Source organism: Amblyomma maculatum, chromosome 2 (assembly GCF_055883805.1).
Source record: "Amblyomma maculatum isolate TAMU_Amacu chromosome 2, ASM5588380v1, whole genome shotgun sequence".
NCBI classification, from domain to species: Eukaryota; Metazoa; Arthropoda; class Arachnida; order Ixodida; family Ixodidae; genus Amblyomma; species Amblyomma maculatum.
Genome location: NC_139345.1, coordinates 97,865,151 through 98,009,329, shown reverse-complemented (window position 1 = coordinate 98,009,329; position 144,179 = coordinate 97,865,151). Strand labels below are relative to the sequence as shown.

The following is a 144,179-nucleotide window of genomic DNA, read 5'->3' as shown; positions in this document are numbered from 1 at the left end:
ATTTCAGCTCGAATATCAAACTTCTGTCCCTTCTGTTAAGAACCATGCTACCCTTCTTTCTCAGCACTGATCCTGTCACTCTTCTTTCCAAAGCTGGCTGCGGTGCCCTCCATTTATTAGAACTCGTTTGATCACCTTCTTAATATCTGCTTAAATTATCACTAGAACAATGCACCCTGTATGCACCTTCCTCATAAATGACATTCATTAGCTGTAATGCATGACCCGACGGTCCAAATTCACTTCATTATGTTTTTATCATGCGATATATATTGCTTTCAAGGTCTGGTTGGATGGTTGCTACATGGACTGGGCGAACTCTCTTACCAATATGCGCTTTGTACGCTTTGTATGAAAAACTTTCTCCTTATAACGTTTATTGTCACTGGAATTTCCTTCATATTTACTTTCAGCTCAGTGCTTTGAGTTTCGGTCCCAAATCATGTCCCGCTGGTTCGCCTGCATGTTCCGCCTGCATGTTCCGCCTGCGTGTTCCGCCTGCGTGTTCCGCCTGCGCGTTCCTTAGTATGACAGTGCAATCAGCGAATCGGTTGTTTCAAATATGTTCTTCATTTACTGCTATACCTACTCTTCCCAATCCTGCGAATAAGTGCACATAAGCGTTCGTAAAAGTCATATAATGAAGTCTCATGCATGTTTATATCATGTATAAATATTGCAATGGCTTAGTAAGTAATGTCTTCACCTTTCATTTTCGACGATTGAACAGATACAAACTCCAGAAGCCTGGATTATTACTTGTGGTCTACATTTCATTGATACCTTGTTTGCTGTTATTGCATCATGCCTATCAACAATTTCTTCAATCATGACAGCCCAATCTTTATAAAGTATACTTATAAACAAATCTGATGTTTAGTAATTACTTGGTTCAAACATTCTGCAATATATCTGAAACGTCTTACGTATGGTGCCAATACCATATATTTATCGAACGTACTGAGCAGCAATGAAACGAATTGAAGACTTTCGCTGCTCTGTGACAATCGGTACCTGATGCAGTTCGCAAAGCTTACCGTCGTCACTCACAGCGACCAGAAAGCTGTCCGGCTGCAACTTCCATGACGTGTGGATGGAGTTCTTGGAGAAGATGTATTTAGTCTGGAGGCGAATCTTGTAGGCCTCTTCCAGCTCCTCCGGCCGCATTGCCCGGATCACGTAAGGCCGCTGGAACTTGCTGATTGTGTTTTCAAACAATTGTGTGTCAGGTAATTGCGTACTGCTGCTGGACGCTTGTAGTCTGCAATTAACGGCAAGTGATGGCTAACCCATGCTTAATATTTATTTGCGGTTCGAAATGACGAATGATTTGCTAATGTCAGAGGACCACACATCCACATACCGGTACAGCGCATTGGTCAGTCGATACAATGGTCAAAATCAAGTTATTATAAATGTTCTCGTCTAAAAGAGAACCGAACAAGGGCTGATGGGGAGCCCGAGTTCGCAAGCCAAGCTAACGTTTCCACCAGGGAACTTGTCTACGCCTGGCCCCTTTCAAAACGGCCTCATGAAAAAACGTTAGCTTGGACTGCAAACTGAGAGAGAGAGAGAGAGAGAGAGAGCGAAACAACTTTTAATGCCAAAAGAGTAATAATTAGGGCATGTCGGCCTGGCGTGGCCCCCAGGCGGGGGCGACGCCCTGGGCCCACGAGACAAGCGCCAGCTGCGTCTTCTAGGCTCCCGCTCAACGCTTATTTGGTTCTTTTTCCCACTGTGTATCCATCCTCTCTCCCTCGCTCTACTCTGCTCTCGTTTAATTCAGAATGTAGTCATTGATCCGGAAAAATTTCAAATACCCGCTTATTTTTTGTCCTTCTTTATAAGCGCAAGCACCACTAGACCTTTCTTATCGCCAGATCAATGAGCTACTGTGGTTTCGATATTATATTTAAGAAATTTTTCTTTATAGCAACCTCGAAAAAATTCAAATATAGCAATTAGTGTCGTGTTTCCACAAGATACAAACAACGTGGAAGTTTATGTTATGGAGCCCACACACATTATGCATTATGCGATGACAATGTGTTAGCATTACCGTCCTTTTATTTCTTAATACGTTCTTTCCAGGCCGCTTTACATCATGCTCCTCAGTGCTATTTTGACCATCCCCCTTTACCCACCCTTGTTTGAAAAAGAAATTTTCTATACTAATGCAACAGCTAATTAGCACTGTTCATAGCTAGTATTAACCACTCATTAGGACATTAAGTTCACCTCTGTGAAGTTCGCGCTTAACACGTGTTGGGAGAAAAATGGCGCCCATTTTGAATCCGATGATGCAACTCCATTGAAACCGTCGCCTTAGCATGTGACGATAGTAGTGTCAGACATGAGTACGGTCATTCAAATTCAAATTCATTTTATTTCCTTGTGTGAAAGGAAGGAGCAGCCACAAAAAGCTACCGTTCGCGGCAGCTTGACGAGGTGGTTACCCCTACAAGTGATTCTACTTCAAAAACTGCGAGATAGACTCAAAGCCCACAGAGTGGAATTACGGTATCACGTGACACCCGATCCCGGTCGGCCACGGACTAGTCTACCGTGCGAATAGAACGGTTTTACAGCCCGAACCCGATGCTGTGAGAGTTGGGATATTTTCTCAACATGCAGAAACGTTCTAAGTATGCACGCATTGCACCCGACGAAAAGGTTTGCTGCTGACTTCGTCAATAGCCACTATCACCAATCCACGGCGGCATTCTTGGAATACGTGGAATACTTGAAGTAAAAATATTCAAAGGCGCAAGAAAAGAATATTATTTGCAGCAAACATTTCGTGCTATTTCGCGAAAACGGTAAAACGAGCCTATAGGGTGATTATAAAGAAACACAAACAATGTAGCATGAGCTTCCTAGATATTTTCGCCTCTTCGCTCTTGGGGCACATGTTCTTGAAAAAGAATGTCCGGGATAATCATCAGTGTCATTGGCATTGGTTAGGTCAACGAAGTCCGCTACTGAGACAGTTTCACTAGGCGCGCATATGGTAGTGAAGTATGAATTTGCTTTTCTTGGTAATACAAATTTCATTTCAACATATTTCCTTTCATTTCGTTCACGTAACCTTGAAAGCGAAGAGGGAAATAACTAGGCTCTTATTTTTGTTTAGTCTTCCAACAAACCGAAGTCACGAATGCTAGGAATGTCCTACTTAGCGCACATATGAGTCACAGTAAATTAACATAAATTTGAGCTCCACTGCCTACTTTTAATGTACTGATACATTTAGCGAACCAGCTCTTTATTCCTGGTCAACAGTCGGCAGATGAGCAGAGATGGCCGCCAGGCCAAAAGGCCCCTAGGTAGCAGCAAGCAGCAAGACAGTGTGCCAAAGGTTTTCAATGTCACTGAGGCGTTTTATAGAGAGTTCTAACTATTTTACTTCCAAACTCGCCGACAAGCAGCAGGAGAAACCGTAGCGGCAGCAGTACATCATACGCGAATAATGAAGCCAATCAAACTCGGCAGGCCACTCACCTCTCCTCGGAATCTTCCTGGCCCGGCGGATGCTCGACCCTGGCTGCGGTGAGTTGACCGATGGACGGCTGAGAGCCGGTGCCGCTCATTAGGAAGGTCCGCTTGGCGGTCACATTGTCCGAGGACTCCTTATTCTTCACTCCGCGATAGCAGCAATCGAACATGGCAGCGGCCTCCTGTAACTTGCTCATTCGGAATGGGTAGATGGAAGAAGCGTGGCGATTTCTTGGTGCCGTTTAGCAGGAATCTGTCGTCGCCGCGGTTCTGGCAAGCTTAGAGAGCTGCCCGAGAGTGAGAAGACAGCGTACCGAAGCGGGTAGCTCAGGATACCATGAGTACAAGGATGTGGTAGCTATGGACAGTGGGCGTAGGTGGAAAGAACCAGCGCTGTTCTGAAGATTTTGAGGAGGCCGCGAGGAATAGCCGGCTATGGCGCCATTCTGCACACGGGCAGGCACGTGCGGCGTCCGCAATAGAACAAAGCTTCTTTCTTTTTTTGTTTTTGTCCTCGTCTCTTTCTTGCGTTCTTCTACCATTCTTTAAAATATGCCACTGGCGAGGCACTGGTCAAGAAACAGAATTGAAATCATTGAGTTTTATGCATCACATCAAAGAATAAAGTTAAATAAGAGCTATGAATGCAAACCTCTAATCTTATCTAACCCCTCCCCAGTGTGGAGTAGCAGGCCAGGGTCTTTTATTACAGGCCAACCTCTCCGCCTTCCTTTTCATTAAATACGTTTCTCTTTCTCTCTCTCTCTCTAATCAGTGAATCTCAGGAAACAAATTTAAGAGTAAATTATTTCACACTTCAAAGTGTAACAAAGCAGCACCCCTCAATGATTTTTATGTACCGCCCTATGAAGAGTGAGTACACGTGTTTAATATAATTTAGTGCTATCCCGAGCTTTGTAGCGCTACTTAATAACAGGAGGCACTGTAGAAGGTTTTCCGTTGCACCGTGGCATTCAATATCATTCCCATTCAGCTTGAAACAAATATTCTAGCCACTGCACTTGAAGCCAGCTGGAGAGAGCTGCGATCGTTGTTTTGTAGCGTGAGCTACACTGGCCGCACTCTCGCTGGCTTCGCGTGGCTCTCCGGCGACCGTACTGCGCATGCGCGAGGTGCGAGTGACGTCCCTGTGCGCAGCTCGCGAGCCTCGCTGTCGCCATTGGTTGACAGGAAAGGAAAGGTGTCCACAGGTGTCCACTTGTTCTGTGGACACCTGTACCGCGCTGTAATGGAAGGGAGGAAAATGGGAGAGAAAGTGGAAAGAAAGAGGAGCAGTAGTGGAGGGCTGCGGAGTAATGTCGACCACCTGTGGATCTTGCGGAGTCCTGATATTGCGGAGGTGGAGGAAGGTGGCTGCTCCTTGCCCTACGGGGCTGGGACTGGTAGCCCACCGCCGTTTGCGGTGGGGGCTAGCCTGCCACCGGTGGTTGTACCTATTGTAGGATAAATAATAATAAATAGGCAAACCCTCCGACCACCGCGAGCTAAGGTAGAGAAATCACTCTTCAAGTATTCCCAGTACTGCTCGAACTATCGCGAGCCTTCCCTTCAAACTAATCACAGCCAAATGCCAAATTTGTTGGCGTATATGTAGGCCTACTCGCCTACAAGGAACCTCCATATACAGTGTTCTGCAACTTTATAAGAACCGTCCTGGAAAATTTCCCAAGACGGTTCCGATAAAGTTGCAGAACGCTGTATATACATAAATTCTCACTTGTATGCGTTTAAAATCCCAAAGGCTCGCAAGTCTTCTCTCCAACCCACTTCATTCTCTCCCTTTCTCACATGCACACACACGCATGCGCACGCAGACACCCATACTCACAAAAATACTAGCAACATCACGGCTACTAGGCGGATTGTGTACAGTGAAAACACACGATTATAATCAATGGCAGGCTCTCTCTGCGTAAAGGACATGAGCATGGTGGAGACGTATCGCAGTCCGAGAGGCTCGTAGAAGAACACGGGATGATCCTCCTTCTCCGCATGTGAAGCGATGGCGGGAAAACGCTTGCCAGTGGCCGCCATGCAAATGCCCTCCGAAGATGCCAAGGGAAAGTCTTCGATCAGACTTCGAAGCAGTACTTGAGCACGGGGTAGATCGTTCGCCAAAAGGTGGCGGATGAGTGCACAGCCACCGACGTCTCGCTCGATGGTGCCAAGACCGCAAGGGTTGTTGCCTTCAAAGGCCACCTTGAACACGACGCCCAACTGCTTGGACGTGGCCCTGTGCGCGAGATTGTTGCCGCTGCGTTACAGTGTCACTGTTACAAAGTCGCAGTGAGGTTTGCTACATGACGCCTTACTTCTACGGCAATCACAGCGCCAGAAATATCTGTAAGTTATGGAGCAGAATGAACGGAACAGTGCACTCGTCCATACTCGTGAACAATTCTAGATGGCTCTGCATGCTAAAGTGGAGACGGATATTTATGTCTTTGTCATATAGAGTAAAATGCGGAGGGATGAACAGAGAGAAAGTGCGGTGTCGCTAGCGCTGAGGTAAGCGTTGCAACCTCGATTTCATCGTGGTAACGTGAGCGGTGAGCTTGTGAAAAGGAAGAATTGGAGAGGTCTTCAGTAATCTAGGTGGTGTTGGGTAAGCTTCTCCCAATGAGACGTGCACAAATGCCTGTCTTCCCCTTTCTGCCCAGCTCCTCGCGCAGGGCCACAGAAGGCTAACCACGAGTATAGACGTGTGTATTCCAGGTACCATTGTGTACCGACAGTTGCGAAGACCGCGAGCGCCACAAAACTACTTGTGGTGTAAGTTGCTTCTGTTCAATTCAATATGCGTTCTGCTAACGCTCCGTCGCAAAAAGCCTGACTGATAGCGATATACAGTATTTGTGAAGAGTAAAAAGTCTGCAAGAGTTTTTCCCCTAAACCACATAGTGCTGGCTGCTTGCTGCCTCTGTGAATGCCCGAACTTTCGGAAGAGAGGGCGAGTTATTCCCATCTTCAAGCAATATTGAATGCTGATTGAATATTTAGCAGAATCCCCCAACGTAGAGTAGATTTGTAATAAGGGAGTAATTACTTATTGACATTCACCCGAGCGCAGTCATACGGCTACAAAGGAAAGCTATACAGGTTTCTCAGAAACCAGGATGGTCTGTTCTGCTGACCGTCCTGGTTAGCTCAGTTGGTAGAGCGACTGCCACGAAAAGGCGGTGGTCCCGGGTTCGATCCCCGAACAAGGATGAATTTTTCTTAACTAAAGTTTTCGAGAAAGCTATATAGCTTTCCTTTGTAGCCGTATGGCTTGCGCTTCGGTGGATGTCAATGAGTAATTATTCCCTTAATATTGAATGCTGGTGACACTAAGCCACAAGGTGTGACCCAGAATCAAGTCCATCGATCCCTATACATTTGACACAGACGGCTCTTTGACAGCAGCGTACATTATGCATAAGTTCCAACCGCGCACTAAACCGCGTAATGTCGATAGCAGCATGAGAACAATGATGCCCCACTGTGTCATGTAAGCAGATTATTCACAGCTAGCTTCTTCTTCAACGGCGAAATTGGCATACCAAGGGCCGAGTTGCAACAGCTTCACGTAGATGGCCTACCTTAGGTACTCGTGCATAGGCATCTTGAGGATTCCAGTAGCGTACGAGCCAACGCGGTCGGCGTGCGTATGGACGTTGTAGTCTCTCACACGGACGCCCTCGACGTCCTCTGGCAGGGTGTCTATACAAGGTTGCGCCGGTCCTACCTTGTGGAACAGCCAGCGGCCAACGCGAGGGAAGAACTCGGTGCGCTGCAGTTCCCGCACAGTGGCGCCGTCACTGCGAAGCACCACGTTGCGGTCGCCTGCCCTCTGCAGGCCAGCCCGCAAGAGCTGCTCAGCCACGGGACCATCGCGCAGTTCGGGCAGGACGCACCAGAAGCCGACAGTAGCCACGCTGTCGGAGAGAATGGGGATGGAGCACGCGCCACACAGCCGACCTGCACCAGCATAATTCGGCCCAAAGTAGTTAACAGAGTGTTCCTTCTTTGGGAAAATGCCCAACGGAAACGTGCCAAAACTAGATTATGCAGGCCAGTTTAGTTCAATTCAAAAACAGCCGCATGAATCCAAAGAGAACAAGCAGGCTAGCGAATGAGTCTACCTGTCACCCATTAGTATACGATGGAAGTAGATACGACGTCAGTGTCACGTGGCCTAAGTCAAGATATATTACTCTCATCGAGATGACGTGAGCGTCCTCAGCTCTGCCTGGCAATCACCTCTTTGTTCGTAAATGCCGAACAGTTTAAAACGAGGTACAAGAGATATATTTCGCCCCAGAAAGACCCCGAATTTCAGAATGCCACCAGCTGCCTCAACATTTCGTCACCTCCGTTGGCGACAGCAGCCAAGAAGCCGTCCGGGTCGAGAGAATGCAGCATCTGCGGAGAGCCCTCGCCGCACAGCTGACGCAGTGACCTTTTCATGCGCAGCAATTCCGGGATCTCGTCGCGCCGCAAGGGCCTGATGCGGGCGCGAGGGCTGTTATCCATCACCGATGGCTGACTGCAGAACCTCCTACTGTGCTGTATTTGAAAAACAACCAAAGAAGGTCAGGAACTTTAAGAACTCCTCAGGTGTTGCTCAGGCTAGCTGATCGCTACATCTTGCGGAATTGCAACAAGCACATAAACAAAATAATAGAACGGCACGTAGAGGGGCATGACTACACAGAAAAACTGCTTCGCCTTGCTGCGTTTCGATAGAGGAGAAAAGAAGTGGCGTCTCTGTGCTGTGCGATGTCAGCGCACGTTAAAGATCCCCAGGGGGTCGAAATTACTCCGTAGCCCTCCACTACGGCTCCCCTTTATCTCTTTCCACTTTCGCTCCCACCTTCCTCTCTTCCCTTACGGCGCGGTTCAGATGTCCACAGAGCAAGTGGGACCAATACTGCATCTTTCCCTTCCTGTGAACCAATTATCATTGTAAGTATATGGTGCCGGCAATTCTTGTTCCCTCCTACTTCATGCGCTCACATCATAGCCTCATTGCACAGACACAGCAAGCAAGTCTGCTTAGCTGTGTTACTAACGTGTCATTATGAAAAATAAGCAAATACAAAACCTATTGGAAGCCTTAAAGCCAGCGCGAAAGACGCACAACAACAAAGCACAGTATGTACTCACGTGTCCTGGCGGTAAGAGATAAGGCAAGTGCGTGCTTCATGCAGTGCGCTGCTCCGCTTAGCACAATGGCCGAGGCAAGTGGGCTGAAATCATTGCTCGTTGGAAGTTAATTTTGCTCGTGGGCTTATATATGGCCGAACCGGGACACGCAGCAACCCATTGACTATTTCCATTCTGTCGTAGGAGCATCGATTTCTACCCTCAGCTTTTCCTTCATAATGACGGCAAAACGTGATTCCCGCTGGCCGTGTAACGCACAAAAGCCCGACGCCAGACACAGGTGTTCGGCGATGGCGCGATGTCGATTGAGACGGGCGAAGACAAAGCAAACGTCCTCTTTGTCTGTTTTATGCAGTTCGTTTTTTAAAGCCCGCAGCACGTAAAACAGGATTATTCAGCTGCTTGAATAACTGATTAAATCAACCAACCAATAAATCGATGAACTGATCCTTCTATTCATTTCTTTTTTGTTCATCGGAATTAGAGCTGCTCAAAGAATTCGTAGAATGAGTATTTTTAGGTTAATCCATGTTTCCTGCTTGACAGCGTAGCAGGTGAAGCTTCACTAACATTAAATAAATAAAATATAGTCCAATTAATTACCCAGTTCTACATATGAGTCTTTGTCTGACAGCGAAACCTAGAAGCAATTTCGATTCAGTGAGTGAAACTTTGTTGCATTTCTTTAAACGCACATTTCAAGCACAGTCAATGGCCTACATAGGGTAATGAAAGCGGTGAGGTTAAAAGTCTCTATACAGGAAACTAAAGTAGCATTGAATGGTCTCGGAAAGGAATAGCAGTTTTCGTTAGGTAGCGAAGTAGTGGTGGTGAACTCTTTTATTGAGCCCAAAAACAGGGGACCAGTCCCTTTTAAGTGGTTAAGGAACGAATATATCTACTTTCATGAACGAGGGAACGAGTACTCGCAAAACCCAAACCGATGATGCTAATGAGGTGATGACACAACGAGAAAAGAGTGATAATTGATGCCCAAGATAAACAGGCAATAAGTGGCTGATATGTTTTCCATAACGTGATCTGAAGTTTTATGACATGTTATGTTTGCTATCCGGTTCATTTCGATGGAGGTGCAAGCGAATCCTCCGCTCACTCGTGCTGAGATTGCATGCACAAAGCAGGAACTTAAGTGGCCGAAAAAATGCCGACTACCAGTATTATAGCATGCCTCAATGACTGATTTACTTTGCCACACAAATTACATGAAACCTTTAAACTAAAGCGGTTCAGGGGCATTCGCATTTATAAAAATTCAAAAAAACGCGAGAAAAAAAAATATTTCATATGATTTCATGGTGAATTTTAGCCAAGATTCCTATTTGGAGAAAATTGAACAGTTGACGTTTTGCGTGTTCGGCGGTAAAAGCTCTTTCGAATTGGCTTAGTCTCGCCTTCTGTCGCATAACCTACAGCATTGGTTGTAGGACATTAATTACTTAGTGAAATCCTTCACTTACGATGGAATGCATGATGACAAGTGAATTCAGTTGAATTCAAATAATTCATTTTCCGCCACCTGTGGTTGACTAGGGGCGACTAATATGACTGACTTTAATTCAATTCAGTTGCTACCAGCCCACTATTTCAGGTGGCGGCCACTGCCTCAGAAGAGCCGCGTTGGGCTTTTCTTCGCCAGTAAGCGCTCATAAGGGTAATTATAACAGACAGTTGTCCACGCAGCGCGCCTGAATTCCTCTGCATTAAGTCCTTTGTTGAACGGCGTGTTTAAGGAAGGATTACACAGCTCTCTAGGTTAGAACGCTCTATAAGGCACGTCACACCTTTGCTACAAATACTGCTTCCGCGCTTTCGGAGGCAGCCGAGCGTGAAGTTTTTTCCCTCCCCTATTACGTCCCGACAAGAAAGGGGCCAGCTAAGCTTTAAAACGCTTTAAAACTCTGAGTTTGCTTTAAAAGGGGACAAGGATGGAGCTTCCCCAGCTTAGTAAAGAGCCGCCGGCTTCTGCTGTAGCAAATTGTTTTTTGTTGCATTGGGTTCACAAGTCCCAAGCCGTCGTAAATCCGACCCGTAAGTCTGATGATGAAGGACAGTCTATTGTGGCCGCCAAAACCACCGACTAACTATTCTTTTATCGCTTAGAAGCATGGGTGAAGTCCAGTTCAAAAATATTCCGAAAGAGGGCTAGAATTACGCACACTCGGGTTCAGGTAGAACGAGAGGAAGATGGTTTACACGGTATGAAGGAGCACTGAACAAGGGTAAATGGGGTACCAGACGAAGACAAGTCCCCTTGTCGAAACGTTTGCTCGACCTGCGAACTGAGGCGTACCCCATTTACCCTTGTTCATTGCTCCTTCACACCACACTCGGGTTAGTCATACCTGTCGGACGAGTGTCGCCCCAAGCTCGTAGCACGCGCTTCACTGCGAACAAGCTGCTTAGCAGAATGGGAGCTCTTATACAGGGTCTGTCACATAACTTCATTAAAAAGCGCGGCAACTGCAGCTGGGTAAAATGAACAAGATGTTGTTTCCCGCCGTGTAGATCTCCCAAAATTTAACGTTCAATGTAACCGGTTAAAATAAAGTATTTCTGGGCTAGTTGGTGACAATTAATATTATTAAAAATGCTCGGAAAGCACTCACGAACACAATACGTAAGGGGGCTGACTCCCGTTATCTTTCTTTTGTTCGTGTGTGTTTTTCGCGCCTTCTTCATAAATAACTTGTGATTGCAGCTAATATTTAAATAGGTAATGTTAATTCTGCAGGCTTTTAAATATTTACTTTAGGCCATATTTTGTTAAGATCTAACCGGGTTAAGAAACAATCAATCTGGTATTTCAAGAAAGCCCACGAGACATGAAAACCAAATCCAAGCCATCCATGTGCGCTCATGCACTGCCATACAAGGCCTGGTGTGCTGGCCGTGTTGAAGTGGTCGGCCACCGCTCAATTTGACAGGCCGCATTGTAATATGTTTAAAATATTGAATCCGATTTCAACAACGAGGCTTCACTGTTTTATCGTTCTTTCTTGTTTTTGTTTGTAGACAGGTGGATAAAAACACTGTCTGAATAGCTATGGGGAACCTGCCCATCCCAATTATCACAGATCATGACTAGCGCTTGGCGTGTTCCGGTGGAATGTGCTGGCGCAATTTTGCAAACTCCGTCATTCTGACTAGCGCAGCAGAAATAAATAAATAACGGACAGTAGAAGAAGGGAACTGAAGGGACAGAACGCTCGTGAGCTGCTTGTCATGCCAGTTAGTCTTCAGCAGCCTTGAGCTCATTTAACCCCGCAAAATTCGCTGAAGCCCCTCGTCGAAGACCAGGCGAAACGAAGAGGCGTCCGTGTGCTGTGCGATGTCAGTGCACGTTAAAGAACCTCAGGTGGTCGAAATTTCCGGAGTCCTCCAATACGGCGTCTCTCATAGCCTGAGTCGCTTTAGGACGTTAAACCCCACAAACCAAACCAAACCCTCGTCGAAGAAAGGCTGCTAGCATCTTCATAGCTTGCTGTAGGAGCAGGTTCATGTGCAGCTCTTGAAGGGGTGGGGAGGATGGGTTCTATTGCGCAACAAATTTCTCAAATTTATTTCGTTACGAAGCTGATCCAATGCGTTTTACCTGTGGAAAAGCCCTCTCTAGCGGAAAGGCTGAAGCCCGTCGCTTTCCCGCCCTCCCACCACACTCTTCCCGCAATCCCCTTTAAAATGCTACCTTGACAATCTGATGGAAGTGCAAACATAGGCCCGGAACTGCGAACGCTTTTGAGAGACGCCTCGGGCAATCTGACCAGCATCCGAGCGAGGGTTGTTTGTCAGGCGTTCGTTCCTTCTGTGCCAGCGGACGTGCGTGCGTGTCTTCCTGTTCCGTCTACTGCTCTCCGGTAGCTGCGCTCGGGATGGAATGCTTCCTTTCGTGGTGTCCCACTTCCTTTTGCTTCAGCTCAGTGCAAGGTGATAGCGTCCCTTGGCCCTAAATCATGATTCACGTGCATGATGCATGATTCACATGCAGTGTGCAGCATGATGTCACGTTTTCGAATTTCCTGTCTAGCTTTCTTCGTCTTGATTTTAATGAAACTGGCTAATTGGCATACCATTATTCGTTGGTGTATTTTCTGCGTGTTTTCGTCTCTTGATGTTATTGCTTTTTATTGTAAAAGAAATTCAGCTTATAACTCATGCAAGCTACCGAGTTGTCTTCACATTCGTAAGTGTCTCCGATACCTACATTTGGAACCACTGGGAATAAATTAAAGGAAAGTTATCTTTGAAACAAGCTCTGTATTAACTTAGCGGTCCCGAAAACATGTTACGCTAGCTATTTCTACTTCTCTTTTACCACTGCTTAATTGATATGCTTTTCATTTTGTGAAAGCACAGCACAAGATACGAGGATAAAGAGTGGCACCGAAGTTGTGAGGCACCCACAAATGCAATACCAATTAGCTCGTAAGCTCGCTTTTTATGATTGTCGTATTTGTTTTTTCATTGAGGTCGTGACTGACAGCCTGTTTCGCGTTGTAATGCTTCCGCGCTGCTAGCAGTGGTGCTCAACTCGGAAACTCCCCACAAGCGCTCGCCCCTCTTCAATTCAAATCAGTCTGAAGTCCCGTCATTCTAGGCACGTGCATTTGGAATTGTCTACTAAGGCATCCTCAAGCGTATGCAAATGTTGTCCAATCCCGACACGTAGTACAAGTTGGACAAGAGTCCGCTTTCTTCGTTTTTCCTGGGTTTGGGCTCCTCGGATCTTTTCATGCTCGCACCGCCCGGAAGACTTTGGTGCAGCGCAGAGAAGCGCTCTTTATGATGCTTTGTGTGACCGGCAGGATTGCTCTATTTTCTGATGTGTATTACTCGTTATTTTTGTTTTACTGCATAAGAATTTAAGAGACGCAGACGGATAGCAAAAAAACAAATGTACGCTATCGCCTGTTATAATTTCTCAGCAAGTATTATAGCAGCGCGAGTCTGATTACTTGCTCAGTACTTTGTTTAGACTACTTTGGTAGTAAGGAGAATATATGCAACGGCGTGTCTCTACTCTGGTGTTATGTGTAGGTGATAAAGTCGCATATTCATGTGAAACCATTCGCACACATTGAAAAGCTCCACGTCCGGCCGTGTTGTGACTGAAAACTTGAAAAAGAGATGTCCATATTTGACTGCGTGAGGATCTCATTCAAAATAAATAGAAAAAGCACCATAAGCCGCAACGATACTGTTCTTGCGGTCAACAGACGTGAATTACTTGCAGTTTCGTTGTATCTTCACACTCTAGCGTGCACATCGCCGTGGTGGCTCAGCGGTTGAGGCGCACAACTGCTGAACCCAAGGTCATGGGATCAAATCCCAGCCCTGGCGGCCACTTTTCAATGCAGGCGAAAAGCAAGGCGCCCTTGGGCTGCGTGATGTTAGCGCTCGTTAAGGAACCCCAGGTGGTCGAAATTTCCGGAGCTTTGCACTACTACGCAGCTTTGCCGACAACTGACCATTAATTGAGTAGTACGCTTATTAGCGAAACAGCATGATGAATATATGTTGCCTTTGTAAAGAAAGCGCCTCAGTAGAAACGACATTTGCAGATTCGCCTCTTTCCTGAGTGAGTAAGCACAGCCTTTCAGCGAAAGAAGCTTGACACTACCGATTTCGCGTGGAATGAACGAGATGGCACACGAAAGAACGGAGTACGAGTGAAAGAAATCGGCTTTTTGTCTGTCAATCAACCAGGCGCTCGCGAGAAACGCGATAGTCAAGCACGGTGAGAGAGAGAGCACACGCGTGCCCGCGCGGCCGGCAGGCAGGCAGAGCGAAGATAACGCGCGCAGACAGCAAGCAGCACACAGTGAACGCAGCGGCGGCGGCAGATGCCGCAGCTTCTTCTTCTTTGTCGTGCCGGAGTCAGATCGATCGCCCTTACTCGCGGTGCGGAGGTAGGAAGAGCGGGAGCGATGCATCGCGACAAGGAGCCATTCTTTCTCTCTCTTCTTCCAACTCTTTCCCCCAGCTCATCGACGACCAAGCAGCGGTGGAGGCGGCAGAAGAGGAGAGGAGCGGAGGCGAGGAAAAAAAAAACAGAAAAAGAGAGGAGGTAGTCGGAAGATAGAAGACGAGCGCGCGGCTCGGAGGCGCGTCAAACAGCGCCGAGAACCCCGACGCGCGCGGTGCTCGCCGAGATGGCCGACGCAGCAGCGGCAGCAACAGCATCGGCAGTGGCGGGAACGGAAGCCGCGGCCGGCCTGCAGGCCGCCCCGATCGAGGACGAGCACCTGCTCATTAGGCACCTGCGTCCCGACGAGCTCAAGCAGGCCATGGAGATCTGGAAGGAGCAGGGGCTCGAGGAGAGCGAGAACAACGTGGGCACCTTCTACCAGGTGGACCCTGAGGGGTTCTTCGCCACAGTCGACACGCGGACAGGTGAGGAGCATGGGCCGCTACAAAGCACGCGGAACGATCCACGCTTGGCAGCCCATTGTCCAAGCGACAAAAGTTTTCGCAACGCTCCGACACGCACTGACGCGGCTGCTGCGGCGCCGGCGTACCAAACGCCACGCGGATGGATGTGTGATCGATGTTAGTAGAGCCCTCTGCACACCTGTTTAGAGTGCGGAGCACAACTCAGCACGTCCGCGTCATTTAAGGGTGTTTCTAGAGCATGAATAAGCGTCAATGTGGGGATAATTCCACAAACTATATCGAAAACCGAAGGGGCCGCGGGAAATGTCAGAGACGAACATCGCAGCACGCAACTCGGGCGCTCTAGAAAAGTGCGAAAAATGTGTTAGCACTGCGCGATGAAAAACGCAAATGCGGCGGCATCGTATCGGCAAAACCTGCGTAGCAGGTTTTTATTGAAGGTAGGACACTGGCGGCGCAAACGTGGTGAGCAATATCGCAATTTCTCGGCGAGGTGTCATCGGTACACGGATATTGGAAGTCCATCACCTTTCTTTGCAGCAGCGATGTTCGCTAAATCGGAGCACGTGTTTGGGAAACGTGCTGATCTTGAGCGAGTTGCACGGGCTGTTTGCGTCGCTGCATGGTTTTGGAGGTATCAGGCAGCAATTCGACCATGCTACTGCTCGAGTTCAAAATATTGCGGTGCACGAACACATTAACTAAATTTTCAGGATGCTTAACCAAATTTCCAGAAACTATACGTGTACATCAAGCACACCTACCTGGTGTCTTAAAATTGGATGCATTTTTAAAGCACCAATAGAACTGAAAATTTTGATTGCCTCCGTGCTATTTATGATTGAAAACCAACAAGTTGACTCCGGTGTAGCACGATTTGCTCACTGTCTCTTTCGTGCTTCTGTTCTTGTAAGCTATCTACGATATATACGTAGTTTGTTAAAGGTATTACTTTCAGATGTGGCCGGAAAACATCAGTGCAGGTCCATTGACTTATTAACACATATTCGGACAGAGGCTGTTGCTCACATTTGTTACTTACTCATGCCTTGTGTAATCGACCGGTGGGCGAGTTTATGCATGATTTATTCAAATGAAGCGCAGGAGGTGTTACAAGGATGATGGGCCCATTATAGGGTATTTTGCACCTATTTTCTCTCATTAAGGTGGGAAAATTATGTAAACTCGATTGAGAGCACCGGTCAGCGTCGAGCCGAGATATTGACTGGACTGCGTTCGTATTGGTTACCACCATGTTATTTTCTCGAATCGCAGAATCTGACAGACAGCAGGCATCATATATGGTAGCGATACCAACTCGACAATTTCCGTTAGCACAGTGCCCACAACTGTAGCCAGCGGAACACCCTGACATGATAGTAACAAACTCGGCGCGACAAGTGGACAACTGAGTGAACCTACTGTTCCGCTTTGTTGGCAAGTGTTCTTTCCCCAATTCTTCCCTGATGTTACTATTGTAAGACGGCGGCATGTTTTCCTTTACCGACAATCTCCAGCAGCCGCGAGAAAAACAACTCCCACGAAAAAGCAATCGTTACCTTCCCAAACAGCTTCCTGGCCTGTTTGTTTTCCAGGGATATAACCTAGGTCCATCCGGCCGGCTTCTCACACACTCGCTGGCTTCGCCGCAAAACCGGGAACACGGAGGAGGACACGCATGGGTGAATCCCCGAATCGCGATTACCTGCTCAGACAGACATTTTTACTTCTTATTGCCCCGACAGGCCTAGGCTGCTGTGTCCTCAATATACCTATGTGCTCAGCGGTAGGGGAGTTTGGGGAGAGGTGGGCCCTAACAGTGGCACTTCGTTTAGACCCTCGTGGTTTTGTCAATGGTTGGTGCGGGCAGGCCTGCCGATCCAGTCGTTTCTGCCTCTGGATGTCGGAAGTGCAATTTTCCACATCGGTTTCTGCTCTTTGACGCGGACCGGATGAGCTTGCGGACACTTTCACCGGCGAGCGTTGCTGACGAGGTTAAGACGAGGTCTTTAGAACCTGTTGATGTAGCCGATTGACAGTGTACCCTCGAAAGATGAGTCCTTACGGTTTCCTTTCTTAATACACTTTCTTCTTTCTTTGCGCGCGATGGCTTTAGGCAGCGAAAAAGAGGTGAAATTTCTTGGCGTAAAATTCTTCAAAAACGAGTTTATTTTGGTTCCTCTATACTATACTGTTTTTTCTATACTAGGCATTCGGTGCATTCTATCTTATGAAAAACCTTATTGCTAACGAAACAATACCAGATGATTTAAGGATGACGTAGCAGAATATTTTAGCTGAAAAAACGCTTGGTTTTCATAGCCAGTTTTATTTTGCGGCACTGTTGCTTAATTCCGCGCCACAAAAGCTTACCAAGGAGAATATCCAAAGCATCCTATTCCAAAAGTAACCAGTCGCGATACTCTGTGAACAACAGAGAGTGCCGGCTTTGTATGCTACCGTTTTGAAAGGTCAAACATACTTGAGCTATCTGTAAATGCAAGTAAAAGACAATACCGGCAGCGTCTGAAATTTTCTACGCCTCTAACCTGGAATGAACCGGGTTGTGGCGAAAAGAATGGTCATGTCGGCAAACGTCTGCCTCCATGAGAGACAAAAATAAACATATCAAGCGAGTAGAGAGGCTGGTTTACATATTAATAGAATCCAGACAATCTGGAAGCTTGTCGCGATATAGTGTTTGAAAGATTTGCATAGACAGCACGTTTTATAGCCAGAGAAGGGTACAACGCAAGCATTACGCTCATGAGCGACACCATGTGTAACACTCACCCGCGAACAACATTTTTGTTTGTGTTTTTTTCTGCAAGGCAAACGTAGCAGCGCATTAACTTGTACATCAGGGGTGATAATCCCACTTCCCTTCAGAACAGAATGCTAACAAATCTCTGAATGTGCGGCGAATAAAAACTATAATTTTTTCTTTGCTAATAATGAAACTCTGGCTGAAACCGAAACTCGTTATTCAGATATGTGAGCATGCAAACAAGGAAGAGAAAAGTTTTGCGAGCGATCGGTAGCGGATCATTAATATTTAATCACCGGCGATGCTTGGCGGCGCACACTGCTTCGCGTCATTTGCTTGCATCGATTACCGCCGGAAGGCGCGCTGTTTTCCATTATTACGGAGGAAGCAAAGCGCCCCCCCCCCCCCCCCTCTTCCCTGTGCTTCTGAGAATGGGTATAAGAGACTGCTAATGCGCGTCGAGCAAGTGTGGTCCACGCGGCGTTATAACGCTTGATCAAGGATTCGTTTTTAAACTAAAGGCACTTTGTTAGCTGGAATAGTGCCCCAATCCAGGAAGTAGTCAAAGTTGGGCGCTTGTAGGTGAATGTTTGTCATCTTGCTGGCGTTCAAAATATCATCCACAAAAGGCTTTCCAGGCAGCCCTTGACAGCATTGCGGAGTTGAATGTAACGGGCTTGACAAAGGCATACTGGGGACATAATTCACCGGGATGCGCGATAAGTTCCGCGCACTGCCTATAGGGGCGCCATTGAATTGCGTGTAGCGGTCGGAAGTGCGTCCGCGACTCAAGGACAGCCGACGTTCGTAGATGCAATTTTTTTTCTCCTGACTCGTGCTGGTTGCTTCCACTACATCCTGCAGCAGAAAAGGTACCTCCTGGTGTAGGTGTGACGCAATCCATATGCACGTCGGATGCCTCCTGCAAACGAGCGCTGAAGAGCATGCGTCAATGTGAAGCCCAGGTTTACGGGGTGTCTTTTTTACCTTAACAGATGAATTAAGGAAATTTTCGTGTCGTTGTCAGCAAAGCGCAAAACCACAAAAAAACACACAAAATTGTGATCTATAATCGCTGGTCACCCGAGGTTCGGGCCGGTGTTAAACGATTCGTTGGGTTAATGCATACAAGGAAAGACACGTGTATCTCTCAATTCTCATTGGACACCTGAGCCGCATTGTAAGGATAGGGAGGGAGGCGGGAGACAAAGTGAACAATGGGAGCGCTGTCCGACGCGTTCCGGTAAAGATTAGGTTTGCAGCCCTCGTGGGAAGTGGAAACCACATAATGTATGTTAAAGGCGCCTGCAAACAATGCAAAGCACGTCTCCCCGTGTGTGTTTCCCGGTACAGACCACGGTTGAGTAGCTACTTCGAGTGCAAAAGTATACCAACAGCATAGAAATGGGTTTAACCAGTGTAACTCAACCAACCACCATTTATGGTTCATGCATTGATTTCACCTTAACAAAGAATATATCTACACCGCCAGAACTGGAAATATCAGTGTATATCATACTGATCATGAAGCAGTCGTGAATATAGTTGTGAAGTAATAAAGAGTAATATAAGCACATTACACTTGTCCCTGGTTTCACTCTTGTAGAGACACGTATGTGAATTTTCAAGTGACATGGCAATGGGTAATTGGGTATCATTTTACAGCTTCGCTGTACAGCCAGCTTCACAGCGTGGATTAGAGCATAGAGTTTCTTAAAGAAACTCTATGGATTGGAGCCACAATTTTTCTTCGTCAGGTTTCTTTTATTTTTTTATAATTCATGCACCTGCATTGTAAGCACCTTTACGTGCGCATGATGTGGCGCCTCGGTCGGATGCGACCTCCCCGCGAGCGGAGGTCCATCGTGCGAGGATCACTCGCTTTCACAGCGCTTCATCGGTCAGAATCATGTCATTATATTTTCTTGAAATACTCGCCTCGACAGGAGTACCAGCGTGGCAAAGGCGCTTCGGATTACATGGTACACTCGCGGTGATGACTTTATTTATTCTTTATTCAAGAGTTACCCCGCATTTCCCGAAGGCTTTATAGCAGGGGGGTTACAGATTGGCAAAATATACATCTTCCCTTGCAGAACGCACTTGCATTTCAGAAAGCCGGCCCCACTGTTGCACTGTTTTAACAAAAAATGAATTTGCAAAGAGGTTCGTCCTGGTTTCGGTACTCTCTAACTTTGAGAGAGTGGTCATGTCGTTTAGAAATGTAAAACGGCTGTTTTAAATAACTTTCAAAATCAATCCCCGTTTTTCCGTGAATTATTAAGTGCAGCAATTTTATCCTCAACTTTCTTCTACGGGAAGCGAGTGGTTCCCACTGCAATTCTTTCATTGCTCTACAACTATCCCTTCACCCGTACCTCCCCAAGACGAACTTTGCTGCTCTATTATGAATTTTCTCGAGTTTGTCAATTGATACCTGATGTGCAGGGTCCCATGCAATACACGCATATTCCATGACGGGTCGGACACAAGAGAGAAAAGCAGTTTTCTTGAAGTTTGGCTGCGAACACCTTAAACTTCGCTGTATAAAATTTAGTGCCCTACCGGCTTTGGTAACCACATGGTCGACATGAGCATTCCAGGAACAGTCATTTGTCAGTATAACACCTAAGTATCTGTATGTACATTTCTGGCTGATCAATTCATTGCTTATGCGATACTGAGCTTGGACTTCGATCTTTTTCCTTGAAAAACAAAGATGAGCGCATTTCTCCGTATTCAAAGACATTTTCCATTTAAGACACCAATCGTGGATAAGTGTTAAGTCAGTTTGGAGTTGAGCAACATCATTGGCATTGTTAATTTTCCTGTACAAAACACAGTCATCTGCAAACAGACGTATACTTGAGGAGATACCGAGTGAAATATCATTTATATAAATTAAGAACAGGAGTGGCCCCAGAACCGACCCCTGTGGGACCCCCGATGTCACATCAACATAATCAGCACTTACCGTTCAGGACTACACGTTGGCGGCGGTCGAGCAAATAATTCTGAATCCATTTTATTACAGCTGTATTCAGATTTATGCCCCGCCGGGGTGGTGCAGTGGTAAGAGGCCCGACTACTGTGCCGGAGTTACCGGGTTCGAACCCGACCACGGCGGCTGCGTTTCGACGGAGGCGGAACGAAGTGGCGTCCGTGTGCTGTGCGATGTCAGTTAAAGATCCCCAGGTGGTCGAAATTACTCCGTAGCTCTCCACTACGGCTCCTCTTTTTCTCTTTCCACTTTAACTTCATCCCTTCCCTTACGGCGCGGTTCAGGTGTCCACAGATCAAGTGTGACAGATACTGCGCCTTTCCCTTCCTATGAACCAACCAACCATTCAGATTTACCATTTTTAGTTTATAGAGAAGGAGTGAGTGTGACACAGTGTCAAACGCTTTCCGAAAATCCAGAAATATGCAGTCTGTTTGGCCCCCGCGGTCAACTTCAGATACAAGTTCATGGTAAAACTCGACAAGTTGAGTAATACATGATAAGCCTTTGCGGGACCCATGTTGTTGCTTTATTAGGAAATTATTCTTTACTACGTGGTTCATTATTTTTTGTGTATAAGATGGGCTCCAAGATTTTGCATGAAACTGATGTTAGAGAAATAGGCATGTAATTTAACACATCCTTTCTTGCTCCGCCTTTGTGAATTGGGACCACGTAGGCTATTTCCAGTCGTCTGGTAAAAGACCCGTATCCAAAGATTTTTTATAAATAAGATATAAATACTGTGAGATAGGATGAACACAGTTCTTTAGCAAACGGGGTGATATGCCGTCTGGACCACGGGCCTTAAATTCATCTATATCCTCTAAGAGCGCTTGAATTCATCTTACACTTATTTCAACTGGCTGCATTGTTGGCTCATAACTTGTGTATTGTTGGGGACTGAGGATATCCTTAGGTAAGAAAACAGATCTGAAGTGAGTATTAAAACACGTTGCCTTTTCTACATCACCTGAAATGACCTGTTGATTATAAACGATATCATCTACACCGAATGAATCTGATCCACACTTCCTTAAGTAATGCCAAAAACGTTTAGGGTTTTTCTTCATTTTAACATCCAGCATTTTAAAGCACTCCTCTTTCGCAGTTTTAAGTTTTTGCTTGTGCTCACGCGTTAGCTCACGTAATCTGCCAAGGTGATCTTCACGTTTTGTTCTTTTAAACTTGAGGTACGCACGCCTTCTTTTCCTTATTATTTTTATCAAACTAAGTCACCCACGGCTTTCTACGTCTCTTCAATCTAGCTGAATCCATATTTGGCACGTGAGCATCCCTCAGTTCAAAAAGCGTTTCCTCAAATAAGCGCCATAAATCATGAATATCGCACTCATCATAAGCACTCAAAAACGGGCAAGTGCATTTTAGGAAACGTAGCGCAAAGAAGACAAGGACAAAAAAGAAGGAAACACACACGAGCGCAAGTGATCGAGTAATATTTCGCACATTCTAGCATAGCCACCTTTCTCGTAAAAAAGACTCGCCTTGACTCACATTTCTTTTGTCTATTATGCGATGCTTTTGTATACGCAATGACCGCATGATGATCACTAATGCCTGGAATAACATGAACAGCATTAACGTGATCCGGAGAGTTGGAGAAGAAAAGATCTAAAACATTTTTATCCCTAGTTGGTTCTTGAGCGTACTGTAATAGGCCAAAAGTATCTATGATACTCTTCATTTATTTATTGATTCCGCAACCTGTTGTGGTTACACACACGCCATCACCCCAATGCAGATCCAGTAGATTGAAATTACCTCCGAGCAATATTGGTTTTTTGGGAAACCTCGAAAATAATTTCATAAAGTGATTGCAACCTGCTCGGATTAGAACCGAGTGGGGGATAAAATGATCCTACAGCGTATGACGAGTTGTCGTGTAGCGTAAGTGTACACCATATTGATTCAGCATCATTGTAATTGACATCTAGTAATGACGATCTTAAAGAAGAATGCTCCAACAGGAAGACGCCCCCGCCAGAGCGGGATCTGTCTTTGCGGTCAGCAATAAATTCTTTCGGAAACACCTCGCTATCACGAATTGATGCATCTAACCATGACTCAGTACCAAATACTATGTCTGCCTTTACAGACTCCAGAAGACTAGCAAACTCATCAACTTTATTTACAATGCTTCTGCAGTTCACGATTATGGCAATTAGATCTCGTTGGAGGCCTTTCCTTGGATGAATGGGGCGTCATCGTTTCATGGCAGGAACAACCACCTGTTCTTCGTTGTCCCACGTAAAAGCCTTCCCGTTCAGAATAACATTGTCATACTTTAGTTTTATCTTGCTTTTGTCAGCCTCTTTAGTTTTTGCATATTCCCACAGTCGCTTTCGCACATTACGTGTCTCTGTTGAATAATCTTGATCCACGCTACAGTCAGAACCCTTACACTGTCAACACATAAGCACATCCGCAATTATACCGACAAATATATTAGCGCAAGTTAACAACAATCAGCATATATTTGCACAAAACGTAATCAGCAGCACTAATTTAAATAGTAATTAACACTAAAAATATTAAAACATAGTATTGTTGATAGCCGGGCAATAAATCAATCATCAGTACTAATCAACAACTATATAACTATATTTAGCAATGTCAAACTAAAACAAGTGACATTAATCAGCAACGCTAACCAACACCGTTACCATTATTTGCATTTTCATCAAATGGCAATAATAATAATAATTGGTTCACAGGAAGGGAAAGGCGCTGTATATGTCACACTTGCTCTGTGGGCACCTGAACCGCGCCGTAAGGGAAGGGAGTAAGATGGGAGTGAAGGTGGAAAGAGAGAAATAGGAGTCGTAGTGGAGGGCTGCGGAGTAATTTCGACCACCTGGGGATCTTTAACGTGCGCTGACATCGCACAGCACACGGACGCTACTTCGTTTTCGCCTTCATCGAAACGCAGCCGCCGTGGTCGGGATCGAACCCGGGTACTCCGGCACAGTAGTCGGGCGTCTTACCACTGCACCACCACGGTGGGGCAAATGGCAACACCAAAAACAGGAAAATTGGTGCATTTAAGCTCTGCCTTTCAGAGTAAGACGCCATGATCTAGCGGCTCCCGTCCGCGGCTTCCCTCGCGGTTCCACGTTCGTTCGCGTTTGCGAAATTTTCCACTTGATCAATCGCCAATCCCTTAAATTGTGCATCTGTTATCTCTCACATACATATTCATTTGGTTATAGTCCTATCCTACCATATTATGTGGAAGGCCACACTGCATAGATATAATGCCCCGCTTTTACCAAGTTGTATGAACGTGCCTGCGTAGCCTAGGAACAGCATGTATGATTCGTATAATTAGACACATTTAGCAGTTCGTGTTGCTGTCTGCGTTGCTGGAGTTGCGAAATCCCTCCCACCGGAAGAGCTCCCGCACTGATTGGTCCCGACGCGGTGCGCAGGCAACTAACGCCTCCTGGTGCCCTCAAGACGAGCTGCCACGCGTCGGGAACAGCGCGTACGCACTTCTAGCACTACCGGTGGAAGGGTTCCCTCAAATCCATGCAGTAACGCAGACGGCAACATGCAACACGGTCTGCTAAAGGTGTATATTAATGCAAGGGTCTTAGCTGACTCAATTTTCCTCACCTTCCCCCGTGAGTTTTGAAGCCTGAGATGGCAGCTTTCGCCGAATCGGCCATGTTACGGGGACCCGCAGCATCGCCAAAGCATGTGACCAATGAGTGTCCGCCCACGTCAGCAGAGCTACCACCTGCCAAAATAGTTTCTTCGCTCAAAACGCCAACGCCGGATTTTCTGGGAGACGGAGTTTCGCGATAACCGCACGTGTCTCCTAACTGCCCCCTATAATTTGTTTTTTATTGCAAAAGCAATACTACTCGCACTTTCAAGCCTTCGCGTGACCCGGCCGCAGTTACGTCATACCCCACGTGACACACGGGCTGGCAGGAACTGCCAACTTGGGTCTCTCGTTTCACATGGGTTATATCAGAATCAGCCTGCTAATACCCTGGCATTCATGTTACCCCTATAGGCCACTAAGGTACGTTCATAAGGCTAGGTTAAAGCGGTGCTTTATATGTGGTAAGAAAGAAGAAAAAAAAAGAAGAACGCTCGATCACCCGCAGCTAATGCTTTCGCTTAATATTTGGTTCAGCAGCGTTGAACTCTTATATTTTTTTTCTGCATTTCCTCGATAGCTAGCGAGCTGCGTATTTCTCCTACGTATCTCTGCTCCTTATTGACCTACTTTGTATGACCATGCAGAAATGATATTTTCGACGGGACTCCGCGCCTCGCGGAATTTCGTTCATTACTGCACAGTTTTAAACGAAAAAAAAAACGCAATAAACCGGGCACTTCGTCTTCTGCAAATCACGTGCTTCATAAAGCATAAGTTACTTGATACACGCCCAAAAAATTTAGTGACATTATTTTCAACACGCCACGTGTACAACGATAAATGCATGTAACGTGCTCTCGAAGGACCGGGTTCATTGACGGAGACCCGTCCGTTCACCCCACATTCACTTCGCGCTCAAGTCCTATGAAAGTGCGGAAAAACTATACGCCACAAAACTTCCCAGCATTGTACTATACAAGCCAACTAATAACAACATCAATCAGTAACAAACTATTCCATTGCCTCTATACCTAAACGCGAATGGTAGCGAATGTCTAACAATTCTTGCAGTTCCAGGGAGACGACGAATGCGACCTTTTCGGTTTCGCGGGTGCAAAACACATGTCCAGCTGTATATTGAAACGTACATGAAAACATTATGGATGTTAAATCATTCTGGGAACAAATTTCACTAGCGAAGCCATCCGCCGCAGCTGAAGCTTCAATCTTGGCTCGCTTCTACGCTTGGTAAGCTTCTCGGCAATGAGCTATGTCTGTCTCAGCAGCCCGTCTTTCACGGCTGCGGTCTCTGATTTATGTGAGAATGTCTTTCTCTAAGCCACGGCGCCTCTTTTTGTCATGTCACCTGGTGGATCCGAACGACACTAAGCTCGCGGACCATGTCCGCACTAGCTCAGATGACGTATGTGTATGACGTGTCTGGGACACTGCCGACAATTTTTATTGCGAAAGCAATGCTACTCGCACATTCAAGCCTTCGCGTGAGCCGGCCGCAGTTACGTCTTACCCACGTGACGCTGTGACGTCACACCCCACGTGACACCATGGGCTGGCAGGAGCTGCCAACTTGGGTCTCTCGTTTCACATGAGACGGTTATGTCATAATCAGCCTGCTAGGACCCTGGTTCTTTTTTTTTTTTCTTTTTTTTTCCCTGGTTCTTTTTTTCCCCCGCCAGTTGAATTCAAACGGTTCAACTCATATATAGTTGGATAAAATGATGCCGTCCATGACGTAATACAGACTCCGTGATTGTTGGCCCGCTGAGAGCGGTGTGGCCTAGCAGCAGCCGAAATGAAAGCATGAAAGCTACCGCCGGCCTTTGCGTCGAGCCGTCAACATTATGAGCGGCGCGCACGGAGGCACAAAGCAGCGCGCAGTGGTCTAGCGTGAGGTGGACCGCGGTAAAATCAACGAAGATGCGTCGCAGGTGCGCGGCGAAAGATGATCTTCCGAAGTGCACTGTGCCATTTCAGCTGCACGTCGAAAACGAAACCATGCGAGCACGCCTGCATCGGAACATCACCGAAACTAAATACAACGCCGCCTGTGGCGCCAAAAAGTATGTTTCTCCTTGTCTTGTCCCATTTAGGTTGCCTTTTCGCCGTCGTGTTCACGTGATAAAAGCATTTTATTTTGTTGGAGACAAAACATATTACTCGATTCGAACATAGAGCATATTTAAAACTTGTCAGCCTATGAGATCCATTGCACGTCACGTGACTCGCAGTTGCGAGCTTTGGCCGTTTCGGTTGTGGCGACGATACCTGTATCTCTGTTCTTGCTCTTTTCTGCCTTACTAGAACTTTGGTTACCGTATAAGAGTGGTCTCTTTGTGATCAGGAGCTGGTATTCTATCGATGCAAACCCTGCGGTTCTTAAACGTGCGCTGGAATTGCCCGGCGCACGGGCGTTATTCTATTTCGCCTCCGCTGAATGCCAGAGCCACCTATCTAGCCGGCGGGTTCGAACAAAGGTTAAATCAAGTTGGGCTCACTGCTCAGTGTTCGAAGAAACAGTCGCAATAGCTCCACCAGGGCTCAGCGCATCACTTTTAAAATGCGTTGACTGATTTGGGCTTCCTTTCCTTTATAAATCTCAATTACCATCAGCAGGACATAATGGCAAAACGGTTGTAGCCATGTGTACCTTGTTTAGGATGCACCAGTTAGTGGATAACCGAATAAAAATGAATTAATCGCAGCGAAAAATAAGTCATAACCATTTGCGCATATGTTACGTGACCACCGAAGGTGCGCTTCACAATAGGAAAAAGAAAATGCTTAGCGCGAAATGATGTTGCTGGTGCTGGAAACATTTGCGTTTCATTTATCACGCGTTCGTCCGAAACATATCGACTTGGATTGGAAGAACCCTGCTTGTCGCTGATCATAATGATACCAGAACATATCTGAAGAAGCTCTTTTCTCACATTTGAAAAAATATATATATATTTTCTGATAACTTGTTTTTGTGCCACTTTAATTGCCCCTGGACGTCTCGCCACGTATATTGATCATTCTGAGGGTAAAGAAAAAACAAACTTTCTTGACTCCTTCCTTCCTTTTCTCAGAGACAAAGATGCGACTGTGATCTTGTACACGACGGTCCGGCCTTTCCCCCAACTAAGTGCTTCTTTCAAAGATTATAGACGTGCTACGACAATACGCAGCATGTTCCATAAAATGCATAACTCATTGCTCGCCTAGAAAATGCCTTCATTAACGTCGGAATGTTCCGCTGTGACGCATGACTGCATCGGCACCGACGTTATACATGGAAAAAAAAAATTATGTCCATACAACACAGTACCGGATAAAAGTAAGCCTCTCCGGCGAGTAAGAAACACCACCCATGAGTATGCAACCCCGTGACTGACTAGAACTGGCCACTTCTTTTTGTCAGCACTTTATTTTCAGCAGATTTCAAGAGTGACACGCAAGGTATGCGCAATAGCTTCAGCATCGCTGCGAGTTAGGAAGCAGCTTAATTGATGTTTAGCGGGACATCTTCGTGCTTACAGAAAGGCAGAGGACGTGAAATAACTGGTTCAGAAATTGCAATCGCGAACAGCAGAAGCTCCCGCAGCAAAGCAAGAAAAAAAGCGCCATTCACACGATCATCTACAACAGACGCCACCTTCAACAGCTGGGCCAAGGCCTGTCCCAATCGCCACCATCTGTTACTGTTCTGCATTCACAACTGCCCATTTCTCGGCCCTGTTGCGAACTGTAACATAACAAGCTATTCTATGTTTCATCGAAAATGCTAAAAAAAAAATGGCGGAGACGTGAGCTGCGTCGTTGAGAGTATGACGCGTTAATGGCTTCCGTCTGCGGCTCTCTTTGCAAACTTGCGTTCGCGTACATCCCATACATGCACTTGCATACTCGCTTAACCCCTGATCGCTTAATTTTCGTCTCTATTAATTCCCACAAACATTTCGTTACCATATAGCCGTACACTACTTTATGTAAAAGAGCATCCGAGTTCGATATAATCCCCGCTTTTAACAGGCTTGCTTGGCCAGAGGCAGCGTATCTGACTGGATTCAGGGGTCACGGTATGTTCAATTCCCATCTCAGAGAAGCTACCTGAATTTGCAGCTTCTGCTATATCACGTGACCTTTTGACGTCATACAACGCGCTAACCAGACAGGTTAGCGGTTAGACAGGTTAAGCGGACCATGAAAAGGAAATAAGAATAAGACTGGGATGGAGCGCATTTGGCAAGCACTCGCAGATTATGACTAGCAGCTTACCGGTATCGCTAAAAAGGAAAGTATATAACAGTTGCATCTTACCTGTACCCACCTATGGGGCTGAAACGTGGAGGCTAACCAAAAGAGTTCTACTTAAGTTGAGGACAACCCAGAGGGCTATGAAACGAAAAATGGTAAGGGTAACATTAAGAAATAGGAAGCGTGCAGAGTGTGTCAGAGAAATAACTCAAGTTACCGACATTCTAGTGGAAATTAAGAAGAAGAAATGGGCATGGGCAGGACATGTAGTGCGAAGAGAGGATAACCGATGGTCGCTTGGGGTACCAAACGGGATTCCAAGGGAAGGAAAGCGCAGCAGGGGGCGGCAGAAGGTTAGGTGGGCGGATGAGGTTAAGAAGTTCGCAGGGGTCAAGTGGATGCAGCTAGCACAGAACCGGGTTAAGTGGAGAAATATGGGAGAGGCCTTCGTCCTGCAGTGGGTATAGTCAGGCTGATGATGATGATGATGATGATGATGATGATGATGATGATGATGATGATGATGATGATGATGATGATGATGATGATGATGATGACGATGACCACGAACCAGAAAGGTCGCGACCATGTCCCCTGCTGACTACCATGCACCTGCCAGAGCCTAGCTCGCGGTTTTTCGCTCACAATACCAGGTCATCTGGAGAACGAGGCCTTCCACGCTGTCGCTCCTACAAACGACGAAATATGCACATATTGCGCTTGACAGTCTGCCTGGTCTTTCCAGTGCACGTGGGGGATTTGAGTCTACTCGGCGTGCCCACGTGACCGCACACGTTTTCCACGAGCCTACCTGCATGATAGCCGCCGTATGCCTCGTAGTACGATATTCGACCAGGGTTATAAAAATCAAAAAAGTCTTGCGTAATCTTGCGGTTGCTTACAGAAACCGCCTCCGAAAGATGCCAAACTAAAAGCGCACCGCAACCTCGGTTCTAGTTTTTCTCGCGAACCAATCAAGTTCTTCAAAAGAAGACTCCTGCCCTCTTCGCGGTGACACTATAGCTTCGAAAGCGCTCGAGATGGCGGGCAGGTAGTCACAAGGCCGCGAGGTCTGTCTGGATCACGGAGAGCTGAAGTGGAGGAAGCCATCGGCGCTGGGGAAAAGAACGCCTTTCTCCCCTTATCCCACCTGATGACAAGCGAGCGCAGAACCGTAGTACCAGCCAGGCGTGCAGGCGCGAACCTTGGCTGTCAACCGCAATTCGGGCCCCTAGCGGGCTAAGGCCAAGACGAGAGAAGGAGAGGAATTGGAGCGCTCCAATGCGAGGCGATGACAATGGGGGTAAGGCGCCGCGCCGGGAAGCGGGAACAGTGGAAGCAGAGAGAACTGGGTAGGAATTCGAGAAGACGACGGGGACCCGGGAACGACGAAGAGTGGTTTCCCGAAGGAGTTCCAGACCTTTCTTTTTTTTCCCTCTTTGTTTTCCTTGCGCCACGTCAAAGATGGGGACCGCACGACCAACAGGCCACCAACAGCGCAATGGGGTTGAGAGCCTGAGAAAGAGGGTTAAATTAAACGGCCTGACGAAAGAGGGAGACGGAACCAAGAAAGGGAGAAAAGGGACCGGGTGAAGTGATGCCGTTCTTCTGCACTGTGTTCTCAAAATAAGCGAACGCGTAAGCGAAGCCAGGCAAGATGGGAAAAAAGATAAAAAAAAAGGGAGGGGGGAGAGCAATGATGCAAGCACACAACTTCTGTGAACAACTAATGCTGGAAGGAAGGCTCGGCAAGAATCGATGGTCTGTACTATACACCTCATATATTATACAGGTTCTCCTAGGCGCGACCTGCTGGCCTGCTGGCTTGCCGTGGAAAATGATCGAGATGGGGGAGAGGGAGAAGGAAAAAAAAATAATAAAGGCACGAGGCAAATTCCTCAGAGGGTCGCCGCGCTTGAGAAGCGAGGAGAGTCGAGCACCGACGAGACAGGTTGGGTCTTGAAGGGGGCCGTGAGTGCTTAGGGTTCGAACCCCTACAGGCGTTCTCATATTCCCGCCCGTACCTTACCCTTCTCGGAAGTGCGGTGGGAATGTTAGAAGAAGCACAGAAAAAGCCGGACAATCGCGCAGCCTTCCACAGTGCACGCTCTCGCCTTCTCTCCACAGGCTCGGAATTTTTCTCCCATTTTTCCCTTCTCCATTCGTGTGCATGGCTGTTCATAACATCATTCTTCCTTCGCACCCGCCGGGTTCAATATAACCCTGAACAAAGTTAACCGGCTAAGTTAGCCTTTTTTTTTTTTTCAATTTATTCAGTCATCTCGCCTTTTTCGTTCCTTTTTTTATTTCAGCTACCAACACGCGTGCTTTCTCACTCTCACTTTCATTGCCTGTCATGAGCCGAGCTGAAGGCTCTCCTATAGGGCGGAGGAATGCAGAACCTCTCATTCCTTCCCTCCTGCTCACAGTCCTCTTTTTCCAGTCGAAGATTAATTCGCAGAATATGGAACGTGGCATGTCTGAAGGGGAACGCCAGCCAGACCCCGCGTTCGTCTGCGCTCGCCATCTCCCTCGCTGTCGTCGCCCTGCGACGGTCAGAGCTGCGAAAATGAGCGCCCACTCAAGCTCACGACGAAAGGGTTCTCGCTCCGCGGGCGCTCCGCTTTATGCGGAGCTCGGCCAGGAAATGAGATTACCTCCCAAGTTATTAATTCACCTTTTGTGGATTGCAGGCTTATTCTCCTATTGTTTATCGTTTTTTTTATTTTTGTACTGATAATAAAGAGGACGTCTTTTACGGCACCAAGATGTGGAAGCCCGCAATCGGCATGCCAGATCAATATCCACTTCAAAAGTTTGTGGCACGAGACTGGATATAGGGCCATCAAAAAAAAAAAAAAGAAACAAAAAAAAAGAAAATGAAACTGCATGACGTAATGCAAACGAGGAAGGCACTCGGTGTTGATTGGGGCGTAAGAACGTCGAGAATTAAAAGGCAGGCTCCCAGATTTACCAGAGAAGTTTTCTGTTCGCATGTACTGCAGCGCTCCTTATGACACGTTTGGCTCATCTCAGGACAACGGGCAGCAGAAGCAGAGGTTCAAGCTTCAGTGTATTTTCTTACACTGAACGTGCAGAAATTAGGCCAGTAGGATGTTCGGTACAAGCATACTTCACCTCGAATGCGTAAACCGAATTTTTCCTGATCCTGCTACCTTTTCGGCGTCGGACGTGTGTATTTATTTATTTATTTATTTATTTATTTATTTATTTATTTATTTATTTATTTATTTATTTATTTATTTATTTATTTATTTATTTATTTATTTATTTATTTATTTATTTATTTATTTATTTATTTATTTATTTATTTATTTAAAGTACTCTTAAAGGCCCTCTTACTATAATACTATATGAGGCGGTCGGTAAAAATAAATCTCTAAATACGGTGTAACCCATTTTTAGTTGTATGAAAAGGAATAATGCGTACGAAATGCATAGCATTTCCCTCTACTCCCCAATCTATTCCAAGTTATTCCACTGCTTTCCACTAACCAATCTATTGCACTTCTAAGTCTACTCCAGCTGCGATTATCTTCCAAACTAATTATATTTCAATTCTCATTCTAACGTTAGTCCACGGTGGAAGAAACAGGTACTTCGACGGCGTGACCGCGCTGCAGCGAGAGAGCGGCCGCTTAGTGTGACCGGAAGAGACGGCCGCCGCCAGGGGCAGCACATGTTCTGGGGGCCATTCTTTCCTCCGATTCTGCTGGAGGGCTTATAGAACAGCGGCACACGCACTGTTCATTTTCGACTTCAGTTATCAGTAAAAGATCATAACCTCGAGGCATTTCTGTTTTCGTTATTTACAAATCAATAATCAAATAACACAATTTTCGAGGTAGGAAAGAGACGCGTTGTCTCTCTGCTCTAGTAGACGACGCCCTGCGCTCGCTGCCTCGGAGCGCGCTTTGAACGTGCTTCGAAAGGTTTGCTGCTTCGTGTGGCCAAAAAATAGCGGCGTCATGTCATCACGCCGCCGATAGCAGTGCCTCATGGATGATGGGCAGCTCAGCTGATGTGTGTACAGCGATGTTGTTGTTATTGTTGCAACTGTAGGAAGAAGGAAAAGAAAATACACGGATCTGCTACTGGCTCTGTAGCTGAGTCATCTCCGCTGCCTCGTGCGGACAGACGAGAAAATAGAGTAAGAAAGAAAAAGAGCGCGTCGCAGCAGCCGTCGTCCGCCAACGAAGAAGTGGCGGGTGGTGGGCGGGTGCAATGACGGCCTACAACAGATACAGCCTCCGGTGGCAGGCTAGCTCCCATCTCAAACAGCGGGGACCTACCAGTCCCAGCCCTGTAGGGCCAGGAGCAGCCACCTTTCTCCACCCCACGATATGCGAGACAGTTAGTGCTCCCTGAAACGGGAATGTATAAATGCAGTACGCTCTCCAATGGACATAACAGGATGCTCCTTTTTGCGCAATACGCATCAAGCCTGCTCCAGTCTGGAAAATTAATGACCGGGACTCGGTCGTCGAGCGGGCTGAGTTGCTGGGCGGACTGGTTGGACGCTGTTGAATTCGCAACGCTGGGAGACGGCAACCAAGACGAGGAATTGCGTTGAGTGGTAACTGTGTGTCCTCGTTTTCCCTCTCTCTCCTCCCTCCATTTCCATAACTGATGTTATGATGTACGTTGCTGCGTTCTTTTAAATTCTGGAACGAGTTGACATTAAATTTTGATAATTATTATGTTGAAAGTTGCACACAATTCTTTCGTAGTGTAAGGGAGACGGGGATGAATTTTTCATTGCTATAAGAAAGGACGGAGCTCTGATTTTCTCAGTGGCTGCCCTCTGGTAGAACGGACGCTTTTCAATATAATGTCATGGCGTTATTATACGCGAATGCTGAAAGATCGTCCGGCGTCTTTTTCCCGCCTGCGCAGGTCGAGTGGTGGCGACGTGCGCCTGCGTGCGTCAGCACGAGTCGCTTTTCTTCGTGGGCATGTACGCAGTGCGTAAGCACCTGCAGGGTCACGGCATCGGCATTCGCCTATGGCGGACCATGGCCCGGAGGCTGGGCGATTGCAACGCTGGCCTCAACGCCGTGCCTCAGCATCTCAGCAAATACCGGGACCACGCTGGCTTCGGACACGTCGACACGTGGAACACGCTCGTCTTCAGCGGCACAGCGGTCAGCACCAACAAGCTGGCCAAGCCCACGGATCAGCTGCGCGCCGTACCAGTTAGCAAGGACCTCCTTCCCCAGGTACGCATTATACGTCGTTACGTGTACCTGTGGTCGTGACGCCTATCATGGTTCTTAGTGAGTCGACCGAACCTAGGCTCTACTGTCGGCGTCGAGGTTTTACAGTGACCCGTAGAGCTTGGGAAGCTGGTACTATTAGCTTTATTGTGTTGTTAGCATAGTAGTAGTATCAGCGTCAACGGCAGTAGAACTAGTAACAGCATTAGTATTAGAATATCTGCAGTAACGGTAAGCCTGATTACGCAAACATTCCGGCACCCCGTGATCCCCTCTTAACCAACAAGTATGGTGAATAGCTCTTTTAATCCGACAGATTTTGAAGGGCCACGATGATAAAAACTGTCAGCGTCTTTGCAAAACTTCCACCTACCAACAGTGACAGATGCTGTTTGGGAGGACTTCCCTCTGCTACCCTGCCATGGTTCTCGCACGCCATGGTTGGCTATGTGGCAGGGTTAAGTAGAGGGAGGGACATATCCCTCTACACTTGTAGGGAAGAGGAGGGAGAGGCCGCAATGGCTAAGCAAAAATGAAAATCGCTAAGAAAGAATTAGCGAAAATGACTGAAAGAAGCGATTGCGAATAAAAACTAAGAAAGAATAATCAGAATTTCAATATTTTGTCAGCGAAAAAACGACGGAAACCGGAACAGTTTGGTGAGCGAAAGAAAAAATTCTGTGACGATTCCATCGTATTTGGGCATATATTAGCCTCTGCTGCAATGAATACCGTACATAATAAAACATCGATTATACCAAACCGCCTGTAAGAACACAACACCAGCTGTAACGAAACATCGGTTACAATGAAGAGCCGGCTATGACAACTTAGTATGGACACCTCAATGACAGGAGACAGCGGTTGAGTCATGGTGACGATGGTAGCATAGTAGTTTTGGGGCTATAGTATATAGCTGCTTAGTGAAGCTGAAAGTATCGTTAGCGGTTGCAGTGGCACATTACATGCTGTAAACTTTGGAATGACATAACGACGGAAGAAAGGTAGATGAGATGCTATCGCATTTCCTCTTCATCAGTCCAATTGATCGCCTCTAAATATTTATCTGCGGACCACTGGGAACGCGTCTCCACTTATGGGATCCTGGAATTTGATGTGAGAAAGGAAATTTAAGAGAGTACAGAGAATGTTAGTCCTTCGCCATCAAGGTGGGTGTATAGCTACGCAGTAATTTGTTTCCCTTATGTCGTGTAATTTGCGACATGTCCGAAAGTTGCTGCTATCTTCGAGGCAAGGACCTGTTTTCCACGATACCCTGCTTTCTTCAGACCCCGTCTCATAAAAGCAATTAGAACGACCTAAGGTAAGTTTTGGTGTCATTACGGTTCTCCTAACCTTGTACCAGAAGCCCAGGTGGTAGAAATCATTCCAGACGCCACTCTTTCTAATTCCCTTCTTGCACTCCCTCCTTATCCCTTCCCTCAATATGTGGTTTGGGGTGTCCGCAAAGACTGAGACTGTTATTTCCGTTGTTTCCTTTCCTCACAACAAATTTTCTTTCGCCGTTCGCCGACGCAGGTCATCGCGTACGACGCCTTGGTGCACTGCTACAACCGCGAGAAAGCGGTCACCTATACGGTGTACGACCCGGATGGCTTCGCGCGTGCCGTGGTTCGGCGGCGGCCCGACGGCAGCGAGGTGGTCTGTGGCTTCGGCAAGATCGGCACCAACATCTTGGGCGGAGCCATGATGGGTCCCATGTACTGCGAGAACCGCCAGGCGGCCGACGTGCTGCTGCGTGCCCTGGTGGACGGAAACCCATTGACGCGCACCAGCCTCACCATGATGGTGGTTGACTGCAACCCAGACGCCGTGGCACTGGCCCACGACATCGGCCTCGAGTCGCACATGCGCGTGCCCCGGTGTTACCGCAAGGCAATTGTACCGGCCCGGTTCGAGCAGATCTTCGCCCAGCACGACCTAAACTTTTCTGCCTTCTAGGGAGCTTATCTGCCTATGACAACGGCCAGAGAAACTAAATGGAGAGCTAAACGCACAGTTTGCCCTGTCGGTTTCGGTCTCGCTCGATACAAAAAAAGGGCTACGCATGACCCTGACTCCAAACATTGTTTCGCGCCTTTTTGTGCGCTGGTTCATGGACTAGGACTTTAATGGAATCGCAAGAAAGGAGATACTGGGCGTCCAAAACTGGTATTTTAACAGTGACGAAAAGGGAAGACAAGATGTGAGAAAGAGATATATCTAGCCGTGGCGTTCAACCTCGCATTTCTCAAGTTTCGTAAACATGAGCGTATAGCAGTTGCTAATTTTGCGAGTATGCATTATATGTCGTTCAAGATGACCATTGTGAGGGGCCGAATTATGGAGAGCCCCACTACATGCTACCGCCTACACGGACAGTTTCAAATATACGCTTGATGCCCGTACCATTTGGACAGGAAAGCCACCCTTGCGTGTTAAGTGGCGTTGAAAACACGCATGCGACGTCCTTACATGACACTGACAAGTCTTTTGTTATGATCGACGCACAACTACACTGCCTTTCATTGTTAGTTTGGATACCGGTGTGCTTGCATTGTTCTAATTTTATGGTAGCAGTGACAGTTTCTAGCGAAATGCGCAGCAGTACAGAGCTTAGAAAATCATTCCTGAATTTTGTTTTGTAGGTTTACTGGTTCCAGATACATTTTCCATGCAGCAATTCAAGCCTCTACAAGCTGAGCCTCCTGCCCACTAATTGCAAAACTATAAAGCCACTTCTCTCGGTTCGATGCAACATAAGTCAGTCTGCGTCGGACACGACGCTTGGTCTGTAAAACAAATGAGACATTTTGAAGCACTCGGTTCACCTATATAAAATTTATAACCTGATACACATGCTTGAGTGACCTTGGTAGAGTGAACAAGAAAAGGCCATTCCTGATACTTCCACGTGGCGGCGCGTACAGGCGTGGCATGCCATGGCTGGTGTCTATGTCGCCAACAGCAAAGCACAAATGTGTCGCCCCACGTGTTAAATAAGCTTGACTGTAAACCGGATCAGTGTTGAAGTTGCCTGTTACTCATTCGCGCCAAGGAAACGCTGCACAAGCCTGCTGTGCTCTTCAAAATTTTGCGTTCTCTGCAGAGTTATCGAGTTTGAGAAGCATAGCTTAACAGTAAACTCTCAATTGCAGAGCAGTTACCCGCTTACGGTGCTGAGCGTTTCACCGAGTTTTTCCTAATGCAAGCCGTTTCATGTGCCTACCTGCCGAATTTGGTAAGTCTACTTGCCGATGGCGATAAACGAAATAAGAAAAAAAAAAAAAAGATGTAACTAAACTTCGCTATAATATAATGCATAAAATGCTAAATACGTACTTTCATTTATTCGGCCATACATGCACAAAAAAGTGCAACTCTTGCGTGGCACAGTCTTGGAAGCGACTAACCAGCGCCAAATGAGAAGAACAAATATGGATTCGTGTTCTGCGTGTTTTCCACAGCTCTAACTTACACTAACGGAATGTGATTTATTTGCCAGTGTTTAGTGTTATGAAATTATTTAAATTTCGTACAGCAATACCAGAATGTTTGCTCAACGACTTTAGAAACTTCGTTCCGTTGTGGAGGCCAATTTTCTAGTTACTGTCAACGTTACCCTTGTCGTCCATTCACCGAATGCCGCGCATTCCATTCTCGCAGCTGTTTTCTTCCGAGTTTTTATTTGTGAACAACATAAACAAATGTGCACACGCTGCAAATGCGCCTCGCGGTTTTTAGTTGAATGTGCTAGTATTTGTTGAGGGCCATAGGCAAAAAAACCACTGTAGCTACCGCCACCCTTGATTTTTCTGTTAACTTGTACGCGTGCAAATTTGCATACGACAAACCTGCGCAACTGACTCCCTCTTCTGAGTTCTCTCGTTTTACTCTTTCTCTTGCGGGAGCACGGTAGTTAACGAACGCTGAAAACAATTGTTTCAAGGCGACAAGTGTATGCAGACCGTCTATTCCTATCTTCAGACAAAAATTCGCACTTTTCTCGGTACGTACGCCTCTCTATGCACAGCTGCGACCATGGGTCGATTCTCTTTGTCGCTTCATCACTGAAGAGAAAGAAACCTTGGCCAGCTGGAGTGTTTCCTCCGCCTAGCGTGTTGTGATCGCATTTCTACTGACATTTGGCGCACAGAAGGGCACAAATGAAGCGCAAAATAAAAAAATAATGATACAATAAAAAAAAGAAAAACAGCTTATATTGTGTTCGCCTTCCAGGCTCAGAAACCTAGGCGAGACGGAAGTTGTCCCTGGAGGAGAAGGGGGAGATGGAAAAGCCCTGATTCAAGCGAACAGCGAACTTCGCCATTCAGATGTGTCGCAACAGTCTTGGACTAGTGGTACGAGTCGCGAAGGTGCCTATTTGGTTTTCCACTCCAGTGGCTAGTGCGACGGCTCGATCTGCAAGGTGTGGCAAGCGCTTAATTTTTACCCTTTGTGAGTGGTCACGGTGGTATGATGGGAGCTCATGAAGCACTAAGGAGATGGGGCTCTTGTCACAGATGCTCACATATCTAAAGTTCACCGCATTGCCAGCAACTCCGAGATTAACTGTGATCCCTGCGAATGTTACCGCTTTCTACGTATGAGTGAAATGTAGCATTTAGACATGCGCTATATTACACATATCTCTATACAGTTGAACAAAATCTGGCGCCATTATGTGTATGTTGAAGTCAGTGGGACCGGCTGAGGACGCCTGAGAGTAGGCATAGGCGAGCTGCCCCTGCTGAAAAATGGCGAGAGAGAAATATGACTGCTTTAAAGCTGCGTGTCTGTGTGCGTACAAAATGTGCATGTTTTATGCTTAACGGAAATGAAAGAGCGTTTGTGACCCTTGTATTCGCCATATCTAAGACGCAGTGCCGTCCGGCACGGCTATCGTTAAAAACTGACCAAGTGTGTTGTTTCGTGCTCAGTGTATGTAAGGTATATGCATGTTACTGCTGTTATGAGAGATGTTACCGGCGAAGTCGTAAAATTATATATTTTCAGGTTCACGCGTACAGTCATACATAAGCAGTGTGTCTAGACACTGTCAAAACGAGTGCATTATCCTAGTTGCCGCTTATTACGAATGCACACTTCTCTCTCTGCTTTATAGGAGCACCAACAAAAAAATTTTGAAAGTTTCGCGTTTGTATCTGCATTCAAAGAATCGCTATTGGCACAGCATCACAAAGTAAGACGCCTAGTAGCATGTAATATAATAATCTGCATCACCGTCTAACATCACCTATATCGATTTGAATCGAAAAGAGCTGTGTTGATTTCACGACGCCATAAGGCCCAAGTACTGTTCGCGTGGGCTCATAAATTCGTCGTGCACAGCACGCACACGAAACATTGCGTGTCAGAGCCGTATACGACCCACCGCAAACAGCTCGAGCTCCTCCTACGTTAGCAGTAGCCCCGCTTACACGTCACTGCGGCTGGTATACGCCACTGAGTTCCGTGCGCCTCTGGGTGAACCTACAGCAGAGCCTGTAATCGATTAAACACAAGTATGTTCGAACTTTCGCTCATTTTTACTCTACTAGACTCAGTTGTTAATCGTTATGTATGTGCAGGAAGACAGCGTGACAAATACCTTGAATTCAAAATCTTTTGTCAGTGCTCCTTTATTGCTGTCTAGGTCGTGGTTTTAATGCTGTTGTGGGATAAAAAAATTGTGGAAAAGAGATGAAATAGTTGCAAGATGCAACTATTTAGGTTTTTATAAAAGTTATCTAGTCCTGCCTGCGGTGCATGGAAGGCTGCTATTTCTGGTCCAAGTTACGCCCGGCAGCCAGTGCACCAGGAATGTTCCCGTGTGTGTGTTAGATATGACGATGACGTCGTGTGTACGTCGAGTGGGACTATAACCTATCGAAATAAATTATTACGACAACATTTGCCCCGTCCTGGCTCTGATACTTTTAAACTGACCGTGTAGTAACCTTCGGTAAGTCAAAAAATGAGTCACCTTTGTGAATAGTATCATGCGATCGCATGCATCGTGATTTGCGCGGTATAAACGCCGCGATCATGCGCCTGGGGATGTTTAACGTGTGCCGACACCGCACATCACCAATTAACCTTATTTATTTATTTAAACAGCCCTCTGAGGCTTTCGCAATAGTAATTGGTTTACAGGAAAGGAAAGGCGCAGCCAGTATCTGTCACGCATTCTCTGTGGATACTTAAAACGCACCGTAAAGGAAATGAAAGAGCGCTTAACAAGAGTAGAGGGGGAGCTGAGTTCGCAAGTCGAGCCAACGTTTTGACAAGTGGACTTATCTTCGTCTGGTCCCCTTGTCTTCGTCTAAGTTCACTTGTCGAAACGCTGGCTCGACTTAATTGCGAACTGAGCCCCCCCACCCCTCTAGAGACTCTTGTTCAGTGCTCTTTCATACCGTGTGTTGTTGCTACTGAAGGAAGAAGGAAAAGAAAATGCACGGGCCTGCTACCGGCTCTGTAGCTGAGCCACCTCCGCTGCCTCGTGAGGACAGAAGAGAAAATAGAGAAGAAAGAAAAAGAACAGGGAGAGGAAAACGCACGTCGGCAACAGCAGTCGTCCACCACCGAAACGGTAGCGGGTGCAATGACGGCCTATAACAGATAAAAATGCGGTGGCAGGCTTGCCCCAGCCGCAAGCGCAGTGACCTACAAGTCATATTACTACACAGCGCTAAGCTTTGTGGGCTCACATTTTGGATCTACTTTTTGCGCCCCCTTTTTGACCTCACTAACATAGCCTATTGAGCTTTCGCCTTGAAAACCTGAGTAGCTAATTTTTGTTATTGAACCATTTCAGTATTGAGCTCTATCACGTCAATGCGGTATGGCATGCCTTACTATTCATCTGCACACGCACTAGGCTATCTCGTACAGTTCATGCCAAGAAATTTTGGACATACTTTGGGAAATACCTTGCGATATCGTATACTTTTTTTAAATGTTTACTCGAGACTGCGCCTTAACAATCGATGTATCCACAGATCCTTCCTCGGCAGGCTTCTAGATTTCCTATTTGTTTTCAAAAACGCAACCCATTGATATTACGAGGCAGTTTTATACACTCAGTAAGAGAGTAGGAAAAAATTTAAAAACAGATATTTGGGCACCATCTAAATCTTGGCTATCAACATGTGCGTATGAGTACCCCACAAGATCCGATTGTTGCCTGAGAAATCAAAGGTGCCCCAGAAAATGGCCTTGTAAAACAAAGATCTGCAAACGTTAAAACAAAAATCACCCAGTACATCGAGTCTATAGTATGTTTAACTATTTCACGATCCCCTTCCAGTTGAATATATCCAATTCGAAGGTAGCATACCAAGCATACAGGCAAATCCGGTACAAGCAATTGCACTCACACCCATCAAGGCTGCGTGACACGCAAAAGTTACACAACTGGAGTCGATGCGGTGTCGGGGACTACATTGCCGGTTCGGATCACACCCACCATAGAAAGACCGCCGGGCAGGCGCAACCACCAGCGGCGTTCCATCACTCCGAAACAAAGGAATGAGTTTCACCTGTGATGCGCCTATGCGCCACATACGCTTTCGTCGTCGGCGTGGTGATTGCTTGCGAGGCCGTAGGAAGCATATAACCTCTGGTCAGAGGCTTCCATGTTACAGCTGTTTATATCAATAATAATCTGCTCTTTCGTGCACGTTGTTTTCACCAATTGCAGTGCAGTGCCAAAGACACGCGCGAAAACCCGCGATTTTACCGGTTGCTTCAGAAATATAGAAAAGAACTGCTCGTAAAGCGGCCAGCTCCGAAGTGGTTGTTGATCTTAGCTTTGCTCGAGACGTCACGAAATGATACTGGCGATCGATAGAGAGGATCATCCATAGTGGTGAAGACACGACGGCGCGCTGGTAGTGGCGACGGAAGGAAGTCACACATTTTGGACATGGAGCATGCTGAAAGCGGATGACGAGGTTACGTGCTCACAAACCACACTCGAACCAATGTGAGCAGCACGTAATGAGAGTCGTCTCCTCTTTTTTGGACAGTTCACTGTAGGGGTGTTCTTGGGAAGCCCGAGAGACAGATTATGAAGGACTTAGGTTGAAGCGCTTCCAACTGCATTGAGTTGGCTTGTAAAATACAATTTAGAGCAGGGAGTCTACAATGCAGATTTTCATCAGAAAGTGGAGCACATCTTAGTATTGTTTGAGGGGAATATTTCGGTCTGTTGGCGAGCATGCGGTAGATGGAGGCGAAAGAACAGAATTCGTTCTTTATTTGTCGGACAAGTCCTCGAGATGGACTTGCTAAAAACCGCACAGAGAAGTTGGTGGTGCCTGTCAAATGATGTTGCAGTGCCAGCAACTTCCAACTCATAGCACTCTATATCGCGCCTTCAAAAGGCATTGATCGCACATTTTTCTGGGATCAAGATAAGACCCCGCTTGTCCAAGTCTATTTCGTTTGAGCATATTGTCCTCTCCAGTAGGGTATACACAATCCGCTTATTGCATCCGGCGCACCATAGGCAAATGTCGTCATCATATGGGGAGATTTCAAATAGAGCGGCATGCAATTGTCCAAACCAGCCGGTCGGGACTGAAAATAATATTACCTCCTCCCAGAGGAATTCCATTGGATGCATGAAATGGTGACCGTCATTTATCGACCAGAAGGCCGGTAAGGCATAAAAACAATCACGTAGAAGAATACATGCGGGCACTGATACCCTTTGACTCCACGAGAACAAATTACTTCGTGTCGATGTTATTTAAAGCTCTGTTGATGTCAAGTAGTAAATCAATCATTATAAACCGCTGTTTTCTGCTAAGTTCCGCTCGGTTTATGAGGGCACCCATTTTGAAGAAGTTGCTCCGCATGTTTTACAAACCAGACTTAGATATTTTATTTCATTTATTTGGGCTCATTTACAGGTAAATGAAGGGGGCCAAGGTAAAAGCTGCTTTTTCGCAGCTTGAACCTTGCCCTCATTTACAAATTTGCAGACACATGGCAGAGAAACGCATTAGACAAGAAAAATAATAAAAGAGACATATTTGCACTGTAACATTATTGGAACAGCCGTGCCCAAGGAACTGCAGTGCGCAATTGTTGTCGTCGTAGAAATATGTAGCTCATTAACTGATTTCGTTGAAAGCTCGTATGAAAGCACCAAAGCAGAAGGTATTCAAGCGATACTTTCTGAAAAAGAGGTTATTTATACGAAGGCAGTCTTAAAGAGAGATGAACTCGGACCACTTTAAGATGCCCAAAAAACGCCGGAAAGCGAGGAACATCTGATGCCGAGCTTCGATCACCTCGTAAACGTCAAGCTACAGCAGACAGTCAACTAGCATTCCACGATGATCGGTAAAAGCGATCGGGCAAAAGGGGCTCTGTCTATGTTACCTATGAGCAGTTCCACACTATAGTAAAAACTTGTTGTAAAGAGTTTTTCGCGAAAATATATACAAAATGGCACTGCACTCTGAAACGGAACATTTTCAGACGAAGAAAACCAGTTGAAAATGTGGAATCTGGGTGCCATACTCGATTCATTTCAGAAGTGGCTGCTGATAGCTCATGGCAGCTGTGACGTTATACGAACGTTCTCTCAGCAAAGACATATACCTACAGAGCCCAGACAGGTCTCGGACGGAAACAGAATGGTTGCACATGCAGATAGTTACATACGTTAATAAGGACGTGCAAAACGTCGATGACCAGCTCACGTGAATAAAACGTTTCTTGTACAAAACCTGACCGTTGCACATCACTACGAGTATTCGTTACGACAGAAACGCCGAATTATGAAAGACTTTCTTGAAAGCAACCCAAAACTTAACTCTAATTGTTACCCACCAATTTGGGCAAATCGAATGAACTATTAGTGTGTAAATTTACCCTAAAAAAAAAAAACCCGAATTTTCGGAGTGTTTTCACGAATGATCCGATTTCTCCCCTATTATCAAGTCGAAAAATAACGCCCGTTTTTCGCCACCCAAATTTGAAAAAATATAAAACCCGAAAACGAATAACCCTACGTATAAATTATTCTAGTTTCAAAAATTATCACAAGACATTGCATGATCTGTTCACACGTTGTCCATATGCAGCCATATCGGTCAGGCAGTACGTGGTGGCAGCCCACGATACGGATGTTCCTACGTTGGAGACAACGTCTTTGTCATGAGGCGGGTTCGAAGAAGAGTCTAGTCCGAGCTCTCGTGATGCGTCAGGGGAAGCTCCACACTGACTGTAAACACTCTTACTGGGATTCCACGATTGAAGCGCCGCTGGAACCCTCGACAGCTTGGACGCATTCCATATCTTGCCATCGTCGAGATGAAAAGTCAATCGCCTATGTTTCTTTGTTACCTTGCGGGGACACGTGAAAACGAAGTCTCCCTTGAAGGAAGTGGCTGGCTTCTTCACCTTCACAAAGTCCCCAAAATTCACAGTAGTCTTTTTCGCAGACCTGCGACTGTTCGTATACTTCTGGCTGTACTACTATTGCTTCTTCAGCCGTTAACGCAGACGCTTCAGCTCCGAGTCCGGATAGCTGAAAAAGACAGTTTACGAGAATCTGACAACATCAAGTCTTGTTCTTGGTACGCGTCCGCGAAGCAGTAATGCAGGGCTAAGCCCCGTAGTAGCATGTGGAGTACAGCGGTAAATTCCCAAGTACCCTATTCTGCTTGACGAAACGGACGCTGCCTTAACGCTGCCACTTGAACATATACGACTTGAAAACTGATGAACCGTTCAACTTCTCTGTTCGCTTGTGGATAACACAAGGATGAATGCAGAAGGTTGATCGCACGGCCTTTTAGAAACTGCTCAAACTCTCTAACCGTGAACTGTGGCCCATCGTCACACACGATTTTATCCGGGTAACCTGCACGGGAAAATACAGAAAGCAAAAACTTTGTGGCTGTAGTTGTGGAGAAGTCGCAGCTGAAGGGTACCTCAGGCCACTTTGAAAAATAGTCCACCAGCGTAATCTCAAGCCGACAGTCATGCAGAGCCCGCTCCAAGGAAACCATGATGTCAAGTGCTATCTCTTGCCATGGGCCGACTGAGAACGGCATCGCCTGCAGCAAAGCAGCAGGTACCTTGACGGTCTTGTTTGCTGCCTGGCAGATGCTGCAGGTCTGAAGCGCGAGTTCATCTTGCCGATCCATGCCCGGCCACCAAAACCGCTTTTGTAGGCGTGCCTTTGCCCTGACAATTCCGAAATGGGCCTCATGTGCTGCGGCGACCACTTGCGACATCAATGCTTCTGGAACAATAAGACTCTTTCAGCAGAGCAACAGGTTATCAACAAGAACAATTCTTGGCGCACCTTAAACATGGGCTATTAAGTTCAATCGGAAGTGATTTGTGCCAAGGCCATGAAGACTGGACGTAATAAATGACTCTGCAACGTGTTGCCTTCAGCCACACTCTTCTGGAATTGCTTTTTGGTTATACACAATGGCGATTGAATAAAGGCTACCACAACGTCTGTCGACGTTTCATCCTGCTGTAACACAACTGGAAGACGGGACAATGCATATGCAATTTAGTTTTCTAATCCCTTCCAGTATTGCATCATTTAGTTATACCGGAGAGGACTCCCTGCCCAAAGCGCTATGCAAAGCGGCCGTCTACCAGTACTTTGACTTGACAGCAGATATACCAAAGCTTGGTGATCGATGTATAGTGTGAAGTGGCGCCCGCAAAGATAGATGTGCCAATGCTCGATCGCCCAGGCACACGCGAGTGTTTCGTGTTCTCTCACAGATTACCTTCTTTCTGCAGGGCGACAGAGTCCTTGACGCAAACGCCACAGTGAATGACGGCTTCGAAACCGCAGTCTGATGTATCCGTGGCGACAACTACTGGAAGTGATGCATCGAATATCCGGAGCACTGTCCCGGAATCCAGCGCGGCCTTAACCTTTCGAAAGCTGGCATTCACGGTCTCAGACAGAAGGTACATTCATGAGAAAAAGGGCCCGCATAGGCTCGACTAAATTAGGAACGAACTTGGCGTAGTATTTCACTAACCCAAGGAAGGATTGAAGACCAGCAGCATCCGTGGGAAGAGGAATGTTTTTGATGGATTCTACTTTCTCCTCTTGTGAAATGATGCTATCGGGCGTGACTTTGTGACCCAATAATGAAAGGTTATTTTTGCAAAACACACGCTTGTCATTTTGCTTGAGCCCTCCTTCTTCTTTACGCCTAAGAAAACTCGCGAGGTTTGCCCAGTGGTCTTTTTCATTCTTTCCAAAGACAACGTCGTCGATGGTAAACAAGACACCCGAGCAACCTTGGAGAATTTGCGACATCACGCGTTACAAGGCCGAGGGGGTGAAAGCTAATCGTTTAAAGTAATAAAGTCCGTCGTGTGTTACAAAAGCTGATAAATCACGACTCTCTTGATGTAGCAAAACCTGATGATAAGCAAATGCCAGATACAACTAGAAAAAGTGTGTTGCTCTCACAAGGCTGTGCGAAGCTCTTCAGTGTGAGGAAGCGGAAAATTTTCAGGCGAAAGTCGTGTCTGGCTTCTCGAAGGTCGACACACAGGCGAATTCCTCCATCTTTTTACTTTACCGAGACGACGGGCGAGGCCGATTCTGAAGTGCTGATGAGCTCAATTACACCCGTCTCTTCCAGCCGACGAATTAATTCCGAGACCAAACGCCGTAATGACAAGGGTAGGCGGCGAAGCTTAGAAGCAACGAATTGGACGCATCTTGACCTGGTGCACAAAATTCTTAGCCAGACTAACACGCTTTCAAAGAGACAATGGAACTCTTTTCTGAAGCAGCTGGTAAGTCCCGCATGACACGGAGGCGGGTCTTTCTCAGAACCTTGTTCTTGGCTACCAGCTGCAGTGACAACTGTCTGTGGGCAACGAAGGGATGAGCCATCAATTCGTACATTACAGCCTCAATCGCATCGATATCGAGTAGCGAAGTGCCCGGATCCACGATACAAAATCAAAATGGATGCTGTACGAGCCATGTGACTCCCGAGACAGAACAGCCATGCACCGGTATTGGCTGTTTTGAATAGTTCAATAACTTAACTAGCGGTTCAGTACAGTATGCTTTTCTCACGAAATGCTGGTTGAAGAAGCTATACGACATTATGAAAACTGCGGATCCCGAGTCAACCAAGAATGTCGAGCTGGTGTTTCCTACTAAGACATCATTATGAATACCAGGCTGAGTGGATGCGGCTACTATCAGAATGCTTGCAACGTCACTGCGTTCTTCATTGCACAGTTCTCGAACAGAAGCAACGCGTCGATTTTTACACATTGTTACATTTACACAACGTTACACATTGACTTGAAGTGACCAACCCGACCACAGAAATGGCAGCGTTTCCCTTTAGCCGGGCAGTGGAAAGACGCAGCAGAGGGTTGATTAGAACCACAACGAAGGCAGTGGAAGGAGGCTTTGCTCTATAGTAGCAACATGCTGTAAACTTGTAGACGCAAATGCTGGATGTCTTGAGTGGTCCGTTCTAGCTGAGTAGCCAAAAGCACAGCACGTGAAAAAGAGATTCGAGCCATCGAGCAACAGACGCTCACGGACATGTTGCGAAGAAATGCCTCTCACGAACTGATCACGGAGCGCATCCTCAAGCATGGAGAACGAACAACATGCTGCACACTCACGCAATGCAGCAACATACTCGTTGATGTATACCCCTGGCTGCTGGATAAGTTTCCGAAAACGGTCACGTTCTGCGACGATATTGGTTTGTGCGGTGAAATGGTTCCCCAAAGCTGCAACCGCATCGCCATACGCCGAAGGTAGGGTCTTTGTCTGCTCTGACAAAACTCCCGTGCTTGCGCCCTGACTATCTACAGGTAGATCCTTAGTGATAAAGCTCTCACCTTCTTTGGCGTTTTCGGTCGACACAGGAAGCGTGAAGAATATTCGCTGGCTTTCGACGCCCAGACTGTGGATAAGAAGGGCTATGTGACGCTCTGCCGAAAACTCATGCTCCCGACGTTAGCAAGTAGTTACAGAATAGTCGCATTCATTGTGACCAAGGAGCAGCCGGGCAATCAGGAACAGGTAGAAACGGGGGCGGTGGTGCGAGTCCCGAAAACTTCTTGATGGGAAGCGAAAAGGCTGTTACGCCCCCTCTTCCGTGAAACCTTGTTGCCAATGTAAAGTATGCGTGAGCCACCCTTGAAGAACGTAAACCATGACAGCCAATGAATGGAACGAACCTCGTTTATTCAATGACGCACACACAAATATATATATATATATATATATATATATATATATATATATATATATATATATATATATATATATATATATATATATATATATATACACAACTGTAGCCCCCTGGCGGTGTTCACATTGAAACAGAAGCAATGATTACCTATACAACACGGTTATTCTGTGGCCAACTACTCGGTGAGCTCGTCTAGCTCACCGTGTGCCTTTCACGTCTGCGCGTCATGGCGCCGCCACTGCATTATACCTGCGCTGAGAAACAGAAAGAAACCCAAGCACATCGGATGCTTTGAGCTATGTCTCGCTTTTACCGAAACCATGTCGTGGCGAGGAGCCGTTTGAGAGGTGAAAGCGTGGCGCGAGGCTCGAAACGAGTGCCTAATCTCCGCGCCGGTGTTACCAAAGCAGAGGCGCGAAACTCCAAACTCAATAACTCACAGGCAGCCCTTGTGTGCTCAGTAATTACCGGCTAGCGAAGATCTGTTCACGGCGAGGAGGCGTGGCGGAAAAGTGGGTCGACGCCAAGAGTGAGTGAGTGAGTGAGTGAGTGAACTTTATTAACTGCATGGGGATCTTTTTCTTCGCCTCTTCAGCCGAGGGTGACGAGCGGTTGGCGCCCCCAGTCCAGGGCACCACTGGCTTTCGACAGTTTGCGAGCTCTTGTGACCAGGCAGAGCTGAGCCTCCGGGTCAGAGCTGGCCAGCAAAGCCTCCCACTGTCTTTTATTTGGGTTTTCAATTTTTTTGTAGTTGATGTGAGCTGCATTCCCATGTTATGTGGTGCAGGGTAGGGGTCTTCCCGCACCACGGGCACTCATCTCTGAATGTCGTGGAATGCATCATGTGTAATATGGGTAAAGTAATGAAGGTGCCCGTCTGTAGCCGCCTCAGATCTATGGCCTCCTCGTTGCTGAGCTTTTTATGCGGCTCCGGATATACTTTCCGCAAGCCTCTGTAGTGTTGTAGTATTGTGGTGTAGCCAGGGTCAAGCGGAATCATGTCCTCTGCATCGAGACTGTTGGGCGCACGGTAGGTTGCATGTCCTCGGGCTACCCTGTCTGCGTACAAATTCCCCGTGATCCCTGCATGCCCCGGAATCCACAGTGTTTGAGTGTATTGTTTCGTTGGCTCGCTTGTGGAAGTAAGGATTTGGTGCGCTACCTTAGATAATTTACCCCGTTGAAAATTTATGCACGCGGATTGAGAGTCCGACAGTATCGTCAGACTCTCTCCCGTTTCTCTTCCTTGCCTAATGACCAGTGTGATAGCCACTTCCTCTGCCTCCGTGACCGTACAGTTTTGGATCGAGGCGCTAACTACCTCCCGGCCTTCGCAGTCTGCGACCGTGGCTATCGCCCTCTTTGCGTTGGTTTCGTATAAGGCTGCGTCGGTGAACCTTGACGTGTCTTGTTGGCCGATTGTTTTTTCATAATACTCTGCCCTTGCCTGTCTCCTTCCCGAGTGTAGGCGGGGGTCCATGTTTCTTGGTATGGGCCGAACTCGGTACCAATTTCTGACTTCCCGCGATACCTCTGTTGTCTTTTTATAAACCTGTAGGTGTGTGCTATATCCCAGTCTTTCCAACACCCGTCTTCCCGTCCTCGTTTGTAGAAGTCTGTTTAGCTGTGACTTGATTTGGGCTTTTGCTAATTCTTGTATTGTATTGTGTAGACCCAGAGCTGCTAGCTTGTGGTTTGGAGTGTTATTGGGCAGCTTGAGTGCGGTCTGATCGCCATTTTGATGATGGCGTCCGCTCTGTCTTCCTCTTCTTTGGTCATATTGAAGTAGGGCAGACCATACGCTACTCTGCTAATAACGAGGCTCCGGACAAGTTTGAGTGTGTCGGGCTCCTTCATCATCATTTTTTTGCTGGTCACCCGTGCTATCATTCGGGCGACCTGGTGGGTCGATTCAGGCGACCTGCTGGGTCGAGGTCTTGAGCAAATTAAGTGTGTGTTGACACCTTTGATTCGATTGGAGCCCCATCCCCAGGATCCTCATGGCTTTCTTTTCGGGTACTCTCTCCCCTTGCAGCCGGATCTCGAGCTTGTGGCCCTGATCTGTGGGAGCAGAGCGGTTGCCCTTCCCTCCCCAGAATCTGATCAGTTCTGATTTTCTTGATGAGCCCTCCAAGCCCCTCTGCTTTAGATAATCTTCGATGACAGATGCTGCTTCTTGCAATTTCGCTTCCTTCTCCCCGAGTGATCCTGTGGTCGTCCAGATGGTGACGTCATCAGCATACATAGCGTGCTGTATGCCCTCCACCTTCTCGAGGCGCCTGGCCAGGCCAATCATTGCCACGTTGAACAGCGTGGGCGAAATGACTGCTCCTTGAGGTGTCCCTTTGTTGGGCGGGGAGAAGGTCTCTGTTTCTATATTACCAATCTTGATTTCGGCTGTCCGGTTACTCAGAAAGCTCCTAACATACTCGTAGACTCTGGTTCCACAATTCGTGTCTGCCAGACCATCTAAGATTGCCTTGTGACTAACATTATCAAATGCACCTTTAATGTCCACTGCCAAAACCACGTGTTCTGTCGAGCGTGGGATACCCGTCAAGACCTCTTCTTGATCTGCATGAGAACGTCCTGGGCTGACAGCTTTTCTCTGAAGCCAAACATTGTGTCCGGCATCTGAGTGCTATCCTCCAAGTAAATTTGCAGTCTATTATTGACAACCCTCTCGAAAATCTTTCCCAGGCACGAAGTTAAAGAAATGGGCCGCAAATTCTCTATTGCCAATTTTTTCCCGGGTATCTGGATCATGATGACCACCGAGTGTTTCCACTGCGCTGGCACCGTTCCTGCTTCCCAATGCTTGTTCATGAAATGCGCCAGTGCCTTGATATTGCTGTTGCTCATGTTCCGAATTATGCCATTAGGGATCTTGTCGTCACCAGCAGCTGTGTTTCGAGTGCCACTTGCTATTGCCGTCCGGACTTCTTCCTCCGTGATCGGCTCGTCCATTTTCAGATTTGGGTCTCCTTTGTAATCTTTTGCGTATGGATATGGACCCTCTAGCTCTACTCCGTAGCATTTGTCGTGGACGGCCTTGATTACATCTTACTTCGTGCCTGGGAATGTGTGTAGCAACCGCTCCAGCGACTTCTGCCCCTCTCACTTGGTCTTGGTGGGGTCCATGATGGCTTTTAGGATTCGCCATGTCTTGGAAGTGCTGAGCGTCCCCTGCAGAGAGTCGCAGAATTTGCCCCAGTTGGCTCTTGTCAGTTGTTCAGCGCACTCCGCCGCCTTCTTTGTGATCTCCACGATCTTCATCCTAAGCTTTCGATTGTGCCTCTGTTTCTTCAATCTTCTTAAGAGAACTCGGAAACTCTCGCTTTGGGGGGACGCAGAAAAACCCTTAATTTTGTGCATTCGAGACGCCTATCACGCCATGACCATATTCGCGCCTTTTCCCCTTTATTTGTTCCTTAGACTGTCTAAGAGGAGGCCCAGGCAAAAGGTGAAAAGCCTGACGAGACATTGGTCCATTTTACAAGTTTTAGCGTCAATACATAGAACTAAAGGCAACACTTCGGTCACTAGCAGGGATACAACCTAACAAGCTCTTTAAAAGGAAAAATTGTACCGCCCTGTACATAAACTCAAATTATCCAAAATTGTAAACGTACGAAAGAAAATGCGGCTTCTTGTAACACGTGTACGCTTGAATACAAAGGTCACAAAACACAGGAAACTTTAAATGCGAAGCCCGGACAACAAACATCAAAATCAATACATGAGAATAAAAACTAGAACAAAGAAACAATTTGTATCCAATTACAAGCATTGCATACAATTTCCATATGTAATCTAAGGAACTCCTATTGGCAATCCAACTGATTCATTAACCACATAATTATAACGTACACATCATTGAGTCGTGCATAAAATTGCAGAAGTAATTAAGAAAAAGCGTCTACATTCAAGTTTAGAAACAGTAAAAAGAAATTGTTTAAACCGACGCGCGTTCCAGAGTTGTTCAATAGCTTGGTAGACTGAAAAGTTAATTTTTGGCGACCATGATTAATTCGTGTCACAGGCACTCTCCTTCTAGGATCTCGGATTGGATATATAGTGATATGCTCTATGTACGTATGTTGCAAAGCAAGTGCTCGAAATCGGGAGGGGGGGGGGGGTGGGCGGCCCACCGTTGACAAATAAACACTGCCCCGGGCCCGGCTCGAGCCCGAGGCGGAGGGCTTTCTAACGGCCCGAGCCCGAGAACAGCTGTAAATGGACGTTAATAACGATCCACGCGAAACTCTTGTACAGTTACCAGTGGTTATCAAGAAACAAAGCTGGACGCGCGTCATAAAATTGGGAACAGACAATCCAGGCAGATCTGACTCCCAAAAACATGCGCACGTAAGAAGCTCGACTCGAGATTTCAAGTCTTCTACACAGGCTTCTAGACATACGATTACTTTCGTAAGTGATTTTGGCAAACTGAGACAAAGCCGTACAATGCGCTTCTCCAAAAGCAACTGAGGTCGCACCTTGTATCTATAGGACTACCGGAGAAAGCAATGCAACCGAACTCCCGAATTGTTCTTACATAAATTTATATAGAGACAAAATAGTGTCTCTGAGTATATCGAATTACATATTGCTTATTAGCTTCAGGTGACCAATGCCCGCTCAAATTCCAGGGAATTGCTTTTGATGTTTATATTCCTTATTTGGACAATAACAAAGTCTGGGATACAATGGCAAAATGCAGATGAACTCTGCCTGACGGAGATAAAACACCCGAACACAATGCTCAGAACAAGCAGTAGAAGCAAGAACACTATACGTTTTCATTACACAGGGAGCTCATATTTGTATAAAATTAAAAGAAATGGGAGTAACGTGCATACTTTTGCATTGACATTTTATACACTGAATATATGCAAGGAATATTTAGATACCCTGTATCAGCAATCGGCGAAAAACAAAATCACACAGTTAACGGAACATCATGGGACATACAGAATTTTTGTATGAGCAACCCTTTTATCGAATGAACAGGGAAGGGCGTTCTTTTTGGAGGAGTTCTGGGAAAATCATTTCTGAATAATTCCCATGACCTGTGTATTTTTATTCAGAACACTGGGAATTAAAAATGAAGGAATTTCTGCCCCATAGTTAGTACCCACAAGGGGTACTCGATAACTGACGAGCCTAACGTTACAAGGCGCATTACTGCTAGAGTACAACTGAACATATTTAGTGGAATAATGTTTGAAATCGTTAAAGACATAGCAAAGAATTTCAACTCAAATAATTTATTCACTTTAGGACGGAATGCTCTGAAAAGTACAAACCTGTATGATCGTTGTGTGCAAGGTTTTCAACATATCGTATTGCTTTCTTCTGCAGTATTATCAGCCTCGCAAGGTTAGCTTTTGTTGCAGACCAGCCATGAGGTCGCCAGCCTACTTTGGGGTCGTATATTACAGCCAACGAACATCTTTTGTAGATCATCAGCATGCACTTCGATATCACGCTCAAAAGCAATATAACATATTGGCATGTTGGAAAGCAACGGAATTCTTGAGGCACACCTTTAGGTTAGTAACAAGTTTCGGAAGTAAAGAATCCTCTAGTACAGAAAAATTGCTTGTTTTTTAAAGATTCTTGTAGCCAAGCAGAGCTGTTAAAAATGTGTTATAAATTTGTTTACCTTGTTCAGCTTCGCCATACTCATGTGAAATTTAATTGCTTCGCTTTCTTCTTCCGAACTGGAAAGTGAAAATTGGCTTCGAAATAATCTGCTACCTGCTTTGAAGCACGTGTGGTGATTACGTATCCTAATTCCGATCTTTCAAAGGTAGGATACCGCAACTTCTGTCTTTTCCTCACTGGTTGTATGTCAGCGAATTAAGCAGTTATTCTGACGCAGAAATGGCTCTGAACGCCACCTAAAGGTAACATACACCCACTGAAGACGACAAATTTATACCGAAATAATTACGAAATAAAATAGTGTAAGCATTGCCATACCACAGCATTTGATATCGCTTCTCGGATCGTACGGCTGGTTTTACGGCTACTTGTAATCAAAAGCATCGCATAATGTAACCTAAAAGGAAGCACACCCCCACGAAATTTTATTTTACTGCTGTTAATTAAAAAGAGTGCATCAGAAAAAACAAAAACAAAAAGAAAAACGTCTCACGAAGTGGATTCGAAGCACTGTTGGTTTCGAAACCGCAGCGTTAATGAAGAGTCAATAAATATTTTTTTCAGCATGGTATTTATTACTGAAACAATGTCCTCTGTACATAAATAATGTACAAATGATTAATAAAAGAACATCCAATCAACACGATGCGCAATAGGATACACAAAGTCAACAAAACTCTAAACAAGAGGCAATGTAGAGCACATCGCTAAGAGTGAGGGCCACTCCGGTTCAAAGTCAGCCTGTGCATATTATGTGCCTGTGCATACCAGCCTGTGCAATCCCTAAAATGCAAAATCATCCCACAGCAGTGATCTTTTGTAGAAACAACCGATTCACAATTTCTATCCATCACGCGCGCTTTTCAGAGGCTGTGTAACCCAGTTAGAAAGGCTGAGTTAATAAATATCATTAAAAAAAAAGAATGCGTTCTTCTTGGTTTTAAAAATACATATTCAGCTATACGTTATCAGGCGACGCGGATCAGGGGACCTACCGTTGAGAAAACGGAAGAAAACGGAAAGAAGTCGGCATTCTTATCCAAGAGGCCGAGAAGAAGAAGAATTCGGCTCCTGAAGGATGCAATTTTGGTAAACTCTGCGTTCTGTCGTGGATTTCTCAACTTCCCAACAGCTTCAGCGTCCTGGCATGGATAAAACAGACACAGTAAGCGTGTTTTTTTGCATTTCGGTCGCATTGCTTTCAAATCTGGAAATCGTCGAAAGCGGTTGTATTCTCTTCGTGCCTCTGTACCTTCTTAGTGACGACATCAATTGTCAAATTGACAGGCTGCGACCAGTTAAAAAGTAGGTACACTTCAGCGCCACTAGAATAAGTCGTTTTCGGCGCGCGTTCCAAGAAGTGGTATGCCTGCCTTGCAGTTGTATTTAAGCAAGCAGTGCCGTGTAGAACATTGTATCAAGCTCCCTTACCGCTTTCGAACGAGGAATAATCGTTTCACGCTTTTAAGCGATTCTCTGCTTGGCCTCTTACTACTACACATTCAAGGAGCCGTAAATAGATTTTGAATGGTTATACCACATCCGTAGAAGCGGTTTTGGTGAGCATTCGAGTCAAACCATAAAACTCAGCATGAAATCTGTAATTTACGCATAGTTTTTCGAAATTAGTCCTTGCAAGCATTCAAGGCGACGCCTCACTTCGCATTCTTAGCTCTCCCTGCCCCATTGATATAAAATGGGCAACCTGGGAGATCCTTCACGTTCTTCGTGAGCCTGTACAGGCTCACGAGCATGGAGGGCCGCAGTCGCTGTTTTTTTTTTATTCCCTCTTGTTCATCGATATCTCTCGAGTTGAAAAAAATATATTGAGCATCATTTTTATCCTCGATATCTTCGGTGTCAGTGCGCCAGCTTAAAATGATACTGCGCGGTAATGAAGGATGGAATACCGATCATTTGTGCGTTCTTTCTAGCCTTAGCAGGTATCCTTTCATAGTTACATCCATGTCTCACAATTTATGATTTCGCTGTTATGTAGAGCAGTCCCGTATTAAACTATAAAATATCCAATTTGTGTGGCCGCGTAAAGCAAGATTTGCATCCTTAATACGAAATGATGTGTGAGCGTCTTAACAGCAGTACGCAAGTTCAAAGTAGTCGCCGAAATACACGAAGAAGAGAGGGGATAGCATTTGAAGCGGTTCGTATATAAGATAACTAGATACTGATAGTGATACCAACATACCTCCAAGAAGCAACGCAATGTACATTTACTTTGCGAGTTACCTTGATGTTCGTCTTCAATTCCTCTAGCTTTATGTTTTTCTCGTGTTTTTCAGGAGGAAATTTCTCAGACCGACCTAGAAATCGCGCGGTGGCTTGAAGCCGCCGCTATCGCGGTCTGCGTTCTCGTGGTTGTCCTGTCGGTCGCATTGCTCCTTCATCACTACTATCCGGGCATAGTGCCTCGCTTCGGACGCAAGAGTCCACTGGACTTGGATAAAGGCAACAGTAGTGACTCAGTCAGCGCAGCGATGCCGAGGGCTCTACTGCGATCATGCGGCACTGCGGAGTGTCACCGCTATGCACGCTTTTTTCTCAACCAGCTCAACAGCAGCGTGGACCCATGCGACGACCTGCGCGCCTTCTCGTGTGCTTCGCGGCCGCAATGGCGACACTCGCTGAAGGACGAGCTGGTCGAGAACACGTCGCGTACAGCCCTGGCCAACTACGCCGCAAGCGGACACGGCAAGCACACGGCGTTTGCCAAGACGTCAACGTTCTACCGGACGTGCGTGACGAGTAAGACTCCGCTGGACTTGCAGGCCTTGCGTACGTTTCTCGCTGATGTCGCTGCAGGTGCAGAATCGGCGATGCCAGATAACTCCAGACCTTTCCAGGTTCGTGCACGTGCTCAGAACGTTGTTATGTCAATGCATTTACCATTTTCCGAAGAAAGTTCTAAAAAAAGAAAAACCCTGATGATGGTTAGTGATTGTGGGAGAGGCAGCATAAAATAACGTAAAGTTAGCTTCTACCAACTAAAATTGGCTTACGGCCCATTTTCGGTGAATAACAGGGCAGAGCTCTACACCCAGCATTCAAGACAGCCGGTATTCTCGACCAGCCAACGCAGGCCCAAACGTGGGTCCTGGTGGCTGCCTATTACGCTGTTTAATATTTGGAAAAAGGCTTACTGCCAATAGCTGACAAATTGTAATAACTTAATCGACATCTAATGCTAGGCAGCGAAACATGGCCCAAGGTAGAGCGGTGATGGGGCTCACGAGGTTGACCAGGTATTTGAGCCAGCTACAATTCACGCGCAATAGGCTGACTGGTTTCTGTAACAAGTTGACAAGAATATGGCACGTTTAATGTGCATAGTGTATAGAATACTGCTGGTTTCCGTGAACCTGATGCATTGAGTATCAAAGCAATATATACTTAAGCCCCGGAAAGGCGCCTTAGTAAGAATAAGCGTACATATTTTAGTGAATTAATTTACATAATGTTCGCATAAAAGCGTCAGAGCCGACGTTTTAAATAAAAACTATCAGCAATGTGATCACGCCACCTGTTATCTTCTATTTTTGTCTTAGCAAGCTTAAAATTTACTGAAATAATTTCTCTCGACTTGCGAAGGTTGCTGGCTCTAAAATAAAGACATCTAAGCTCGCTCAAAGTTGCTGTTGTATGTATGCATGCAGCTTGGTAACGCCTTCCGTTTGGTAGTGTTTCATTGACGCAGTGTTTCTTGTACGAGTGACATGTTGAACCTGGCCGCCTTGAAAATGATCTTGCTAATTAACCAACTGAAAAAAAAAATAGTTCTGGTTTAGCTCTGGTTATATCTAGTTAAATTGCGAAAGCAACGGCGGAAGCTTCTTTAGCCTGCTACATTATTCCCCTATCCCGCCCTATCAGTGTAAGGTGCTCCATTATAGGGGACACTTAAGCTCATCCTTTAAGGGTACGACGCAAGAGCGTAAGCTACCAGCCCACATATAAAGTCACGCTTCAACCAAGCCATGTGGACGTGCCTGCGTGTCGTAGAGGTAACGAGAAAGCAAACGGTTCTGGCAGGCTGATTCTAATATCACCTTCCCATAAGGAAGGAACGACCCGAGTTGGCAGCTCCTGCCCGTGACATAGTGATAACGTGAATTGAAATGTCATGGCAGGCTGGATTTTTTTTTTTTATGAGGAAACCGAAGCTATGGCTCTTCACGGCGTAGATGAGGCCACCCGAGGCCTCGCTTCGGCTGTCGTAGTAGTATTTCTTTCACAATAATAAACGATATTTGCCCCATGTTGGTCCAACATCAATAGACAGTCTGGCTCACCTAGGTCCAAGCTAGGCCAGCAAGGCTGAATCAAAGTTGGGATTTGTTGTTAGCCTCGCACCGGCCGACCTTCGGCGGCCGACATAGAGAGAGAGAGAGAGAGAGAGAGAGAGAGAGATTTTAATGGCAACAGGAGATGTCTGCCTGGTGGTAAGCCTAGCATGCTACTCCTGATGACGGTTGAGGGATGAGGGTGACAGAGTGTGGGAGGGCCAGAGTGTGGGAGGGACAGAGTGTGGGTGGGACAGAGTGGCCGACATAGGGCCACTGACTGAAAAAGGGCCACTGACATAGGGCCACTGACACTGAAAAAACGTTGCCTTATTAGCTTGAAATGTTGACTATGGGAAGTATGTCCTCTCGTTAATGCAAGCGAGCCCAGCGTAGGGGGCGAAGGGAACCATCTATGTTACTAATTTATTTAACCTCCAAGCATCTGAGACAAGGCAAAGGTCAATGTGACGTCTTAAATAATGTTTTAAGGAGACTCCAGAAATTGACAAATGACCACAAGCGGTTAGTATATAAAAACGGAGGATATATTTGCTGTCTGAGTCGCCCAAACTTTACAATATGTGCAACGGAGCTTTTCTTCAGAAAAAAAAAAAATAATCATGGTTTCCTATATTCACGTCAGGCACTAATCAGTTTCGTATCTTACGTGCTATTTCCTCAGGTGATGTCGAAGATGGCGGCTCGTTACGGGAATGGCATCCTTTTCCGGCTGGGTACAGGATTCGTGCCACTGAACGGCTCCAGAGTAGAAAGGTCAGCCCTTGTAATTGGCCTGAATCACGACTTCAAGGGCTGGATGGAGAAGGCGAGCCACGACACCAGAAACGATTTTGATATAAGTAACGTAAAACGGGTTCTAAGCTTGAGCATGTCTCGGGACGATTTCATTTGGCGCAACATGTCGAACGAGGTGATGGCAGCACTACAGACACTCAAGGACATTTGGACGAGCCTCAAAATTGGCAGCAGTCAAGCGCGGGCTCTTACTACTGTCTCAAAAATGGGCGCAGGACTTCTCAACATCAAGCCAGCCATTCTGTTCTCCCACCTGCAACAGAGAGGGGCAAGCTATTCCGAGGAACAGCCGGTAATAATGGAGCAAGCTGACCTTCTGTTCTTTCTGGACAGCTTGCTTGAACGCGTGGATTCACGTCAGTTGGTGAGATATTTGATCTGGGAGACAGCCCGGCAGATCTCCACCTTCTTTCTTCAGACGCACCCTGCTCGACTGGAACACGCGTGCTACACTAGAGCTGCCAGACTTTTCGGTCCTGCAGCCGTGCTGATGCCCGTCATCTGGCACCAGGTGAGCGCCGAAGCCGTGGTCAGCGCCGAGGCTACATTTGCCAGCGTGCTCAAGGCTTCCGAAAACGCCGTCTACGCTGTAGCGACCCGCACTGACGACGAAGCGAAGCGCCTAACTGCACTTGGAAATCGTCTCAGACAAACTCGCCTGGTAATCTCATACCCGGAGGACGTGCGCGATCTGCGGACATTGAACGAGAAGCTCGCCCACATTCCGGCATTGAGCGACGTCTTCTTCGACAATTTCCTGACCGTACTGGAATCTTCATGGAATCACAAGAAAGAACATCCGTCCTTGCCCGCGCCCCTGCGACCGAGACCTCGATACGACGCGCTGCGTAACGAGCTGGTGCTTCCCATCGACCTCCTGGTGCCACCGTGGTTCTCACCGGAGTCACCTCCGTACATACGATTAGCTACGGCCGGCTTAGCTCTGTCCCTGACACTATGGCATGCGGTAGCTTCGCGGAGCGTGTACGACGTGGGAGAGTCTTCCTGGCGCTTCCTCTCACAATGGCATGGGGCCAAGCGGACGTGCCTGCCTGGCAAAGGGATACGGGATGACGCCTTTCGCAGGATTGCCGTCGTAGTAGTGGCAGAGGCCTTGAAGCAGATTTTGAGGGCAAACAGCAGCAATGATGACAGTGCTGGGTTTGCTGACCACCTAACGGAAGTCGGCAGGGAAGACCTGGAACTGCTCCTCGTGTCTTGCTGCCTGTCGACGTGCGGCCCTCATAACCACGGCATCTGCACAGCCGTCATGGAGGCACCGCAGTTTGAGTCCGTTTTTCGTTGTGGACAGAAGGAAGGTTTTAATCGCGAGAAGTGTCCGCCTACCTGACTCAAGTTATTTTGCTAATCTGAAATACCATCTTAGACTAAGACAAATGTTTTTAGCCGTTTGGCATATCAGTAGCGCATATCGTAGTTTTATACCTTTATCCCCCCCCCCCTCCCCCTTCCCCTGAAAAAAAAACTATATTGCTTAGGCTGTCATATATTATTTCAGCGAAGCAGGGGTCCACAGTACCATGCGGAATTGATGCAATATTCTAATTTATACCTCATTTGTTACACCATAGTATTGTGGATTTCATCATCTTAAGGACTGTGCTCTTGTCACTTATAGCACTGTTGATTCCCTGTATGTCACAGTTATACACATACCGTTCAACGAGAAATAAACGTGGCGCGCACTATGCCACGCGCCACTAACTTTTCATAGTGTAGTGAGTTTTGCGCAGGCAATAAACATTATTGAAATTCGTGTTTTAGAAGTGAAGTGTCAAACATAGTTCAGGTATTCAGATTATGCAAAACTTAAAGTCGTATGCCTTTAAAATCTCCCTACTACTCAGCTTTAAAACAAGTGTTACAACACCCCTTCAGTAAAGATATACATTTGATAACAAAGACCACTTTATGTTCTTAAATATAGCTGTGTTGTCTCCGGAACTTTTTGCAGCGGAAGATAGTGAAATTTTCTTTAAGCCTGCCTTTCCTAGGTATGCTTATCGCAAATGTACGTACCGCGTTACAAACTTCGACACGCCTCCAATTATAGAGTGGCATATTTCTCGAAAATTAGTGCTTCTTAGAGATGTTCTTAAAGAGGTGGTGGTGAAAACGTTTATTAAAAAGAGCTACACGGAAGTTTCTCTGGGGTCCGGCTTAGTGCCCTTCCCCTCAGAAACACTAGGTGGAGTCCTTAGTACGGGATCGCAGTGGCTTCCGTTTCCGCCATTGCACGTTTGACCAACGCCTATTGGGCTTTCAGTTCGGAGCAGGCGAGTAGGGTCGCATCCCAGTCCTCCCGGGTGGGGTTTGGGTTGGGTGTAAGGGCAGGGTTGGAGGGGCACGCCCACATCATGCGGAAGCGGTCCGAGGACATTTCCCCACTAGCACTCCCAGTCCCCGGAGAAGGCGGTGTCAGAGTGTTTAAGTGACGCTGGGCACATCCTGGTGTTTGTAAGAAGGCGAAGAAACACGCGTTCCTCCGCACTCGTTAATTCTTTACACGGGTGGGGGTAAAAATTGTGTCTGTTTTGGTACAGTTGAGTTATTTGTCTGAAGGTGTAGGCCGGTGTGAATTCCTCTTCTTCTAAGGAGGCGGACGAGGTTGCCCGGTTAGAGAGCGCGCGGGCGGTGGCATCTGCTGCCTCGTATCCTCCTAGCCCCGAGTGGGCCGGAGCCCAAACTATGAAGAGACGGGATGGACTTCCCACGTACGAGCTGTTTTGCAGTAGTCGGTAGGCCAGGTCCGAGCTGTTTTGTAGTAGCCGGTAGGCCAGGTACGGGGCCCAGCCCTGTTGAACGTTCGCACGCCCCTCGTGAGTCCGTCCTGACTGTTTTGGAATCAGAGTGTGTTGCTGCTAACGCGATGGCGACATCCTCTGCCTATGTTACGCTTCGTGCTTTAAATGTGAGCCCATGCACCGTTTTGGACTCATGGATTACTTCCACCGTGTACCACCCGCCTTGATGCGGGCCAGATGCGTCCACGTAGTACACTCCGGGTTTCCCCCGTAGTGGTGAGCTAAGGCCTCTGCCCTGGCCATGCGCCTACCCTCGTGGTCGTCGCTGGACATGTTATTGGGGAGTGATTTTACGTGCAGGGCGTATCGCCACTCCTGGGGAAGTCTTACTCTCCCTTCGGTTAGAATCGTGTGTTGTATTTGTAGACGGGTTAATAGGCGACGCCCCGACGGTGTCTGCTATGATCGTGCGCATTGGCTTGTGAGGTGGGCTTCTCAGCTCCTCGAATGAGTTCGTCATACCCACACCTTGGAGTCTCAGGTTCGACATGGTTATAGGGAGGTCGAGAGCCTTCTTCGCTATTTTGCGCATGATCACCTCGAGGATGTTTTCGTCGTGTTTCTTGAGGTGGAGATAGGGGGTCGAGTACAGTATTTTGCTTGTTACAAAGGCATTGGCTAGTCGTAGAGCGTCTTTGCTTCTCAGCCCCCCTTTCTTGTTCGAGACTCTGCGAATCATTCGGCCCACCTGTTCTCCCACATTTTTTAAGCTTGTTGAGCGTGGTCGTCGCCAGTTTACGCTGGTGAATGAAAAGGCCCAAGACTCTAATTTCTAATTTCCTCTCTCGCGGGTATCGGTTCTGACCAAAGTCACAATTTTATCTTGTCTGTGCATTTTTAGCAGGGACGAATATGGACGAATTCGGATTTTTTCGGTGAGCAATTAGGCCGCATTTTTTCGCGTATTCGTTCACAGCGGTAGCTTCCTCCTGCAAGCTGGCCTCCATTTCTGCCAGAGAGCTCAGCGTGGCTCATATGGAGATGTCGTCCGCGTACAGCGCTTATTTGCTGCACATCCGAGACTTTCTCCAGGTGGACCGGGAGATTCTTCAATGTCATGTTCAAATTCCTAAAAAGAGGCTCACAAGGCGCTCTTGCTTTATTTTAACCCACCCATTAATCTCTGCACCCGAATCAGTATCTTAATACAGAGCGCACTTAACGTCTAATTAGCAAGGCTATGGACACGCCTGGAATAGAGAGGCATTGATCTTATTAGGATGCCGAGCATTCGGCAGCATTGGACCCTTCGTCACAAACATAAGTCTGCGGGATTTCATTTTCTCCTGCAAGCCTCCCTGCAGCGTCATTACAGAGAGAAGAAGATATTTGACTTGAAACCCACCGAAAAGAAAAAAAAAAAAAAAAAAGCTCGACCGCCTCTGGCGTGCGATTAAGAGCGTTAGCTTGAGTTTTACAGAAATTAATACGAAGTCCTCAATAGCAACGTGCACATCACAAAACAAAGTTCTTTTTATGCTTCGTTTTGCTTTGATATAAAACGTTCCCTGCATATCATTCCACTACCTGAACATAGCTTATTTTCATTCTTGATGTTTTAGTGCAGATCAGCGAACAGTTTTGTGATATGTGGCAGCGCCCAGAACTATCACGTGTCTCCCGCTTCCGTGCATCTATGGCCACTCCGCCTCCTCCTCATCTAAAATGAGTAAAACGCGCAAAATTGTAAATTGTAAATTTGTTTACAGAAAAGGAAATGCGCAATATCTTCCGCACACTTCCGTGGATACCTGAAGCGCGCCGTAAGGGAAGGCCGGAAGGTGGAAATGAAAGCTACAAGAGATTAAAAAATGTCATAGTGGAGGACTACGGACATAGAGTTTCTTACTCTTACCTAGAGGGAAAGCTGTGCTGCCGTCTATGGGAGTTTACATGGAGTTTCCAGACGGCCAGTTCAGCCACCATGGGTGCTCAAAGCATCATGGGCCCGAGAGCTACCGAGTGCAGAACTACAACTTTTGGCCAAAACTAATGCAAAGATAAACGCTGTTCTACCATTAATAATGTCCAAAGATTGAATATTGTGACTATAAATTGCAAAAAGAGAGAGAAACAGCATGTCAGTGTGATATTTATCCAATATAAGCGATGGATCTTTCTCCTATTGGTTTAGTTTTGAGCAGCACAAATACCAATATTTCGCACTTAATAGGCAAAATTTGAAATAAAAAAAGCGTTACAAAAATATTTATGGTTGTGCAGTCACTGAAGGAAGTTTTGAGAGGCATTTCGGGAAACAAAAACCATTTATTGGCGACGTGTGCTTTTGCGCCTTCGCTACTATGGCTTTCGCAGTCTATGTACGCCCCTTCAGATGATGATGATGACGAAAAGAAACATCACAGTAACGCCACTCCACGTACCCGAAAAAAACCGACTGTCCCGCAACAAGTAGCACACCGGCCAATGATTCTTAGCGCGCCCATGGTGGCTGAAGTGCAGCGCCCTCAGCTTTCCCTCTAGTTAGTGTAAGGAACTCTATGACTACGGAGTAATTTCGACCACCATGGAATCTCACTGACATTTCACAGCACACGGGCGCCTCTTCGTGCCGCCTCCATGGAAACGCAGCATGCCGGCGGCCGGGTTCGAGTCGAGATTACTCCGGATCCCTTCATTACGGCACCGTCATTTTCATCGCTACTATCATCATCACGCTAGAGAAGGAGAATTACGAAGCGCTTCAGGCGATCCCGGGCGTGGCGCTGGCCGCGAAAAAGTGAGTCGTTTCATTTGTGCTAGCTTCCTAAACACCAGCTCTGTTTCAGCACCACAGTCTGCATCTTTCAAAACAATGTTTATGTTCTGTATATTTTGTAATTATGTACAAAACGCTCTTAAAATATTACGTACCTACAGTTTAATGCTTAAGCCGTCAGGCCGTGCTGTATTATCTAGTTGTTGGGAGCGAACAGCGAATCATTTGCGTTGAAGAAAGGACCAATGCCTTTGCAGCCCTCAAAGTGAAAAAAAACAGCAGTGCTTCCTGTTCTTTCCCTTTTCATACTAACTGGGCGTGGGTGTCTACTTAAAAAATAATAATAATAATATATTCTAATATAAATCATGTGATGTCTATTTAAAATATATGTATATATATATATATATATATATATATATATATATATATATATATATATATATATATATATATATATATATATATATATATATATATATATATATATATATATATATATATATATATATTATGATATGATTCATGTGAAGGAAGCCGCTTTCCATGGCATTCACCAGGTGCTTCCACATATATCCGCCGCTAGTTCCCGACCAAGGTAAATCGAGATATTTTCGGTAAGCAGCTAACTGAAAACTAAATATTAGCATCACGATAAATGACGCTACGACAGCTTATAATTTGGACAATGCTCGATCACCCTGCTCAAGAAGCAGGGTGTCTCCCTTCAATCTTGACTCTCTTCCACGGTTGGAAACCTCGACAACGGGATAGTTCGATGATGTCAGCAAGGTGCGGTCTCTGTCTTTAACGGGAGTTGCCTCCTCTACGACACGCCGCCCCTTTTGATAACGCCACCTGGTTATTCGCCCGACAATAAGATCACGGACATCACCCACACTCGCCTAGACAGAGCATGTGTATGGCGTATTTAACTATAAAATGAAGTGAAATGAATAGTGAAATGAATAATGAAATGAATAATGAAATGAATAGTAAAATGAATAGTGATATGAAGGAGCGGCGCAAATTAAACTTCACTGCAGAGCGCTATAGTGTGTGCTGCAGTTTTACACGAGGCGTGATCGGCTACGGCGATAGCGTTCATTCTATTTTTGATACGTCATTCTTGCAGGCGTGCTACTTTTCCAATCCAAGATCACATTTTGTTGGCCTTTCGCCCGCTATAAGGTGCTGGGCCCTCGCCATCGTACAAGCTTGATGCCGCTCCGTATCTATTGCCTCCAATTTCTGCTTGACGTAGAGGATTTCTTCGATGCACGCGCCCGGCTGCTTGCACCCTTGCGACAGTAGAAACGTTAGGTCGTTTCTAAGCGCATTTTCTTTTATCTTTTCTTGTTGTTTTATAGCACACTATCGCTCAGTAGCAGTCATTTTTATTGCCTGTTTAAATATTTCCCACTTCTCCCCTTGAGAGTCATTACTGGCAATTTGCATCTCGTTTGAAGCTGACGCCATTTGTTCCACAAAGCTATCATCTTTCAGAAGCCCTCATTAGGTTTCCAGTTTTCCCATACAAATTTGCGTAGATAAATCGAATATATAGAAGGCTGTTTATGAGTACTACAGCGGACTTTTTAGTCACACAAAAAGGAAAATTGAACACTGAAGTCCAGTTTCATCTCCCTTATGCCACGGCTAAATGATGAAAAGAAAAAAAAAAAGTTTATAACTGCCAATCTCCGTATCATATGTAAAGAAAGCCCTAGAAGACCTCAACCCTGAAAAGTTTTCAGGACCAGACGGGTTTGCAGCCGCTCTTTATAAGACTACACTCTTTAATAGGTCTGTGACAAGGATATGCTTCCCCCGTCTTTTCTACCAGCCCATACAATTTTAATACCAAAAAACATTGACGAAGCCAAACTTCTACACGTTACCGCTTACAGACCAATATCCCTGACGAACAGAGATTATAAGACCTTCATGAAAATTCTGGCTAAAAGGCTACAAACCGTAATGGAAGAATTAGTAGGACCACGTCAGACCTGCGGCATTAAAGGCCGAACCATGTGTACTAATATCCACAAGGCACGGTCGGTGCTGGAGTGTTGCGACGCCTTGCATGATGTTACCATGCTCCAGCCTGACCCAGAGAAAGCCTTCGACAAGGTGCCCCATGATGTCTTATTTTCAGTTTTAGAGCATGTGAATGTGGGCTCAGTTATTTGCAAAGCAGTCGCAATGGCGTTTAGACGGTGCCCGACGCGGTTGATAGTAATTAAGAGGGCGGGTGAGCGCATCGAGGTGCAACGCTCTGTGCGTCAAGGCTGCCCCCTATCCCCATTGCTTTTCTGCTCGTATATTGAACCATTCTGTCTGAGCATTATCGAGAGCAGCAGTGTCCGAAGTTTTCGCTTGCATGTAAGGTCCGCATACTCGCGTATGCCGATAATATTGCCGTCTTCTGTGCAGTCTACGAAAGCATCCACAATGTTGTACAATTGGTGAAGGACTTTTGTTCTGTGAATGGTAGTGCTGTGAACTGGGATAAGTGCCTAAGGTTCTGGCGTAAAGAGTGGCCCACAGCCCCGACGAATTTCGTGAACATGCCTTTGGTAACAACTCCAGTGAAGAATTTAGGAGTGCCACTGGAAATCTACCGAGACAGTGAGTCATATTGGAACCAGCAGGTTTCGGAAGTACGTGAGAAGGCCGAGAGACTAAAAGGATTCGATTGGACTATGTTTACACGTTCTACAGTTTGTAATTCTTGTTACCATAATATGGTACGTGTTACAAGTACTGCATTGTTCTCGTGTGAATGTGCAGAGATTGCAGCGTGTGTTTGCCATCTTTGTGTGGGGAAGTACTTGATAGCGCACGTGCCGAACCAACTTGTTTCATCGCGCCCACTCTGGAGGAGCTGGTTTGGCGCATTTGTATTTGCGCCAAGTGGTTAACCGTTTTACGTTCTTTCGTGGTGCGAAGGACCCATTTTTACGAACTATGCGTCAGGTTAGGTTGAGCAGAGTTTTCCCAGATTTATATGCAAGTTCGGCGAGCATGCAAGGGGGAATGTTTGGTATCCTTAAAGAAGTGTACATGTCATGTCGTGTCTTGCAAGCCCGATTGTCGTTTCAATATTTATCAGCTGTGACGCGAAATAAACTTTATAAGGACTTGTGCGATGTCTTTCTGCCGATCTCATTGTACAGACTGTTGTACTGTGCAGGTCTATGGAATTTAGTCCCTAAACGAATTAAAAATATGGTTGTACCAGGGGGAGCAAAAACTTTCTTCTTCAAGCTTCATAGCAATACACTAGAAGTTAAGACCTATTTAGCAATGAAGAGTTTTTTTGTACCGGAGAAATCACTGCTTCATATGCCGCAAGCCGCGGAAACTATCGAACACGTTTTCATAGACTGTTGGGAAGCCTTTTTCTTCTGGGACATTCTACAACGAACGATTGAAAAAGACCTACCCGTGTATGCATTTGGAATTAGATTTTTCCCAATTGAAGAAGATGGGCATGATCATGTTATTGGGCCTACACAGTATATATTCAGGTATGCAGACATTTATGCGAGGAAAATACTGCAGTATTTTGGTGAATCCGTTGTTAGCGTTATTGATGTTTTCAAGACACAAGACCAAGAGCCTGAGTGGCTTCGCAGAATGGAAACGTTGCTACGCATGCCTGAATTTTAATGGATCACGAAGCCCGAGCTGGCGTGGTTTTTAAACCACGTTGTGTGTTTGTCGCGTAATATTCTGTATGCGTAAAATCTGGTTTTGAGGTTGGAAATAAAGGAACAGAGAGGAAAAGAGGCTTCTACTGCAGCTGTGCGGCTGCTCCGCCTCCTCAATGCTGAGCCGTGCGACGCACGCGTCGCTACTTTCTCTTTCTCCACTTCAAGTTCACGAAGAGAGAGAGAGAGTGAGCGGTTTCAGACAGACGTCGTCGAAATCCGTAATTGCGGCTAGTAGTGCTAAGCACTAAAAAAAGCGGTGATAGCGTTTACATTTGCAGTGGCACAATAAAATGAGCGGTGAAAGCGTAGTGCCCTCTTTCCGGGGCCCGGGAAGTTTATTTTTCGTTGTGTCGTGGGTTCGATACCCAGTAGCAGCAATGCTTTGTTTTTCGGCGCAGCTGTGATAAGGCGCACATGAATGACCTTGGAGGATAGTGCCAATAGAGTTTACGCTGTCTGAGCTCAGTGTTAAACTTTCGAAGCCAGATGACCTTGATGTTTGGCATGAGAGAAGTAGAGCTTCCCCTGTATTTGAATCTGTTAGCCTCCGGAACCGTCGCCTACAAAAAAATTTCTTTAGCTTACAAAATATAAAGTGAAAACAGCGAGCCAGATCAATGTCTACAGCAGTGCGTGTGTTAAACTCCTTCACACTGCATTTCCTAACAGGACGGAGCTTGCTATTTGCGAGACTTCGTGAGCTGGCGCGTTGTCTGGAGGCAGCACACCTGCCGACAATTTCACGCGACGTTTCTTGGTTGCTCATGCAATGCTATTATTACTGAAGAATAGATGTATTCGGTATTTGTGTTGTGTGGCTCGAATTCTAGGAATATAAAACGGATTTTGCATTGTCGCGAGCAACTGAAAGATTTATTTGTCCTTTTCCACAGCCACCAGCACGCGCCTCATCATTGTGACTGCAGCGTACGGATCCATCCTATACACGCTCGTTGCTGCGAGATGCGGCTCTGTCACTTTCTTTGTAGCACGAAATGGGACGAGTTTTTAACGCGATAGTTCCATCTCTAAAAAAAATTAAATAAAAAAACATCAGCACAAAATTTATTTATTAACGCGATATATTTAACCGGCCCGTGACGCAGAAAAGCAGGTGTCGGCGTTGTGGTTGTAAAGAAAAAATCAAAAGAAAGTAAAGAAACAATGAAAGTTTTGCGGAAACCCGCGGAGTCGAATACGGTTCCTTCGCCGTGTGAAGCGAGCACACAACCACTCCGCTACAGAGACGCTTTTTTTTTTTTTTTTCAGTATGGTATTTTTATTACACTCAAACAATGACCTACTTGTATACACGCACTATGTACAAATTATTAAGAAAAGAGCATCAAATCAACATGATGCGTAATAGGACAGGACCAATAAACAAAACTATTAACAAGAAGTCATGTAGAGCACATCACTAAGAGTGAGGGCCACTCCGTTTCAAATTCAGCCTGTGCATACAATTCCCTTAAATGGACAATCATCCTACAGACGTGGTCTCTTGCAGAAACAACAGATTCGCAATTTCTGTCCATTATGCACGTTTTCCAAAGGCTGTGTAACCCAATTAGAAAGAACATGTCTAAAGGCTTATCAGCAAATGGCAATGCAGTGAGATATCGTAGAGGATGCCGTGTCAGATCAAGTCTTTTTTTCTATGTTCGTTGCAAAATATCCCAGAACAATATTGCATCTTTACAGGCGACGAAACAGTGCTCAATAGTTTCCGAAGAATCACAAAGGCGGCAATGTACTGGATATAAAAATGCCCCTTTTCCCAGGCAGGATCTCAGTGTGTAACTTATAAAATAAAGTCTTCGTACATGAAGAGAGCGGCATTCTCCGTACTCTTTTGAGTACATCATGTCCCGGTTAACCAAAATACACAGAGGTACATGGGTAGAGGAAAGAGCATAGAAATTAAATTTTTGTACAAACGCTTCCGCGATACAGAAAACAGGAACTCTGGGGAGAAACGAACAAGTAGGAATAAAAGAGATAAATTCACCTCATGAAATACACCCCATAAGCACTGACGTTCAGGAACGTTAGAAAACACAATAAGGTTCGGTTCGGTAAGCAACAAGGCCCATACAAAACAGCGGCCTTCTTACGAGAAGCATCGATCGTGGGTTTTCCTTCTTGTGCTACGATCTCGCACTTAGTCCATTCTTTGGAGCAATGGACAGTAGTCAGTGCTGTCTTGCTGGATGCACAAAGCACTGGGCGAAAAGCAAATTTGTCTAGCAGTCGCGAGTGAAAGATCGTGAGCACGCATGTGTTCCAAGTTCGGAGACCGGTTGAAACGCCGGATTTCAAGAATTAATTTGCCGTGAACCTCCTTGTCCTTGGGAACTACGTGGTAAATCACACTGTTGGTAAATCACCCTTTTAAATAACGCTTTCCCTTAAATAATATTAATCCAAGTTCAGTTATTCTTAAAGAAAAAAGGGGACTGACGACTTTCTTTTGCATGCGTCAGATAAAATCGATTTAAGTGTTGTGTTCCTTCTTCTGGCGCCGTATTTATAAAGCTGCGTTCTCACAGAACAATGAAGGCATTAACCAACTAGCCCACCAGTTCAAGTTGTAACGAAGGGATGTGCACGGTAGTCTGGTGCTGTGGTTGAGTAGGCGGCTTAAGGATGGCCATATCCCGGCTACGCTAGCTAGTAAAATCAAAACCCATTATTTTTCAAAACAGCTCTCCTGAACAGCTCTCGTTTAATGCAGCCTTGTCGATCGCGTCGAATTATCCAACTTGAAGGAGTCCTATTTATCTGACCTTATATCCCAATTTAATGTAGAAGTAAATTTACTTGCTTGTCACTTCATCCCAGAAGATCTGTCCCAATTAAGACACCTATATTTCTTCCATGGATATCGATGGATAAGGCTCATACCACTCATATTACTTCGTCTATTTGTGCGTCCGTTATCAGCTCAGATGATTAGAAGAAATATTAACTTTATGATGTTACGTATATGACCATTCTCTCCTTTATTTGCGTGCATACCTCTTGCCGCTGGTTCGCATGCTATGTTATCGTCTGCTTCCGCCTAGGTTGCGCTATCAGCCCGCTCTTTGGTCACGATGCAAGTGGCAGTTTCTGGAGCTGCCGCAGTAGCAACAGCTAATCTGACAAATGGCGCCCAATAAACACGGACAATACGCAAGCCGCGGCGAGCCTTCGACGACTATCATAGCATAACAAGTTAACTTGCGGTATGTTTTTGCGTAGAAGGAGCGAGCATAACTTGCTTGGGCGTCGTGCGGGTACGTTTAAGACGTAAAACCATGCAGATATGCAGATTAAGACACCAGATTACATGCACATCACTGAAATTAAGCACAATAAAGCGTTGGAAAATTCAAACTCCATTCTTTACAGAGAGCACGAGAGACAATTCCTCAAAAATTAAGTTCCTGGATAACACTCAATTTGGTTCCTTCCGTGGATGGCATTTTACCTATTAGCTGCAAACTGAAAAATCACGCTTTCCGAGGACTTTCTTTCCTCATTCTTTTTGCATCCGTCGCCCCTAAGAAGCCTCCTTAAGGTGAGTGTATGCCTGCCAGAAACAAAACAAAAATTTGCTTCTAATTAAAAAAAAAAAGGTGTGTGTGTGTGTGTGTGTGTGCGGGGGGGGGGGGGGGGGGGGGGGGGGGGGCTCACAAACAATGCCCTATGTACGATTCCTGCACCCTATTTAGCTTGCTACCTTTATGCGCCTAGTAGGTAGGCGCACAGAGAGTCCGGTGGTGAACGGGCTCAGTGTTTTATAACGTTTCAGTTTGTTTTCGTTTAATTTTATTCTGGCGTGCGACGAGAACAACTTGCAGAGAGAGAGAGAGGCCCTTTAATTTCGGCAACAGGCTACTAAAGCAACTCCATTTTCTTTAATTGTAGCAAATTTCCGTAGCATAATCAATAAGCAAGACCAGCTTGCGTCCTTCGTCCACACTTGCTCTGCTGATGCCATCGTGGGAACAGAAACGTGGTTAACTCCAGAAATTGACTGTTCAGAACTTCAGATTTCAAAGTTCTTTTCTATCTTTCGTAAAGACAGAACAGATAAAAGAGGTGGTGGCGTCATGATTGCTGTTCGCAAAGGTATTCATACAAGGCCTATCACAATAGATAGTCCACTAGAAATTTTGTGGGTCTCTTGCTCATGGCTAAACTTTAACACAGTTATCGGAGCATGCTACCGGACGCCAGATTATTCCACTGACTTCGCTGTAGAATTAAACGACGTATTAGCACATGTTCAGAACAAGTATTTTAACTCTCCTGTCATCCTCGCCGGTGACTTTAACTTCCCACATATCAACTGGTCATCTGTTTCACTTGCTGATTCTTGTCAGCCCCGTGGTTGTACTGATTTTCTTGGCTTGTTGCATTTATTCCAACTGACGCAGCTTGTTCGTTCTCCGACAAGGGATGATGCCATTCTTGACTTAGTTTTTACAACACACCCTGAACGTGCCTCTGTAAATGTGCTTGAGAGCATCAGTGACCACCGTGTTGTTCACTGCATGTTCCAGTTAGTTACCCCGAAAGTATCTGTGTCCAAAAAATTGATTTATGATTTTTTTAAAGCAGACATAGACAGTATTCATACCCACCTTGAGAGCTTTTATTATTCCTTTGAATCTGCGTATTGTAATCGAAGTGTTTCTGAAAACTGGTTGCTTCTCCGTGATTTGTTAAAAAGTTTGCAGGAGAAATACGTTCCTAAAAGGTGGCTTTCAACCACAGGAAATAATGAATGGTTCACAAGGGATATCAAACGATGCCTGAACAAAAAGAAACGCCTGTATGCGAAAGCTGCACGCACACAGGCAACGTTGGACTGGACCGCATATATGAACTTTGCAAAATCCTGCAAGCAGAAAATTGAAGAAGCGAAAGATAGGTTTTTTAATTTTGACATGCCAAACTTTTTGAAAACCAACCCTAAAAAATTTTGGAAAGTCATTTCTCCTGCACAAAAAAAGGAACTCCCGTGTTTAGTCTCTGCAGATGGTACCTCAATTGACCCAGTTGACATGTGTGATCAGTTTAATTCTTTTTTCTGTAGCATTTTTGGAGAAGAAAAGCCGTTGCCTACATTTGAACCCGCACCTAGCACTGAATTCATAATATTGAAATACATCCTGAGGGTATAGAGAGGGCTATTGAACGCCTGCCTGCATTTTCGAGCCCGGGCCCTTATGAAATTAGCACAAAACTTCTAAAAATAACAAAACAATATACATCGCACATCCTGGCACTCATCTTTCAACAATCAATTGATACGGCTGAGATTCCTGATGATTGGAAGCTTGCACATGTTTTACCTATATTTAAAGGAGAGGAAAGAGATAATATGACAAACTACAGACCCATATCACTGACATCAGTTGTTTGCGAATTACTAGAACATGTCATATCATCTCATATAATGAAATATATCACTCAGAATCATATCTTGCTTCCCAACCAGCATGGATTTCGGCGCGGTCGTTCTTGTGAAACCTAGCTGTTTGAACTAACTACCGACCTTCACCGAAACTTAGAACAGTTAATCCAAACTGCCTCATATATAAAATGAGTAGCATTAACATAAATATTAAAGTTATCAGATGGGTAAAAGAATTTTTAAACAACAGAGTTCAATCGGTTATTACTGACGACTTTAAATCTTCTCCTCAGCCCGTGAAATCTGGACTCCCTCAAGGATCTGTCTTTGGGCCCACATTATTTCTAATATATATTCGCAGATGATTTTGTCCTCTACCGTCCAACTTTTAATCTTACTGACTGTGCTATGTTGCAGGATGATTTATCTAGGTTAGACATGTGGTGCTCTGAATGGCAAATGACTATAAACACTAAAAAGACTAAATTAATGCGATTCAGTACCTGCAGCCTGATTTTGTCGAACAACTACTATATTAGCAACGCGGAAATAGAGCCTGTCGAATTATTTAAATATTTAGGAGTTTATTTAACCCCTAATTTATCATGGACTGTGCATATAAATAATCTTCTGACTAACACATATAAAACTCTAGGTTTTATCCGCCGGTCACTTTGCAGAGCTAATACAGATATCCGACTAATCGCTTATACCACACTGGTTAGACCGAAGCTCGAATACGCGTCATTCATTTGGTGTCCTCATCAACTGTATCTTATTAACAAATTAGAGGCACTTCAAAACAGAGCGAGTCGATTCATCTCACGTCAGTATTCACGTTATTCAAGCATAACAGCAATAAAAGAGAATCTTAAACTTCCAACATTAGAAAGAAGACGTAAGCAATCACGCCTTGCGTTTTTTCATAAACTATACCATAACCCTACCTCTTTCTCAGCACCGATAATTACGCCCGCCACACGCACGTTTCATCGTTTTGACCACGATAAAAAAATCGAGCCCCCATTTGCACGAACAGACGCAGTTAAATTTTCGTTTTTACACCTAGCGATAAGAGAATGGAATGCTATCCCCTCTCCTGTAGTTAATACTATCGATTATGACCAGTTTACTTCATTACTTAACGATTTTCTAACAGCGTAGTGGGAAATTTTCACCTTTTGTGGTTTACTTTTTCGATTTTTCCTTTTGCTTTAACCTTTGTGTGTCATGTATTTTCTTGCATATTTCCGTGGCATCATATTGTGATCATGTTTTTCCTAATTGCTTCTTCTTGTATATTTAGCACTTTTACATGCCGCCACGTTACTGTTCCGATTTGTTCATTGTGTTTATTTCATGACGTTACCACCCCCCCTATGTAATGCCCACTTGGGCCTTTAGGGTAAGTAAATGAAAAATAAAAACAGAGAATTTAGACGGCGTTTAGATTTCGCTGGCACGCTACTCACCACGTTGCAATTTTCTTAATAGAAGGAGTGCCTCAAACGGCATTAACAGATTGCTATTTTGTAGTGATTATCTTTATCGCTTCCCGTTTGCTGTTATTTTGATCCTGTGGTCAATGTGGGAGGGGGGGGGGGGGGGTGATAGAGCTGGCTGCTATATATATAATATATATATATATATATATATATATATATATATATATATATATATATATATATATATATATATATAGGGAAAATGAGGGTGCTCGTTATAATACATGAAGGAAAGAAGCCAACAGTCGGCGAGGCCAAGGAAAGCATGGAAGGTCATGTATTATAACGAGCACCCTCATTTTCCCTTGATTGATCTGCTTGTAGCTTACGGGAGTCTCGGTTCTGGCAGTCTTGAAGCCATAGGTAGCGTAAGAGGGTTCTAGCACAGCTGTCGCCCTCGCTCTTGATCACGTTCTACGTGACGCTGGCGGTAACAAAGGACGTCCCACGTCCGCCGCTATGGCTGAGGGTGGCGCTGGTGAACACTCTCAAGGTTCGTATACAGACAACATAAATACCCAAGAAAGTAGCAGGGGGGACAGCGGCCGATGTAGCTCAGTTGGAAGAGCACCGGACGCGTTATTCGGAGGTCGTGGGTTCGGATCCCACCATCGGCACGTTGTTTTTTCTTCTGCTTCATGTCTTTATCTTTCCCCTAAACAGATTACATTACTAATTTCGATGATTATCCAAGTAAACATTAAAAAAAAAAAAATATATATATATATATATATATATATATATATAATTATTTTTAGTATATGTTCTTTATTGCGAAAGCAAGTGTAACCTCTCGTCGCTGCGTGCCGTGTCCGTGTCCATGTCCGAATTAAGAAAGAAGAACGCTCGGTCATCCGCAGCTAATGCTTTCGCTCCATATTCGGTTCAGCAGCGTTGAACCCTTTTTAATTTTTTTGTCTTGCTTTTATTGTGCCTAACCTGATTTGCCCTTTTGTATTCACCTTTGTTTGACCTATTATACGCAATCCGTGGGCGCACTGTTTAAAAATACCATGTTTCAATTTTGTTTGTCCACCTTGAGATGAGACTGGCAGTATTGAAAATAAATAACAAAGAAATTATGGTAGCGTTATGGAGGACTGCTTCCGTCGCCAGCACAGGTTCAGTCGTGCTTTTAACAAGGAAGTAACTGACCAATAACGTCCACCAAAGCGTATTGGCACGAAAGAAAGCTATACAGCCTTCACGGACACATTCTGCAAACACAATCGTGCTGTTCTCAAATTTCTCCACAATCGTGCGCTCGTTTACCGAAGGTGCCAATTTCGCGAAGTAAGTCGAACAGCCTTTCTTTTATCGACGGTGTGGAGAAATAATTGGGACACAAGAAATCACGCTCGGTGGTGTTCGAAAACGGCCAGCGTGATTATGATGTTTTAGGTAGGATTCCATGCGTCACACACACACACACACACACACACACACACACACACACACACACACACACACACACACACACACACACACACACACACACACACACACACACACACACACACACACACACACACACACACACACACACACACACACGCACACACACACACACACACACACACACACACACGCACGCACGCACACACACACACACACACACACGCACGCACGCACACACATTTCAGTGACCATCACAAGCTCTCTCATTGCACTTGAGAGTGACCTAACCATCAACGGCACACACTTGTCTAGCTCTTTTAAGGCGAAAGCCATTAACGACTACTGTCAGCCACGATTCTGTCACACTCTTCCATCACACTATAGATAATGTGGTCACATACGGTTAACAACAGCAATAATAGTAACAATAATAATTGGTTCACAGGAAAGGAAAGGCGCAGTGTCAGCCACACTTGTTCTGTGTATAATTGAACTGCACCGTAAGGGAAGGAAGGAAGGTGGGAGTGAAAGAGGAAAGGGAGAAAGGGGGCCGTAGTGGAGGGCTACGGAGTAATTTCGACCACCTGGGGGTATTTAAAGGTAGGTCACCGCCACTTGCGGCGAGGGCTATCCTGCCACCGAATTTTTATCTGTTGTAGGCCGTCATTGCACCCGCCACCGCCAAGTTATCGCATGTAGCGGAGTAACTTGGCACCGGCGATAGTGATCACAAAGTGGCGTGTGCGGCCCATGCGGCCCGCGGCTATCAGAGTGAGGTCCGGGTTCCTGGCTTTCAGTTCAGCCTGGCTTTTAGTTCAGCGTCGGTCTCGTGGCTGTGGGCTCTATAGATTATCCCGTTTACCGAATTGTGGGGGCTGCGGCGTGATGGCGACCTTGTCTAGGGTGATTGTTTGGACCTAGGCGTAGAGGAGAGCGCGATCCTTGTTCGGAGTACTGACCGTGACGATGTTGTTACTCAGGTGGATTCTAACTTGGTCGGCGGTGATGGCAACGCGGCCGTCAATCTGAGCAGCGTGATAAATAGATATGGCCAGTTTGGCGGAGACAACGGCGTTCAGGTCGACTGACTTTGGACTCCTTAAGCCCGTTATACCTAGTGGCACGGGCAGAGGCATATGATTTTATATTTTTTTTGGTAGCCTCACCATAATATATGCCTTTGGACTCAATCTTACTTTATGTAGTACCTTGAGGGCGAAGGACGATTTTGTAGTCATCCGTCGGCCGGCGAAGGAGTGGTCGTTTCTTGGCAGGCGGCGGTGGGCGGCTGCGGGGCCACTGGCTTGAGTGAGTTGTAGTGGCATCAGACGCCGGAGCAAATTGGCCGGCGACGTGTCTGATGGTGTCGGTGAGCGGTATCGGCGCTGCATTTTAAGCGCAGTCCATGTGCCGTCGGCTGGGTCGGCAGGCGGAATGTCCGTGCCGGTGACAGAATACGGCATCTCTGAACGTGAGGGTGTGGAGGCGAGTCGAAGTGAGGCGGCCGCAGCCGCCACAGCTGGGAGTGGGCAAGCCCTAGGCGTGCGCAGCCATTAGGCCCATCTCCGTCGATCAGGTTTGGCCGCAGGAAACTGATCGTAGAGGCAACAAATCTCGCCTGAAATCAATGAAATTTGCCCAGTCCACGCCGGATAGGATCTGGCGCAAATTCGGGGGTAGTCGGTGGCAAAAAAAAAATAATAATAAAACCACAGACGCGGCAGACCATCCGACTCGGACTGCTGCAACAGCGGTTACCACAGATGAGAATATCTCTAAACGCAGCCGCCGGCGGTCGGGATCTAACCCGGGAACTCCGGCACAGTTTTCGGGTGTCTTACCACTGCACCATCGCGTTTTTTTTTTCTTTATTAACTGCATCACCGCGCCGGGGTATGCGGTTAGGCGGTGGTATGCGGTTAGGCGGCAATTTCGAAAATTTAATCAGCAGGAGTCTGGTCCAGGCCAATCGTTTCTTTCCTTATGTTACTCTGCATAATGAGTTGACAGGGAAACCAGAGGCTTGCAATCTCTGCAATTTACCTCTGAGTCAAAATAATCTAATCTGGCAATGCCCCGATTCTCTGGGAGCTAAAGAAACTGATCCCCTTGATCAAATTACCTGGGAGTCCTACATCCGCAGCCCAAATGCGGATGAGCAATACTAGATAGTCCTACGCTTGGCGGAGGAGGCTTACTCCAAGACCTTCTCTGCGGCCACGGCGCAGGAGAGCCGGCAAGGAGACCCTCCCCCTAGCTGAGCCCCTGCCCCGAGGTCCATGTCGGTGTAAATAAAGTCTTCTCACTCACTCACTCAACCAAACAGATGACGCGTCATTGGCATAACTCAGTAATTGAATTGTGATAGTATCATAACTATAATTGGTCATTACCTAGTAATGTACTAATTAAAAATCCCATTTTCACAGGAAATCGAGCCTCCTCGGATCTCAAGCCGAGCGCTTTAACTGCGCCATGCCCAGGATCGTGAAACGCCCATGATAACTCTCCTTGTCCAGCATGATGATGATAGTAGCGATGATAATAACGCTATAATTAGTGATAATGACAATGATGACATTAGCAATGATAATGACGGCGCATTCAGTTGATAATGATGATGAGAGCAAACGTGGTGTACCATGCACCAGCAACTTTCAGGCTTTCTCATCTCCGCAGTGTAGATTCAACAGTGCTCTCGGAATTTTTAACTTCCTCCTGGGAGTCTGCACCCTTGACCACAGGTGCGCTGTAATTTTCTTAAGAAAATCGCTGCCCTTTGCTATGAACGATACCTCCAAAGTACCTCTGTGAGAGTGAGGGAACCAGGAAAACTAGCTGGCCTCAGTAAAGAAGACCGTGTTGAGAGAACGTTGGTGGAGAAACGTTGATATATTCCGGTTGGCGTTTCCAGCTTCCCTACCAACTTCCTTGCACGCACTCAACATAATCAGCTTGTTCCAGTAACTTCGTTCAGTACTCAGCTGAATGAAACGTTGGGTGATTCAAGATTGTTTTATGAGGTGTAAACGGGTGTCCCAAAGCGATTCAGGCTGTAAAGGACGCCACAGTGGCAGTGTAGTAGCATCGCGCACGGGTGCTCTGCGAATTAGCTTCCAAACGCGGCTGCCGCAGGCGGAATCGAACCAAGATTCCCTTTCTTTCACAAACTAGTGACTTCCTCAGAGCTACACAGCAAGAAACTCCACGCCACTTTCAGTAGTCGAGATCCTAACCGCAGCGAGACCAACCGAATGTGCCGCGCCACGATGCCGCGGCTAGTGCGGTGGAATGTGACTTTCATGCAGGCAACCATGAGGCATGTCACGTGCACAATGTCATAGTTTTCTTTCTCTTGTTAATTTTTTAATTCAGGTTTTATGTTGCGCCGCCGCTGCCGCCGCAGCGTGTCACGGAAGCGCGGGGCACAGGTTTGACGCTGACAAGGACGCTGATATGTTTGGCTTTGCAGCTGCAGGTTGGAGATGATTAGTGGTTGCCTGCACAACGCTTCCGTTTTGCCAGTGAACTGTCACAGCCCTCTATTGCACAATGGATTCAGAGGAAACTATCAAGGCTTTAGTAGGAGATTTGGCGCTCGTCTTCACCATTGTGAACTACGCTAGTGGAGTGTAAGTGCCGGCTAAATTCATGCATATTTGTCATCGAAAATATGTGCAGCGACACAGGCATTTCGCCGCGTAGACGTGGCGCGCGAAACGCCTGCACAGCACAACAGATTCTCACTGCGGCACGCGGAGCTTGTTTATATGTGCGTGGCACTGATGCACTCGTGCTCTTCATTCCAGGCAAATATGTAGAAAAGTGCGTGAGAAGGGCGGAACTCATGACTTTTCCCCGCTGCCGTTTCTGGCCGGAATACTTGCGTAAGTGCATAAGCATGCAGTTAAAATGATGATCCACTGTTTACATTTTCATTTCCGTTTCGGAATTCCTCCAGCACTTTCCTGTGGCTCGAGTACGGTCTAATGAAAGAGGACCGCATATTAATATGGGTGAATTCCATCGGCCTCCTGCTGCAGGCGAGCTTCCTAGGATATTTCTATTCATACACGAAAGTCAAAGTAAGTGTATAATATCGCTATCCTGCGAATGCGTTTCCCCTGTATGTTGCCAGTAGGAACAATGTGGCGTCGCGTTTCCTTCACCCTGTGACGGTTCTTACGTCGACACGATTGTTTATGTGCTGGCTGACAATGACAGCACGGTAATTTTCTGGCCGCATGCAACCTGCAAGCAGTTTACTAGACACTTGTTGCCTCGGGCACAGCAGAGGATGTAGTACTGTTTTAGTTGTTTTAAAAAACAAACAATGGTGGGGGAAGAAAGCTAGATGATTTAGTAATTATGAAAATATTCTATTAAACTGACATTGATCTTTGACTTTGCAGACATGCAATGGAGTGGAAGAATATTCTCTCTGCAGTTCATTTCAGGAAATGTTTTGTGCTGAAATGAAGAAGTTGCAACCTTTATCCTAAGCAGTCAATTTTATAAGTAGGCAAGCAATCAAGTTCAAGGGTCTTAGAAAACATCATGTTGTTAGAAAAAAAAAAAATATTGGGCAGCTGTTAAGTTTAGCTAAGCACGGATATGCGTCTATAAGCATTATTAAGTTTAGAACTGTTTTAGCTAAGTTTTAGTTTGTTTAGTGTTACTTCACCATGAGCCTTAGCACGGAAAGTAACAGGTTAACAAGATGGTGCAATGGCCTAATAGTGACCAGCTAAGCTGATCTCTTTGCCTTAGCCTTGGTTCGCAATTCATTAGTGACAAGTTTCTTTCTTTCTTTCTTTTTTTTTTTTTTTTTGAGTGCTCGAAAGAGGCCTCTCAGCCACCTAGTGAAATCCGAGAATACAGGTAGTAATGCATTAAAAACAAACACTACAGACAAACACTCCAAGAGTGGGTTTAAGTATGTTGGATGAGCTTTCTGAAGTGACTCTGTCTTTGAGATAAAATAGATACGAGATTACAAAAAGCCCATGTGGCCACGGGGGTGGACTTCTGTACCATATTTGCTTGGTTTATGAGATTTAACATCCTAAAGTGACTCAGGCTATGAGGGATGCTTTGCACTGTTTACTAGCTCACCTGATCACTCCAAATGTCAGTGCACGTTAAAGAACCCCAGGTGGTCGAAATTTCCGGAGTCCTCCACTACAGCGTCTCTCATAGCCCGAGTCACTTTGGGACGTTAAACCCCACAAACCAACCAACCAACCACTCCAAACAAATGTCACTAGGAAAAGAAGGCCACTTTAATTTGCATATTTTAAGCACCATTTTTACATTTCGATGAAAGCCTTGCTTTTTTCATTGCACCATCTGTGGAGGCTATAATGCACTTCTAAGCATTAGAAACCGTTGTAACTGAAAGTCAGAGGTAGCAAAGTGGAACTTGCACAAAGTGTGTTGAAAGCATTGTGGTAGAGTTCATTACACAGGTAGAAGCTGAAAAGCTTGACTGTAGCCTGCTGGGTGGTCTCTTTGCTGCTGCACTACTTTCTGATAGTATTGCAGTTGCAACTATTTAACCTGCATTTGTGCACCAGAGGCATCCCATAACTATAATTGTGCAGCAGCCTTGAAAAGTGCTAGAACCTAGTGGACACTAACTTGCGAACCTCTAGTTTACAGTTTTACATGTCCTAATTATTGCTTAATGTTAGCAGTGTCAATTTTTAGGGGCACAGTTTGACAAGTAAAGTTTTCAGTAATTCTTGGAAAGGGCTGTTGCTCGTCGTTCATGACATGTACATACAATTGCAAGATATGTTTGCGGTGACAGCAAGTTACAGGTACGCACTTTTTAGTATTACTGAGGAACTTAGTTTGGTTATGTACCTACTTGCTTCTGCAGATGACAATGGTAAAGGGCACACAAACACATCTCTGGGGGTGTTATGAATAGGCTCATGTTGTTCAGAAAGTCAGCAGTACCTAGGTACACAATGCAAACGTGGTGTTTCCCTGAGGTGTAAGCCTGTACGCAGTGCCAGCATGGTATTTAGATAAATTTACTGCAGTGCACATGATTGCACATGCAAGCAATATACTTTATGTCCTCTGACACTCTGTGTGCTGCCTGCTGCAGCGGTGGGGTTGCTAAGGGGTAGTGCTGCTAAGCCTGAGGTTGCGAGATTTGATCTCAGCCATGGTGATAGTTATCTGCGGTGACAAAAAGCAAGAATGTTCATATTGCTGTGCGATGTCACGTTTCGTAATCCCAGCTAGTAAGTTTTAAATCGCAGATCTTCTTACGTTGTCAACCATGGCTGACGTACACTGACATGTAAACTTCTAGTTTGCAGTTTCAGTTAGTTTAGTTATTGCTCATTGTTATTGTATGTTTGCCTTGCAGACAGCTATATTGTGGTTAGTAGTCAACTTGTTATGTGCACAAAAATGCTGAAGCTCCAGTGCCTTTATGTCGCATTGTTTTTGTGCATAGAGGAAGTTTCTTTGTCAGAGAGTAAATATTTGTGGACTAAAAGTGGAGAGCTTGCTGTGCAGTCCTCATAAATTAAATGTCGACATTGAAAAGCCTCTGTTGTCTAGTTCTATATTTTGTAGCTCGCTGCTTTTTTTTGGACCACAAGGATTGTGCAATTGTGCAGTAGCCTTTACACTAGTGAAGCTTGCCATCTCTTTTCTGGATCATGATATTTCATCCTTATAAATTTACTTGGCTTGTACTGCAGCCATTGTGCATGAGAGCATAAATTTTGAAACTTCTATTAAGGTCAAATGCTACATGTTTAGTCGTATGCTGTAACTGTTACTCATACACCTCATGGATTGGCAGAGTTGCTCACAAGCTCAGGGTTGAATTTGCAGAGTACTAAGCAAGCTTGAATAACAATGTGGTATGAGAAAGTTTCCTCATCACTAAGTGATGTCTTGAAACAGATATTTTACTTGCTTGAGTAAACTGCCTGCTAACCAGAAACAGAAGGAATGCTGCTTTGTTTTTCAATCATGCTTGTGCATTGAAAACCTGCAATACTTGATGTTTCAATCATGCTTGTGCATTGAAAACCTGCAATAATTGATGTTTCAATCATGCTTGTGCATTGAAAACCTGCAATACTTGATGTTTCAATCATGCTTGTGCATTGAAAACCTGAAATACTTGATGTGTGATGCACAAATTTCGTTTGTACTGTTCACATGGCACAAGAATACAAGGTTGTAACGTGTCTTTACTGTCCTGGGAGTCGTCTTAATGTGCATAAGCTTTCTTGCAGTGTGCAGCCGCAGTTGCATGCAGAATTTGTGCATGTAGGTTAAAGTGTGGGAACTTGTCCACTGCACTGCCGACATGTCTGCTTCTTTCCTTTGACTGAAAGGGCACCTTGAACTGGAAGATATTTGTCCTCCTAACTGTACTGGCTGGTATCTACTATGAAGTTACTTACTTCATCCACAACAAGGATGTTGCACTCTCTATTCTTGGACTAATGGGCTGCATTGCAGCTTTCTTGTTCTTTGCATCACCCCTGTCAAGCCTGGTGAGTAGACCTTGAAAAGTGGCCATCATTGGGGAAGTTCAGCTAAAGTTCTGAAATGTGCTGTCGGTTCTGCAGCTTCACGTTGTCCGGACACAAAGTGTTGAGACACTTCCATTTCCACTCATCGTGTCTGCCTTCATTGTTTCATGCCTGTGGACACTATATGGTATCATCTGTGAAGATGCATTCATTTACGTAAGTGCGCCTGCTTTTAATTTTTGAGGTTTATATTACTGCTACATGCCACTGAAGGAGGTTACTGGATTTTTTATGTTGTGCCTTTACTAGATGAATGATGCATTGTGTCTTCATGTGGTCAAAGCCAAGCAAAAATGCCTTGATGTGTGTCAACCTTTCAAGTCTTAAATGCTGCAACAAGGACTTCTTCACCGTGTTACGTCATCATGAATGGCTGAATCGCACAACTAATACATCTGTTGCGTGCCTTCTTAATTGCACGCTTGCCTCAAACTTGTCAGGCGGAGTTCCCCAATAGGCTTAAGCCATCTAAAGAAAACTGTTGTCGCCAAAAGTGGATGAGTTCAGTTATGCTTTTGCTTAAGCATAGTCCACGTTTATTTAGAACTACAGCCTTGTTGGCATACATTTGGCAAGAGAAAATGCAATGTGGAATATGCTGCCAATTTGGTTACATTGTTGCTGCAGCTATGAACATGGTCTTCCCAGCAAGCAAGTTGGGAAAAAAGGGTAGATGCATGAGAAAGTCGTCACTATGTAGACAAAAAATTTATCTGGAGGCAATCATATTTTAGGCTTCTAATTTTCTATGCTTCAGCAATTCTGCAAGAAATTGCAAAATTTGGATTTTTTTGAAATCTTGTGTTATAAGTTACATTTCCTGTATTGATGATTTTGTGTTTGTGGACACCCACGAGAGCGATAGAATGATTACTTTTTTGATTAAGGTAATCATGGTAGTTTCCTTCAAAGTTAGAACTTGTTAAAGAAGTTCTGATGATGCCTTCCCCAGCAAGCTCGCGCATTGAGCATTGCAGCTCTGACAGCAGCATGCTCACATGCTTGTACCAGTACTGGACTTGTCGAAAGGAATGTGAGCATACTTGCACAAATATAAGTGATATAAACTTGTGTTCCTCATAGTGACATTCCCTAGCCAAACTTTCATATAATGTTGTTCTTACAAGCTCTACGGTACAGTGGGCTGTTTGCAGTAGTAGTGTGCACAATGGAGACCAAACACTTTCTTATGCCAACCATTCTAAGTACAACCAATGCACTACTAATATATATGCACCTAACGATTCAGAGAGTTTAAGATGTATTTTGTACAGATAAACACAGATATCTGTGTCAGCAGATATTCTCTTCTTCAGCAGCTTTAATAAAGCGTAGTTGTAGGCCAGCTGGTGGGACATGGTAAGGAACAACACTGCGGAAACACGAGGACAGAGAGAGGCAAGGAGAGAACACGGGGCGGTACTGTGTTGCCTCCTTGCCTGTCCTGTTGTTTCTGCGCTCTTCTGCAGTTCTATGTTATTTTCTCAGATTTTCATCAGCAGTGTTTATTTAATCATACGTTTCGTCCTGTGTTTGTTTCAACTCGTTCCTGACCACATGCTGTACGTCATGCCTGTGTGTGGGGCCTCTGACAATTTCAAGTTGCTGCTTTGCAGCTTTTAGTTTGGGGTCTCTTTTCCTTATATCAGAAAGGGAATAAAGACAGAGAAAGGGCGAAGCAAAGCCGCAAAGCAAGAAGTGGCGGCACAGTGCTGGATGAAATGTTTTTGCACGGAATACTGCGGACTCTCAATTTGCAGAATATAAAATTTTCTGTTGCAGAAAAATGGGGTGCCTGAATTATGATATGCATACAGGTGCTGTCAGGAGTGCTTGGAAAATCCAAGTGCCATGCCATGACAAATGTATCAGTCCATTCATGAAATTAGCAATAGTGGATGGCTAGGATCACTAAGCATTATCTATAACATAGTAGGAGATGAAGGCTTTTGCGGCACATGTTACATCCCTCTTGTGGCATGAGTGTCACTAACACAGCTTGCAAATTGCTATGCTAGAGTCTTTACTGAAGCATGTGTTGTACAATGCACTGGATGTTGCGAGTTAGCATCAGTCATTGACATTCCGCAGTGAACATCTAGCTTGTCTGGTACCGACTGGAAAATCATCCCTGTAGAGATGTACCTAGTACCCCATACAGGGTATTTATTTATTTACAATACTGCCGGTCTTCTTCCAAGACCATAGCAGGGGATTTTAGTACACTTTGAGTAGAACATATGTACATATCTTTCAAGGGCAGCACAACAGGACATAAAAGTACACGTACGCGAAAAGAGGGAACATTACATGGGCTAAAATCACATACAAAGCAAAAGGATCAGCAATAAAAAAAAAAAAATAAAAAAAAAAACAAAGAAAACTTTACAATGCAGTGCACATCCCGTAAATCACAAAATTGTACACGTTACCGTATACCTATCAACAGGTAGCAGGTACGGCTCTTGCAGCGCTATCATGAATTTGTTAAATGAACTACTTCTGATATGAATGAAGATAGAGATTGCACGCTAGTAATGCGATGATCTAAGCGATTCCATTCACTGATAGCGAGAGGAAAGAAGGAATGCTTGAACGTGTCATTGTGACAGCTGTACTCTGTTAGTGTGTACGAGTGTTTGTGCCGAGAGGGTCGCGATTCTGAAAAGGTTATGTATTTTTCCCAGTCTATTTTGTAGTGGTTATGTAATAGTTGAAACAGAAACTTCAGGCGCGCTTGTTTTGCCCTCGATGATAAAGTAGGGAGGCCGCATGAATCTGCAAGCAAAGACGGAGAATCGGTGCGCTTGTATTTGTTATATATAACTCGTAATGCCTTGCGCTGAACGGCTTCTAGTTTTTTTATGTTTGTTACCGAATGAGGGAACCAGACAGTATTCGCGTATTCTAGAATTGGCCTTACGAAAGTTGTGTATGCTAGGAGTTTAGAGGCTACTGGTGTAAATCTTAGGCGTCTACGTATAAAGAAAAGTTTTCGCAAAGCAGCTGATGTGATGTTAGTGATGTGAGAGTCCCACCTCAGGTCAGATGACAGTGTGATACCTAAATATTTATGGTGCCTAACTTCTGTTAATGGCGCTCCGTTTATTGTGTACGAAAAGCGCGACGGGTGCTTTTTTCTTGTTACGGTCATGTAAACTGATTTTTGAGTGTTAACTGTCATTTGCCATGTTCTACACCATTCGGTTATTTGTGTGAGGGAACTGTTTAGTAACAGGTGATCTTCGTGGGTATTGATTGTTTTGTAAATCATACAGTCATCTGCAAAAAGTTTAATGCTGCAGTTAATGTTGTTAGTTATGTCATTGATAAAAATTAGGAATAACAGTGGCCCAAGAACTGATCCCTGGGGCACTCCCGACGTAACTGGTACTGTTTTGGATGGGACATGCTCATAAACTACGTACTGGAAGCGATGTGACAGAAAGTCTGTTAGCCATGATAGTAATTCTCCGTCTCCGATAAAGGTTTTTAGTTTTCCTATTAACTTAATGTGAGATACACAATCGAAAGCTTTCGAAAAATCGAGCATCACAATGTCTGTCTGGCTACAATTATTAATGCTAAGTGCTAGGTCATGTACAACCTCAGTTAGTTGCGTAACGGTTGAGAGCCCGCGACGGAATCCATGCTGATGAGGTGTTAACATGTTATTGCTCTCGAGAAAAGTGGTTATATGCTTCGAAATGATATGCTCAAGAAGTTTACATGATGTACTTGTAAGGGATATTGGTCTATAGTTTGCGGGCGAAGCTATGTCCCCTGATTTGTGGATAGGTATTATTTTCGCTATTTTCCACTCTTTTGGCAATCTTGACGACGAAACAGATTTGCGAAAAATAACTCCAAGGTATTTGCTACACCACTCCGCGTACCTTTTTAAAAACTCGTTGGGAATATTATCAGGGCCGGTCGCTTTTTTAGGATCTAGTCTGAGAAGAAGGTTAAAAATACCGTCATCTGTAATACTGAGAGGTTCAATGCAGTTACAGGGCAATGCGCAAGTTTCTGGGCAGATTCCGTTATCTTTAGTGAATACTGAGAAGAAAAAATCATTGTACATGTTCGCAGTTTTAGTCTTTTCTTCTGGTGACAGTCCGGATGGTGTCTTTTCATGGTCACGAAAATGGTTCCAAAACCTTTGAGGGTTATTTTTCAAAAAGTTTGGGAAGGTCACGTTGAAATAATGGTCCTTCGCTTGTTTTGTAGCTTTCCTGAGCTTTTCAACAGCCTTTCCTAACTTAAGTTTTTTCAGTTCGCTTACACCTTGAATCTTAATTGATTTGCGCATTCGCTTTACTTGACGCTGCACGTGAATAACGTCCCTTGTGATCCAAGGATTGTTTTTTGAGACACATTTAACCTTTAGCGGAACGAAGTTTGTCATACAGTTATTTATTATGTTTTTGAAGGCGAGCCAAACTGTATCTATTTCTGTAGATGTGTCTAATGCGCTTACGGAAAAGCTGTCGAACTCATGTGCGAGATGAGTTAGAATCCCGGCGTCATCTGCTCTAGCAAAGTTGTTTATGGTAGTGGTTAAGGAGTGGTACTTTACGCTACATTCGAGGGGTAGCCGACAGACTGGTATACTGTGGTCTGAGATACCTTCGATTATGTGAGTTAGAACACGATGTATAGGGAAGTGATCACTGATTAGAATCAAGTCAAGAATGTTTTCTGCTGATCCCTGTACACGTGTAGGAGCGAGAACCATTTGATGAAGATTAAAGGTCATCATCAAAATAATTACCGTGTCTGAAATAAGGGAAGAGTGCTGCATGGTAGTCCAATCAATATCTGGTAAGTTAAAATCACCCATGAGTATGATTCGAGAATTGCAACCATACTGCTGGAGGAAATCGTGTACTGCGAACACACATTCTTGACCACTAGAAGGGCTTCTGTAGAAGCTGCCGACAACAATGTTAGTATTGTTGCAAATAACCTTGCAAAAAACTGCTTCCGCGTCAGTTACTTCAGGTAAGGTGACAAATGGAATGCATTTTTTTATAAGAAGAGCCACACCACCCCCACGGGAAGCACGATCTTTACGGATTACTTCGTAGTTTGGTGGAGCTATTTCCCCATTGGTAATGCCCGGTGAAAGCCATGTTTCTGTAATCGCAATTACATCCGGTTCGTTTTCAAGAATAATGTTTTCGAGCGATTCGACTTTATTTATAATGCTTCTCGCATTTATGGTGATAATAGTCAATTCCTTGACCGTGCTCCCCGTCGAGTCACTGGTGGGCTTAAATCTGTATTGTCTCTTCCCTGAAGCATTTCGTCGTTCCTCCCATCGTTTTTTTGCAGAGGTACTCGGTCGTTCTTATCATAATCCCAGGTGTATGCACGGCCATTGATAAACAACTTATCGAAGACTAAGGACACTTTTTCCTTTCTTTCGCATTCTTCTTTCGCACTTGCCCATAGATTCTTTCTGATGTCGCGAATTCTGCGGGAAAAATCTTCACCAATGGAAAATCCAGTGTCTTTTAGCTTGCGGCCGTTTTTCAGTATAGCTGTTTTTTGTCTCAAGTCGCTAAGTTTAAATATGACCGGTCGGTTGTTGTTATTCTCAGGTCTGCCTAATCTGTGGATTCGTTCAATGGAGACTTGTATATAAATAGTCTAGCCAAATGGTATTTCTTCTATGACATGCTGCTGTTATAAATGGCAGACAATGCCTGAAAAGGCGACATCGCTGAAACTTTGCGGCTAAATTGCTGCAAAGAAGCAACATTCAGGAGCCTGGGAGGGTGAACAAAAGTTCGCTAAGGGCAGCGAAGTAACTGAATATGTATTCAAATGAAGTGGGAAGTGATTTGGCTCGCTACTGCAAATAAATTAGATTTAACCGGAATCATAATATAGTAGCTTGAAATCGGAGGCTATGTCATTTCTTGTGCAAGTCTAATCAAATTGGTCTTTATTTCTGTTGACATCAAGCAGAAGCAGTGGAGGCAAGATAAATACAAAAGATGAGGTCTTCATAGGGATACACAAACACAGCAGCTTCCCAGGTGCTGTTATTAGCATGTGCCCTCAGATTTATAACTTGGATGTAGTGCCCCCCCCCCCCCCCTCCCCTTTTTTCTTTTTTTTTTTTAAATAGAGGAGTGAAAGTCCACAGGCGATTTTCTGAACGTGTATATAATTATAGCAAAGGTATTTGACCCGAATGCATTGTAATGGCCTAAAATTGGCTTAGAAGAGTCAGAAGGTACTTCTTTGGCATTTCACCCTTTGGGCTATTGTACCGCTTTTTTCCTGTACATATTTGTGCTGTCGGGGACAAAAGTATCTAGACCACATGTCTAGTGCTTTCGGACTAGAAGAACGAATTACCACATTATTTCTTTAGCACGCATGAAAGAACATAAGTCTGACTTTCACCTCGACAAGTGTGGTCCAAGACTACTGGACGATGCGAAAGTCGTGCACTTTGGTTGCAGTTTGCGTGGCTCGCAGACTTTTGTCCCCGATAGTACATATAGGAGAAAAAAGCTGGGAATATGTGAATGCATTCTATGAGGCCATGCATAAAAAAAATCAAATCTTAAAAGCTTTTTAAAGATGGGTTGGTGAGATGGAAATTAAACCCTTCCAGAACTCTTTGGTGATGAAGACACACTGCTTTTAGGCCACGCAGGCATATCCATACGGTTTGATTAAAGCATCTGTCACATAGCTGGGTAGCTTGCAACTGTTTGCGAATGAATATATGTGACATAATAGAGGCTCAAATTAATGGATTAGAGACTAAGCAAGTAACGAAACGTACACACAATAACGAGGATCCACAGGAGAAACCCATTAGCAATTGCATCATACCCTTAAAGGCCGAGCTTGAGTGTCCATCATATTTTATAACTTCCCCCTTTTTTCTTTTTGAGTAAAACCTGTTACAAGAATGGCACGAGAATCAGCTTGCCCTTTTACTTTCTCTTCTATACGCAAGATGTGGGCCGCATTTCTTGGCAAGACGCGACAGTTATGATTAAGGAACCGAGCAAATTATATATATGCTTAATGTCATTGATTTGCCTCAAAGTGGCATGGATATTGCTGTTTAGGACATTGCCAAGCTTTATTTAGTGGGAGACGTTGATACTGTGTACAGGTTACACCGCAAGTTTTGACAGACCTGCATGTCAATGCCACGTGGTGTGATCATAGCATAGAGATTTATAAAAGAAAGGATAAATGGCTTGCTACTGTTACTTTTTGTGTGCAAGAGGGAAGAGTTGTAATAAGCAGACCATGAGCCTGTGGATAAGAAGGACATCTTTTTATGTGTGAGAACATATTCTGGAATTGTACTGGTGTACATTGATCAAGCTTATGAAGGTCCACTGAGATGACTAGGATGGTATTGAATGTAGGGTAAATGGTTTTTTGTATTTTTGCAGACACCAAATGTCATGGGTGCCCTAATCACAGCTTGTCAGCTGGCTCTCTTTGTGATCTACCCATCAGGAAAGCGTATATGAGAAACCAGACAAGGAGACGTCCACTGTGTTCAAGAAGAGTACTATTGTTTCAGAAAAGGAAAATATATTGTTTATTTACATTTCTTTCTTGCGTATGTGCTTACATTGACTCACAGAAAAAAAAAGCTGTGCACATCATTAAATGCAGTTCTGATATCACAGTGAAATTTTGCCATAAAAAGGTCATGAAATTGTATGATGGTATCTTGATAAGGCAGTCCCCAAAACGTTGTCCCAATAAAATTGAAGTTCTCTAAAATATATATTCAGTATCAAAATGTGATTGCTATTTTGTCAGAGGCAGTGGCTTGAAAAAAATCAAAGTAAATGACAGAATATAGAAAATATGATGTGCTAGCATAGACCTCATTTTCAACAGTACACAGCAACGTGACCTTTGCTTCAAAAACAAAAAAAAATTTGTCTTTGTACGATATGAAATCCTTTGCTTATTTGGCACCGGTGCAGAAGGACTCTTCGTTGATTGATCTAGACTTTCGTGGAGGCGTTGGCGGCACCAGGTCCATAGCTTCGTCAGCCTCGTCGCTATCGTCCCAGTCCCAGTTGTCATCCTTCCCTGAAATGCAAGAACACAAATGGCACAATTGAAAATATGAATATTATAATTTCATGAAAAAAAAATTTGGTTCAACCGAAACCCATCAAAAAGAGACACAAAGCACAACTTTATCCCATAATTCTTCTTAGTTGAAATAGATTATATGGCCCTTGAAGCTGTCTTAGTTTGTTAATCAGCAAAAGGCATTTATTGCAGAGAAATGTGGACTTTAAACATAATGCTGTACTTTCAGCCATTCTGTCAACCTGACAGCAGTAATGAAAGGACTCCATGTCGCCATTGTGAGGCAAGGGTGATTTAGCTTAGCCAAGCTGGTCTGTTTTAACGTGATTAGTGGCTGGAAACTGTTACTCATGTTTGACGTTTTTCGTTTTGCCTTTTCAAGGTCATAAGTGTTTTATTGAAAGCAAAAGTAACATCTCGGCCATTAACTCAATACAAAACAACTTCAATGTTACTCATGGTTGGACAGTTGGTTTGTGGGGTTAACGTCACAAAGGGACTTAGGCTATGAGAGATGCCATAGTGGTGGACTAATTTCAACCACCTGGAGTTCTTTAATGTGCACGGACATCGCAAAACATTTGGACAACTTGCTTTTCGTCTCACAGAAAAGCTGGCGCTGAGGCTGGGATTCGATTCTGCGTCCTTGGGCACAGTTGTCGAGCGCCCTAACCAGTGCGCCAACTCAGTGGGGTACTTCAATGTTACTCAGTATCCCTTTAAGTTCTTAAGTATGTATGTTTCTAAATAACCATGTTTCATTTGAGTGCTGTAATCCTTGCTTTAGGAAATGATTACAGAGAAAGGAATTATAGAAGACAGTGCATACATCAAAAACCGCAATTGGACATTAATGTTTCTCATAGCCTGTAATGCAATTCCAGTGAGCAATCAAACTCTGACATCCTGCGTCAACACCACGGCCTGCTAGGCTGTTTCACAGATGAAGGCTGGAGATTGTTCAGGTATGTTTTCAAGGGCATTACTGCTATGCTGTGGTTCAAACTTGTGGGGATTCACAATCCCCTTCCTCCATTATAACGCCCGCGCGTAATTAACACGCGTGATTACGCGCGCTGGCAGAGAGGTTGGCGGAGGAGAGGGCACGCTGGCCACCCCCCGCCGCCTCCCGGGCCCTGCGGCGACGCTGCCGCGGGCTTCCCTCTTTCCTGCCGGCGTAACCGGGAGACCTCCTCTCTCGTTCCGTGTCGAGGAGCGCGACTGCAGCAACTCGCTCGGGGGTTCTTCGGCGAATGGGCGCGCACGCGCGCGGTTCATGATTTCTGCCGAGGAGACCACCGCCGTCACCGAGAATCGCACACTGACCGTAGGCACCGCAACGGGATGTGAGCGAGAAGCTGTGTCAGGTGAGCAGACACTTCCTCTCACCTACTTGACGCGCTTCCCTATTAGGTGGTTGTTATTTCACCCCCGTACGCGGCGTTCGCTCGCTACACGGTGGTTGTTCTTAATTGCTATTCCTTTGCCGTGTACTCGAGCAGTGCAATAAACTATGTTCGAGTACGTAACTCGGTGTTTGTCCCCTCTGGCCCGAACCCGCCGCAGTGGCGATTTCTCGCACCGCGGGTTGGGGGTCACAGCTCTGTCTGCTAGGGCTGGCACGTCGGGGCTAGAAGGCGACTCTAGCGTCTAGCCCCCTCGTGGCGCATTCTCTCTTCTTACGAGAATAGCCACCCCCATAAACTAAGACCATGTTATTGAGGAGGTCGAGTATACATGCTTCCTTGATTATTTTTGACTGGCTGACTGTTCAACCATTCTATGAAAAACCCCTGCTCGGAAATTAGAGAAGAGATGCGAAATAAAACAATGTTGCTGCACCCATTGCGGCCCGAGAAAAGCAAAACCCAGACACAGCTTAAAGCACAGCACCAATCCTGAACGTAACGGGCAAAGTGTTTTATGATATACATTACAACAGAACTTCACTTTTCAGCATTACTATTAATTTAGAAATTTGGAGGCAAAGTAAAGAATCACCGCGCTGCTTTTTCACTGATGATTTTTCTGGTTGCAGGGATTCCACGGGCATTCCAGACAGTGTAAAAAGATTTAGTACTGAAATCTGAGCATGCAAATAGAACCTGTTTTGCATAGGATTGAAAAATTCAGAGGTGATCAACTGGACTGAGTCAGAGGAAATACAACGGCACTTTTCTTTCACCAGGCAATCTATTTCGATTCTGTACTCCTATCTCAATTCAATTCATAATCGTTTTGACTCATTTATGCTGGGTCACTCATAGTGCGGCCTCTCGTCTAAAAGCGAACAGGGGGTCAGCAGGTGGACATAGGGAACCCCCCCCCCAACACCACCTGCCATGGTTAGCAGGTGAATGCTTCACACAGGGGCCAATGCTGGACAGCTCTCACCCTCATGGCATCACATAACAAATTTCACATGTTCAGGGCAGAGACAAAAGCACAACCAATCGAAACTGTGCCTTGTGCACAAGCAACAGAAGCTCGCGTGCAGTCTTTGGCTTGCCACGGGAGGGGCGATGAACTCAACAAAAGACAGCGCCCCGGTGTTTTTTTTTTTACCAGTAGGGTACTCTGAATTTAAGGGAATTAAAAACTGGAGACCCAACCAATAAGAGAGGCAGTACCCAATCTAGATGCCACCCCGTTTCAGCTGCCGAAAATCGTCACTGTATCCCGGCACCATTGGCTCAAAACTAGCATTTGTAAAGAAGGCTAATTATGAAATATTGTGATTCATGCGATCTTTCTGGGCATTCAAAGCATCACAATGTCCCACACAATGCACAAAAAGAATAAAAATCACAGGATCAAGGTTACAGATTTAAAGGAGCATCAAGATCAAACTGAGGTTGACCTCTATTGATAGGTTACTGCATTCTATAGTAAAAACTACCTTCACAGATAAACCTTTGACAAGCTAGAAAAGGGAAAAAAATAAGACACAATGAAATGGGTTAGCTGGAATTCAAGGTCATGGTATAAACCTATTTTGCAGCCTGTGCTGGCTCCTCAAACCACCATAATATTACGCGCAAAGCATGCATTTATTCTAGCAATGAATTCCAGCCAAAATACTGGTATGTATGTGTAACCAATCAAACCTAATCGAGTTTGTAAGGTTGTTTTTGCCCTCCACTTATATAAACTTCACGTGGTTCACGGCAGGTGCAGGACGCATTTGCATCCTCGAGGAGGAGGACAGCGTCTATGACGTGCTTTATGAGCACTGTTCATTTTGTAAGCCCAGTGTTGGCTAAAACTGTTGCAGGGTGGGTGTAGTTTTCTAAGAGTTAATGAAAAGAAAAAAAGTTGGTGACCTGCTAGCAGATCTGGAGCTGCAACCTCTCCGGAGTCTTTACATCCAGTACAGACTACAGTTCTTGCATTTACCTGCATCTTCTCCCGTATATGAATCTCGTAAAATATGACAAAAATTTGGAGGACACTTAAGCTCTGCCTTCAACGGTATGACGCTACAGAATTAATGGCTTCTGTCTGCAGTTCCCTTTGCGGATTTTCGTGTGCATACATGCAGTTTGTTGCTAATCGCTTACTTTGTGCTCCTATTATTTCACACACACACACACTTATTAAGCCCAGTTCACACTGCGCGTATACTACAACAGCGGCATGAAAAAACACGTTTGCCTGTCAAGCTGGAAACTTGTTTCCCGAGAAATTTGTTTTCTAAGTTTTCAAATAGCTCGTGACACTGCACAAACGTTGCCGGTGTGTTACCTCAGTATGACAGACTTGAGCAACGAAAACTGAACGCAAACAGCGTCCATCAGCAGTGTTTGGCTTGTTTGCCAATTGAGTGAAAATCCCGAAGACAATACACCACCACAGCATACACTTAATGGTGACTGATCAATTTTTAAAGGTTTTCGTGCCTGCAAACAGCACTTGAAAAAGAAAGAAAAAAAAACTAATTTTTATCGCTTTGTTGTATGCCACGGTACGGAGTTTTGCAAGCGGGTGCCTTAATTGAAACCAGCTGTGGTGGAGCCGCAGTGTTTCTCCTCCTCTTCCATGTGCAGGAGTTGCCTAAGGAAGACAGCACGCAAGTGCTATGGGACCATACGAACGGCTATGCTAGGGGTGCAGTAGAGGAGCGCTGCCAAAAGTTTTTTTTTTTTTTTTTCCCCAGTGTGACAAGGCGTTCGCCAAGTGTTCCCACAGAAGTTTCCGTGCCGTGTAGCCTGGCAACAGAGACGTATTTCCGGACAGTTGGTGCGGAAGCGGTGTGACAGGGTCGCCAACACTATGCGAAAACACTGTTGCCGGACGCGGTCGGTCAACTGTTTCCGCAGTGTGAACAGGGCTTTAGCATGCAGTCATAATCTACATTATATGTCAGACCCCCCCACACACAAATATAAAACCCTGCTTAACCAAGCCATACCAATGTTCCTGCATGGCCTAGGGGTAACATGTTGGAATCGAGATCCGTTCAATTCCTGTCTCACCCTCCAAATGGAGCTAGCCGAGTTGGCAGCTCCTGCCAACTTGGCTATGTCACATGGCCTCGTGACGTCGCATATCCTGCCATCAGGCACTGATAGGTTGGTAGGTTGTGTGACATCACGAGGCTGCATGACATGAGGCAGAGTTGCCAACTCGGGCTTCTTTGAGATCGGAGGGCGAGACAGGATTTGAACCATGCGAAACACTTGGATCCTGAGCCAATCCTGGTACCCCTAATTCCCACAGGAATGTTCGTTTTTCTTAAAGCGGGTCTTTATATCTAAGTCACGTGTTTTTCACCTAATGTGGTAGCTTGCGGCTGCATGCTAAGGCGCATGTGTGAGATAATACAAGCACAAGTTAAGGGATCATGATCAAGCGAGTAGGTAGTAAAGCGAATGTATGTGAATGAGGATTTGCAAGGTGAGGAGCATACGGGAGCCAATAATGCTGCTTCATCTTGCCGTTAAAGGCAGAGCTTTAAGGTCCTGCAAATTTTTCCCTGTCCTCCATCGACATGTAGATATGACTACAGGTAAGCTCAGGGACTGCGTACCTGGCCAGTGCCGCTGTCCATGATGAAATAAACAGAACGTGCCATTTAGAAACAGCACCCCATGTCTTTATGAATGATAAACTTCAGCTCAAAATGATTTTCCCCTGCTTAAGAAAATTCTTCCTTTGGAGATGCAAAGGGCGATTTTTCAGCACACATCTTTTGGCCTTGCACCGGGACACAAAGCATTTCTTTCCCCCATTTCTAGTCTTCAGGACGACAGCTGTGCTGCACACACTAGGCCGATATTCCTTGGCTATCGAAGCACCATCAAAGCAGCAAAATTATGGACACAAGAGCAATATATAAAGGTAAAGTGCGGAAACTGCATATTTTAACCGATGCGTCAAGGGCTATACCCCCTCCGAGTGCTGCACTTCAGTGGCGCAGGGGAGGAGTGGATACCACTTTTCACCTGGTGCATTTCTTACACCGTGGGCTAGGCTGCAGCTCAGTTCACTTAAAAATGAGGACCATGTAGTCCTTATCAGTGTAGATGTCACAAGTCTGAATCATATGGCGGGAAGATTAATTTTAAGTTTTCATTTTATTTCATTGCATTTCACTACCTTAAAGGCTCCTAAAAGGGGTGTTACCTAAGAGTGACAAAATTGAAAAGTAATTATTCACAATAACAGGAAAGTTTATATTTTCAACGGGCAAATGATGGTAGCAATGTTGTCTGGAAGGCCGTTCCTCACCTCCCCATAGCCACTTTTTGGGGCTTATGATTCTTTAAAGTTTATAGCACCCTTATTCAGCTTAAGGTCACACTCGGGTCATGGGGGTAAAAACCTCTCTTCAGGTTTCCACCTGAACCAAAGCCATCAACAACTATACCCACCATGCACGGCTGCAGCGGCAGTGCTGTTGGAGGCTATGCAGTCCTTCTGGAGGTAGGTGTCAGTTGTTTTCTTGACAACAGTTGCTTTTTGAAGCTCATTCTCCAAGATCAGCATCTGCTTCTTCATCTCCTCAATGTCCTGCTCCAGCAGCTTCTCCTTCTGAAAAGTCAACATGACATTATGCTAACATCAGGGGTAGAAGCAGGCTCGAGCAGCTTAGGGAGCAGTAGTAAAGCCATTTTGGAGCAGCTCTGGAGCAATGAAACGAGAGTTTTGGAGCATTTGAATTATGTTTTGGAGCTCGTTTCTAAGGTCAAACACCTTTGATAATTGTAGTTTTCTTGTTCTGAAATATAAAATCTCCAATCTAGTTCCTTTTTATGCAAGTTCAATGCCTTTCCAACCTCCCACTCATCTCTGACAAGACAAACAGCCAAAGCATGTAAAGATATATAACACAGGCCAACTTTAGCAAAAACTTGGAAAAGACTAGCAGAAAAAGTAACGCTTGCTGGTGCGCTTCATAACTGAACGTCTAGTCTCATCTAATGCGCTTACCTGTTTTGACTTGATAGATTCAAATGTCGAGTCTACCACTTCAATGCACTCTAGCAGCAATACTAATTTGGGCATAACATTTCTGCTCCCTATCTTGTGCATATCTATTTTATTTTCCTTATTTAGAATACACCTCAAATACCCCAGATATGGGGTATTACATGATCCCTTTTGGTTCTATGCCTCGGCTGATAAATTCCTGAGCACATAGATATTTTGTCAGCAAAAAGGGTGCCTTCAGACCACAATAATGCACCTCGCCAAGCTTGGCGCCAGTGCCGCTCCCTTGCTTTTTGCGTACCGAGGGATCGCAGACAACTGCAGCACAACCTGAATCGTCTTGTCCATTTGTAAATATGGTGGAGATCTTCCAGAATGAAAGCAGGCTCGAGCATTTTGGAGCAGCTTTGGGATATAGAGAGATAGATGGCTTTGAGGTACGGTAGCCTTTCCCTTCTACAGCTTTTACTTCACTGCCTCCTGCTAATAGTTCATTCTTTGCTTGAGCAATGCTGGGGCTCATTTTTAATATTTTGGAGATAAATTCTGTATGCCTTTCCAACAATCTTGAGAAGCTGCTTAGTGATTCACAGCTTTGGCGCACCAACCCATAACGCTTCAAGTATGGTTTTTTCTGCCGTAGGCCTGGCAAGCTTGTCACTGACAAAGAGGCTCGATGGTGAAGTACCTGCTTGTTTTCACAGCAGAACCATTATAATAACTCATGCAGTTTTTGCAGTCAGGACAAGTTTTCTTCCTAACTGCTCACAGTAGTTTGCGCTACCTGCTTCGCTTGCTGATCTCGCTTCTCTCCACCGGCGATTCAAAAGGCTGAGAGAGGGTGCTACGTCACATGCACAGTGGATTTTTTTTTTTCGCAATTATCGCCAATTGCCGGTAGCTCATAGTAAATTTACTTGCGAACAAATATTTATTATGCTCCATGCTTCCTTCCTTTGCAAAAATTTCATTTGTATTAAGCCCAGTGCAAGATGAGTTATATCTCTGTCACTGATGCAATGACACTGTTCCCGTCTTCTGCTAAATTTGATGGCAGAACATCAAAATAGCCTGTTTGGAGCAGTTTGGGAGCAATACTGCATTTTTGAGCAGGATGGAGCAGGGAAAGCGGTTTGGAGCAGAATGGAGCAATTGGAGCAGCACTTCCACCATCTTCTTTTCATTCATCCATGCATCACTTGGCATAGGTGAAAAATGTTACAATGAGACAGAATAGAATTTATAACACAACCAAGTGACTACCAATAAATCCCCTTCTCATTTATTATGTTTCACAATGCAAATTGGTTCATATGGTTTAAAGTGCGAAATGGGAGGGGTGAACTCCCATTTCGCACTTTTCAAGAGTACAACTTCAGTACGCTGTCTATGCTCACTAGGTCTGTTCATGTCATGTGCCCTTGCTACTTCTATACAAAGCTACAACAACTGTAAGAGCTGGCACCACTGTTTCAAGCAGAACACTCACAATATCATATTACCACTACACACTGGCTTTTGCAAAGAGTTCTGAACAGAGTTCATTGTAGAGCATTGCCTGACTATCTTCTGGCTGTTGATAAACACAAGGTTTTTGGCAATAATCCCCGTGAGGTCATCCTAGAGCAACTCTCCAAGCACTTTTCTAGTCCTCGTACCCAGCACTGAATCCATAATTCCTTGACATCCAGACCCATTCAGCTACACTGCAGGGCTCCAGGATGAGAGCCCAGAATCTTTTACTTGGATGCGGGTGTGCCCAGGGCTCCATTCTGGGGCCTATGTTTAATTTGGCCATGAGATGCATTGCCGAGAACCTTGAACGCGGCACAGGCGCATGATTCGCTATATATGCCAATGATATTTCTGCTTGGACTGAAGCAGCAGATTATGCCCACAAATATTCTATGCAGACTGAATTAGGTGAACCTTTTTTGTCTAAAGATGTTCTAACCCAAACTGGCCTTGAACTCGCTCCACATAAAAGAGCGACTGAGACTGATCAGCATCGATGGAAAATACAAAATTAGGGGACACTTGAGTTCCGCCTTAAGGGTATAAAAACGTGATACCAGTTGGTGGGCCTCTGGGTGCTTGTACACTAAGAAATCGATGCAGACACGCAGTTTATGCCAGTTTCACAAGTTCTAGTGGCCGTCGCTTGCTAGTGCCACGTTTTCTCCAGCACGTTACTAGGGTACGGCGATGGCATTTTGGGACAAGCCCAGTACAGGGAATCCAAGGCCAGCGCTCGGTTTCTGACTGAGCGGAGAGAAGCGGCAAAACCTATGCGCAGCCGTGGCCGCACAGCGCACGGCTGACTGCCGAGTCTGCATAGCCTGCCCGCGCAGCAGTGTGTGCCAGGCGCGGCCGCACATGCACACGGAGTAGGAGAATGAGGAGGAGGAGGAACAGTCGCGTAGAGACAAGCGCAAAAACGGCACTCTTCGCCAGTGGGGCTTCTCATTTTTGCACCTTTTGGTTCCTCGGCTGACAACGATGCTGGTTGGAAAGGTGCTTTTATCGGTGCTTTCGAAAGCGAGAAATTATGATTAACTGAGAGACTGTCATCTCTGCACGCAGTTTCAGGTCCTGAAAAACAACCCAGGTAGCACCGAACATTAGAATAATGTTATAAAATTGCTATCTAAATTACCTGAATGTTGCCTAAAGTTTTCAGATATAAAAATAAAATTAGTACAACATTCTAAAGAAATATATTATCGACTTTTGAATGTTACTATAACGTCATGTAGTGTTTTATGTTGTTTTTAAGCATTATTGTAATGTTGAAAAGAAATATTGTTTTAATATAATCCTCTACAGGCTAAAATAATGTTTGAATCATAACTATAAAACCACACTGCAAATAGATTTCAAGAACTGAGTCCTGGAACTTCTGACCTTTTTCCTATTAAGGCTGCTTTTTTTTTTAAGTAACAGTTCTTTGCAAATAAATCTTTGAGATGAAGCCTGCCATACAGTGCACGCATAGCCCTGTAATTTTGTTTGATTCACCAGTATCATTCATGGAACACCCATCGATGATGGATATAAAAGCTTGACTCTATGCTATTTGTTGAAGGGTGAGTGCAGGAGCTGTGCTGTACTGTGGTCTTTGCAAGGCATTCAAGTTGTGTACCATTACAAGTGGTGGGCAGTGCAAGCTTGCTCTATATATTTTCATGAATGTTACACTGGTGCTGCATACATGTTAGATTTGCGTTGCTATAATTGTTTATTAAAACATCATAATAACACTCATATGTAACATTACTAGAACGATGGAAAAATAGAACATTAGGAACATCAAAATAAAGTTAGACTGAAACAAATGTAATGTAGCTTTAATGCTTCGATGCTAGGTAGGGAGGCTGTTTTCAAAGAGCTCCTTTTAGCAGACTCTGAGACACACACAAAAAAAATCTTGAATGCGGATTCGCTACTCAAAGGTGAGAGGAAAGCAACAGGTAGTTTGATGGACCCGAGGCAGCACCTCCAGTGTTGTTAAGGAGTAAAGCAGAATGCAGATGCCACAATGTCTCTGTCCCAGCTGTTCAGAGAATGAAGGATGCAGCATTCTCGTGGAGAGTTACTGACACAGCGACAAGTGCTCAGAGCGCTGGTTAGGAAGCTTGCCTTCCCTTTGCGACTGCTCACTTCAAAAGGGGCCCATTCAACTCTTTGAAGACAGATGTTTTAAGCAACCCCCAACAGGGTCAACGAAACTAAATGCTGCCACCCACTATGACCCATTCGCTTCAGCACTGTGACAACTACACAGGATGCTACCGGCACCGTGGTGCCTGTTTTTTGCGCATTTTGGATGTGTTCCCTACAATGACACAAAACATAAAGCCTTACCCTTTGGTTTTTGCCGACAGCGGCCAGGGGAAGTTAGTTCGCTGCAGCGGCGCTGCTGTGCAAAATCAATGACCTATCTATCTTTAACAATGATTGATTGTTGATGAGCTGGGTCACTAGCCAGAAGCCGAGGCATGCCATTTTCGCGGCAGTTTTCTCTCTCCACGAGACAAACAGTGAGGAAATGCCTGATGACTTTTAATGCAGGCGGGGACAGTTCTCCAGGGAAACATTTGTCTTCGTAGTTCTAAGCTACTCTGTGCTACCCCTAGTTCAGAGATCTGCTCGAGTGAGTGCGCTGTGTTTGAGCTCTGGAAGCAGGATAGCGTGTGAAATTACAACAATTGACACACCTTTTGTTAAAGGCTGACTTAGTTGAGCGATAACAGCTGCGGCCCTGCAAGGGACAAACAGCGGTGCAAGATACGAGCGATACAAGATACTTTAACAAAAAGTGCCCGACAATCACCCTGCTACCATTTACCACACAAGCTGTACTTTGAAAAAGTGCACCATAATTTAATCATTGTAGTTTTTTTTTTCCTTTTCTTGGAATGCGACGGTGGTCAGTGGTTGCAAAGCAGATAGTACCAAAAAATACACAATGAGATGGACTCGTCACGAGCCAGACTTAGCAGCTGGCTTATGACGAGCCTGGCTCATACAAGTCCATTAGGGGGTTAACATCACAGCCTTTCTCCTTTTCATTCTTTGTACTTCTAATTGAAAGAAAACAACAAGAATGAATCAACAGATAGCTTACCAGTGTCCTGTCCAGCCCTTCTGAAAGAGTGCTTGACAAGGTGGTGGCCAAGCTGCGTCCACCAGTATTGTCAGAGTTGTCACCTTTAGAAGAGTGAAAAAAACAACAAAATGTTGATGACAAGCTGGCTTAGAAAGTAAACACAGCAGTCATATAGAGGCCGATGCATTTACTTACCATCGATCATGGAGCTGTCATGCTTCTTCCAAATGCTGCTGTATTTACCTAAAAAATAGGAAAAGCAACAAACTGATGTGACCTGTCCTTAATTACAAAAACAAAAAGGAGACGTGAGCGGAAATATAAATGCAGTACCCTGTGCAGATGCATTAAATAGATGGTTGCATTCAATGGTGAATGGTCTGAATGGATATCATATTTTCTTGTGCTGAACTGTTGAAAGTGACTGTTCCATGGTCATGGGCTATGTACCCATACCACAGCAGTAAATGGATGCTTAAACCTTTATGCACCTTGTTAAATAACATACCAAGGACGATGAAAACCAACCTTCCTTTACGAGGACCTGCTTGCAGTCATGAAGCAACCTCAATCATTTGTTATTTGTTACTAATTTAAAAAGAACTGCGTACTGACCAATATGCAAACAATGTTGCAGTGCTAGTGCAAATATGCTGCGCCATAATTGCAGAATCAAGTGCGTTTTCCTGCAGCTACAAAGGGGCAATGTCTGGGGAACTAACCACGAACGTGCCGCTTTAGTATGCAAGTACACATGAACCCAGTGGGCACATGAACTCAACGTTGAGCACATGACTACAAAACTGTTGCCGAAAGTATCTGGCTTTTTTCATTAAAAAAATTTGCCTGCTCTCTTCTCATAGCATTAGTATATATATAGTCACCTTAACCAGTTTCCTTGTGCAGAGAAAGATTACTTTGAAAAATGGTACTGCGTTTAAGTAAGTGAAGAGTAAAGTGGAACGGGAGATTAAAAAAAAAAAGAGAGCGGCACATTAATGCGAATGATACATTCTTCAATGAAGGAGCAATATATCTATATAAAAGAAAATGTGGCCATGTCTTGGATTTTCAAGAAACTAAACAAGACAGCACTTGCACTGCTGAAGAAGAAAAAACAGCTAAATTCTTCAGACTATAGTAGCGTTCAACTTTCCAACGAATAATAACAGCGCAAAGAACGGGATGAAACACGGAAGGAAGAAACACGGTCCGTGTTTCATGCTGTTCTTTGCGATGTTATATTCGTTATGCAGTGCCAACTAGCCTGGCATCTTGCACTTGTGAACTTCAACTTTATGCAAGTGCGTACAAAAATAGGGAAATTCTGTTTAAAATTTTTACATCCTCATCAGTAGAACTATAGCAGAATTCATAACTTCTGATGGTGGGCCTTCTGCCGCCCTGTAAAGGTAGGATCCCTAGATACTACCCACACCCACCAGTTGCTACACAAAAGGCTGTCATCCTATTCACTGTCTTATCAAAAGCAGCTTTTGAGACCGAACTGAAAAGTGTGTTCTCTAAATTGGCGCAACAAGTGAAGGTGCACAAGCACAACGAAAACTTCCCAGGGTATGAAGCTTTAATGCATTATTAAAGTCCTGCTCTACAACATTCAGCACTATGGTCAAAGGCAAAATGGCGTAAGGTGCACAATTGTATCTTGTGGCTAAATGATTAAAACGTGAAGAGGGCCCACACCGTATAATATTACGCGCAATTTAATTACCGCTGTGAAATGAACTGCACAGCAACCACAGCAGTTCGCCAATAAGCCTTACCTATACCATGACCTCAATTCACTTGTCCATGAAAGCGGGACCTTTCTAAAGACAGCAATGTGAACCACAAAGCCTCTCCTAGTTTTCTTTTCTGATCATATCATTTTCAAATTAAACAATGCTTTTGAGACGCCAACATTAAGTAGATAAAATTCTTACGACTTAAAGGACTATATACACCCAACAAAATTATTTATAAGAATATTTGCTCTAAATACCTTGCGAGGGCGTTCTTGGTTGCTGGATGAGCTGCTTAACATTAGGGTTCTTTTCTGGAGACAACCAACCAGTGTTCTTTGACGTCTGAAGGCTTGAGATATGGCAGGGCTTTCTACTTGACTCGAGAGGTGCAACAGCCCGCTTGGCAAATATAACTGCAGGTTCTTCGCTGTCATTTTCTTGTGCAGCACGCCTCAACAGCTCTTCGGCCTCTGATTCTGACAAAGGATCACTGTCACTGTCACTTTCATCACGGACATTAAGCAGTCGTCTAGACGTTTGCTGCCTTGAACTAGCTTTGGATGTTGCTTCAATGACTTCGCAAGAGTCTGCAGCTTCTTCAGAAGCTGTGTCGCTGGAGGCCACAATTTTCTTGACCCCATTCTTGGCACGTGAAGACATTTTCTTGACCATGATAGGAGAGGACCAGGGCGAGAGCTGTCCAGAAGACAAGCTTCCATCGTGATTTGATTCATCAGCCTCAATATCACCGTTATTTACACCTTTTGGGGAGCATGCAATGTGCTCGGCCGGCATTGAGCCACTCCGTGTGTTAGACTCTTGCTGGGCTGTTTCGAAAGAAGGCGTCTTTGAACTGTTCAGGTCTTGACCGTTCCTTGTTTCAAGCTCGATATTCATGTTAGCTGCATCCATAGGAGGTGTCTGTGGAGGCTCAAAGTTGGAGTCTTGTTTTGACACGGCTTCACCACTTCTGTGCTCCTCATGGGTGCGGCGGCAGCTCAGCTGATTCTCACGTGATGGCAAGTACGTCTCTTCACTACAGTGATCAATCAAACCATTATAATCAGAATTTAAGCTTGCGTGCCCTTTACGTTCGTGAAGTGCTTCTCTTACCCCGTGCAAAGAAATACTCATCTCTAAGCATTCCCTTCCAAGTTTGGATTGACCTTTCAAGTTTTCTCGCCTCAAAACAGCTGCATTTTGGCTTCTCAAGAGCGACTTTTCAGCTGAACATTGGAGTTCGCTCAAAGTTTCTCTGTCTTCGTTCAAGACTTCCTCGGATATCTTATCTAGGCTTTTGATGGGAGTACTGTTGTTCAGACGTTGTTCAGTATTGGTTTGCATTGGTGGTGTGGCGTCCATCTCTTCAGTGTCCTCGATGATTACATTAAGCCCAAACTGCGACGCCCTAACACGTTGAGGTTTGTTTGTTGCAGCCGCTTGGTCCTCAGTATTTTCACACAATATTTCTGTGGACTGACTCCGTCTATCATCAAAGCCCGTCCTTACTTTGGCACACCCCAAGCCGCCAAGCACCGCCATGGGGGTTGCTTTAAGTGTGTGATGCGCGAGTGGTCCCTTCACAAGACTGCCACAGGGGGCATCTGGTGAAGAGGTCTCATCATGAACTCTAGTCTCGGAAATGGCATCTTCCCCTGCAAATTCCACTGTTCTGTTCTCAGTGCCACTTTTAAGCACTGCAGCCTGTTCCTGCTTGGCACTGGTTGCTGTTGCCAAAATATCCTGATGTGGCAGCAAGTCTGAACAGGTGTCACCAGAACTTTCGGCACCGGTGCCCGTGATATCTATGCTTTCAGTCTGCGTTATGGCCTCTCTGCAGATGATAACTTTCGTGCATGGCTTTTCGGTGCACATTCCCACGTCCACGAGTACAGGTCTCTGTGGCTGATCTTTCAGTGTTATTTTGATGACACCATTCACGCAAGCCACGGAAAGGTATGCTTTACACCCTGGGCAAGCCACGTGTGTGTTTGTAAGATGGCATGATGTACAAATAGCACTATTAGTGCTAGGGGTACTTAGTGGTCCGGGCATTGATGAATTAGAACTCTTAGAAATAGATGATGAAATTAGGCAATTCTTTGCAGCATTGTTCTCGTCGTCAGCAGAAAGAACTGCATCATGCTTATCCTCAGTGACCTCTTGTCCAGATACTGTGTCCCGTGTCAGTAATGCGTTTGTCTGACGCTGACTGTTATCTTGATGCATTGCAGTTGGCTCTTCCTCATGCAAAGGGGCCACGTCTGGTTCATCAGCCGAAATTGGTTGTTTCAGACTGTTACAAACATCGGTCATTATTTCGAGAGTGTTGACGGCTGCATTGCTTAGTGACTCCAAGTCCTGTGTGCTAGCATTGAGGTCAAATGTTTTTCTACTTGACTTCTTAAACATTCCTTCAAAATCTTTCAGAGACAGGACACGACCGCTGCTGGATTCTTCAGGCTCCTTTTCCCCTGGGCATGCCGGAGTGCTGCGGCTCTCCTCGGTGCTTTTCTCCATTTTGCTGCAAGGATTATTATTGACAGTAGCTTCGGTGGTGGTAGCAGTCGCACTCTGATAGTCACTCTGGATGGCTGTCTCACATGGTACTGTGATGGCTGGTATGTCCTCTTCTGCAGAACTAACACATTTTTCTGCAGCTTCGGCCTTGCTCTCTTCATCGGCAGAGCAAAGATCAATGACATCATTTTCTTCCATTGCTTCAACATGTGTTTCAGGGAGCGACACTACATCCGTCTTGCAAGGAAAGTTAGAAGCTGGCTTCTCGAGCGCAGTGGAAGGTGGCTGCACATTGTTTTCTTCATCCTGTGAAATTTTACGCGAGGGTGGTTGAGTGGTGTTTTGAGCTTTATCTTCTACACGGGCCCTCAAGTTTGAAACATCTTTGAGAGCACTAGCACTCTTAGCCTGTTCAATGCGCTTTTTCTCTCCAGTTTTAAGAATCGTGAGCTCATGCTTCTCGGCTTCGGCAATTTTCTTCTGAAGCTCTGCAGCTTGCTCTTCCAAAGGCTTCAACTGCAGGTTTGTCTTTACCCTCCTTGATCGTCTTCCTGTTCCTCTGCTGGTTCTTTTCTGAGTGACTGGCTTCTTTGAAACACAAGGCATGACGCCCGGTGTCACAAACAACTCTATGTCGAGTTCTTCAGCATCATTTTTTTCTCTAGCCTCTTCCTGCGCACAGAGTTCTCTCAAGCTATCAAACTCACAACCAGAGTAGTCTTGCCGGGCAGACTTCCTTCGTGACAAGGACTTTGTCACACCTGCTGTTCGAGTGTTGCCTCTCAAACGTTTCCTCTTCCCACGCCGTGCTGCATGCAGAGAGTGCTGGCTTGGAATGAACTTGTAAGGATCTGTGTCTGAGGTGTCAAGCACAGCATTTTTATTTTTAGAAACAGGTGGCACTTCCTTGTCCGTAGTAAAGAATCGGTTTGAACCAGCTGATTTTTGCGCCGAATCACTACAATCCTGCTGGGCAGTAGAACTTTCATCAGGCCCCGAAGCTGAGATTTCTTGGGGTATGTTGTCACACTTTTCGAGCCAGTTTTGCACTTTCTCAACGCGGTCTGCACTGCCGCCCGAGGTGCACGGCTGCACTTCCGTCGAGGGCTCCAAAACACCTGTGCGGCAGGTGTGCCTTTCAGAGCACAACGAAGCTGGTGACGCATTGTCGGCAGCAATGCTAGCTGAAGCTTTTGATGAAGATCCAGCATGTCCAACATCCTGCTTTCTTTCAGCCACAGCCGGCTCACTTTCATGTGCAGTCTGGCAGCTGCTTCTACGGTTCCTGGAACTGCTTCCAGCAAGAGACCCGGCATCCTCAGTGACCGCTGACTCATCGTTCCTGTAAGAGTTAGGATGTCATCACATGTCTTGCAGTGACACCACAATCAAATGAATGCAGCCGATACCAAACATCGAAATTAAAGGGCGCTCTGTCACAGTTTGATACACCAATATTCATAAATCATTTTACAAAGCAAGGCAATAGATAGATAATTAGAAGTAAATATATGGATTAGCCACAAATGCAAAATTGTGGTGTGCTAGCTGCTGTGATGTGCAACCCAATGGCGTGCTGGTGCCAAGCGTTCCAAGGATAGGCCACTTGCTGTGGGTGGTGCTTTGGAGGAATCACGGGAGGTTTAATCCCAATAAAAAGTACACTATAAGCATAATAATCTCTGTAAAATTAAAGTGTAGCCAGCATCCATAATGGGTCTGGCAACTAAGCAACTTAAGCCTGTCAGCTAGTCCAGCAAGAGCCGTCAGTTGCTAGCTAGGTTATGACAAGCAGTGCATCAAACGCTGGCTAAAAAAAAATAGTTGCACCATACGACAAGCTACCCTCAAACCACCACCTATTCTTTCTGCTTCACATGGCTTCACGTCACCTTCACATACGCCTGCATTGACAGCAGGTGCCCAATATTAGGCAGCTGACTTGGATTTGTGCGCGAAAGGGGGTCATTATTGGAAACAGAAAGAAACAGTCATTACTGCATTTTACAATATTTCCCCCATTATGGATGAAGGTCAGTATAATGTACAAATAGCCCAACACAACATCCCGGGCACCTCATCATTCCTTAAGGCTGTTCTCAATCCAAGAACAGAATGTTATCCAACACTAATATAGGGATAAATTTGTCCGGTCTTGTAATTATGAGTGAATGATTAAGATTTTGAGTGGCATTAAAGTTGCAAAAAAACAAACAAAAAAAAAAACAGGGCTAACACTGACGTCTCGTGCCATCCTGCCGTAATCAGTAAGCGTGGGATAAAACGTTCGGCGCTACAACATATTCCATTTCTGTGGTGGCATTCATAATACAGTAAAATCTCGGTGATATGAATCCGGTTGATACGAATCTCGGGATGATACGAATTCATAAAATTCCCTGGCCCTGTGGAAACATATTTCATTTCTGTGGTGGAATTCATAATACAGTAAAATCTCGGTGATACGAATCCGGTTGATACGAATCTCGGGATGATACGAATTCGTAAAATTCCCTGGAAATGTGGAAAATTTCGAATGTTCCGAACACTCTCCCGCGCCACTACAAAAGATACGAACGTGCAAACTGCGATCGCAACCTTGAGCGCTATGCACTGCCCGCACATCGTTGACTCCGCAATTGCCAGCCGTATGTATGTATGTATGTATGTATGCATGCATGCATGTATGTACCACGAGCAGTTTGCGGTAACGTGCGGTCCGCACCTCGCCAGCGTCGCAATTTTGTGTCGGGGTCACGCCGCGAAAAGCTTTTAGCGGCGCGTGGCCCTTAAACCGCAGTCGTCGCAACCGCCGTAACTAAAGGCGGCGTACGCGGCGGGCCGGACATCGCTGGCTCCGCGATCGCGATCCGCGAGCAGTTTGCGGCGCCGCGCGGCCCGCATGTCACCATCTCCAGCCATGCTGTTTGCGCCAGGAGAAGTATGCGGAGGCGGGTGGACCGCACATCGCCGGCATCGCAATAATTTTTCAAGCCGGCCGCACATCGTAGCTAGATTTCACGACCATAAAGTCGTGCTGTACGCATCGCGAGTGAGGAAATCGCAAGCAGTCTGCGGCGCCTCGCGGCTGGCACGTCGCCATCTCTTGTCGTGCTGTACGCATGGCGAGAAGTCCGCGGTGAGAAGCCCGCGGAGCGTCGCCAACGTTGCGATTGCCTGTCGAGCTGTATGCGCCACGAGTGGCGAACTGTGACTGTCCGACTGTAATAAACCGTCTCGGACGTAAACAGATATGCGCAACTGCCTTTCCTAAGCTTCTGCATACTTTTCATTCGTTTTGATGATATGAATGCTCGGATGATATGAATTCTTTCACAACCCCGTGTGATTCGTATCACCGAGGTTCTACTGTATTCATGCAGAGCCTCTAAGACTGGACGATGCAGCAGGCCTCATGCAAGCTCCACAAACCTAGCTGATGTGGGACGCCATGGCTTATGCGCAGCTGTCACCCCTCTCAAGTCCTGAGGCGTGGCTTTAACCTTCTCTATTGCCACCAATGAGAAAATATAATTTTTCTATACATATAGCCTGCCTCACATAGAATTACCATATTGAATTCATGCTGCAGTGCTTTATTGAGGATTAGCGCTGAGCTTTTCCCCAGCTATAGCTTTAACATACCATGTTATAGCACCTCGCCAAATTTTGGTTGCAACACTGTACGTGGATCATCATGTATTTTCTACCAACCAGCGCTAAATAAGTTATAAGTGAATTTTATTTTCTCACCAGTTTGACGAAAATAAACTGAATTGAATTGAATTTTGTTTTCGAAAGCCGAGCAACAGCTATGACATTAAGTGGAGTCTAAGTAAGGAGAGGGGGAACAAGACAGATAAAGTTGCTGCTTCTTTGCTTGTGATTCCTGCTGCGAGGCAGGCTGGCTTTAGCATAGTGATGAATCAAAATAGCAAAGGAGTGAATATATCAGTTTTTTCACCTGTCAGTGTGACCTAGACTGCCCTTTGCTGCCACAACCATCACTTGGCTCTTGAAACCAAAACAGGTGAGAAGAGAAATTCGACCATAAATCATTTAGCAGGCGTAGGCAAATAGTTTGTGGCGAATCGTGTGCAATACCTTTGCATCATTGCAAATAATAAAACACACAACCAAAAATTAAGTGTCTCCTCAAATGCTTCGCATGACAGTTCAAATTTTACAATACAGTAGCCGACCGATTTTTCGGATTCCAATAATTCTGACTTGCACAATATTTCAGACTTCATTCAGGAACCGTCACACACCCCATAGTAAAGTGTACATTTTCACGACCGATATCTTGGACTCTATGGTGTCCATAACTTTGATTTTTCGGACTGAATTGTCTTCCACTCGCCTTTTTCGCGCGAGTTCCATCTCGCAGTCTTTACTACCATCGCTAACCACGAAAACTGAATGTTATTGCTTCGCATGGCGTGTGCATTCGTTCGCAGCATGAGCATGACCTGCAGCTGCGTCACAGTACGCAGCATAGTGACATGGACATGATGAAAACATGACTGGCCGAGATATTCTAACTGGAGGGTTACAGTGGATACAGCTTAGCTTGATTTGCTTCTGCGGGGCACCACTGCAATGCCGTGACCACCTTGAGCAAGTTGTACGCTCTCTGGCGGCGTGCACACCTGCCATGTCGGTGCCAGTCAGCATGCGCGCACTGGCGGCCGCGCCCGCTACATCAGATCACGCCAGTGCTTGTGCATGGGGGCGCGTGGAAGCTGATCACAGTATAGCAGCTATAACTCCCTGTTTTCGACATATAAATGAAACATGGGGAGTGGCGAAATTCGTAATTTTCAAAGCAGATTTATTACAGAAAATTGATTTTTTTCTAAGTTTACGAATTCTTCAGACTATTAGATTATTCTGACCCGGGTCCCACAGAGTCCGAAAAAATGGTCGGCGACTATATTCATAAAAGTTGCGAATATTAATACAAATACTCAACTCGCATTTAATTCGGTTCTATCATTATTTATTTCATATTTGATTTGATAGCAAAGGTACACTATTCATACTTGATTCGGTCTGGGAAAAGTATTATTTGTATACCCCTATTAAACAGTGTTGCAGGGCCCTTTTAACAAAACTACTGTTTTAAAATTGCCTTATATGCGCCATCACCAAGCTTTTTCAGTGCAGACTCTTATGCGTAGAGGGAACAATAAACTCAGTCTCATTACATTTAAAAGCAGTTCTCACTGTGGAAGGTTTCACAATAGATATTAAAAACAAGGAAACCTCATCGACGCCTATGCAGGACAAGCTAGAAGTTGAAACTTCAGTTCCTGAGGACATGTTCAATACACTATACAAAACAAAAAATAGAAATTTATAATTTCTTACAAAACTACAATTTCCCTAACTTTGCACACTCAAACTCTCTGAAAGTATAAAATTTCTACCCGATTGAACAAAGTGTCGTAAATTTGAAAAACTTTCAAGAGCAAACAAATTTCGGAAAGTTTAAGTACAATTTAATCCCTTCATGAGACCTGACCATTTGAGGAAGTTGAGGCAGCATCTCTTGTAAATGCGGACGACACAGCAAAGATGTGACAGTACAAGGTAGATTCTAGTCATTCCGAGGCAGTGGTAGCGTCCCGTACATGCCATTCACAGTAAGGGTGGGTGCAATCTCTACTTTGCCAATGCGTCCTTATGGAGGGGAACACTACAACTGGAACTGCATAGGGCTGGTCATGTGGGTATAAAACAGCAATAGAAGAAGTCACTGTGGCACCTCTTTACCACCACTCAAGTGACCGGGCCCACTCTACAGCTCCTTTGACAACGGACACTTTCTAGAGGCCCTGCTGAGGATAACAGACTTAATTTCCATTGCCTGCAACAAACTATGTAGTTTTAGATTTGATGACCGAAAACAAAACTGTGCAGATGTTTACAAAAACTGACAGCAAAACAATGGAGGACGCTGGCGCGCGAATGGTTCAGTGCTCTCCCTGGCTAAGATTGTCTCCTCATAAAGTAAAGCCTGGATGTAACAAACCTCTGTGCAGGGAATTCCTCAAAACTACAACGTATCTCGGTTCCCCAACACTGCCCCAACCGAAGCGTGTACATTTGTGAAATTCATACACTGAAGGTGTAACCTAAGCTACTATGAGACGAACATCGATAATTATAATGAGTGAATGAAATTGATTAGGCCCCATGCTTTAGTATGATGAGCGCTTCACCTCGGCAAAGGCAAACCTCCGCGGCTTTTACTTTTACAGTGTCGCACCGAGTGGCACTATAACAGCTCACGCTCAAGAAAAGCACAAGGCATCAACCAACAAAGGCACCAGATGAGCAAGATGTGCAGTGCATGCCTATCACTGACAGTTGGCTGCTCGCTTGATGCTAAAGCTAACAGCAAGTGTGCAGCAAGAGAAGGTAGAGCAAGGAGCACAGGTAACATCAGGCAAAGACGTAAATGTGTTTTGCTGCAAGTTTCTTACTTGCGCATCACTGCAATGTGTGAACAAACTATTATATAGTAATCACTCTACTATAACATGCACCCTATTCCAGAAAAATTTTATAAAAAGGGCATGCACAAACACAGTCCATTAAGAAAATGAAACTATGCCAGAAACACCCTATATCATTGGATTGCAAAATGGTAGCTTGGTATTCCTTGCGCGCCAATATTGCAGCAAACCATTCAAATCTCCGTCTTTTAACAGCCGCTGGCATGCAGCCTCACCACTGTGATTGTAGCGCACAGATTGATTATGTAGGTACTCTATTTGTTCATGCTCGTTGTCGTGAGACGCAGCTTTATCATTTCCTTTACTGAAGAAGATGCGTCGAGATGTATCTCGAAAGATTTCAGCCACGCACGTCTTTTTACAATGTTCCAGGGTATGCTAGTCACAGTTTGTGGTTTTATCTAGATCTTTCTTCGCCGCCTTTAAATTGAGCGCTGACCGAGTGAAACAGGGATTCTTTGTTCGACGACCAACGAGCACATTTGCTGCTATCATCGCCGCCGAGTTGCTCAGTTCTTTTGCGGGCGCAAGTCAGCCCAATAAAGAGTTCATTTCAGTGCTATAACGCCTGTCTTCTCTTTTGTGCTTATGGCCTTGTCACTATCACGTGACATTATCACCTGCTGCAGTCATGGATACTGACAGGAATTTGAAGAACAACATCAGCAAGGTTACAACCATAGGCCTACCTGCCGACTAACATTCGAGAAGGGACTGGATGTGTCAGCACGCCATCTATAGTCTTGTCACAAAGAGAACTTGAATTTTTGGCACGAAAAGGTGGCGCCAGCGCATGATAATAATTAGTTCATAGGAAAGAAAAGGTGCAGTATCTGTCACCCTTGTTCTGTGGACACCTGAACCACATGTAAAAGAAGGTGGGAGTGAAAGAAGAAAGAGAAAAAGGGGAGCCGTAGTGGAGGGCTACGGAGTAATTTCGACCACCTGGGGATCTTCAACGTGCACTCACATCGCACAGCACATGGACGCCTCTCCGTTTCGCCTCCATCGAAACGCAGCCACCTGCAGTCAGGAGTCTTTATGGGTTTCGGATGAGGTTGCCACTGTTCTTTTTTTCCTTTTGCATTTCTGGGAAGTGCATATATTTGCATCTGATCATGCAATAAAACATCAGTTGATAGTTAGCGCTTGTCTGTGTGTCCACTCGCTTGTCGAGTCTTCCTTTGTGCACTATTATTTCCCGTTTAAGAATGAGTCACCAACATGCCCAAATCTATTCTCTGCATTGATTCTAGGAAACAGAAGAGCTTGCCAACTTCGCGGAATAACCACAAATAGACATATGCAGAATGACCACATAGCCTGCAAGCTATGGCGCTTACGAGGCAGCACGACCTAACACAGACGAAGTTTTAAAGCCGGCGAGTGCCAAATTGTGAGCTTTATGCAAAGGCGTGAATTTTCGCTTCAAAGGTGAAGAGGAATATGCCAGGAACTGCCACTAGAATTTGTAGAAAAGCTCAACGCTCAGAATCGCGCCTTGTGAACAGCTACATCCCAGGCAAATTGAAAATGCCGGCAAAAGGCCACTTTACTTCGAAATACCTGCCATCATAACAGCCAAAATGAAAGGGGGTAACACATATACGTGTTTTATCCACTAGCCAAAAGAATACATGAGTTGCAGTAATGCTTTGTTGCATTATATCTCCTCCGTTGCTAGCTTTCAGCTGAAAAATACTTCCAAAAGGTGTACCGTTACTAAGTGATGTTATCGTGCACGCCAATTAAAAAGGGTGGATAGACGCAGGCATCATCTTGGAGTGGATCGACATACAACAAAAAGGGGCCAGTGGCAGCTTGGGACCATGTGCAATGTTTGTTTCTGTTGCTTGTCATGACTCCAAGTGTCATGATGTCACAGCTGTAAGCACTGGAATTTTGCTTCAACAAGGTGGTGAAGAGTAGATTCTAGATACTCTACATAGAGTGAGTTGCAAATGGCAGCCACACAATTATGCCGAGCAACAGCATGAAGCATGCCTTGCTGCAGGACTTTGTGAGATGAGACGAAAGAGTACATGATGGCTGATCCCAACTCCCATGGTCGACAAGGCCTTCAAACAGTATGGAATTAGTGCGAAGAAATTTTTCGGAACACTAAAAGCAAGGCTTCCGAGAGCGATGATCAGTGACTATTTTTCTGACCAGGTGGAGGACGGCAAATAAGGTTGTGGTGCCAGTTACTTTATCGCGACGTTACAGTAACTGCAAAAGGGTGTTCGTTGTTCCAAGCGAGAAGATCCGAGACATTGCACTACTTTTTCTGGCCTTGAAAATGCATTACCACCAAAGACATATTAGAAAGTAATAAATACAGTAATACTATACCTGGCATAGCAGCAGCTTAGCATGATTTCATTTGTCAATGTTTTTCACACATACAAAAAAAAAAAAAAAAAAAAGGCCACTATGTCAAGGGTCGAAGTAAGGACATCACATGAATGAGGAAGGCAGAAGCTCCAGTTGTCACAAAAAGGTAAGGTAACGACCACATTAAGCAGTATAAAGGAAGACATTTCAGAAGAAAAAGAAGTAATGGGTACTCGGTAAAAAAAAAAATAAATAAATAAAATGCAGTGCCATGCTGCACAGAACAGTATGAGTCACCTATTACACTAGGCTAGGCTTTTTTACCTGCAAGGCAATTACAGCCAAGCCTGTCTGAAGAAATTGAGATAATCAAAAATAAAGGCTTACACAATGGTAGATCCGGACCTGGACTTTTTGCTAGGAACGCCGACAGATTCAGTATCTGCAGAAAAAGTGCGCAGACATCAATGCAAATATCAAAAACAATGATTTGTACAGAAGGGTTCTGAGAAATAAAAAAAAAAAAAAAAACAGGCAACATCAACATGATAGAAAGAGCATGCTTAATCGCTACACCCGGAAGTGAAATTAAGGAAAAAGACATTATACTGCAGTGAAGGAAGAAGCTTTCTGCCCTGCAGTGAGGTATGCTTTCTCACATCGCATTACAGTACACACAGAAGCAAGCAATGCTGTTACAGTAAAACCTCATTAAGAAGGGCAAGAGACACTCAAGGAACCCGAAAAAGATGTCTCTTGTAAGCAAGGTCTCTTGTAACCAAAAATTATAAAAGCACTGTGTTGATTAGTTTACTGCACATCAGCATATAAATGCATTTACACGCATTAACAGAAAATTGTTCAGGAAAGCTTAAAAAGTTATTCATGCAAGTATGTATTTTTGTGAGTGCAGAGTGTATTCCTTCCCAAATTCTGGAGGCAAAGCACTTCACTTTGCAAGCCTTCCTGTTGCTCTAATACCTTTGAAGCACTTTTACATGCTTGTCACCCTCAGATGCTGACACTTTTCCTCTGAAATGTCCTCGTAATCATTCTCTATGGTACATTTGCCATTTACTTGCAAGAGAATTGCACAGTCTGTAAGCTCTTCGGAAGCACACAAGATCCACATCTGCAGATACGAATTCCTCAAAATGTTCTGGTACCTCAGCAGTCTCTTAGATGCTCGCCCAAGCTTCATCTTCAAAGAAGGTTTCCACAGTATCTACATATGGGCCGTCTTACATCATATCACCACTTTTAAAGAATGCTTGTCTGAAACGGTTTTTCACAGCTTCACTTCTCAGGCGATTCCAGACACCTGAAATCACCTGAACAGCAAACTTCGCATCAATTACTATTGTACAGTCTTGCTGCTTGTCGAACAACAGACGTTCTACCAACCTTGTATTGTACAGCAACTTGACTGAGTGCATAATGCCTTTATCTATTGATTGAAGGTAGGGTGTAGAGTTTGGAGGGAAAAAATAACTTTGGCGGCTCTGAGCAAAAAAACTGGTGCTGCAAGAAGCATTGTCCGCAAAGAGAAAGACATCAGGATTCTGAGTTTTCATCTTGTGATCAGATTTTAACAGCGAGGAGTTAAAAATGCTGGATGTCATTCATGCATTTTGATTTGCTTCGTAGGTGACAGTAATGCGATGCCAGTGACTGAAACAACAGGGTCGTTTTGACTTTCCAATCATAGGGAAGCACTTCTTCTCAGTTCCTGACATATACAACAAAAAGGAAACTGATATGGAACAGAATTTAGCTAAGGGAATCTGAAGTGCATCATGTACAAGTTGGCACACTTCAGCTGCATTGCATGAGCACACCTGGGTTGTGTCTCTTTTAAATAGTGAAGAATTTAGTCCAGGGACCTGCAAAAGTTGTCCTTCGTAACCGAGTGTCTCTTGTAACCATGTCTCTTGTATGCAATGTTGTTACATGGCAGACATACGAAAACCAACCAAATCATTTTCAAATGTCTCTTATAACCGAATGTCTCTTGTAACGGGATTTAACTTATTATTACTACGGCGGAAGCCCATCTATGCTCATAGGCTGTGGAAATGTTCGCAGGAAATGTCTACATGAACTGACACTTAAAAAATTCTCCGCACATGAATCGAACCATTATCCCTTCCATCGCGCAAGCCTCTCAGCCACGCCGGGCTCGTTCGAGACTGATCTTAATTCTCCTTGTCTAGCGTAAGGATAACAATAGTGATGACAACGATGCAGTAATGATGGTACTAGCAATGACAATGACAGTGCATTTGTTGACAATAATGACAGTGCTGATAGTGATCATGATGACGGTAGGGATAACAATGTCAATGCAGTTAGTGAAAACAGTTCTTTAAAGTGGCTTTCGCCATTTCCTCTTAAGCAGATTTAGGTGCTGTCCTGTAATTTTGTTATCCCAAGCAACGTAATCTCATTTTTAGAAGCATTTTGCCTACTGCTTTATTCAGCCACAGACAGGGCAACAAAATCAGTGAAAGAATACTTGCTAGACTTAGTTCTGGCTCAAATGGCTCAATCCAGGAATGCAACATTGACCACATGTGGCGAGCTTAACAGATTAAGGGCCAATTTAACAGAATGTTAACGCTGACCTTATTTGTAGCTGTGGCCCGTTGCTGGCTTACGGTGCCAGTTCAAGCACCATTTCTTTCCCCAGTATATATATTAGGAAAGTAGCTGTTAGGAAAAAAGCCATTTTCCTCCAAAGAAAAACGTTGAGACGCAGTGCTTTCTTTCATTTTAGATATTAGACAGCCATAACCTACTGTTTACGTTAAATAGCCAACATGTTTGCTTTCATGTTTGCCTAGCAGGACAACTGCGGTGACCGCGGTTGGAGGTGCAGAAGTTCAGCTAAATTATCGCAAAACTGAAGGAGCACTGCTGCGTTTACAAGTGCTTGGCTACGACTGAAAACCTGCCCTGAATTCGATTCCGCTGTCGCCACATAAAAAAAAAAGCGGCAGAGCCGGATCCATGCGGCTGGAATGAGTGCGGTGGATTGTTTTGCTTCTCGTTTGTGAGCTGCCTTATCGTGCTTCATAACGCGGCTTCGCCTGTCACACCGTATGCATGACATTTTGTTTACTCACTTTCATCATTTGCAAAATCTGAGGAGAATGCAGTGTGAAGGGCGCCTGTTAGGACTGCGCGTGAGCTCAGGCCATTGAGCATGGCTCGTGCGCTTGCATGGACCATTGTGAGATGGGCAGGAAAAGTCATAGTCAACAGCAGGATAGTGAAGGCTGACATACGTAGCATTATAGCGTGGATATGGTGCCATCTATATCGCAAACTGAGGCAGTCAACAACCTATGCGAATTGGCAGTATATTGTCAATTCTTTTTGCAATGAACTATCCCAACTCACTTAGTGAAACTTTAACAACTTCAGAGAGGCACAGTAAGTGAGCTGTGCTTGGAATCAACTTCTCAACTATCGGATTCACTCACTGATTGCTTTAAATAGAAGATATAATGATTCAGGAGCATTAACAGGACTTTTTGTCATTAAAAGGGTCATGCCATGGTCATCCAATATAGCATTAGAGTTTTGTAGTCTGGCAGATAACACTGGACCTTGATATTTTATTTCCGAAATTTGAGCTCACTAGACACAATCTTTATTTCGAAATAAGTTACCAAAGTTTTGACCGCGAAGCTCCTCCCACCGACAGCGATCGCCATTTTTAAATGCTTGGTGACGACAGAGACCGATAGCGGCCACCACGTCGTCTACTGCTGTGTCGGCTCCAATAAGCTGCCAACGCACTCTACTGTGTTCATGCTTGCTCAAATACCAGCATTACTCACAGTGGCCCTCCTGAGCAGGTTTCTGAAAACGGAACACAGACCGCCGTGAGGTGTGATTCAGTTCTTGCTTGCAGATCCGTCCGCCGTGCCCACCCCTGGGTTCGTAGCCCTCGATAATGCCCGCCATGCACTCTTTCCAGTTGTCTACGGTAGCAGTGTCCATGATTGCAGTCTCACCGTTGACGGTTCGATAGCAAATTCCGTGCCTTCTCTTAAAGCGGTAGATCCAACCATTTGACGCACTGAAACCGTCGATCCCAAGCTTGTCTGCTATCTCCAGCGCTTTTTCGCGCAAAATGGTGCCATCAAAATTCACACCTGCAGCTCTGGCTTGCTTGAATCATGTGTACATGTGTAAACAGCCTCATCAAGCTGTACGCGCCCCGCACTGCGGGCTTGCTTGCTTTTGATGTCGAATGACCGGGCGTTTTTTTCGATCTCATTTCTTTTCGAAACAATGGAGTTCAAGGTGGATGGCGCGAGTCCAATATCTTTTGCGATGTACAGCTGCTTCCGCGTTGGGTTTGCATCCACGGTGCAAAGAATGTTTTCCTCCAAGGAGAGCGCTTTGCGCTTTCTTGATTCCATCACTGTAATGAGTTCCCGCGCTGCGGCGGAACGAGGCAGCCGTTAACCCACAGCGATTTACGTTCTAGCGTGAAATGGTCGGCACGGCGCCAGGTGGGCGATTGAGCGTGCTGGATGCGTGTGCACAAAACCACGGTATGAATTCACTTCTTGCGTATCCCACAGCAGGAAAATACACGCGAAATGATTCCTAGCCAGAGGCCTGAGACGATGCAATGATATGTGGAAGGGGTCCGAAGCACGAAGTCAGTCGTGCAAGCACCAACCACACAAAGGAAGCAGCATGGGAGAACGAAAAATGGTATGTCGCACGATGATAGGTAAGAAAGATGCAAAATTGGATTGGATTGGATTGGTACTGAGACTGCTGATGATGATGATGCCGCCTGCCCGAACGCCTTCTGTAGACACTCCAGCAACGACAGGCCAAGCCAGGCCAAATCAGGTCAAGTCAGGCCAAGTTAATTGGCCTTAAAAGTAAACATGGCCGTCGCTGCTTGTTACTCAGGCCTGCCAGTTCGCGATGTATGATGCGGGAGCGTGCCCAGAGTCACAACGTAACAGCGGGGTTTCTAATGCATAGAACACTATGTGCGTCATGCTGGGACTCGATCATAAGAATGCAACAGCCGGGAAAACGCAGCACCTGGGAACGCAACAGCAGGGTTCTACTGTATTTCCTAGGGATCGAAAAGCTCAGTTTGTGCTAAACGTGGTTAGCGGAGTGACTGCTGTTTGGTCCGTCAAATCAGCTTACCGCGCCTTCGCCTAACGACCGCGTTGCTGTTGACGCTACTCATGCAGAGAATATGCTGGTTGCCAGATCAGGAAGAACAGGAAGAAAGGAAAAAAACATATTAAAAAATATATTTGCAGCTCTAATGGAGCTGTAACTGTGAGGGTTAGTTGCCTCAGGAATAAGATACAGTAAACAGATTATATGCAAAATTGATGCCATGACCCCTTTAAGTCAGTTGTCTGGGTTTTGTTGCTTATACATCGTTGAAGTAGTTTGTGCCATGTTTTAGTATACATACGAATGGTTTGGTTTGTGGGGTTTAACGTCCCGAAGCGACTGAGGCCATGAGAGACGCCACTTCTATCTTATTTATGATGAATCACCGTTTCAAGGCACATTACCTGCTAATTGAGGCATTGTCACGTCTTTTGCTTGTTTTGGACGCAAAATTCTCAACACTGATATTTTTAGTCACAGTGGACGAAGGGAATGGGGCTGGGGGTGGGGTATGTCAGTATATAGTCACACATAATACATTGTTAAAGTGAAGCCTGCCGCAGATTTCATCCTGTGCTTTAAACAAGGCGTGGCGTGAGCGCCAACGGACAGTTGTCTGCATGAAAGTGGATGAGATAGCACTGTCTTTGGGCATCGACGTCTTCAAGCACTGACCAGGTGGCTACACTATTTCAAGATGCAGCATGGGCTGTCACGCAAGACTGTTTCCAGCAAAGTGAAGTGTGCACACCCAGAAATGGCTTCTAAATGGCTTTCGACTTTGCTGGCGCTGATTTCTCAGTACCAGAAAAGAGACGTGTTGAATAGATAAAGCTGTGTTATCCATCAGTCTTAAGCCCTAAAGGAGTCTCAGTATGATAGGAAAGACAAGGAAAAAAAGGCAAGGAAAGGACTGTATTGTTGTGCTGCAACGCAGATAAGACTCAGAAACTTCAATTCACTGTGACTGGAAAGTTCTAGAAGCCATGCAGCCTCTCGCGTAATGCTTGCCTTCCTGCCATTTACAAGGCGAATAAGAAGGCTTTGCCTTTTCCATAGAGTTCATCATTTTGAATGACAAAATGCGTGCCAACAAAAGAAAAATTCTTCCGTTTCTCGAGAACTGTGCCACATGCACCCTTTTCGTATTTTGTGGCTGCACAACGTAAAGGTGGTCTTCCTGCCGCCTAACTTTGCCAGTCACTTGCAGCCCCTACACACCGGAATTATCAAAAAACTTAAGTCTCACTTCATGACCTTGTTGGTCTGCCGCATTTTGGCCAAGATCAACACGAAAGATACGAGCTTGACGGTGTACCCTCTTGGCGCCATACGTTTTCTGGTGATGTCATGGTACCGCGTAAAATTGGAAACCATGGCAAGCTGTTTCAAAAAGTGAGTTTTTCTGTGCGTCCAACAGTATATTGGGCAATGAGCATGGCTGCGCTGAGCTTTACATCTAAAGCAACGGTTACCTCAGCGTGGTGTGGGAAGGCATACAACATCACCGGCTCTCTCTTGCACTTCCCCTCCTGGCTCCGCCGCAGCAGCGAGAAAGAAGCGCGCGGCCTCTCCTCTCCAGATCACGTGGCCAGCCTCCCCCCCCCCCCCTCTTGTCTGCTCCTAAAGAACCGCACTGAGACTGAGATGAAACACGAAGAACGAAGAAGAAACGCAGACACAGACACCGGCGGCGAAGCGCTGGGCAGGGATGTGGGGATTCATAATCCCCTGCACCCATTATAAAGGGCCGCGCATAGTTAACACGCGTGATTACGTGCGCTCTTGGGGAGGACCGCGAGGAGAGGGCACACTGGCCACCCTCCCATCCCCCCAGGCTCCCGCGGCGACGCCGCAAGGGTTTCCTTCTCTCCTACCGGCATGGCTGGGTGTGGTGATGGTAGACGGCAGTGAGTGGGTGAGTGCGCGTGCACCGAGGAGCGAGAGCGGACCGGGACGAGCAAAGGGGGTGAACGCATCCACCAATGCTCATTGGGGCCACCAGTGTGGTCCGAGCTAGCGGGTGGCATTTGGCTCTGAGAGCAAAGTCGCAGCCTCGTAGAGAATCCTACAGTGGGCAGTTTGTATCAGCGGATGACCACATGGTGATATGCGAATTGCGCCCTGTCCAAGACGTTATAAAAGATATTACCACTGAAGGCGAGAGCAACAATGACGATGACAGAGAGACATGGGGGATTTCAGCGGCAATCGTCAACCAGTAACTATTGACGCTGCGCTCAAAGCTCTAAACGCTCTTCTCGGCTTTGTCACAGGCACAGAGCTTAATGATGAAACAGATTCGTTTTTACTAGTTCCAAAAAAAGTTTGCGTTTGGACATGGATAAACAAAAGGTTCAATGCAGAGTGATGAATAATTTCCAAGAGCAGCAATAAAAGCAAGTTCTGTGCCTAGTATGTATCATTTGCGGCCTTTTGGGCCTGTTTTGAATGATACGTTTTTATTTCCAATTCCCATAAATACCGCCTCAACAAGATTATACTGAAGCTATATCTACACATTTCTTAGGTGGTGCTGTTCTCATCATCACTGCCATCAATTACAAATTAGATGTTTTTGTCCTGTGACAGTATGCAAGCAGTCACTAAAAAAAAAAAAAAGAAAGAAAAGATGATACTGACAGCAAGCAATAAAGTTGCGTTTATGTCATTTAATAGAAGTTTATTAAAATACAGTAGTGTTATTATGCGGGGTACAAATGACTACCGAATGGGTGTCCCAGTATACAAAAAGCAAACACTGGAACTTTGCACCATGATTTGCTTTCAAAGCAGCAGCCTCCCTGAATGCTGTGAAAAAGCCTCACGCATTTAACTCGGTGTTTTAAACAGAAACAGTGTCCGATTGGAGAATTAACACACAGTACAATCAGTGCTCATTTGTTGTTTGATGACAAATGTATAAATGTTGTTTCCCTCATCAAATGAGTGTCTTTTTGAAAACTATACCTTCCCAAAGTAACAGAAAAAACAAACAGTACTTTTCATAGGCTAAGGAAAAAGAAAAGAGAGAAAAACAAGTCATTCGCTAGCACTGAATTTGCTTCCTTTGAATACTGCCACTGTTCTTACCACAATGGTAATTAGGGTAATTAGTGGCTTACTGCTTACCACAGCAAAAGCACACCATATTTTAGTTCGCTGAGGTTTGAGACTGACACCTTTTGAATAACTACTGCTGAAACAGCAGCAAATGTCTAGTGTGTATGTGGCATTAATGTAGCGGAGAAGGTAACGCACCAGCATTACGCAGTACGCCAGAAGAGTCCGTACAGTACAAGAGACTTACCGACGTGCACGGAGAATGCTCTTTTGTTTGGTAGACAGGAGCCCTGAACGAAAAATGGGGAAAAAAAATAATCAGAGGTGTTGTGAAATTCTAAGCAAACCTCAAGTGGTAACCAAAGCAAGTGGTAATCAAAGTTTGCACACATCCTCGAGCAAAACAGAACCGGTAAAATGCTGCTGCAAAACAAGCCTTTGCGGTATGACCAGTGCATGACAGATCAAAAAGTTATGACGCTTACAAATGATGACAGTTTGGCGTGGTAATGGCACTGAATCTTCTTGCGGTGTGACCACTAGGATGCTTCAAAGGTCAGCAAAAGTCCCATCCTGCGCGTCAAATTTCAATGCAAATACAAATGCCAGCCATACAGGAAGCCTAGACTGAAGAATGTGCTAGTGCTGCTGTTGTTTCACAGTAGTTTTTGGCATAAGGGAGTAATTACTCACTGCATCCACCCAAGCGCAGCCATACGGCTACAAAGGAAAGCTATACAGCTTTCTCAGAAACTTCGTAGTTAAAGAAAAATTCGTCCTGATCCGGGAATCGAACCCGGCACCACCGCCTTTCCGGGGCAGTCGCTCTACCGACTGAGGTAACCAGGACGGTCAGCAGAGCAGACGGTAGGGCGAGAGCGAATTGATCTATAACTCGAAGTGGGAATGTTGCTGGTTAAATATTTAGGGGAATCCCCCAAGGTGGAGTAGATTTGTAATAAGGGAGTAATTACTCATTGCATCCACCCAAGCGCAGCCATACGGCTACACAGGAGAGCTATACAGCTTTCTCAGAAACTTCGTAGTTAATGAGTAATTACTCCCTTATTACAAATTACTCCACCTTGGGGGATTCCCCTAAATATTTGACCAACAACATTCCCACTTCAAGTTATAGATCAATTCGCTCTCGCCCTACCGTCTGCTCTGCTGACCGTCCTGGTTAGCTCAGTCGGTACAGCGACTGCCCCGGAAAGGCGGTGGTGCCGGGTTCGATTCCCGGACCAGGACGAATTTTTCTTTAACTACGAAGTTTCTGAGAAAGCTGTATAGCTTTCCTTTGTAGCCGTATGGCTGCGCTTGGGTGGATGCAAAGAGTAATTACTCCCTTATTACAAATCTACTCCACCTTGGGGGATCCCCTAAATATTTGACCAGTAGTTTTTGGCTTTAGAGGAGGAGGCACCGCACTGATAGTGGTCACTAGCAGATTTCGACGATGCTTGTGCATTTGCTATGACCCTGCTGCGTGCACTAGAAAAACAAGTACCATATTTACTTAATTCTAAGCACTCGTCTTTTTTTTTTCTTTTTTTTTTTCATGACTACTATGCCCTAGGTAAGAAGGGTGCTTAGCTTTTAAAAATCTAAAAGAAACGTCTGCATCTGTCTGCATCAGCGCAGATGTGCAGCAGTGCTTGAACAAATAAGCTTGTATATTTTAGAAAGTTAATTATAGCCATAGCGCTCTTTCATCCTTTTAATTGAGCGTCGCGTTTCCTCGCATTTCTTAACAAAAAGAGTTCAGTACGTATTTTTTTTTTCAGGTCCAGCTGAGTTTAAAACTTTTTGCTTCCTTCATTAATACTGGCCCACTCCCGGCTACAGTGAAATGAAGGGGTTCACGAGCTGGCCCGAGGTCTCACTTTCCGGGTAGGCCCGAGCCCTTACCATGATAGCGACAGCGGCCGGGACTGACTACTTAGATATAAGGACGTCATACAGCACTACAGACTAAGTCAAGCGGTCTACCCACCGGCCAACAGATCACAAAACAAAGAGCAAGGAAATATTTGGAGACTCTTAAAGACAAAAACATACCCCAACCCTCTGCTCATGAGCAGGTGGTACCCAACACAATACAAAACAACATGAAAAAGTTGCAAAAACAGAGCAGACATGGTTCGCATGACCTGGACATGCCCAAACATAAAGCAAACACCTCAGGAAGAAAGGACAGAGGCCTCCTGGGAGGCTCCGATGCTCAGATCAGAGCCAACACCACAACTTGCACTTATCCAACTGGCTGAAGACGCCGCCGGACCCAAGAGCTCCGAGCTGTCATTTAAGGTGATGAGTTTCCCCCTCCTAATCTGTTGTACAATAAAGTTATTTCAATCAATCCCCTGTCTCAAGCCTAGAATCATCATTATACATTCAGCCACTGAGGGAAGCGATGGAGCAACACAAAAAGAAAATCAAACAAAAGAAGACGGAACAATGTCAACGATGTGTTAGAATTTTGAAAGCTACCATATGGCTCCTGGGTCTGGCGAAAAATTCTAGCTAGTCCGGGCACGAGCACCCCGTACCCGGACATGTTCCTATCCACTTCAAGAAAGCCGTTTAATTACACCTCTAGTGTCTCTAAAAATAAATCCCGATCTGATCTGCACCCGCTCAATGTGCGTAGGTGAAACTATTATTACAGCTTCGGTGCGCATTTTAAAAAATATTTATGGAAAAATTCACTCGAGCAAAGCCTGCATCTTTTATTCCAGATTTCATTCACTTATCCTGGTTATCACAAGTTACTGAAACGAGGCAATTTGTTTTGTACACCATCATAACATATCGAGTGAAAAAATGTTCCCCTGCTAAAAAAAAACAAAAAAATCCTGAGAGTACACTGAGTTGTTTTTCTTCCAGAAAACAAAAAATTAAAGCTATACTTATTTAAGCAAGAGATGAGTGATAAACCAATTCACGTCACTTATTCCAAGCCTAGAATGTTTGGCTTCTTTCGCACTGATTGGTCGACAGTTTAAAGAAGATTTGGAAAAAAGTTGAAAATTTGCTAAAGTTTTGTTATTTCTTTTCCACTTCCAACCCTTAAACTTTCTAGTACTATCAGCCATCTGTATATAAAACCCAGAATTTAAACCAAGTGACATTTACAAACAAGGATGTATTAGGTTTCCAGTTTCGGTTCCCACGCCACCGCCGCCGACAAAATATTTGGTGCATGGTGCACACCTTTAGGCAATTCGCAGCAATACTTGGAGCACGAAAATTCCCTTCCGCCGCGGTGGTGCAGTGGTTGATCGCTCAACTTCTGTGCCCACGAACGCAGGATCGAATCCTGGCCGTCGCGGCCTCCTTTCGACGGAAGCGAAAAGCAATTCGTTTGTGTGCTGTGCAATGTCAGTGCAAGGACCACAGGTGGTCCAAGTTTCCAGAGTGCTCCACTACGCTGTCTCTCACAGCCTGAGTCGCTTTGGGGCGTTAAACCCCATAAACAAACAAAAATTTCAAACTTGGAGCACTCGAAGTGTAGGAGCAATTGATTTAGAAGCAGATTGAAGCACTTAAATTTCCATTCTGGAGCACTTTTGAGCGGTAAAACTATGAGACGCACTCTGGAGAATGAGCCCTTTAGTTTTTGAACCTCTTCGGTTGACAAACTATGCTGCAAAAGTCAGTGTGTGCTGCAAAGAGTGCTATATCATTAATTATGTCATTACAGCCACAAAACTGCACCCGAGAACTTGGATATATCTCTGGATATAGTATATGAATGTATCTCTGCATGCAAATACCTAGTATTTCATAGTCATTTTTTTTTTTCATTCAAATGCTACAAACAAGAACAGCAGATATAAAATAAGTGTTGAAAGTACTGATGCAATTACTCGCCCACCAGCGCCCGACTGTTCGTGTCGTTAATAAAAGGTATCGATACTGCACTGGCTGCCCAAAAAGACTAAAATTGCATTTAGTGGGGCCTCTTCAGACTGGAGAAGAAAGTCCAAATAATATGAAGGTCGAATCATTGAATGGCTGCAAAAATAAACTTGAATAAAAAAACAAAACAAATGTTTAGCACCGCAGGATTTGGCTGATGAAAATATTGGCAACAGTCACCAGCCTTTGACTAAATACTGCGCGGTAATGACTTTTTTGCATTTCCGTCAAGCTGTACTGCACGTCAAACATCAGGCATATAAAAGCAGAACTGCTCTAAGATAGTAAGGCCTTCCGTGGCCTCTATCACACGTATGATGCAGTAATGAAGGAGCCTCTTTACAAGTGCCAGAGACCATACCATGTCTGGTCTCTGGCACTGCACCATAGTAACAATAACAATGAGCTCGCATTTTCAGCGCAAAGAAAGAATCACATATTCAGAAGAGAACGGAATGCATGTTTGTGCCCAAACAGCGAGATGCCTCCTAAAGAGAACAAAGAGCACAAGACGGCGCAAAGCTAAACTTAGCTGCTAGTGCCATGCGAAGATCGGAAAACGAAAACTTTCCAGAAATGGGTCAATGGTTATCTCCTGGATTGCCATCCCCCCCATCCCCCTTTCGGACCACGTCTGAGCTGCTACAACTGAAACAGCCAAACTTCCAGCTCATGCTGCGTCTCCGCCCTGGTGCATCTGGCTGCCACTCTTTTATGCTCCAAAGCTTCAATGAAACAAACTTAGTTGAAAGGCCGAAATTTGAGGCTATAAAAAGCATGCCATAGGTTTCCTCTGCATGCAAAGGCACTCACAGCCAATTGTTGGACACAACGAACTTTGAAACAGATTTTAATTTGCTTGAAAAGAGTGCCCAAATACTCGCTCTCATGATCAAGTCCTATTGCTAGCACGAATGACACTGACATCACTGCGTAGGAAATTCGACCAAACTTCTAGTAATGTCATTGATGTTATCGCATAATAAAGTGAAATAGGATGAGCAGCAAGTCACGGATAAGCAAGTCGTATGAGCTGTCCGCTGTTGCTCGCTTGCTAGTTTCTCTCAGCGTACGGCCAAACTAGCCAAGCTTGCCGGCAATTTGCAAAATGCTTTTCATTGTCAAGCAACGCTACAAACGTGACATTCAGTGTGTTGCTGCTGCCATAAAAAAAGAAAGGAGTAGATGCCCTCACTAGAGTTGGATGAAGATGTGTCTTGTCGGAATAAGAGCTGCTGTAGCTAGCCATGCCAGTTTTTGCCACTGCTTGTTTGCCTGCACTTGGACAGCACGTGTGTGAGAGAGCAGATGATGCAGCAGTGTGTGTGTCACAGATTTGAGAGCCCACGTGACCAGGCCAAGTTGCCAAGCTTCCTTTCTACGCAGTGACGCCCCTGTCCAACTTGCGCCCAAAAACCGAAACCGAAAATTGTTCACAAAAATATTGCGATTATAACTTATTCACTAGGAGCATATCAATTCTGAGCATGTGCCATGTTTCCTGGAATCATGAACATCTAAAACACCTGCGAACCTGCAAACCACAAATTTGGTGTCTCCATCCTTTCAAGAGAAACAATTGCACAAATTAAAAAGCAGCCACCATTGCCAGGATCGTGCCTGTTGTCACAAGATGAGCAATCAAGCACCCAACCACTGAACCACCATGGTAAGCATATTGCAAACAGATTACTTGAATAACCCATACCATACTTTTGCAGGTACTATTGCGGGTCCACGTTGCTTCGTTTGCTGTCAGCAGTTTAACAGCCGCAACGGAAGTCAGAATAAGTTCGAAAAAGCTGCCACAGTATGAAGTTGAAGCGAATTGTAATAACGTTTGCCGAAGACGTTTTCCAAATAAGATGTTACTTCTCATGCCCGTATCGTCAAATCACCACCAAAACGAGGAGGGGGGGGGGGGGGGGAAGGGTATTTCAAACTTTCCAAATTTAAGCAGCACCTCCTCTCACTTTTGCATCGCGATCGTGAAAAGAAGGACTGCTTAGTTAAAACTGAATAAATATGGTATATTGCATACACTTGCAAGCACAGTGGCTTTCCACTTTTCTTTGCAAAGCGCTGATTCTTTGCGAAGCGGCTCCAAACGTGCACAAAATATCACCGGACCAATGGTGGCAAGCATAATGACATAAAACTACGCTATGTAAGCCTGTATTGCCGCAAAACAATCATGTTCATAAGTGAATGACAAGACAATCAGGGCTATGTCTCCCTGAACTGCGAGTGCACGGTGCCGCCCAGTACGAAAGCAGTGAGTTTGGAAAAGTTTGGTGCAATTTTCCCAATTTTTATCACGGTGGCGCAGCTTTTGTCGTTTGGCACAGTTTGGCACAAGGGCAGCATACCTGTGAATAGGCACTGTTCTTTTTCTTTTTCTTTTTTTTTTTTTTTTTTCAGAATGGTGTCTTAGAAGAAGTCCTAGCAAAACAGTGCACGCCTTTAGAAACCAATATTAAAACTAGGCTGTCTCAACCATAAAAAAAATAAATTATTTAACATGCACAAGCTGTAATGTGGTTAAAATAAAATAAGCGACAAAATGAAATCCATGAATTGCAGCATGGATAGTAAAACCTCGATTCGGGCTTCAAGGGATAGGAGGAAATGCTAAATAATCATAATTTACAGGTGCACTAAAATATACAGAAGAAATAACACAAGCACAAACTTAAAACTAAGCTTCATTTCATCTTCAATAAGAGCAATGCGGGTGAAGGAAAAAAACAACCAAGAAAACAAAAGCGAAAAACCCCTTCACAAGCATATGACAGGCATCACCTCACCCTGCCTTTATGTTCTGATAGAAACACCGTTTCTTTCCTGTCAACGCAACTGAAAGAGAGCTCACATAACCACCTTCATCTACGAAAAAAAGCCACTGAAAAGGCCTCCCACAACTCCAGTGTGGCCTGGTTCCTTGATCATAGAAGGATCGATGTTCTGTTGAACAGGAGGACACACTTATGCCTTGAGCAATGCGCTGCCAGGCTGCCAGATGCGGCTCGAGAGACACTGTTTCATTGCTGCCACAACCTCTCGCTCATGCACTTAGATAAAATGACTGTGATGCAAACAGTTTTCAGCAATCCTTAGGTGCATTCGATGATTCTGACTTTTTTCTTGGTTCTTGAAAAGCGCGAGGTCTTACTGTACTGATCTTCAGAATAACATATCCAATTCATAAATGAAATTTCAAGAATTAGCATTCCCGTAATTAAAACTTACCGAAGAAAGTGAACTTTTCGGCGTCTCCTCCATAGCACATAAGCGGCTTGAACGCTGCTCCCGTGATGAAGCTGCTGGGCATTTTTGGTTCCTGGGCGACACAACTGCAGACAGATAAGGAGAGTAAGTGTGGCACTACGGCTTCAGTCACTGTTTACTTAACTACAAATCTCTAAATTTTGTGAGTCCCAGCACATACACAAAAGAGAGAGATAATATTTCTCAGTGAACAGTGTAAATGCCTGTTACAGTCAAATCCCGATATAACAAATCCTGCGGGACAGCAAAAAATCGTTTGTTATTTTGAAATACCTTTATAATATAAAATCTGCGATTATAAGCCAGTGGTCAAACCTAGGTATGAAAATGACACACCTTGGCAGTAGGCACGTGTGTAGACAAGCAAAACCTCAAATGAAATGTTGCACTAACTTCAAAGCTCATTTATTTGAAGAAATCAGTTATTTCCTTCTGCCACATGCAGCAAACACGACCACGCACTACAGCACATAAACCTTCTACTTTGCATAACACATCATCGGGTGCATGATTGCACCAAGCGATGAAAGTACGAACTTTGTCCATGTGCAAAAAAAATCAGAGTTCGATATGACCTCATCTTCAGTGCTCCCTGAAATTTTCAAAATCTTGTCTCTGTCTTTCAAAATGATTACGAAGGTCGATGGGGCAATGTTAGCTGTCTGCAGAAGCTGATTCGCTTTTTCCCTGCGTCGATTTCTTGCAGTGAAAGCTGCTTTCCTATCTTCTTGGCTTTTCGCTGGCTGCAATCATTGTCAGATCCCGCATAAACTTCGCAACAAGATGAACCGAAAAAGAAAAAAAAAAAAAAAAAAAAAATCTTGCACGCGCAAATGGCATGAATGACCGACCAGCGAACGACATGCAACACAGGAAGAAGAAAGGCAGGCGGCTAGGCCTGCTGGCTACTGCATATTAAACCACAGCTTTGTGGTGGCATTAGGAGCTGGCACTAGATATGCTGATGATGATAGCTACAACCCACAGACCATACACACAGAAACGCCAGAGTTGCGAGCTGCGACACTATTAATTTTATACGAATTCGTAATACTGATGTTCCTAGATTAAGAAGAAAAAAATAAAATATGTACATTATTCTGAAATATACGCTATACTGAAATTCGTAATTCTGAAATAGTTTTACATTAAAAACATAGGAAATCTGCTGGGGATTCTTAAAAAATTCGTTAATGCGATGTTCATATAACGAGATTTCACTGTAATAGCAACAGTAGTGTCTAACATAACATAATACACACACACACACACTCTTATAAAAATGTTTTAATGATTGTAAGTTTAGTAGTTATTCTCTATTCTGATTAAAAATAACCTCTTGCACTCTCCTGCATTGTACTACAAAGTCAATGCAAAGGTTCTGGCAACAATTAAGCACTACATTAATAAGTTAAGCAAAGGTAGGCTCGTCAAAAAGTACTGAACAGTGGAAACACATGCATTAAGACGTCACATTTTGTTTTTATGAAGCTGTGCCCAGTGAAGCCGCAGAGAATAATGGTGCTGACATCAAAGTTTCAAGCCTTGTTTCGTTCCTCAGAACTTTCCCACTGCGTCCAAGCAAATCAGCCGTTCTGCAGGTGCTGATGAAGCACAAACACAATGGATATATTCTAAGGAGAGGAAATCATGAAGTTTGTTAGCAAGCACTCAGAAGACAGCAGTGGAGATGCTGAACTTTCTACACTCATAAAAGCAAGTGGCATTGAATGAAAACAATGTGCTAGATATACTTGCAGATTATTAGGAGTGCCTACGCAACCTGCTGCTATATCAAGTATACCCACAAACCACAAGCTTGTTCGCTTTACACTAACAATTTTGCTTCTATGGGTTTTTTAAACTGCATATTAAATTAAATCAATGATGTGCAATAGCAGGCCCAAAAATGACTTTTTCTCACTGGTATGACTGATAGCTGTCTGTGCAAAAAAAATAACTGAGAATATGCTTTTTATGTGCCCTTATTTTAGTGAAGAAATAGAAGTGCTATGAGCATGACCACCTTGATGGTCGCTTACTGATGAAGAAAAGTCACTGGATGGCAGGCTCTAGCCATGAAGGCCTGCAATGTGTAACTTCGGTCGCTGTGAGCATTGGACTAGAGAGACAGGATGCAACAGTTTACACCATTGCTCACTCCCTTTATATCTTGCCTGAGTATGTGGCCATCAGAATTGCCTCCTTGGTTAACCAATATTACTCCTTACCTCTCACTTTTGCTCTGAACTATACTCAATGATTGCAGAAAAACAATCGCATGAAGTGAAATTTAGCTCCTTCACGTTATAGTCATCTTCTAACAACTCACAGAGAACCTAACATACTACAATAGACTCCCATTAGGATGAACTTGGCTAAGATGAATTCTCGGGTAAAATGAGCAATGCGAAACTCTTGGTAGACTTCCCATTGTGCCGAGTTCTAAAAGAATCAACTTAGGACATCAGAATTTCTCCTTTTTTTCTTTGCCACCGGTCAATGACTGCAGGCAGTTTACATTGAATTCAAGTCAGTGACTGAAATTAATCAATTCGTTTCAATGTGTAATTAAGGTCTCACAGTTGATGCTGTAGATTTCAGGGTAGAATGCAGGGCTATATATGGCCACACGTATCTTATGATAGTTTTTGCTGCAGAATTCAAAACATAGGAAAGGTTTCTAAGTTTGCCTATTCCTTCATACAGATACTGGAACGTAACATGTTTGTCACAGCATTGACCCACTCGTCAAATAAACAGAAGAAACCGATGCCCCTCACCATCCAGGCCAGTGTCACTCTTGACGGCACTTGCCAGCTCCTTGACCTTTTCGACCAATTTGACAATGAGGTCACTCTGAGTCAGGCTCCTGCAACAATAGTAGGGCGCATGCTTCACCAGAGTACCAAATGACCCTCACCCTCAGCTAAAAGTGAACAAAAGAAAACGGTAACTGCAACCACTTTTTGCAGTGAAAAGTTCTTCAAAAGATAACATTCAGGGTAAATCAATGTAATCAGTGTACAAATAAGGAAAAGAAGATGAAGGAGGCAAGAAGTATCAGCCCATTGACTGTGCGATATACTATGCAGTCGAAAAAGTGAAAGCACAAACTTAAAATCTAATGCAGCAATGCTGTGGCAGCACTTGGATTTACCCTCAATGGCTATATTGATGTTTTAACTCTAGGCTGCAGTTACACACGTTACACATGTGGAGCAGAATTTTTTCTGCAAGGTGAAGTTGGCACGGTGAGGTCGACCGAGGGTGGTCCCTGGCTAGGGGGTGCAGGGGTGCTCTGCGGAGATGACTTGCTACCTCTAAAGGTTGGATTATTTACTCTCCAAGACCCCGTATAGGCCTCAGCAGCATTTTTATTAAGTGTCACTAGTACCACTCTTGCAGTAAAAGCAAACCAATGAAACGACAACAATACAACACTAAATTTTACCTGTGTTAATGCATTTGCTGTCAGCACATGCTCCACTCAACACATGCAAAAGGCCAACAACAGCCAAAGCAAATAGCAAACTGAGATCCCTACGACAGCTTATCAAATTCACAATTAACCAGCCATATTTCTTTTTCAATTAAGAATTTGCAAGTTAGCATCCTAGTGATTATTTTCAAGTACTCACATTACACAACACAAGTGACAATATCGCATATTTTACCCACATTATGTAAAAAGAGCTTGGATAAGCTGTACGTGAAAAGCAGGATAAGCTTGCTATCTTGCTCAAAAAAATCTACATGTCATAATTACGCACTACACATAGATTAGACTTACACTACTAACACTAAGTGCCAAACACCCATTTCACACTGTGTGCCCTCACTCGGTGATGAATGCGTTGTGTTGTGTTTTATGGCGCATAAGCAACTGAGGCTACCATGCACCAAACACGAAAACACAGGCTATCACTAGCTGATATATGGTCGGTCGGTTTATGAGGGTTTCACGTCCCAAAGCGACTCAGGCTGTGAGAGATGTCGTAGTTGAGGGATTTGCAAAATTTCGACCACCTGGCGTTTTTTAACGTACACTGACATCGCACAGCACACGGGCGCCTTGCTTTTCGCCTCCATCGAAAAGCGGTCGCCAAGATCGGGGTTCGATCCCGCATCCTTGGGCACAACAGTCAAGTCACAAGTGCCTTAACAACTGCACCACTATGCCAGGGCATGCCGATGTACGAGTAAAGTCAATGGTGCTAATGTTGACTGCTGCACCAAATGTAGTAAGAAGCAATAAATGCAGCCAGCCAAAGACCTCACAAAAAAAAACATGATCAAATAAGCACCAGAATAATGTGTAGTTATGAAAGACTGTTTACTTCTAGCGAGGAAGTTTGCATCCTCCACAAGCAGCAACATGTTCTGAAAAAAGATAAGTGGAAATAGAAAGTAGAAAGCATGCTCAGTGTAAAAAAAGACATAGAAGCCAACAAACAACAATGTGCACAAAACTGTATGCTTTCTTGTTTTATGCGAACTCTGCCTATGATATCCAGTTGCAGATCACAGACCCAAAAATCTCCGCTAACATAAAGAAAAAGTGAGAGTGAAATACAAACATATCTGGCAAAATAAACAGCAATCATACCCTTAATGCCTTATTTATGAAAGAATCAAAGAAAAAAATTGTCTACATTTTACATTAGCTAATGTTAATGTGCCCATATTCAAAAGCTGACAAAATTTGACAGCACCAATAAATTGAGTGAAATTGGTCTATTGCAATTAGCACCAATTAGCGTATGGTTCATTTTCTGTCCTTTATCCAAGTTGCATGAAAGCTCAAATGCCGTCAAAGGCATTTCCTCCACATTTTCCTCCACATTTACTACAAAATGTCTGACAAAAATGCTCAAAAACTGGCCAAAAATCACTTATTAGCAACCTCTTAAACCCAACATTCTGGACCTGAAAAAAGGTTGCTACTGAGAGCATGCTGAAATCGAACTTTCATGCAAGCCCTATATAGTAGTGAGCCCACACTGGGCAAATAGTATACCACTACTAAGTGGCATAGACTGAAAATGACACAAAATACCTATTATCAAAACAGCGAGGCAAGAGATGACAATGAAGCCCACCCAACAGACTAACCTCTTTGTGACAACAGCTTTGCAGAGGGGACATGGAATCTTGTACTTGTCTTGAAGGGTTTTCTCCAAGCACAACCTAATGAGAAAGCAAAAAAAGAGAAAAGTCAATTCTGTCACTGCCTTTAGTACAGCTGGACTTTTCTTTGTGACACATACCTGCAGAATCTATGATGACAGCTTGTTGACAATGGGTCATAGAGCAGCTCCAAGCTGGAAGGCAAGAACATTTTATCAAAATATGACAACCAAAATTATAATAAAAGCAGCTCTTCAGTGCAGTAGATTTTAAGCTCAAAGAGCAGTAGAAATGTTTGTAAGGCATACAAAAACCTGAAACACAATGTAGGGAAATAAGGCCAGATCAAAACATTTATAAGCCAATTAAATTAAAGGGCAAGATGACAATGAAGCATGTTTGCTTCCTTGTTTGCCATTTTAAATCTTCATGGAAGGTGACAAAGTAAGTACTTCATATTTCTCAAAACAATACAAATGCACCAGAATATTTATGTGCCTTACGCAGGTTGCTGGCTGCCCCACTTGTTGGCAAGCTCATGAGCTCATGTTCACGGGCCACGTTTGGTAGTTCTTCCTTCAGTATCAGAGCATATATTGTTGTTTTAAAGCCTATGTAGTGTGGAGTAAGATTATAATTGTACATTATGCTAATGTAAGCCTTCAATAATAACGAGGAAGAGCTGGTGCATAGCTGACCATAGGTTTACAAAATCTTCCACAGAAAGCACTTCCAAGTTTTGGGCTCTTCCCTCCAAATAAGGGCACTGGTATAAGTGCAGCGTGGCTGTTTACCATGAATGAAACATTTGTACCAAATTTATTTTCTTTGTGGTAATGTATATTTCTACTTTTCTATTTATGCCACTATAAACATTAAATGGTTTGAGTCCCGTATCCCCATTTATGGCCTACAAGATAGAGAACACAGCAAGGTGCTGTCTGGATATGCAAAAGGATGTCCACTCTCAATTAAAATGAGCCTTAAAGAATGTCGATGCGGGAAAAAAAAGTATTGAAGGATGCAGAGCGAAGCAGTAAGTGGCCCCATGCACAGAGGCGCTTCGGTCAAAAGGCTGACTGCTAGAAAGCATGTGACAATGTCTTCAAAAACAAAACATCACAGTACAAACTGCCCCTCCCCTATAGTGGAATTGGCTGCCTCTATCTTAACAAAGAACCTAAATGTATCTGGTCAGCAAGAGTTGTTGTCGGGCCAGTTGGCTTGAATCTTGTAATGCACTCGTCCTGCCATGTCAACTTTCTTCGTGTAGTCTTTTTTTCAGGGCATTACAAGTATCTGGTCACTTTAAGTTCCCAAAGGGCATTTGTCTTTGCTATGTGCGGTTAAGTAATTTGCGCAGCTGGGTACATCATTAAATGCAGTCATTCACATACAATGTAGGCTGCAGCCGCAACGTCGCATCACTTGTGAGCACTGTCACATTTCCGAAAACTGCTTGCGATGCACCAAATAAAAAACTGCAGATCTGTTTGCCATGCTTGTTGTGGTAGAGGGAAGCTAGGAAAAGTAGTGCACTTAAGATTTCAATGGCTGCAGCTAGAGGGGCCTTCAGTAGTGACCCGACAGGCAGCACAAGTGGCATATGATACTATGATCTTTAAATACCCCTTTCGAAAATTATTTCAACAGAACTTCATGACGGATGTTCCTGCTGTCTGTACTGCCTCCTGATGAAAGTCATTGCAAGCATAAACAAGTCATTCTGTGATGGCGTAAATTCACATAAAAGGCATAGAACTACAGCAATTAACAGGGTCCATAAAAAACTATTAGTTAAAATTTGAAACCAGAAAATTGAAATGAATAGCAAGTATTTTGCCATAACACTTTGTCTGCCTTATCAAAGATGCCCAAAGTATTGCAAATAATTAATGTGGTAAAGAACAGTAAGAAAATGGTCTATGTTCCTTAAGGTACTAACTCAAATGTTAGCAGCATAGAAGGTCTGAGTCTGCTGACTAACATTCCAGCAAAACGATTTGACATCAGTCAGGATGAAAACAAACCTTCTTGCTGAAATGTTTGCCAATAAGTTATGCGGCTTTTCAATGACATGAACCTGCCTGCTGTCAAAAAAACAGCAAAGAGGTAACACCACTGAAATACAGGATGAAAGAGCTGAGGTAAAAAAAAAAGAGAAAAGAATGCATTTTAAGACTTGCAATGCTGTTAAAGTGACAAATGTCATAAATCACACACTACCAGGCGTCTTTACAAAACTAAGGCTTAACCTTTCAATTTTTTTTTTCTCAGCAAAGTTCTACTTCAGTTCTGCGAGAACGTTAATACAATCGGACACAACTCAATAAAAAAGTGGCCTCTGCCATTCAACGAATGCCCCTGCAGCCAATGGCTTTGACTGATTCTTGCAAATAATCTCCTTGGACCTGCCAGCAGAACCAACGCAGGGTGTGGCAGATGAGAGGAGGCTCACCATGCCTTAGTCGGGTTATCTGCGTGGTCATGCAAATCAGTCTCCACCATTGGCTTTTAAGGGCCCTTTTGAGAAGCATCTGCCTCTTTTTTCTTGAGTTGTATACAACTATGGTCACTCCTCCGACTGCCAGCAGTAGTGCTACTGTGCATAAAAAGAGTCCGCTCTGATTAGTCTACTTCTGATGGAAAGCCTGGTAGCCCGAGCAAAAAAAAGTAACACTGCTAATTGAACACTGCATTTAAGTATGCAGTTGGGACATGATATTACTAATCCCAGAAGCATTATATTAATCAAGTGAGAGTTAAGAATAGAATGCAGAGCAGCTTGGTGCAAGTTGAAGTCAAGTGAGATGCAGAATGTGACCTGCCCAACTATGACTCTTCAAACTACTTATACAGTGAGATCAGGTACACTCTTCGTCAAAAATTTAGAGCCCATGAGGTTTGCTTGTCATTTACTTGTAATTTACGCCAAGCGGTATAAACCTCGAGAAGTAAGAGTTCTTGGCCTGCCCCTCCAACTGGCAAGGGTTCACGAATGCAAAAGGAACCGCACAACAGGGGTTAGAAGCAAACCCCATCTTGGGCTCCAAACTTTTGACAAAGGTTTTGCATACGCTTTGAATGCGGGCAAAAATACGTCAAGAAAAGAAATGTGTACGCTTATGTAAATGCAAAACTAGAGCGTGTTTTTCGCAGTTACTTGTCATTTTAATATGATACAATAGAAATGTGATTGCGCCAGACACCGCATGTATTCACCGGAAACGTTTTGAAGATTATGACTGTTTCAAGCTATTTTCTGCCCAGTTAACTACGTACTTGTACTTTTGCTATTCTTATGCGCGTCTAGCATTATGACCCTGTCGGTTAGCAAAGTGCTTCAAAGGTCACATGCAACTTACATTATTCGGTCACAGAACTCTACTCCTGAACAGTGCTTCTAAAACCAAGTGCTAACCAAAACCCTCATTACATATTTACTTCTATTGAAGATTTGAGTTCGCTTTCGCATAGTCCCGACATGCAAAAAGGCAACTTGCTCACCATATCGGGCATTCGAGGTTTTTCACAAGCTGCACAGCTGTGGCCTTGACTTCGTTTCGAAAAGCAAGCATATTTGTAGTCATTTTTGCTGGAAGTCCCACGGCAAGATTCAAGGAAGAGACAGATATGTCATCGTTCAGCAACAGCAATGCACTAAGCGTTTCTGTCGACTCTTCGGTCTAACGAATAACTGGCAATAAACCGGACAATGCAGACAGTATTTCAGCCTTCAGTTACTAAATGCAGTAGAGCATGGGACAAGAATTATACGGGCAACAAGGCAGCATTTTCAGCTGGGCAATGATATTTACACAGCCGTATAAGCGGCGAACCTGCGCAGCCTTTCAGTCTTCTCAGCCTTCTAGCCGCCAAAAATTTCCGCGCGAGATGGCCCACTGTGGCCAGCCATCCTTAGCAATGCTGGCTATGCCTTAATCCTGGACGTCGCTAATGTGACCAATATTAAAGTTCTAAAAGTGCTTTTTGTTAATAACAATAAAATTTTTTTCTACCGTAATTATTAAATATAGGCTAAAATGGTTTACATTTAGGCCAAATTATAAAGGTGTTCATTTGTTTCGGTTTCGGGTAGACCTTGTAGCTGCGACAAGTAACGTTGGCTGCGACTGCTACGACGTCATACTCAAGTTGAGATACCGCTCTTCGTTTTAATCCTCTCAAACTAAAGCGAAGCTTGTTTCAAATCTTCTTACACCGCATTGTTATACCGTTCTCTGTATGCCTCGCAATCTACTGCCCCTTTGTGAAAATCTTAACTTTCCAACTGGAACTCAGATGAAACTCAATTGGAACACTCTGATACCATCTGGGAATTGTTCCATAAATCAGTTAGATTAGTTACATCATTTGCGTTTTTTCTGCAGCTGAAATTAAATAAAAAATTGTTGACGATTACGTTACTTTCTAATGCGAAATTTCAACTTTTCGATGGATTGAGGCAATGAATTCGAGCAAGACATGTATGTACAATTACAGACAACTTTTAGGTAGGCGCGCGGTTCGCAGTGGCGAATGGCGGCGGCTATGCGTTTCGGCTCGGGGGGTGCACATATCGAGATCCGCCGCCACTGATCCGGCGCTCTGACTGCCGCCGCACAGGGGTAGTATGGGAAGAGCGAAGAGAGCAGGTCGCGGGAGACAGCGCATGGGTCCTTGCGCGGCGAAGAGATAGCAGCGACTGACTGATGTCGGACGCCCCTAGCGAGTCAAATTAACGTGGCTCTGCGTTTTGGCTTGGGATGCAAGCACCGTGATCTGCTGATGCCTAGCTGGTGCTTCGGCAACCGGAGAATACCGTCGATCGCCGTCACGCAGGAAGAGGGGGGGGGGGGAGCAAGAGCTGTACCCCCACACCATGATTTCATTCCAGCCAAAACTTTCTACCCTAGCTGGGCATAATGCTTCAGCTAAAACACAGAATTATTGGTGCGAGAACGCGGGACATCAGAATCATTTTCGGACTAGACCTGGAGAAGCTTGCTTTTGACAATGTCAGACATGATGTGATCTCAAAAACCTCCACGAACTCTGGGTCAGAGCCCACACCTACAAACAACTATATCCGGGACTTTCTCTCGGGTAGAAAGGCCTCCATTTGAGTAGATCTCCACTCGAATGACTGTCCCCTCGGCAACAAGGGCACCTCAAAGGGGTCGGTCCTCTCGCCCTTTCTCTTTAATATCGCAATCATCAAACTGTCACGCCAATTAGTGCAAGTCCCGCTGCTTCATCACAGCCTCTATGCGGATGACATATTACCTTGTGGACCGTAGAGGGCAATGATGCCCAAATAGGAGAGACTCCAGCGTGTCATTGATACGGTAGTGAATTATGTAGATGCCAAGGGGCTGCGATGCTCTCCGGCCATGTCTGAATTTATCATATTCTGCAAAACCAGATTTCTTGCGCGACCACCACCGGCCATCGAACTCAATATTCGCGGAGTCCCGAGTACCCAAAAATTAAAATCCTGCACCTAACTTTAAGAACACGGCTTCAATGGTTATGCAATTAAAAAGCTTCAAGGAACCTCGCAGCAAAGTATGCGACTCATCCGCCGCTTTAGTAACCGCCACTCCAGCTTGAGAGAAGAGAATATACTCTCCACTCAGTCGCATAGCCTACAGATGCCCTTACTTACATCTAAAGTCAGCTGAAAAAGAGGAAGGGGAGGCCGTAATAAGAAAATACGTCAAACAAGCAGTTGGGCTTCCCATTCACATAGCGACAGAGAGAGAGTCTTGGGCTTCGGTGTTCATAACACGCTAAGTGAGAGTATTGAAGCGGTCACCATCTTGCAATACGAACGGCTATCAGGAATGCACATATCAACAGGCAAATACATTCTGTCCAACTAGGCATGAATTACGAACGAAAAAGCGGACTGACAACTGACCTTCCCGAACGTATATACGAAGCTCTTGGCCATCCTACCGATATCTCGAAACATGCACCCAGATTTCCACGCTGAACGTCGTGCAGAGGGAGCCAAATCTTTAGCCAAACGTTTTCTTAATGATACAGCTGTAGTGTATGTCGATGCAGCAGATTCCTCTGGAAGCTGTGGTTACCACAGAACATTGTACAGTCATAACTGGGGGCACTAATACGTACGATCAACACACAAATGTTGTAGAAGAAGCAGCCATTGCTCTAGCCATTGCAGGATCCTCGGCAGAAACAATAGTCAGCGACTCAACTGGCGGTACGTAATTACACGCTGGGAAAAATCTCCCGAAAAGCAGCGCGTATTGTGCAAAATTGTCAGCCCTCACGGCGCATCTGATTATTCTGGACGCCTGCTCATGCCTCCTTTGCTGGCAATGAGGCGGCTCATAACCTAGCTCGAAAACTGTCCCGCCGAGCTGGGTCATGCAGCTCTCCGGCAAGGACAGGTTGTTTTCTCTTAGAGAAATCCTGCAGCATTACAGGTTTGCCAGACTCAGATTCCCCCCTGCAGACAGAACGCTCTCCAAACGCCAGGCCAAAGCATGGCGCGAACTTCAAACTAATACCTATGCAAATCCCCAATTATGTTGCCTCTATTCGGAAGGACTATATTCAGACAAATGCAAAAATTGTGGCGCCAAAGCCGATCTAAATCATGTGATCTGGAAATGCCCACAGTCCCTACCTGTGAGCCACTTTATACGCGACTCTGATCACTGAGAGGCTCTACTGCTCAGCCCCGACCCGGGGCACAGATAAAGATCATCCAGCTCGTCTCGTCTTTTTCCGCTGGAAATAAAGTTTCTCCACCACCACCACCGATGTTAACGGGTACTCCTTGGCCAGAAGGGAGGTGAGGTAGCCAGGGTAGGTGTGGCTTGGGGAGGGCGGTGAGGCAAGTGCCCCTTTTACACCCCCTGCCGACGCCCATACACCGCTGCACCCCAGTTTAAAGCCCTGGTGCCTCAAAAAAGAAAAAAAAAAAAGAAAACCACAAAAACACGAGTATGCCGTTGGTAATATTTGGTCTAAAAGGAAGACTGCGCGATAAACGATTCAGTAATATAGCATTAATGCCTCTATCATTCCTTCTTTACTTTGAAGATAGTAAAACAGTCATGTAGCCTGCAAGGAAAAGTAACGCTATCGCCTAGCATTTTTCTAGAAAGTCCGAAATTGAAAAACAAAATGTAAACGACTTTAAATTTATTTTA

The 144,179-nt window shown here is 44.9% G+C and overlaps 6 protein-coding genes across 6 annotated transcripts in view; 3 read left to right on the top strand and 3 right to left on the bottom strand.

Moving 5' to 3' along the window:
- LOC146199346 (uncharacterized) overlaps positions 1-3,692 on the bottom strand; it is a 6,908-nt gene extending 3,216 nt beyond the window's left edge. The window contains exons 1-2 of the mRNA XM_084592757.1: positions 3,502-3,692; positions 1,038-1,198 (exon numbers count right to left, since the gene is read on the bottom strand). Coding sequence (XP_084448883.1) covers positions 1,038-1,198; positions 3,502-3,692 — 352 coding nt within the window. The remainder of the gene's footprint in view (positions 1-1,037; positions 1,199-3,501) is intronic.
- Positions 3,693-5,340: 1,648 nt separating this feature from the next.
- On the bottom strand, positions 5,341-8,031 carry LOC146199345 (uncharacterized). Its single transcript, XM_084592106.1, has 3 exons — positions 7,875-8,031; positions 7,098-7,488; positions 5,341-5,749 (listed from the first exon to the last, which is right to left on the bottom strand). Exons 1-3 carry the CDS (start codon positions 8,029-8,031, stop codon positions 5,341-5,343), a joined length of 957 nt encoding a protein of 318 aa, XP_084448232.1.
- Positions 8,032-14,488: 6,457 nt separating this feature from the next.
- LOC146199344 (uncharacterized) lies at positions 14,489-39,874 on the top strand. Its single transcript, XM_084594804.1, has 4 exons — positions 14,489-14,591; positions 14,666-15,075; positions 33,652-33,974; positions 35,511-39,874. The coding sequence occupies exons 2-4, from the start codon at positions 14,835-14,837 to the stop codon at positions 35,931-35,933; spliced, it is 987 nt and encodes a 328-aa protein (XP_084450930.1). The 5' UTR covers positions 14,489-14,591; positions 14,666-14,834; the 3' UTR covers positions 35,934-39,874.
- Positions 39,875-55,031: 15,157 nt separating this feature from the next.
- LOC146199343 (endothelin-converting enzyme 1-like) lies at positions 55,032-60,403 on the top strand. Its single transcript, XM_084592105.1, has 3 exons — positions 55,032-55,049; positions 56,185-56,745; positions 58,868-60,403. Exons 1-3 carry the CDS (start codon positions 55,032-55,034, stop codon positions 60,350-60,352), a joined length of 2,064 nt encoding a protein of 687 aa, XP_084448231.1. The 3' UTR covers positions 60,353-60,403.
- A 19,545-nt stretch (positions 60,404-79,948) lies between these two features.
- LOC146199342 (sugar transporter SWEET1-like) lies at positions 79,949-91,751 on the top strand. Its single transcript, XM_084594803.1, has 6 exons — positions 79,949-80,209; positions 80,387-80,464; positions 80,539-80,662; positions 83,951-84,112; positions 84,188-84,307; positions 91,588-91,751. Exons 1-6 carry the CDS (start codon positions 80,130-80,132, stop codon positions 91,666-91,668), a joined length of 645 nt encoding a protein of 214 aa, XP_084450929.1. The 5' UTR covers positions 79,949-80,129; the 3' UTR covers positions 91,669-91,751.
- LOC146199341 (uncharacterized) lies at positions 91,713-140,878 on the bottom strand. The gene is made up of 12 exons (XM_084594802.1): positions 140,497-140,878; positions 137,130-137,183; positions 136,975-137,049; positions 134,643-134,731; positions 131,821-131,924; positions 124,895-124,937; positions 116,803-116,857; positions 105,295-108,899; positions 103,488-103,535; positions 103,311-103,393; positions 98,125-98,284; positions 91,713-92,245 (listed from the first exon to the last, which is right to left on the bottom strand). Exons 1-12 carry the CDS (start codon positions 140,577-140,579, stop codon positions 92,118-92,120), a joined length of 4,527 nt encoding a protein of 1,508 aa, XP_084450928.1. The 5' UTR covers positions 140,580-140,878; the 3' UTR covers positions 91,713-92,117.
- Between the last annotated feature and the right edge of the window lie 3,301 nt (positions 140,879-144,179).

Excerpts from the sequence above, each read along its gene's own strand:
- LOC146199343 (XM_084592105.1), top strand. Across the intron at positions 56,746-58,867 it reads ATAACTCCAGACCTTTCCAG|GTGATGTCGAAGATGGCGGC; the intron begins GTTCGTGCACGT and ends CTATTTCCTCAG.
- LOC146199341 (XM_084594802.1), bottom strand. The coding sequence starts at position 140,579 with ATGACTACAAATATGCTTGCTTTTCGAAACGAAGTCAAGGCCACAGCT. Across the intron at positions 134,732-136,974 it reads AAAGCTGTTGTCACAAAGAG|GAGCCTGACTCAGAGTGACC; the intron begins GTTAGTCTGTTG and ends CTATTGTTGCAG. Across the intron at positions 108,900-116,802 it reads AGGTCCGGATCTACCATTGT|GAACGATGAGTCAGCGGTCA; the intron begins GTAAGCCTTTAT and ends TAACTCTTACAG.
- LOC146199345 (XM_084592106.1), bottom strand. The coding sequence starts at position 8,031 with ATGGATAACAGCCCTCGCGCCCGCATCAGGCCCTTGCGGCGCGACGAG. Across the intron at positions 7,489-7,874 it reads CTTCTTGGCTGCTGTCGCCA|ATGCTGGTGCAGGTCGGCTG; the intron begins ACGGAGGTGACG and ends TTGGGCCGAATT. Across the intron at positions 5,750-7,097 it reads CCTATGCACGAGTACCTAAG|GGCCACGTCCAAGCAGTTGG; the intron begins GTAGGCCATCTA and ends TCTCGCGCACAG.
- LOC146199342 (XM_084594803.1), top strand. The coding sequence starts at position 80,130 with ATGGATTCAGAGGAAACTATCAAGGCTTTAGTAGGAGATTTGGCGCTC. Across the intron at positions 84,113-84,187 it reads CATCACCCCTGTCAAGCCTG|CTTCACGTTGTCCGGACACA; the intron begins GTGAGTAGACCT and ends TCGGTTCTGCAG. Across the intron at positions 84,308-91,587 it reads GTGAAGATGCATTCATTTAC|ACACCAAATGTCATGGGTGC; the intron begins GTAAGTGCGCCT and ends GTATTTTTGCAG.
- LOC146199344 (XM_084594804.1), top strand. The coding sequence starts at position 14,835 with ATGGCCGACGCAGCAGCGGCAGCAACAGCATCGGCAGTGGCGGGAACG. Across the intron at positions 15,076-33,651 it reads CACAGTCGACACGCGGACAG|GTCGAGTGGTGGCGACGTGC; the intron begins GTGAGGAGCATG and ends CCGCCTGCGCAG. Across the intron at positions 33,975-35,510 it reads GCAAGGACCTCCTTCCCCAG|GTCATCGCGTACGACGCCTT; the intron begins GTACGCATTATA and ends TCGCCGACGCAG.